General features: G+C 41.6%; 2 protein-coding genes across 2 annotated transcripts; one reads left to right on the top strand and one right to left on the bottom strand.

The window, feature by feature from the left end:
• Nucleotides 1–32,858: 32,858 nt before the first annotated feature.
• On the top strand, nucleotides 32,859–47,821 carry rpl5a (ribosomal protein L5a). Its single transcript, XM_063064646.1, has 8 exons — nucleotides 32,859–32,972; nucleotides 34,185–34,254; nucleotides 34,367–34,482; nucleotides 34,593–34,727; nucleotides 38,192–38,394; nucleotides 42,794–42,971; nucleotides 45,346–45,434; nucleotides 47,651–47,821. The coding sequence occupies exons 1-8, from the start codon at nucleotides 32,970–32,972 to the stop codon at nucleotides 47,748–47,750; spliced, it is 894 nt and encodes a 297-aa protein (XP_062920716.1). The 5' UTR covers nucleotides 32,859–32,969; the 3' UTR covers nucleotides 47,751–47,821.
• A 145-nt stretch (nucleotides 47,822–47,966) lies between these two features.
• Nucleotides 47,967–120,241, bottom strand: dipk1aa (divergent protein kinase domain 1Aa). Its single transcript, XM_063064645.1, has 5 exons — nucleotides 119,950–120,241; nucleotides 91,671–91,805; nucleotides 69,092–69,199; nucleotides 62,218–62,394; nucleotides 47,967–62,140 (listed from the first exon to the last, which is right to left on the bottom strand). Exons 1-5 carry the CDS (start codon nucleotides 120,013–120,015, stop codon nucleotides 61,328–61,330), a joined length of 1,299 nt encoding a protein of 432 aa, XP_062920715.1. The 5' UTR covers nucleotides 120,016–120,241; the 3' UTR covers nucleotides 47,967–61,327.
• Between the last annotated feature and the right edge of the window lie 3,786 nt (nucleotides 120,242–124,027).

Here is a 124,027-nt window from a genome sequence, read left to right as displayed (position 1 = left end):
TGCTCCATTTCATCATGGCTGATCCATTTTCCTCTCAGCCCCAGTCTCCTGCCATCTCCCCATAATCCTTCATCATCTGATTAATCAAGAATCTATCAACCTCTGTCTTAAATCTACCCAATGACTTGGCCTCCACAGCCACCTGTGGCAATGAATTCCAGATTCACCACCCTCTGGCTAAAGAAATGCTCCTCATCTCCATTCTATCCTGAGGCTGTGTCCTCCAGTCTTAGACTCTCCTACCATTAGAAAAAATCCTCTCCACATCAACTCTGTCGAGGCCTTTCAACATTTGATAGGTTTCAGTGAGATTCCCTCCCCCCTCATTCTTCTGAGTTCCAGTCAGTACAGGCCAGAGCCATCAAACACTCACTTGATAAGCCTTTCAGTCTCGGAATCATTTTTGTGAACCTCCTTTGAACCCTCTCCGATGTCAGCATTTCCTTCCTTAGATAAGGGAACCAAAACTGCTCGCAATACTCCAAATGAGGCCTCACCAACACCTTATAAAGCCTTAGCCTTTACAACTTTGCTTTTATATTCTAATCCTCTTGAAATGAATGCTAACATTGCATTTGCCTTCCTCATCACTGAATCAACCTGCAAATTAACCTTTAAAGATTCCTGCACAAAGACTCCCAAGACCATTTGAACCTCAGATTTTTGAATTTTCTCTACCCTTTTATTCTAAAAGGGAAGATATTCTACACTTTTATTTCTTCTACCAAGGGGCATGATCATACACTTCCCATCACAGTATTCCATCTGCCACTTCTTTGCCCATTCTCCTAATCTGTTTAATTCCTTCTGTAGCCTCTCTGCTTCTTCAACACGACCTGCTGTTCCACCTATCTTCCTGCCACATGTACATACATTGAGTTTTTTGAATTGAGGATTGAATTAGTTGCGTCCACCAGTACGAAAACCATGGATGAAGATCTCAACAGCAGAAGGGATGCAGGCAGGGTCAGAGATGGCCAATATTATGAAAGTATTGTCCATTTGGGGAGGTGGGGATGGTAGTGTAGCGGATAGCGTAACACTATTACAGCGCCAGTGACCAAGGCGCAGTTCCGTAAGGAGTTTGTACATTCTCCCCATGACTGTGTGCATTTCCTCCAGGTGCTCTGGTTTCCTCCCACGTTCCAAAAAGACATACGGGCTCGTAGTAATTGGTCACATGGGTGCAATTAGATAGTGCATCTCATTGGGCTGGAAGGCCCTGTTACTGTGCTGGGTATCTCTATGTAAAGATAAATCATTGAGGAGTAATATGGTTAGAATTAAATAGTATATCAGTGTTGCAAATGGCGCTGTTCAATCAAACATGTGGGAAAGGTGTGTAGGTGTCTTTGAGGGGGTGGTAAGGAAGAAGAATACAATTCTCAGGTGTTCCATAATAACTCTCTCGCAAGGGAAGTGTTTTTTAGTTGCCCTCACAAGTTACAGAAGGGTGAGCTATTTGGATAATATTTCCTGCTTTGTTTATATTTTAAATAGTAAAGTTGTTTAACCGTAAACCCATCTAATCTTAACAGGAAAAACAGCTTGATACTTGGGGGGAACTTATTTTGATTGCGGAATCGATAGTGTTTGAAATCTCTCTCAGCTGAACAACCCGATGTTTGGACGATATAAATGGCAGGCTGGATGGATTGAGAAGGTCAGGGCATCAGGACCAGAGGCGAGGGTTGGGCTGGTTCTGCTCGCTGCTCCACGACATTTGTTCCACTCTGTGCTGCTCTGAGGCTGTGGGCCTGCTCTGGGTTTCGTGTCTGTGGGTCGATGACGTTTTGCTTTGTTGAGTGGTGAACTAAGGTTCAGGATGTGGGCCTGGTCTGGCTGCTCTGTGCTTCGTGTCTGTTGGCTCCTTGGTGTTTTGCTCTGCTGTGTGGTGAACTGAGTCTGAGGCTGTGGGCCTGCTCTGGGCTTCATGTCTATTGACTCACTTTCATTCTGAATGCTGTTGCTTGCTTTTATTATTTGTGTGGTTTGTGTTTCTGTCTCTCTCTCTCTCTCTCTCTCTCTCTCTCTCTCTCTCTGCGCATTGGGTGTTTGTTGGTCTCCTTAATGGGTTCTTTCAGGTTTCTCGTTTTGTGACTGTAGGAGATGAATCTCAGGGTGGTATAATTTGTACATACTTTGATAATAAATGTACTTTGAATTTTGAGGCTGCGGCCAGCACATCCTCAGACCGTGTTTGTTACTGATGTAAAAACAATACGTTTCAATGTAGGTTTTAATGTTTCAATGTACATACATGTGACAAGTAAAGCTGGTCCCTCTTTATAATATCAAAGTGACAATCTTTCACTCTGATGTTATTATTCATCCACAGAAAAAGATGAGGTGTAATATCTGGGATAAAAATTTAAACGAAGTATGAATCAGGAACACGATAAGACATATGCAGAAGTTGTGGTTTTATTATCACGGACATATGCTGTGAAATTTGTTATTGAAAGACCGCCAGGCAGTCACGCCATGCAGTATGATCAGGGCTGATCTGTATTGACTTCATCTCCTGTGCCACACCCCCATCAATTCCTGGATCTTTCAAATATTTATCTATCTAATGATTTGACTCTCTCTAGGGCAGAGAACTGAGAATCAGAATCAGATTTATTGTCACTGACATAATTCGCGAAATTTGTTGTTTTGTGGCAGCAGTATAGTGCAGCCTCCAAGAGAACCAAAACCTTGTTGTTGGGTTTGGAGACTCACGTACCTCAGTGACCCAGAGAGCTCTGCTGGCTGGAGTCAGGGCTGTATGCTTTGGCTCTTGGTAGGGTCACCCATGCCAAACAGGTCAAAGTCTAGAGACCAGGCTAAGAATGGTCCACAGGTCCCCCAGGTTGTGAGGGTGGGGCGGGCACTGGTTTAGCTCAGGGCGAAAAACCCTGACTGGGTAAAAAAAGTTGTTATGGAAACAGCAACAGTAATGAAGAATGCTTCTACACATGAGTGCGACGCTATTCCTAGGACTTGGACGGCTGACAGTGCCCTGAACACTGCCAGAGATGGAGAACCTTCATTGCTGCCCTAAATGCCAGTGGCATAACAAGCAGTAAGTATGGCGCAGGCATAACGAATTACAGTATAAATAAATAAATAGACAAACAAATAAACAGTGTGGAAGAGGAATGGTGGGGGAAGAGATGCCCCCACCACACCAGAGAGAACTTCCACCATACTCCAGTTTTAAATGGCTGGCCCTTATTTATATCCCCGAGTTTGTGACTCTCCCAGTTCTGAGAACATCACAACATCTACCCTGTCAAACCACCTTGGGATATTATATGTTTGAATGAGATCATCCCCTGTTCTTCTAAAGTCCAAGGAATACAAGGCACAATCTGTCTGGCGTCTCTTTGTAGAACAACCCAGGGATAATTCCATTTGCCGTAAGAGCTACTTGCTGGATTTAGGATTGCGGAATTAGCCTTTGTGTTCCTGCCTATCAGCCTCTGAGCTGATATCACCTACACCTTCCTCACCCCCTACAGGCTGCACCTTTCCACTGGCCATCTTCCTTTTCCACTCACAGTCCTAATGAAGCGTTTTGATCCACTATGTTAATAATTTGTTTAGAGCCATACAGCACTGAAATAGGCCCTTTGATTAGAGTAACACAGTATGGAAATAGGTCCATGGACGAACTTGTCCATGCTGACCAAGACGTCTATACCAGCTTGTACTGTTTGCTTGTGTTTTGTGCATATGAGTGCAACCAGCATGACAGATTCACTGATGATGTAGGGTTGCTGAGGGTGTTGGTGATGGTGAAGGAGTCGCCCCGGTACACCATGTCAAAGCTGCCAGGTCTGGAAGTGCTCCTGCTGAGTCTGAGATGCAGCCCTGGCTTAGATCCAACTGGCCAAGAGTCCGACACACTGAGTGTTCGAACTGCCAGTGCTGTTCACTTTGCCCAGGGCCTGTTGGAAGCTCTCATCAGAGTCCACACATTGACCAGAATCAGGTTTAATATCACCGGCATGTGTCGTGAAATCTGTGGTCTTTGTGGCAGCAATACAATGCAATACATAATAACAGAGAAAACGTGAAATTCAGAAATCGGATGGCAGAGGGAAGAAGCTGTTCCTGAAACGTTGAATGTGTGCCTCCACCCTGACAGTAGCAATGAGAAGAGGGCACGGCCTAGTTGTTGGGGGTCCTTAATGATGTATGACACCCTTTGAAGTTATCCTGGATAATATGGAGGATAGTGGGATAGTGCTCTTGATGGAGCTGACTGGGTTTACAACTCTCTGCAGCTTATTTTGATCCTATTCAGTAGCCACCTGCCCATACTAGACGGTGATGCATCCAGTTAGAATGCTGTCCACAATACACCTGTAGAAATTCGCGGATTTGCCTGGTGGCCGCTGATGGAGTAACAGCTCTCTGCTGGTGCTCCTAACTCACTTACTTTTGTCTCCAACCTTTTGAAATACTACTGTTAGACGGGTTATTATATTACTATGATGACCAAAGCAGCTTTGGAAGCTATTCAAAAGCTTACTGAGGAGTTTCAACAGTTCAGAAAAGAAGCATCGGCAGATTCGCAACAAATCAGCACTGAAATGAAACAAATAGGTACGTAATTAGACAATATTCAAGCAACTCTAACCAAGCTTGATAAGAAGATAAAGGAACATGAAGAGGTTATCACTATGCTGGACGAGAGAATGGATGATTTGCAAAAGCTTTATGAAAAACAATCCAAGTCCAGTGAAATACTGAGACAGAAGATTATTGATTTGGAAAACAGAAGTAGGAGGAACAGCTTACGAATCTTGAGACTTAAACAACAAACAGAAGGAGATAATCCTAAAGAATTCTTTGGAATTATTCCCTGATATTATAAAGTCTCTGCCTATGATTGATCGTGTTCACAGATTGCCTATTTATGGATCGACTTCAAAATCAAAACCAAGATCAGTCATTATATGTTTCCATGAATTTCAAATAAAGGATCGTCTGATTCGTGATGCCCGTGGAAAAGGCATGATTGACTACCAAGGTCAGAAGATTCGTATTGCTGAAGATTTTTCATCAGAAGTTATGGCAGAACATGCTAAGTTTTAAAAAGTTATGGCGGAGCTATACAGCTGAAATTTTAAGCCTTCCCTTCATTTTCTGGATCGATTGAGAATCACAATGGAAGATGGATCATTTAAATGGTTTTGTACGAAGGAGTAGGCGCAAGAATTTTCAGACACAAAAAAATGATTATATTTATACTAAATAGATTAAAAATCTTGCAAAAACAGAAACACTATATATTTAAAAAAAGACTTTAATATTTTTCAGTATGAATAATTTCTCTTTCTGTTTGATAAACATGTTTAAGCTTGTATTTTTACTGTATATTATTTAGTCTTGGTTGGAACAGTAAATAACCTTGAATTCTTTGGATCAGTTCCAACAGGCTTTCCAAGGGTATGTTTTCAGTGGGGGTAGATAACAGTTGTTCTTTGACTGATTTTCTCTCTTTGGGAGGAGGGAGGGGGATGGGCAGTTCATTTTTCTTGAAGCTGATTTGGGAACCTAGTCAATTCTGTTGCTTAGCTAATATATCTCAAGGTATATTATTTGGGTTTAATATACATTTCTCTGATTGCTACTTTAACCCTTCCTATAAATAGTTTTAAAATGAATCAAAGTATTAATTTACTTAGTTTTATTGTGAAGGGGGTAAATTACCCAATGAAAAGAAATAAGATTTTTGCCGCTATTAAAAAACTTAAGGTACCAATTGTTTTTCTTCAAGAAACCCATGTACGTAAGTGTGACAATTCACACCTTTTTAATCGATGGTGAGAATCTCATTTCCATTCCTCATTTCAGGCCAAAGTCAGAGGAGTTTTGATCCTTATAGATAATACCGTTCCCTTTGTTCAATATAGAGTAATTTCTGATACTAATGGGGATTTTGATATAGTATCAGGGAAACTAAATAACAAGCTAATGGTACTTGTCAATGTGTATGCTCCAAATATAGATGACCCTGGTTTCTTTGAGCATGTTTTTTTCCATTTTTGCCAGATCTAAGTCTGTACTCATTGGTGATGGGTGGAGACTTTAATTGTTGCTTAGATCCAGCTTTAGATTGTTCATCTTCTAAACTAATGATACCAAATAAATCAGCTGTATTTATTAAATCTTTTTTAAATGAAATATGGTATTGTTGATGCTTGGCGTTTTTTTTTATCCAGTAGACAAGGAATATTCATTTTTCTCTCATGTCCATCATACATATTCCAGGATTGATTTTTTTTTTATTGATAGCCAAATGATTCCATCAGTTCGATCCTGTGAATATAAAGAGATTGTTGTCTCAGATCATGTTCCTGTGCTCCTATTTTTAAATCTCCTTGGTCTTCTTCAAACAAATAGGTTTTGGTGATTTAATTTAACTTTGTTATCTGATAAAGATTTTTTAAAGTTTATGGAGAGACAAATTACTCTTTTTTTTGAAGAGAATACGTTAGAGGAGACTTCTAGTGTTATCAGATGGGATGCTTTTAAGGCATATATTAGAGGACAAATTATTTCTTATACTGCAAGTATTAAGAAAAAAGCTAATAAAGAGAGAAGTGATTTAACTAATCAGCTGAAACAATTAGGCCAAGAGTATGCCTTGACTCCAGAACCTGCCTTATATAAAAGGCGTGTTGAAACTAAAACTAAACATGATCTCCTTTTAAACTATCCAATTGAAACCCAACTCCTAAAAGATAAAAGTCAATTTTATATTCATGGAGATAAAACAGGTAAATTATTGGCCGATCAAATTAAAGCATACACATTGGCAAGTACCATTAGTTTGTTATTTAGTTTCCCTGATACTATAACAAAATGTCCACTAGTATCAGAAATTACTTTATGTTGAACAAAGGGAACTTTATTATCAATAAGGATTGAAACTCCTCTGGCTTTGGCCTGAAATGAGGAATGAAAATGAGATTATCTCCATTGATTAAAAAGGCGTGAATTGTCACACTAACGTTAATGGGTTTCTTGAAGAAAAACAATTGGTACTTTAAGTATTTTAATATTGGCAAAAATCTTATTTCTTTTCATGGGGTGACAACAGATTATTTAGAAATAAATGATACTTCTAGAGAATTTTATTCTAAACTCTACAGTTCTGAATCTTCTAAGGATAACACTGTAATGAACAATTTTTTAGACCAACTAAATATTCCTACAATTTCTGCCAACAACAGAAAGCTGTTGGAACAACCTATTTCTTTTGAGGAAATTGTTGAGGCTGTGTACTCATTACATTTGAAGAAAGTTCCAGGTCCAGATGGATTTTCTGGAGAGTTTTACAAGATCTTTTCCTTACTGCTTATACCTTATTTATGTTCAGTTTTTCTGGATTCATTCAAGTCAGGCAGACTCTCTCAATCTTTTTATGAGGCTTTCATTTCGCTTATCCTTAAAAAGAATAAAGATCCAACTGATTGCTCTTCTTATAGACCAATTTCTTTACTTAATGTTGATACTAAGATCCTAACTAAAGTTTTGGCCCATAGGATTGAAAATATTTTACTATCTGTCATTTCCGATAACCAAACTGGATTTATCAAAAATTGATATTCTTACTTTAATAGTCGTCTGTTATTAAATGTTATTTATTCTCCTTCTAACATGATACAGGTTTCCCCCGCCATCCGAAGGTAGAGCATTCCTATGAAACGGTTCGTAAGCAGAAATGTCGTAAAGCGAAGAAGCAATTACCATTTATTTATATGGAAAAATTTTGTGAGCGTTCGCAGACCCAAAAATAACCTACCAAATCATGCCAAATAACACATAAAACCTAAAATAACAGTAACATATAGTAAAAGCAGGAATGATATGATAAATACACAGCCTATATAAAGTAGAAATACTTTTCCACAATCATTACTGAACTGTTCTCCGTAGCGAAAATCTCATGCAAGTGCCATCGGCAGAAAATCTCGCGCAAGCGCCATCGGCAGCAAATCTCACGGAAGCGCTGTTGGCAAAAACACGGCGCAAGTGCTCTCCAGTAACCTTTAAGCTATGAAGCTGCCAAATCATACCAAATAACACGTAAAAATACACAGCCTATATAAAGTAGAAATAATGTATGTACAATGTAGTATCACTTACTGGAATTGGGAAGACAGCACAGAGCACACGGATGATGGCGTGTTAGGCTGAGTCGGAGTTTGGGGGGGTGCAGTGGCCCCTACCCTCCAGGCCGCCGAGTGATACATTGCCGCGAAGCACGCAGGAATGCAGCGGTAACCGGGAGGTACACAGCACATCTTTAAGAAAAAAGCCGAAACAAACATGCTAATTAATTAGGAGCCGTCTGACATGTAATTGTCGGCCCAGATCAGTGCCAATTGCCGATTGCATCGCCTTTGATCTGGGCCGACATTTACGTGTCGACGGCACCTAATTAATTAGCATGTTTATTTCTGCTTTTTTCTTAAAGATATGCCGTGTGCCTCCCGGCTACTGCTGCATTCTCCATGAATCGGTACAGTATCTGTCCGTGGCCTGGGGTTTGGGGTGGTGGGACAGTGGGGTGTCATCTCGTCATCTGTTTCCATTAGAGCAGGCAGCTCATCTTCTCCTATGACTGCTCACCTCGATGTCGAAGGTCGAGGTTCATCGTCTGCTGTGGCTGATGTAGAAGGCTTGCTTGACTGCTGAGCCTCGTGCATTTTTCTATCACACAGTTCTTTGTAAGCACTCAAACCATCCTGCAAATGTCTCCTAAACCGACGTACCCTTTCAAAATTAAAGTCATACTTTATCATTACTCATTCGGTTTCGATTGTTATCCTTTCCTTTTCCAATTGCATCAGCTCTTCATCTGTCAGTTCTTGGTCATGGGATGCCAAAACCTCTTCAACATCATGTTCGTCAGCTTCCACAAGCCAAACTCACTTAGTCCTTACTTGGTTCACCACGATCGAAATGCCTAATTGTGTCTAGTTTTACGCTAAGTGTAACACCCTTACGAGCTCTTTCAGGCTTTTCTGATACCTCAGAACTCATCTTGCAAATGGCTGCTCAATGCAACGTGTTAAAGCAATGCCATTCCGAATCCGGGGGAGAGCAGTTGCTCGGGGCCTTATATCTTGCGCTGATTTTATTGAGCGCTGATTTTTTTTCGTAACAGTGATAACACCTTCTGAAAGTGAAAGCAGAGTACTAATGTAGGTCTTTCGTAACAGTGAGGTTTCGTAAATCGAAAGTTCAAAAAGCGGGGGACACCTGTATCGGAATGTGTGGTATCCCTAGATACTGAGAAAGCTTTCAACAGAGTTGAATGGAATTATTTATTTAAAACTTTTGGACTCTCCAGGAGGCGCTCATGGCGTGAGGTTCATTCTGGCTTCGCTCCATTCCCTTTACTTCCTTTACCTGTAACAACCCTTATTTACTTTAATTATACCTACACTAAAGGGTTTATACTACAGATATATCTTTGAACTTCGATTTTAACTTACCGAAAATGCTGACCAGAGGACGAGAAGTTAAAAGTGGGAAAGATTCCGGCGGGAACGGGAAAAAAGATGGCGATCCTAAAGCATCTAAGCACATTCCATTAACTTTTGAAACAATGTCGAAATTTCTCGAGGGTGCACTTAACCAAAAATTTGCTGTGTTTGAAGATGATTCGAGATTATGTTAAATTGTTTAGACGTTAAATCGATCAACAACAAATTAGAATTTCAGAAATGGATGAAGCCAATTGGAAGAGAGATCGAAAAATTGAAACTCTGGAGAAAAATCTAGCTTTGACATCTCAGCAGTTGGAATGTTTTAAATCAAAGATTATCGATCTTGAAAATTGATCTTGGCGAGAGAATCTGCGAATAATCAGGCTTCCCGAAGATGTTGAGACAGGCGATCCTACTAAATATTTCTCTAAATTTTTAATGGATGTGTTTGGTCTAGAAGTTTTGGAGACCCCCCCATTGCTTGATAGTTTGCATCGTACCTTACGCCCTAAACCTCCCAAAGATTTTAAACCGAGACCTATTAATATTCGGTTCCACTATGCTCACATTAAGGATCAAGTGATACGAGCTGCTTGGTGAAAAGGTATGATTGAATTTCAAAGTTTCAGATTTCGCATCGTTCAAGATTTCAGCCTGGAAGTTTTGAGAGAACGGATGGCTTTTAAATCCCAGATGTCAAAATTTTATTGTAAGGGCTTCAAATTAGCGTTGCTCTGCCCTGCGTCCTTTTTGATCATTTATATATGGAAAAAAAACTAATAATACAAATCGGCGCTTGGTCTTTTTTTTGACATATGTGTAAGAAGAAACTATTTTATGTTTGTAATTGTTGTAATCTTTTCTTTGCATTTATAGTAATTGCTTTTTGACTTTTTTGACCACATATTTCTTTTGGGTTGCCTTCTGGAGAGATGGGTTAGATTTAGCATTAGATTTAGCATTGGCCACTTTTTGGCTTTTTTCCGGGTTTTTGTAGGGGGGTGGTGAGATTTCTGTTCTTATTTTTAATTTAGATTTTTTTCTCTAAATGGACTGACTTGAAACTACCAAAATGACTGAAATATCGTAACATCCGGTTCCTCTTTGAACCCTTTTTCCTCTTCCATGGTCATAAGTTTGTATTCTGCTTAACCCTTTACATACCTTACGTTCAATTTCAGTACTATGGATAAGATTACTAATTTGGTCTCCTGGAATACAAATGGTTTAAACCACCCAATTAAACGGAAGAAATTTTTTAAAGTATTCCAAAGGATGAATGCTCATATTATTTTCGTACAAGAAACTCATGTGTGGAAAGAGGATAATCAGCATTTTTTTAGGTTTTGGAGGAATAGAAGTACCATTCGGATTCACAGGCCAAAGTAAAAGGCGTTTCTATTTTTATAGATCCTTCAATTTCATTTGTGCATCATGAGACTATTTCAGATCCAAATGGTAGATTTTTGCTAATTACTAGTTTGTTATTTAACAAAAAAGTTGTTATGGTTAATGTTTAAGCTCCAAATGTTGATTGTCCTGAATTTTTTAAACATCTCTTTACATCCCTTCCTAACTTAAACGATTATATGTTGATTATGGGTGGAGATTTTAACTGTTGTTTAAATCCTTTGATGGATAGATCTATGTCTAATCAGGCACTTCGGAACAAATTGGCTATTCTTATTAACTCTTTTATGGTTGACACTGGAACTTCAGAAATTTGAAGATTCTTACACCCCAACAATAAAGAGTTTTCATTCTTTTCACATGTATATCATCATTATTCTAGAATTGATTTCTTTCTTATTGACTAGATTAATTCCACTTATTGTTGACTGCAAATATGATTCCATTGCTGTTTCCGATCACGCACCATTGAAACTATCTATTAAGTCAATGGATATATCTTCTAGTACTAGACAATGGCGATTTAATACCACTTTGCTTCAGAACTCGGACTTTGTTAATTTTATTGAGGAACAGATTGATTTTTTTTTCAAAACGAATTTTATGGAGGAAATTTCCAGCACGGTACTATGGGATACTTTTAAAGCATATATTCGTGGACAAATTATTTCTGTCATGGTCCGGATCAGGGTCCCTTTAAATTTAGCTTGTTTATGTTACGATCCGGACCGTTGATTCCCAGTTTTCCCATGTCCCTCGACTTTGGTGATTAGAGGCAATTAACACTCGGCTGAACCGGTAGTTTATAGTCTCCGGCTTTCAGCCGTTCAGTGCGGGAGCGTCTGCAAAGTCACGGCGTGCCAATGTCATCTGGCCAGAGCAAGCCTCGTCTCCGCCTGAAGCGAGGGCCGGTAATTCGCCTTTCCTCACCGGAGCAACCCTGTCCAGTTACCTCGCCAAAGCGAGCCTGCAAAGTTTCCTCATCAAGGTGGGTCCGTCAGTTAACCCGCCGGAAAGAATCAAGAGCCGCTGTCTACTGTTCTCGGGCCGAGTTGGGAGCTCGGTACTACCCGGAGGTTCCAAGCATCACGTCCATGTCCTGGCTCCAGCGGCATCCAAGTACCATGTCACATCCTGGGCCCTGGCGGTGTCCAAGTACCATGTCACATCCTGGCCCTGGCGGCTTCCCAGTTCCGAGTCTAGTCCTGGCCCTGGCAGTCTGTGATTCCTGTCCTACCCCGTTGTCTGAATCCCTTCTCTGCCCCTCTCACCTCTAGCCCTCGTCTGCAGCCCCCGCCTGCACTTCGGTCTAGTTCCATCACCGGAGCTAAATAGGTACTGTCTGGTGTTCATTCGTGTTGGTTTTGTCTTGTCTTGTCCTCGCCTCCGTGGGGTAGGTCAGGCCGTCTTGCCGTTGCCCTTCGCAGGGGTCATGTTCTGTCTTGTCTTGTCCTCGCCTCTGTGAGGTAAGTCAAGCCGTCTTGCCATTGCCTCGCGGAGGGTCATGAGTCCCGGCCCTATGTCCTGTACCCACGGAGGAGTCCCGGCTCTGTGTTCTGTGTATCTGTCCATGGTTCCAAGTACCTGCTCTCCTGAGACCGAGGCTCTGTGTTCCCATGTTCCTCCTCTCCCTAGCCCATGTCATGTCCATGCCTGGTTCTGGGGTCCGAGCCCGAGGCAAGACCCAGGTACTGGGTCCTTGCCCAGTCTCTGGCTTGGAGTCCATACCCTAGCCTCTTCATGTCTCCTCTAGTTCTGGGAGCCGATTCCGAGACCTAGCCCAGACCCTTGGTCCAGCCTAGTCGTAGTCCTGAGTCCTTGTCCAGTTTGCTATTTCCTGCTCCTGCCTTGCTCTCCTGGTATCAAACAATAAACTAAATCTAAGTAACCTCACAAGATGTGTCTTGCATTTGGGTCCACCCTTGCTCCCAATGCCCCGCCATTGTGACAATTTCATATTCTGCTGGATTGAAAAAGTGAAATAATAATGAAATACTTAAGCTGGTTGACAAGATGAAAGAAATAGACAAGAAATATTCTATTGCTCCTAATCAGGAGCTTTATAAAGAGAGTCGAACTTCAAATGAAACATAGTCTATTACTATCATCTTCGATTGAAAATCAATGAATTAAAACTAGGAGTCAATTCTATATACATGGTGATAAAACTGGGAAACTACTAGCTAATCGAGTGGAATTGACTTCGGTTAAATGCCAGATTGTTAAGATACGTAAAAAAGATGGTACTCTGACAGCTGATCATGATGAGATAAATAAATCCTTTCAAGAATTTTATACTTCTTTATACCAATCAGAATTTCCTGATGATTCCACGATAATGCACGAATTTTTAAAGAAATTGAATATTCCAAAATTACCACCCAATGAATGTTTAAAATTAGATGTACCTATTACGGTAGAAGAAATAAAGAATGCTATTTCCTCGATGAATTCAGGTAAAGCAGCTGGTCCAGACGGTTATACAGTAGAATTTTTAAAATCCTTTTCTACTATACTTTCTCCTTGGTTATGTAGAATCTTTAAGGATTCAGTATCTATAGGTAAATTACCTCAATCTTTTTATTGAGCTTCTATTTCCCTCACTCTTAAAAAAGATAAGGATCCTTCTGAATGTGCATCTTACAGGCCTATATCTTTGCTGAATGTGGATTCTAAGATTTTTTCTAAAATATTGGCAATGAGACTGGAGAATGTATTACCTCAAATTATTTCTGTTGATCAGACAGGATTTATTAAAAATCGTTACTCCTTCTTTAATATTCGGAGATTAATGAATATTGTTTATACTTCTTCACCTAAAACTCCAGAATGCGTCATCTCATTGGATGCTGAGAAAGCTTTTGATAGAGTCGAATGGACATATCTGTTTAATACGCTTGAGAAATTCAATTTTAGTCCAATATTTATATCTTGGATTAAATTGATATACCTTACTCCTTTGGCTTCGGTATTTACTAATAATCAAAGATCTCCCTTTTTTCAGTTATTCCGCGGTACTAGGCAGGGTTGCCTTCTTAGTCCATTATTATTCGATATTGCCCTGGAACCATTAGCTATTGCCATTCGTGACTCTCCTAACGTATTTGGTATTACCCGTGGGAATGATATACATAAATTATCACTATATGCAGATGACTTACTATTATATATTTCTAACCCTGAGAAATCCATTCCGGCAGTATTATCTTTGCTTGCTCAGTTTAGTAGTTTTTCTGGCTATAAATTGAATCTCAGCAAGAGTGAACTTTTTCATTAAATATGCAGGCTCCTATTTATAGGTTGCTGGTGAACGCAGCAGGCCAGGCAGCATCTATAGGAAGAAGCTCTACGCTTCTTTTTGGATTCCAGACCTAATCAGTTCCCCTCTACCACCACTCTGCTCCGTCTAGCAGAATTAGTCCTTACTCTTAATAATTTCTCCTTTTGCTCCTCCCATTTCCTCCAAACTAAAGGTGTAGCTATGGGCACCCGTATGGGTCCTAGCTATGCCTGCCTTTTTGTTGGGTTTGTGGAACAATCTATGTTCCGTGCCTATTCTGGTATCTGTCCCCCACTTTTCCTTCGCTACATCGACGACTGCATTGGCGCTGCTTCCTGCACGCATGCAGAACTCGTTGACTTTATTAACTTTGCCTCCAACTTTCACCCTGCCCTCAAGTTTACCTGGTCCATTTCTGACACCTCCCTCCCCTTTCTAGATCTTTCTGTCTCTGTCTCTGGAGACAGCTTATCCACTGATGTCTACTATAAGCCTACTGACTCTCACAACTATCTGGACTATTCCTCTTCTCACCCTGTCTCTTGCAAAAACGCCATCCCCTTCTCGCAATTCCTCCGTCTCCGCCGCATCTGCTCTCAGGATGAGGCTTTTCATTCTAGGACGAGGGAGATGTCTTCATTTTTTAAAGAAAGGGGCTTCCCTTCCTCCACTATCAACTCTGCTCTTAAACGCATCTCCCCCATTTCACGTACATCTGCTCTCACTCCATCCTCCCACCACCCCACTAGGAATAGGGTTCCCCTGGTCCTCACCTACCACCCCACCAGCCTCCGGGTCCAATATATTATTCTCCGTAACTTCCGCACCTCCAACGGGATCCCACCACTAAGCATATCTTTCCCTCCCCCCCTCTCTCTGCATTCCGCAGGGATCGCTCCCTACACAACTCCCTTGTCCATTCGTCCCCCCCATCCCTCCCCACTGATCTCCCTCCTGGCACTTATCCGTGTAAGCGGAACAAGTGCTACACATGCCCTTACACTTCTTCCCTTACCACCATTCAGGGCCCCAAACAGTCCTTCCAGGTGAGGCATCACTTCACCTGTGAGTCGACTGGGGTGATATACTGCGTCCGGTGCTCCCGATGTGGCCTTTTATATATTGGTGAGACCCGACGCAGACTGGGAGACCGCTTTGCTGAACATCTACGCTCTGTCCGCCAGAGAAAGCAGGATCTCCCAGTGGCCACACATTTTAATTCCACATCCCATTCCCATTCTGACATGTCTATCCACGGCCTCCTCTACTGTAAAGATGAAGCCACACTCAGGTTGGAGGAACAACACCTTATATTCCGTATGGGTAGCCTCCAACCTGATGGCATGAACATTGACTTCTCTAACTTCCGCTAGGCCCCACCTCCCCCTCGTACCCCATCTGTTACTCTTTTTAATGCACACATTCTTTCTCTCACTCTCCTTTTTCTCCCTCTGTCCCTCTGAATATACCTCTTGCCCATCCTCTGGGTCACCCCCCCCCCCGTCTTTCTTCCCGGACCTCCTGTCCCATGATCCTCTCGTACCCCCTTCTGCCTATCACCTGTCCAGCTCTCGGCTCCATCCCTCCCCCTCCTGTCTTCTCCTATCATTTTGCATCTCCCCCTCCCCCTCCAGCTTTCAAATCCCTTACTCACTCTTTCTTCAGTTAGTCCTGACGAAGGGTCTCGGCCTGAAACGTCGACTGCGCTTCTTCCTATAGATGCTGCCTGGCCTGCTGCGTTCACCAGCAACTTTGATGTATGTTGCTTGAATTTCCAGCATCTGCAGAATTCCTGTTGTTTCCTATTTATAGGTGTTCACCTTTTAGATTGATTACCAACTAATTTACCTATTTGGGGTTAAAATTGCTCAGAGGCATAAGGACTTATTCGAGCTCAATTTTTTACCGTTAATTAGTCAGGTTAAACAATTGCTTATTAAATGGTCCCCATTGTCCCTATCACAGATTGGCCGAATCAATGCTATTAAAATGAATATTCTACCTAAATTTTTATATCTATTTCAAGCGGTACCAATTTGTATTCCTAAATCTTTTTTTGATACTATTGATTCTAAAATTTCCTCTTATATATGGCAGAATAAAAATCCTAGGTTAAGTAAAAAATATCTACAGAAGTCCAAGAAAGACGGTCGTTTAGTATTGCCGAATTTAAGATTCTATTACTGTATTGGGCAATTAATTTCCAGCATCTGCAGAATTCCTGTTGTTTGCGTTTAAATATTCAATACTTAATATTTTGGACTCAAGATTGGGATATAATTCCAAGTCCACAGTGGGTAAACTGCGAAAGTTACTCTGTACAAGGGTTTTCATTAGTTTCTATTTTAGAACCTTCACTGCCCTTTGTGTTTTCCAAATTGAATAAGGAAATAGTTAATCCAATAATTAAACACACATTACGAATATGGTTCCAATTTCGTAAATTTTTTGGTTTGAACAAATTTATATTATCAAGTCCTATTACATCTAATTTTTTTCCAACCCTCTGTTATGGATCAAGCCTTTTTGATATGGGAAATGAAGGGTGTAACATGTTTTTGTGACTTATTTTTGAATAACTGTTCCATGTCTTTTGAACAGTTGTCTAATAAATATAACTTGTCCAGATCCCATTTTTTTAGATACTTACAAATAAGAAACCTTTTAAATACCATGCTGCCTACATTTCCAATTTCATACCCAACTGATATCACGGAAAAAATTTTAGGCTTAAATTCTTATCAGAAGGGATTAATAACAACTACTTATGATATAATTATGAAAATACAGCCAGGTATATCTGATAAAATTAAAAATGAATGGGAAAGGGAACTTCAACTTTACCTACCTATAGAGAAATAGGAGAAAATTTTTCAATTAGTTAGCTCTTTCTCTATATGTGCTAAACATACGCTGATACAATTTAAGGTAGTACATAGGGCCCACATGTCTAAAGATAAACTAGCTCATTTTTACTCCCATATAAATCCTATTTGTGACAGATGTCACTCTGAGGTGGCTTCTTTGACTCATATGTTCTGGTCCTGCCCTCTCTTGGAAAAATTTTGGAGAGATATCCTTGATATCACTTCAACAGTTTTGCGTTTTGATTTACAACCCTATCCTATTAAGGGAATTTTTGGTTTGCCAATGATAGAACATAGCTCTCTATCCTCTTCAGCCTGTCGTACGATCGCATTTGTTACATTAACGGCCAGAAGATCTATTTTATTGAACTGGAAAGAGACCAATCCTCCTACTACATTTCAATGGATTTCTCAAACTATATCATGTTTAAATTTAGAAAAAATCGGAAGTGTCATTTTTGATCCTTCAATTAAATTTGAAGAGACTTGGAAGCCATTTATTCAACATTTTCATATGATGTAGTTTGACCCTTTCCGAATCCTTCTTATTAACTTAGGATATATGAATAGAGGAGTGGAGTTAACGACATTAATGATTGTATTCGATCTAATATGTTGGTTCAGCCCTGTTTTGTTCTGCTTGTTTTTTTTGTTTTTTGGGGTTTTTCTTTGTGATATCCTTTTCTTTTTTTTCTCTTCATGATTAATTATATTAAGAGGTTGGAAGGTTATTACACTTGTACTATTTGTAATTTCTCTTGTATATGTTTATTATCAATAATGTAATTCCAATCTCTTTATATCACTATTGTTATTATGTTTATGAACTTGAAAACTAATAAAAAGATTCAAAAAGAAAGAAAGGAAAACTTTAGAAAAATTCGATTTTGGACCTGTTTTCATTCAATGGATTAAATTACTTTATCTAGCTCCTTCCGCTAGGGTTATCACTAATTCTCATAATTTGAAACTATTTAAGCTTCAACGTGGCACTAGACAAGGCTGTCCGTTGAGCCCTTTGCTTTCTGATCTGGCCTTAGAACCTTTAGCCATTGCCTTTCGAGAATCTAATGATATCACTGGTATTTTGAGGAGAGACACTATTCACAAAGTCTCGCTGTACGCTGATGATCTACTGCAATTTATTTCTAATGTTGAGACTTTGTTACCACATGCGCTTTCTTTACTCTCCTGTTTTAGCCAGTTCTCAGGTTATAAATTAAATCAACATAAAAGTGAACTTTTCCCTTTGAATAATTTGATACCAACAAATTCTAACCTTCCTTTTATAATTGTAAGAAACTAGTTTACCTACTTAGGTGTAACAATTACTAAAAACTATAAGCGTCTATTTAAAGAAAATTTTCTTACCCTATTGAATCATGTAAAATGGATACTATCAAATTGGTCGCCTCTTTCGTTATCACTGATTGGCCGAATTAACTCTATTAAAATGAATATATTACCTAAATTTATATATCTTTTTCAGACATTGCCTGTTTTTATTCTTAAATCTTTTTTTGATTCTCTTGACTATTATATATTCTTATATACGGAAGAATAAGCATTCTAGATTAAATAAAATTCATCTTCAGGAAGATAAAAAGAGTGGAGGATTAGCCTTATCAAACTTTAGATTTTATTATTGGGCATTTAATATAAGAAATCTTACATTTTGGTTATATTACATTAATTGTGAGGATTGCCCAATGTGGGGTTTTTAGAAGCTAATTCTGTTAATAAATTTTCTATTATTTCTCTTCTTGGATCCTCACTTCCTTTGTCTCTGAATAAGTTAACAGATAATCTGGTAGTTAAACACACTATGAAAATTTGGATACCAATTCCGAAAACACTTCGGCTTATTGAGATTTTCTCTTTTGAGTCCCATTTTTTTTTCTAATTATTTTTTAAACCCTCTATGATTGATGTGGCTTTTAAAGAATGGGATAGATTAGGTACTAAATGCTTTCAGGATTTGTTTGTAGAGGGAAGTCTCTTTTCGTTTGAACAACTGTCAACTAAATATAGTTTACCCAAAGCTTTTTTTTTGATACCTACAAATAAGAGATTTTTTTATGGTCTCAAATAAGTACACTTCCTAAAAGTCCTGACAAGAATCTACAAGATGTAATTTTTAATTTGAAACCTTTTTATGATGGATCTATATCTAATATTTATAATATGCTGTTGGGAATGAGAGGTGTTCCTTTAGATAAAATTAAGAATCTTTAAAGATTTACAGACTTCAATTTCTGAGGAAACTTCGAATCAAATTTTTAAATTGGTCAACACTTCATCGTTATGTACCTGCCACTCTCTCCTACAATTTAAAATGATCCATGGGGCCCATATGACCAAGGATAAGTTGTCTTGTTTTTACTTAGATATATCTCCGTATTGTGATAAATGTAATAATGGAGACGCGTCACTCATTCATATGTTTTGGACATGTCCAAGTCTTGGAAAACATTGGAAAGAGGTATTTCAAACTTTCTCGCTACTTTTCAAAGTAAACTTTAAGCCTAATCTTTTGACCGCTTTATTTGGCATTGTTGGGGGAAAGGATATTATTTTGAAGTCATCTGACTTGCACATTTTGGCTTTTATTTCTCTGAAGGCCAGAAGGACGCTCTTGCTTAAGTGGAAAGATGCAGCCTCTCTTATTCATGCTCAATGGTTAGATTATGAGGACACGCAGTCCTCTTTTATTGTCATTTAGTAATGCATGCATTAAGAAATGATACAATATTTCCTGGTGTGATATCACGAACACAGGACAGACCAAGACTGAAAAAACTAACAAAACCACATAATTATAACATATGGTTACAACAGTGCAACAATACCATAACTTGATGAAGAAGTCCATGAGCACAGTAAAAAGTTCAAAGTCTCTCAAATGTCCCACATCTCACGCAGACGGGAGAAGGAAGAAAAACTCTCCCTGCCATACCCGAGCACGGTCCGACTCTGAGTCGTCCGAAAACTTTGAGCTCTAATCAGCTCTCCGACACTGAGTACTGAGCGCCATCTCTATCCGAATGATTCGACCTCCATCTCGGTCGCCAATAGCAGGCAAAGCCGGGGATTTTGAGGCCTTCCCTCTGAAAGATTCCTGATCACACAGTAACAACAGCAGCGAACTGGCGTTTCAGAAATTTTTGCAGATGTTCCTCTGTGCTTTCACGTCCGTCTCCATCAAATCAGAATTGTCCATGGCCCCTATTTAACGGATACGGTATCATTTTTCACCGGAGGGCTGCGCACGAGCAGCACACTGCTCTCTCTCCTCCCGCCATTTACGTGATGTCATGTCACGTTTAAATTTAGAGAAGATTCGATATTCAATCTCGGAATCTAGCCATGACTTTCAAACATTGTGGGGACCTTTTTTGAATTATTTTCAAAACCTTTGATTTGCTGTTAAAGCACAGATGATGACTAATAATGTTTTTTCCTTTTTTTCTTTACTAATCAGCTTCGGTCTTGACGGTGGGTTAGATTTTTTTATATAATAAAATTACTATATTTCAATGTTATGAATTAATTAATCTGTATGAATATAGGGTAAGGAGTCTTTATATGTGATTTAGTATAATGTATTGATACATTTTTTTCTTGTACTCTGTATTCTTATATGTAAAATTAATAATAAAAATATTGAAAAAGAAGAAATTCGTGAGTGTTTTAGGTGGCATACCAAATCTCCTCAAACTCCTAATGAAATATAGCTACTGTCTTGCCTTCTTTATAGCTGCATCAATCCATTGGGTCCAGGATAGATCCTCAGAGATCACCCAGGAACTGGAAATTGCTCACCTTTTCCACTTCTGATCCCTCTGTGAGGACTGGTGTGTGTTCCCTCGTCTTACCCTTTCCGAAGTTCAGAGTACATTGCCTTGAAATGAGCTCAGGTGGATTGTACGTGCAATCTGAAAGTGGTTGCCGAGATGTTTGTCGATGATGAGGTTCACATCTTCCAGCTGTTGAGAGAAACACTGGTGAAGGCGTTTGAAGCTGCCGGGGGTTGTGGAGCGACTGCTCGGTGCTCGGGCCAGTGTCCATCGGCTTGCATTGTGCCAGAGCAGCCAGTGGAGATTTCCAGTCTGTCTGATGATTCCACCAACCTATGCCCTGGGGAGTCCCGCTGTTCCCTCACTGTCAACTCTTGACCGCACTGCACTGGGAGTCACCATCCTGGGCTGCATGCTTGTTTTCTATCCAGGTACCTATCCAAATATATTTTGTTTACCATCTAGTTTTGGACCCACCCTACCCTGAGAAAAAGACAGTGACCATGTGTACCTCGTGATTTTATATACCTCCTTATAAAGTCTTTATCCCACAGGTGCTGCTTGATCTGCTGTGTTCTTTCAGCAGATAGTTGGTGCTCCAATTCCAGCATCTGCAGAGCCTTGTCCTAATGTTATCCTAGAGCTCAGACAAAAAGCTGGAGGAACTTAGCAAGTCGAGAGCATCTTGGAGCGAACTTGATTGCCAACGTTTCAGGTCGAGAGCCTTCCTAAATCCAGGTTGACCCAGAACACTGGCACTCCATTTTTCACTCAGATGTTATTTGAGCCACTAGGTTCCTCCAGATTCCAGCATCTGCGTTCTCTGTGTCTTCTTTGTGGGGAATCTCTGGAATTCTTTGCCCCAGGGAGAGGTGGAGATCAGATCATTATATTTAGGTGGTGATAGATAAGATTGAGGAATTGAGAACAATAGGGAACTAGCAAGGGAGATGAATTTCTTATTGTTGAGCCATGGCCATATTGAACGATGAGGCAGGCTCAAGGGAGCTGGTAGCCTACTCCTGCTCCTATTTTGTTGTTTTTTTCCACACCTGCTTCCTTTTTGTGTGTTGCTCCAGATTCCAGTATCTGCAGTGTCTTGTGTCTCTGGGGGGTACAGTTTATGGTGATAGGGGAGGACTTTGAGTAAAAGTTAAAGTTGAGTTTATTGCCATCTGTACCTGTATACACCAGTGCAACAAAAACTTCCTCGTGGCAACATTACAGGCATTTAAGCAACCGTTACAAGAAAAAAACATAAATTAAACATTAATTACATTCAAATTTTACAGAAAAAAGCACAATTAGAACACAAAGAAATACATTTTTATTGCAAAGAGATCAGAGGAGTCAAAGTGTTGCTAAAGGTTTTCAATACCTCATTCCTACAGTCAGAAGCTCCCACCTGCTTTGAAAGGGCAACAATCATACCAGTGCCCAAGCAAAGCAGTGTGACTATTGTTCAGAAGCACTCACATCTGTGGTAATGAAATGTTTTGAGAGGTTAGTCATGGCTAGAACCAACTTCTGCCTAAGCAAGTACCTGGACCCACTACAGTCTGCCTTTCGCCACAGTAGGTCCACAGTGGATGCAATCTCATTGGCTCTTCACAAGGCCTTGGATCTCCTGGACAATACTAATATATAAGTTAGGCTGCTGTTCGTTGACTACAGCTCAGTGCTTAACAAACTCATTCCCACAGTTTTGGTCAAAATGCTCCAAAACCTGGCTCTCTATATCTCCCTCTGCAACTGGATCCTTGACTTCCACACTGGAAGACCACAATCTGTGCGGATCAGAAATAATATCTCCACCTTACTGACAATCAACACTGATGCATCTCAATGATATGTGCTTAGCCCACTGTTCTACTCTCCCTACACTCAACGACTGTGTGACCAGGCACAGCTCGAATGGTGTCTGTAAATTTGCTGATGACACAACTACTGTTGGCAGAATTTCAGATGGTGATGAGACGGCTTACAGGAGCGAGACAGATCAGCTGATTGAGTGGTGTTGCAGTAACAACCCTGCACTCAACGTCAGAAGACCAAAGAATTGATTGTGGACTTTAGAACAAACAAAACATGGGCACACAATTTCATTGAGGAATCAGGATGGAAAGGATGAGAAAATTCAAGTTCCTGAGTGTCAAAATCTCTGAGGATCTATCCTGGGCCTAACATATCAGTGCAGCTACAAAGAAGGTACAACAGCAGCTATATTTCATTAGGAATTTGAGGATATTTGGGATGTCACTAAAGATAATCACAAATTTCTACAGAAGTACTGTTGGGGAGCATTCTAACTGGTTATATCACTGTCTGAGCACTATCCTCCCCACCAACTAGGGCATCTTTGAGGAGATCCAGAGGTCCCAACACACTAGACCACCACTGCTACACTACGATAAAGAATGCCTATCATTCCTGCCTGAGACCACATTTTGCCAAGTCAGATCACTTGGCTGTTCTTCCACCTGCATACAGAAAGAGCCTAAAGAGCAAGGCTCCAGAGATTAGATTAGATTAGATTATGGGGACACACAGTCCTCTTTTATTGTCATTTAGTAATGCATGCATTAAGAAATGATACAATGTTCCTCCGGTGTGATATCACAGAAACATAGGACAGACCAAGACTGAAAAACTGACAAAAAACACCATAACTTGATAAAGAACAGGCCGTGAGCACGGTAAAAAAGTTCAAAGTCTCTCGAAAGTCCCACACCTCACGCAGATGGGAGAAGGAAGAAAACTCTCCCTGCCATACCCAACCACAGTCCGACTCTGAGTTGTCTGAAAACTTCAAGCTCCGACCAGCCCTCCAACACCGAGCACCAAGCACCATCTCTGCCGAATGCCTCGACCCCAACCCTGGTCGCTAGCAGCAGGCAAAGCCGAGGATTTTGGGGCCTTCTCTCTTGAGATTCTCAATCGCACAGTAGCAGCAGCAGCGAACCGGGCATTTCAGAAGTTACTGCAGATATTCCTCCGTGCTCTCACGGCTGTCTCCATCAAATCAGGATTGTGCACGGCATCCTACTTACAAATACGATGTCATTTCACCGGAGAGGCTACACACGCTGCGTCGCATCGCCATCTTCTCATTAGATCGAGACAGCTAAGGGGTGGTTGTGGGAGGCAGAGGAACAGTTATAGGATTGCCTTGGGTCAGTGGACTGGGCCGTGTTTGAGAACTCATCTGAGGACCTGAATAACAACATCGAGGTTGTTACAGATTTTATTAAAACAGCCGTAGATGACTGTGTCCCCATGAAATTGTTCAGGCTTTTCCTCAATCAGAAGCCATGGATGAACAATGAAATCCAGAACCTGATAAGAGCCAGATCAGAGGCATAAGAGTCTGGAGGTCAAAAAGGTGCAGGTATGATCACTGGAAAGCCAACTCTTGGGCGAAGTGGAGATTCCAGACTCAAATGGAATCAATGAGGGATGCTCGACAGCTGTGGTAGGGTTTGAACTCCATAATCGCCAACAAAGTTAAATTGTAGGTGACATAGGGGACAGCAGAGCTTTGCTTCCAGATGAGCTCAATGTCTTCTACGCTCACTTTGACCGCCAGAACAGGGAGGAACCATAGCACACCCCCATGTCTCCCGATGATCCTTTGGGCTCAGTATCTGAAGATGATGTGCGGGCTGCCTCTCTAATGAGAGTGAATCCAACGAGAGTAACCAATCCAGACCGAGTACTGGAGACCTGTGCCGGCCAACTGGCTGGTGTGTTCACAGATATCTTTAACCTCTCACTCAAGCAGGCTTCAACCGTACTGGTGCTCAAGAAGAGCCTGGTAACCTGTCTAAATGACTATTGTCCAGTAGCACTTACATCCACAGTGACAAAGTGTTTTGAGAGGTTGGTGTTGAAGCTTATCAGCTCCTGTCTGAGAGGCGACTTGGATCTGCTCCAATTCACCTCCCCAAGAAACAGATCTACAGCAGATGCTATCTCATTGCCTCTTCACACAGCCCTGGAATATCCAGAATGCAAAGATGCATACATCAGGATGCTTTTCATTGATTACAGCTCGGCAGTAAACAACATCATCCCCTCTTAACTAATCAGTAAACTCGAAGATCTGGGCCTCAATATCCCCTTGTGAAATGGGATCCTGAATTTCCTCACTTGTAGACCCCAGTCGGCTTGGATTGGCAAAAACATCTCCTTCACAATCTCCATCAGCACAGGAAAACCACAGGGATGTGTGCTTAGCTCCCTGCGCTACTTGCTTTACACCTATGACTGTGTGGCTAAGCACAGCTCCAACACCATATACATTTGCTGATGACACCACTGTTGCGGGCTGTCTCAAAGGCGGGTGATGCATCCGTGTAGAGGAGGGAGATTGAAAACTTGGCTGAGTGGTGTAATAACAACAACCTCTCACTCAAGTTCATAAGGCCTAGAAACTGATTGTAGACTTCAGGAGAGGAAATCCAGACGTCCATGAACCAGTAACACACATCAAAGTTGCTGGTGAATGCAGCAGGCCAGGCAGCATCTGTAGGAAGAGGTGCAGTCGACGTTTCAGGCCGAGACCCTTCGTCAGGACTAACTGAAGGAAGAGGTAGTAAGAGGTTTGAAAGTGGGAGGGGGAGGGGGAGATCCAAAATGATAGGAGAAGACAGGAGGGGGAGGGATAGAGCCAAGAGCTGGACAGGTGATAGGCAAAAGGGGATACGAGAGGATCATGGGACAGGAGGTCCGGGAAGAAAGCCAAGGGGGGGGGGAACTAGAGGATGGGCAAGAGGTATATTCAGAGGGACAGAGGGAGAAAAAGGAGAGTGAGAGAAAGAATGTGTGCATAAAAATAAGTAACAGATGGGATACGAGTGGGAGGTGGGGCCTTAGCGGAAGTTAGAGAAGTCGATGTTCATACCATCAGGTTGGAGGCTACCCAGATGGAATATAAGGTGTTGTTCCTCCAACCTGAGTGTGGCTTCTTCTTTACAGTAGAGGAGGCCGTGGATAGACATGTCAGAATGGGAATGGGACGTGGAATTAAAATGTGTGGCCACTGGGAGATCCTGCTTTCTCTGGCGGACAGAGCGTAGATGTTCAGCAAAGCAGTCTCCCAGTCTGCGTCGGGTCTTGCCAATATATAAAAGGCCACATCGGGAGCACCGGACGCAGTATATCACCCCAGTCGACTCACAGGTGAAGTGTTGCCTCACCTGGAAGGACTGTTTGGGGCCCTGAATGGTGGTAAGGGAGGAAGTGTAAGGGCATGTGTAGCACTTGTTCCGCTTACACGGATAAGTGCCAGGAGGGAGATCAGTGGGGAGGGATGGGGGGGGACCAATGGACAAGGGAGTTGTGTAGGGAGCCGTATGGGCACCCATATGGGTCCCAGCTATGCCTGCCTTTTTGTTGGGTTTGTGGAACAATCTATGTTCCGTGCCTATTCTGGTATCTGTCCCCCACTTTTTCTTCGCTACATCGACGACTGCATTGGCGCTGCTTCCTGCACGCATGCAGAACTCGTTGACTTTATTAACTTTGCCTCCAACTTTCACCCTGCCCTCAAGTTTACCTGGTCCATTTCCGACACCTCCCTCCCCTTTCTAGATCTTTCTGTCTCTGTCTTTGGAGACAGCTTATCCACTGATGTCTACTATAAGCCTACTGACTCTCACAGCTATCTGGACTATTCCTCTTCTCACCCTGTCTCTTGCAAAAACGCCATCCCCTTCTCGCAATTCCTCCGTCTCCGCCGCATCTGCTCTCAGGATGAAGCTTTTCATTCTAGGACGAGGGAGATGTCTTCCTTTTTTAAAGAAAGGGGCTTCCCTTCCTCCACTATCAACTCTGCTCTTAAACGTATCTCCCCCATTTCACGTACATCTGCTCTCACTCCATCCTCCCACCACCCCACTAGGAATAGGGTTCCCCTGGTCCTCACCTACCACCCCACCAGCCTCCGGGTCCAACATATTATTCTCCGTAACTTCCGCCACCTCCAACGGGATCCCACCACTAAGCACATCTTTCCCTCCCCGCCTCTCTCTGCATTCTGCAGGGATCGCTCCCTACACAACTCCCTTGTCCATTCGTCCCCCCCATCCCTCCCCACTGATCTCCCTCCTGGCACTTATCCGTGTAAGTGGAACAAGCGCTACACATGCCCTTACACTTCCTCCCTTACCACCATTCAGGGCTCCAAACAGTCCTTCCAGGTGAGGCAACACTTCACCTGTGAGTCGACTGGGGTGATATACTGCGTCCGGTGCTCCCGATGTGGCCTTTTATATATTGGCGAGACCCAACGCAGACTGGGAGACCGCTTTGCTGAACATCTACGCTCTGTCCGCCAGAGAAAACAGGATCTCCCAGTGGCCACACATTTTAATTCCACATCCCATTCCCATTCTGACATGTCTATCCACGGCCTCCTCTACTGTAAAGATGAAGCCACACTCAGGTTGGAGGAACAACAACTTATATTCCGTCTGGGTAGCCTCCAACCTGATGGTATGAACATCGACTTCTCTAACTTCCGCTAAGATCCCACCTCCCCCTCGTACCCCATCTGTTACTTATTTTTATGCACACATTCTTTCTCTCACTCTCCTTTTTCTCCCTCTGTCCCTCTGAATATACCTCTTGCCCATCCTCTGGGTCCCCCCCCCCCACGTCGTCTTTCTTCCCGGACCTCCTGTCCCATGATCCTCTCATATCCTCTTTGCCAATCACCTGTCCAGCTCTTGGCTCCATCCCTCCCCCTCCTGTCTTCTAATTTTGGATCTCCCCCTCCCCCTCCAACTTTCAAATCCCTTACTCACTCTTCCTTCAGTTAGTCCTGACGCAGGGTCTCGGCCTGAAACGTCGACTGCACCTCTTCCTACAGATGCTGCCTGGCCTGCTGCGTTCACCAGCAACTTTGATGTGTGTTGCTTGAATTTCCAGCATCTGCAGAATTCCTGTTTGCGTCCATGAACCAGTAATCATCGGAGGATCAGAGGTGGAGAGGGTCAGTGACTTTAAATTCCCGGGTGTCCTTATCTCAGATAACCTGTCCTGGACCCATTAGGTAAATATTATTGCAAAGAAAGCACGAGAGTGCCTCTACTTCCTCAGGAGTCTGTGGAGATTGGGAAACCTCTATAGATGTGTGATAGAAAGTGTGCTGGCTGGCTGCATCACGGCCTGGTATGGGAACATCAATGCCTTTGAGTGGAAAGTCCTACAAAAGGTAGTGGATTCAGCCCAGTGCATCATGGGTAAACCCTTCCCAACCATTGAACACATCTACATCAAACCTTGCTGTAGGAAAGCAACATCAATCATCAAAGATCCTCACCACCCAGGCCATGCTCTTTCTCACTGCCACCATCAGGTAGAAGGTACAAGAGCCTTAGGACTCACACCACCAGGTTCATCAACACTACTACCCCTCAACCATCAGGCTCTTGAACAAAAAGGGATGGCTACAGTCTTTCCTCTTGTTACTTCATACCCATTATTTATTGCTATTTATGTATTATCTGTATTTGTATAGTTTGTTTAGAGTTTACAGATCCTGCTTTTTTTTGGTAATTTATTTTTTATTGAAGTTCATCATCAAACAAACATTTCCATAAGATGTATTTCAGATATTGTACATATATATCATATAGACATATTTGCCACAAATCTCCACATAATATTTATCTGAGGTATACATCTATAGAAAAGAGAGGAAAGAAAGAAGAAGCAAAAGGAGAAAATTATGTACAAGTAGAGAGTGATTTTTTTTACAACATATTCATTGATTCGTGAGAATGAAATTGCTCAGAGATTTCCCCAATCAGAAGCCCTGGATGAACACACTCAACTACAAAAAATAGTTTCTTCCTCTCTGCCATTAGATTTCTGAATGGACACCGAACCATTACCTCACTAGAGCCCCACCATTACTTCTTTGGAGCAGAGGGCAGCGATTCAGATTTTTGGATCTACTGGGGCAGGTGTGACCTGTACAAAAAGAATGGGTTGCACAAATCCGAGGGGGACGGATATCCTCGGGGGAGGTTTGCTAATGCAGCAGGGGAGGGTTTAAACTAGATTTGCAGGGGGGTTGGAATCAAAGTGAAGAGGCAGAGGATAGGGAGGTTGGAGCACAAGTAGAGACAGCTTGTAGGAAGTTTGTGAGGAAGGACAGGCAGATGTTAGAGCAATGATGCTTTCAGCCAGATGGTTTGAGATGTGTCTATTTAAATGCAAGGAGTATCATAAACAAAGCAGATGAACTTAGAGCATGGATCAATACATGGAACTTATGACATTGTGGCCATTACAGAGATTCTCAGGGGCAGGAATGGCTGCTGAGTGTGCTGGGCTTCAGATGTTTCAAAAAGGACAGGGAGGGAGGCAAAAGAGGTGGGGCCATTGCATTGCTAATTAGGGATGTGTCACAACTGCAGAAAAGGAGGAAGTCACAGAGGGATGGTCTACTGAGTCAGTGTGGGTAGAAATCAGAAACAGGAAAGGGGCAATAACTCTATTAGGTGTTTTTTTACAGACACAGGGATATCGAGGAGCAGATAGGGAGGCAGATTCTGGAAAGGTGCAATAATAATAGGGTTGTTGTGATGGGAGATTTTAACTTTTCTAATATTGACTGGCATCTCCTTAGCGCCAGCGGTTTAGATGGGGTGGAGTTTGTTAGGTGTGTTCAGGAAGGTTTCTTTACACAATATGTAGATAAGCCAACTAGAGGAGAGGCTGTACTTGACCTGGTATCGGGAAATATACCTGGTCAGATTTCAGATCTCTCGGTGGAAGAACATTTCGGAGGTAGTGACCACAACTCTATCTCCTTCACCATAGCGCTGGAGAGAGATAGGAGCAGAAAAATTTGGAAAACATTTAACTGGGGTAGGGGGAAATATGATGCTATTAGGCAGGAACTTGGGAAAGTAAATTGGGAACAGATGTTCTCAGGGACATGCATGGCAGAAATGTGGCAAATGTTCAGCGAACATTTGCATGGAGTTCTGCATAGGTACGTTCCATTGAGGCAGGGAAAGGATGGTAGGGTAAAAGAATCATGGTGTATAAAGGATGTAGAAAATCTAGTTAAGAAGAAAAGAAAAGCTGACAAAAGGTTGAAGAAACTAAGTACTGTTAAAGCTCTAGAAAATAACAAGGTTGCCAGGAAAGAGCTTAAGAATGGAATTAGGAGAGCCAGAAGGGGCCATGAGAAGACCATAAGACCATAAGATTATAGGAGCAGAATTAGGCCATTTGGCCCATCGAGTCTGCTCTGTCATTTCATCATGGCTAATCCATTTTCCTTCCCCAATCTCCCATCTTCTTGTTGTATCCCTTCATGCCCTGACTAATCAAGAATCTATCCACCTCTGCCTTAAATATACTGAATGATTTGTCCTCTACGTCACTTAAATGCTGTCATCAATCAGCTTCTACTACTATTTCTGGCAATACATTCCAGGTACTCATTACACCTGATGACAAATCTCCTCCGATCCTCTCTGAGCCTCTAACCCATTACCCTAAATCTATGGCCACTAATTTTATCTACCTCTGATAATGGGAAAAGATTCCTACAGTAGACAAAATCTCTCATAATCTTATATACCTCAATCTTGTAGCCTCCTAACCTCCTCTGTTCTAGTATCAAAAGACCTAGTCTCTTCAATCTTTCCCAATAACTAAAACACTTCATTCCAAATAACTTTGTGGTGAATCTTCTCTGCACCCTCTCCAGTGTTATCCATTCTTTTCACTAGTGTGGTGCCCAAATCAACACAGTACTCAAGCTGAACTATGCTTCATATAGTTGGAATATAGCCTCCCAATTCTGGGATTCAACTAATGAAGACCTTGGCTAGCAGGATTAAGGAAAACCCCAAGGCATTCTACAAGTATGTGAAGAGCAAGAAGATGAGCTGTGTGAAAATAGGACGAATCAAGTGTGATAGTGGAAACGTGTGCATGGAGTTGGAGGAGGTAGCGGAGGTACTTAATAAATACTTTGCTTCAGTATTTACCAGGGGAAAAAACCTTGGTAATTGTAGGGATGACTTACAGTGGACAGAAAAGCTTGAGCATATAGACATTAAGAAAGAGGAAGTGTTGGAGCTTTTGAAAAGCATTAAGTAAGTCACTGGGACCAGATGAGATATACCCCAGGCTACTGTGGGAAGCGACGGAGAAGATCGCTGAGCCTCTGGCAATGATCTTTGCATCATCAATGGGGTTAGGAGAGGTTCCGGAGGATTGGAGGGTTGCAGATGTCGTCCCCTTGTTCAAGGAAGGAGGTAGAGATAACCCGGGAAATTATAGGCCAGTGAGTCTTACTTCAGTGGTCGGTAAGTTGATGGAAAAGATCCTGAGAGGCAGGATCTATGAACATTTGGAAAGGCATAATATGATTAAGAATAGTCAGCATGGCTTTGTCAAAGGCAGGTCGTGCGTTATGAGCCTGATTGAATTCTTTGAGGACGTAGCAAAACACATTGATGAAAGTAGAACAGTAGATGTAGTGTATATGGATTTCATTAAGGCATTTGATAAGGTTCCCCTTGCAAGGCTCCTTCATAAAGTAAGGAGGCATGGGATCCAAGGTGACCTTGCTTTGTGGATCTAGAATTGGCTTGCCCACAGAAGGTAAAGGGTGGTTGTAGATGGGTCATATTCTGCATGGAGGTTGGTGACAAGTGGTGTTCCGCAGGAATCTGTTCTGGGACCTCTCCCCCTTGTGATTTTTATAAATGACCTGGATGAGAAAGTGGAGGAATGGGTTAGTAAATTTGCTGATGACACAAAGGTTGGTAGTGTTGTGGATAGTATGGAGGGCTGTCAGAGGTTACAGTGGAGCATCGATAGGATGCAAAGCTGAGCTGAGAAGTGTCGGATGGAGTTCAACCCAGATAAGTGTGAGGTGGTTCATTTTGGTAGGTCAAATATGATGGCGGAATATAGTATTAATGGTAAGACTCTTGGCAGTGCGGAGGATCAGAGGGATCTCAGGGTCCAAGTCCATAGGACACTCAAAGCTGCTGCGTAGGTTGACAGTGTTGTTAAGAAGGCATACGGTTTGTTGGCCTTCATCAACAGTGGGATTGAGTTCAAGAGTCGTGAGATAATGTTACAGCTACATAAGACCCTGGACAGACCCCACTTGGAGTACTGTGTTCAGTTCTGGTCACCTCACCACAGGAAGGATGTGGATACTATGGAGAAAGTGCAGAGGAGATTTACAAGGATGTTGCCTGGATTGGGAAGAATGCCTTATGAGAATATTTGGCCATTTCTCCTTGGAGTGACAGAGGATGAGAGGTGACCTTATAGAGGTGTATAAGATGAGGAGAGGCATTGATCGTGTGGATACCCAGAGGTTCTTTCCCAGGGCTGAAATGGCTAACACGAGGGGGCATAGTTTTAAGGTGCTTGGAAATAGGTGCTGTACTGAGAAGATGTCAGGGGCAAGTTTTTCACACAGAGAGCGGTGGGTGGGTGGAAAACACTGCCGGTGACAGTGGTGGAGGAGAATACAATAGGGTATTTTAAGAGACCCTTAGACAGGTACATGGAGTTTAGGAAAATAGAGGGCTATGTGCTAGGGAAATTCTAGGTAGTTCCCAGATTAGGTTTCCTGGTCGGCACAACATTGTGGATCGAAGGGCCTTTCACGCGCTGTAGATTCATATGTTCTAAGTTGTATGTTCTCACTAAAAGTAAAGTACTTTTTTCCCTTTTTCCACTATTTATTTAAATTTTTAGATATAAAAGTCAACTGTTCATTTTCCCCATAGGCCTTAGCTGTAAAGTTCCTCCAGTATTTTGTGTATCTTGCTCAAGATACCCAGCATTTGCATAATCTATTGTGTCTCCACAGGGTTTTTACCGATTGATCTTTCTGAACGCGCCGCCGCTATTGGCGCACCGCTTCTCCCGGGCGGCAGGGGGCGCTGTGGGCAGCCAGCGCGGATTCCGCAGCGCCCAGGTACCTCCTGTCACAAAGTTTCCTCCGGCGGGTTACGTAGTGCGCATGCGCACCATGAACGGCCTCTTTTTTCCAGCTGGGCGGAATTCGCCTGCCCTAGAAAATCGCCTGGTCCCGGGTGACAGAGGGTGAAATCCGCTCAAAATGGTTGGTTTGTCCCCAAATAACCATCTGCACTCTTCGCTAATTGTTGCCTTCATCCATGGGGGGCTTCAGAAAACGGGCAGCGGGTTGCGGTGCCCAGGATGGCATTAGATTATCGGGGAGTTCCAGCGGCCGATCTGTCTTCTCCAACGTGGCCATTGCAGCCGCTCTGTAGAAGGGGGTTGGCTGCCGGGCTGCTGGTCTTGCTGCCGCCTGCAGCATTCATGCATTATTCTGCTTTTTTTTTAAACAACATTAATTATTGTGTGGTTAAGTGAGCGCGCGGGTAAATTATTTTACTCTGCAAGCGATGCTGGCCCACTGGTGCTCTGCTGAAGGTAGGCCCAAGGCTGTACTGTACAACAAGTTAATGCTTAAGTTTGGCTGCTGGTGTTAGCTCTGTAAGAAGTAAGCTTTTTAAGTTGATGGTCTCGATTATGTTTTTATCGTCGGCCTTTTGAGTTCTGTAAGTTTTTAAGAGGAATCAATTTATAGAGCCGGTTTAACAGTAACTTGTAATGATGCAGCAGCTTTGACGGTGAACTGCCCTCCCAAAGCACGTGAGGTAATTGGAAAATGAAAAAAAAGCCTGGTGAAAGGAAGAGATTAGTGACCAGGTCTTTTTAAGGGAGAAGGTTACATAGCAGACGAGAAGCTGGAAGTATGGCTACCGGCGTTTAATCGTTTAAATGTAGGGGTACAGAGAGGTCCTATTTCGATTGCTGTAGGTATATTTACGGGTTGTACAGAGTTTTGAAGAAATAAGTTTTGGAGAGAGACTACTGAAAGTTTGCACGAGGTTTTCAAAATTGATGTATCACTTAATTGGGAGCCTGTGATTAGCATTTTGGTGCGAAGGAAGATGGTCATGTTAATGGCTGAGGGAACCTGGTGGCAACTGTGGTAGAGCAAAGTAGGTTGGGACCAGGTGTGTTCTTTTGCATTTGTTGAAACTGAATGTGCCTGAGGATTTTGGTATGAGTTTAGATGAGGCATGAACAGTTAATCTTATCTTTATGTAAAGGTAGGTTGAACTGTGGTGTGGGGTATGTGAAACGTTGGGAATTAAGTTGTGAGGAAGGCTACGCATGGTAATGGGTAGTTTGGATTGTTGGCATCCATTATTTACAGAATTCTCATCTCGAAGGATTTAAGTGTTTTGGTCACGTTTACTTGTATTTTGTTCTTACACTTTATTGTGTTTCTCTAACACAGGGATTTGTTAAAGTTGTGAAGAGCAAGGCATACTTCAAGCGATACCAAGTGAAGTTCAGGAGGAGGAGAGGCAAGTTAACCGGAGTCTGTCTGTTACGTTTTTTGAAGGCTGTCCGTTAATGTACCACGATCTGCTGGTCATTGGTGGGATTTTATCTCAACGTTTTATCTCTTATTTTCAGAGGGAAAGACCGATTACTTTGCACGAAAACGCTTGGTGGTACAAGACAAAAACAAGTACAATACTCCCAAATATCGGATGATTGTACGATTCACCAACCGGGACATCATATGCCAGGTAAAGACCTTGCATTAATAATTTCTGATTAGTATTAGAATCTGTTAAAGTTTGAAAGTTTTGTTATTTTTTTGCATTGATGAACAAAATTATTTTGGGTTCTTCTACAGATTGCATATGCAAAGATTGAGGGCGATGTAATTGTATGTGCTGCATATGGCCATGAATTACCCAAGTATGGCATCAAAGTTGGACTTACAAACTATGCTGCATCCTATTGCACTGGTCTACTTCTTGCCCGTAGGGTAAGTTGAAAAGTACATTGAATTTTTACTCATATAACTTCTTTGGTATGGCATAACTTATGTTTGAGGAAAACATATTACTTGCGTTTCCTGGTGTGGATTATGTACCAGCAATTATGTGCTCTGATTTTGTCTATAACCATCTAATTATTTCTTTAATGAAAGCCATTTATTCCTTTATTGAGATACAGCATAAAATAAGCCCATTCGGCCCTTCAAGCCATGCATCCAGCAACCCCTGATTAAACCCTAGTGTAATCACAGGACAATTTACAATGACCAATTAACTTACCAACCGATTCATCTTTGGACTGTGGGAGGAAACCAGAGCACCCAGACGAAATCCATGTGGTCATGGGGAGAATGTACGAACTCCTTACAGGCAGTGGCAGGAATTGAACCTGGTTCGCTGGTACTGTAAAGCACTGTGCTACTGCGCCACCCCTATTTATGGCAAATATTGTATATTTTAACTGCAAAGTATACTTTTAGGTATAGATTAGGTTTAGGTGTAGGGTTTATGTTGGAGTTTGAAATTTCACTAATTGAGGTAGAGACTTAATGTCTCAGGTTTTCATCAGCAAATTGAAATTTTAACACAGCCGGAAGTCTGAACTGCCAGAAGCAGAGGCACACATGAAATACTGGAGTAACTCAGCAGGTCTGAGTTACTCCAATAAAGAGTGGAAGTAGGCTGAGATCCTGCATTAGGGCTTGGATTAAAACGTCGACTTTAATTCTTGTCCATTGATGCTGCCTGACCTAAGATTTGTGTGTTACTCTGGGTTTCCAGCACCTGCAGCATCTTTCAATTACAGTATCAGTTGCAGCAACGTTTTGGGTTCATGTTGCACTTCCACTGTCAAAGGATTTCTCAGGATTTTTAAAAATGTTGATTCGGAGACAAGGAGGTAGAACAGTTCTAAAGGTGCCAATTGAGGGAATTTTGATTTAAAAAAATAGGTTTGTGGTTATTCTGGAGGGGTTATTCATAGTGAAATACAGCACAGAAACAGGCCCTTCAGCCCATCTAGTCTGTGCCAAACCATTTAAACTGGCTACTCCCATTGACCTGCACCAGAACCATAGCACTCCACATCGCTACAATCTATGTACCTCTCCGTACTTCCCTTAAACATTTGAATTCAAACTCACATGCACCATGTGTGCTGGCAGCTCATTCCACACTCTCAGAATCCTCTGAGTGAAGAAGTTTCCCCTCATGTCCCCCTTTTACTTTTCACCTGTCACTCTTAACCCATGAAATCTAGTTGTAGTCCCACCCAATCTCAGTGGGGAAAATGCCTGCTTGCATTTACCCCATCCGTACCCCTCATAATTTTATACATGCCCATCACATCTCAATCTTCTACATTCCAAGGAACCTGTTCAATTTTACATCTTTCCTGTAGGTAGATGACCAGAATTGTACATAATTCTCCAAATCAGGCTTCATTGATGTCTTTTACAACTTCAACATAACATCCCAACTCCTGTACTCAATACTTTGATTTATGAAGGACAGCGTGCCAAAAGCTTGCTTTATGGCCCTGCCTACCTGTGATGCCATTTTCAATGAATTAGGGACCTGTATTCCCAGATTCCTTTGTTTTACAGCACTCCTCAGTGCCTTACCTTACTCTGTAAGACCTACCCTGGTTGGTCCCACTAAAGTGTGACACCTCTGCGTTGAATTTCATCTGCCATTTTTCCAGCAGATCCAGATCCCACTGGTAGCTCTGGGCTTCCTTGCTGTGCACTGCACCCCTATCTTGGTGTGATCTGCAAATTTGCCGATCCAGTTTGGCACATTGTCATCGATATCAGTGAACCCAGCATCGACTCCTGTGGCACTCCACTAGTCACATGCCTTCAGTCAGAGAGGCAACTGTTTACTGCCGCTCTGTGGCTTCTCCGATAAGACCAATGTCTAATCCAATTTCCTACCTCATCCTAAATGCCAAGAGTTGAACCATTTTGACCAACTTCCCATGTAGGACCTTGTCAAAAGCCTTGCTAAAGCCCAAGTAGACAACATCCACTGCTTTGACTTCAACTTTCCTGGTAATTTCCTTAAAAACACGCTATAATATAGGTTAAACACAACACATCATGCACGAAGCCATACAGACTATTCCCAATCAGTCTATGTCTAAATACTTGTATATCAAGTCCCTTAGTCTGAAGTTCCAGTTGCTTTTCCATGACTGCTGTCAGGCTTACTGGTCTTGCCTCACATCTGTGTCCACCTCCTGAATAAAGCATCCATTCAAGATCTCCCCCCACCTCTTTTGGCTCCAAGCATAGGTTACCGTTCTGATCTTCCAGAGGACTGATTTTTGTCCCTTTTGCTCTTAACATCGTCAGAACCCCTTAGGGTTCTTCACCTTGTCTGCCAGAGAATGATCGTGCCTTCTTTCAGTTCTCCTAACTTCAGTTCTCCTAACTCTTGCATTTCTTGTACTCCAGAAGTACCTTATTTGATTTGACCAGCCTATACCTACTATGCACCTCCTTTTTTGCTTAACCAGGGCCTCAATATCCCTTGAAAGCCAAAGTTCCATAAAAGTGATATCTTTACCTTTTTATTCTGACTGGCACGTTCAGTCTTTGTAGTCTCAAAATTTCTCCTTTGAAGGCCTCCCATTTTCCAAGTACACCTTTGCCAGAAAACAGCCTGTCCCAATCCTCACTGAACACTGGTCAGATTCATACCATCCAAAGTGGCTTTCTCCAGGTTAGAATCTCAACTTGCAAACCAGACCTATCTTTTTCCATATTTACTTTGAAATCAATGGCATTATGGTCACGAGATGCAGGGTGTTCCCCTATACAAGCCTCTGTACCCTGTATTATGGGAGGTATTCCAACATGTAGCTGTCAGGGATGGAGACTGTACAGAAGCCTAGATTTGGGTCAAAAATAGGGATTGATATTGGGACAGATTAAGTTGTGTGTCCATGAGCTTCAACCACAATGTAATGCTGTGGAACATTCTGAAGGCTTAGTAAGTTACAACTTGATCTGTAGTTGGGAAAGGTGAGTGACAGGGGGCAACATTTCTGGAGGGGAAGTTGCAGGAAGAAGGGAGCTGCCACCTTTAATGTTGCTCATTTAACAAATATCTGGCACTAAACCTGACTACTGCAGAGGCAGTGTTTTTCTTCCATCGCTATACAGCTTTAGTGTTGGATTCATACTCACACTTCATGCAGTCTAAGGCTTAAGGAGCATGAGGATGGCCTTTCCTTGTAAAAAGGCCAAGAAATCATCATTTCCCTGTGGGTTTGTAGTTCTGCAATTTACAGTGCTGATAAAAGTCAGGCCCCAGTTGCTGTGCTTGGGATTTTGATACCCTAAAATCTAGTTGTCCAAAGTATGTATAATAGATGATTGTCTGGATAATGCATGGATTTATTTTGAAACAAAATGGACTTCTCACTGTTATATTATCTTGAAAACAGCTACTCAACAAATTTGGGCTGGACAAGATCTATGAGGGTCAGGTGGATGTAACTGGTGATGAATACAATGTGGAAAGTATCGATGGGAAACCCAGTGTCTTCACCTGCTATCTTGATGCCGGGCTTGCCAGAACCACCACAGGCAACAAAGTCTTTGGAGCTTTGAAAGGTGCAGTTGATGGTGGCCTGTCTATTCCACACAGGTAAGAGAAATTCTCAGTCCAGTTTTCATTAGGCATTTCATATTTTGTTAGTTTCAATTCAACTTCAAGCACTACAGTTTTACATTGAAAGGAACAAACTTTGTAAAAGCTCAAGATACTGATATGTGAAAGAGGTGTGCCATACCAATTCTTGCCTCAGATTGCATGCTGTCTTATCAGGAATAAAATGGATGGATAGTGTCGAGTAGTTGACAGAAAACAGTATTAGAAATTAATCTTGATGTAATAGTTATAGTCTCGGACTAGTTAAAGCTTTTATGGAATTTTCTTTCTGAAGTAAGTGATTTTTTTCAAATACAGTGAATTCTGGTTAATTGGGACCAGTACATTTTGGCCCCAATTTAGCGGCCACCCCATTTGTTTTTATTTAATGATACAGTTTGGAGTAGGCCCTTTGAGGTACGCTGCCCTGGTGACCCCTGATTAACCCTAAACTAACCTCAGAACAATTTACAATAACCAATCAACCTGTGTCTTTGGTCTAAGTAGAGGCCTAGAGTAAACCCTCATATTCCACTTGGAGACCACTTACCAATTGGCACTGGAATTGAACTCCGGAATGCCATCAGTTGTAATAGCATGTTAGCTGAAGTTTCATGAAAATAGTTAAAAGTAAAAAAGACAAACTCTTGTTTAACTGAGTAATTATAGAAACATAGAAAATAGGTGCAGGAGTAGGCCTTTTGGCCCTTCGAACCTGCACCGCTATTCATTACGATCATGGCTGATCATCCAACTTAGAACCCTATACCTGCCTTCTCTCCATACCCCCGATCCCTTTAGCCACAAGGACCTTATCTAACTCCCTCTTAAATATAACCAATGAACTGGCTTCAACTGTTTCCTGTGGCAGAGAATTCCACAGATTCACCACTGTCTATGTGAAGAAGTTTTTCCTAATCTCGGTCGGAAAAGGCTTCCCCTTTATCCTCAAACTGTGACCCCTCGTTCTGGACTTCCCAACATCGGGAACAATCTTCCTGCATCTAGCCTGTCCAATCCCTTTAGAATTTTATACGTTTCAATCGGATCCCCCCTCAATCTTCTAAATTCCAGAGAGTATAAGCCTCGTCGATCCAGTCTTTCATCATATGAAAGTCCTGCCATCCCAGGAATCAATCTGGTGAACCTTCTTTGTACCCCCTCTATGGCGAGAATGTCTTTCTTCAGATTAGGGGACCAAAACTGCACACAATACTCTCGGTGTGGTCTCACCATGGCCTTGTACAACTGCAGTAGAACCTCCCTGTTCCTGTACTTGAATCCTCTTGCTATGAATGCCAGCATACCATTTGCCTTTTTCACCACCTGCTGTACCTGCATGCCAACTTTCAATGACTGGTGTACAATGACACCCAGCTCTCGTTGCACCTCCCCTTTTCCTCATCGGCCACCATTCAGATAATAATCTGTTTTCCTGTTCTTGCCACCAAAGTGGATAACCTCACATTTATCCACATTAAATTGAATCTGCCATGAATTTGCCCACTCACCTAACCTATCCAAGTCACCCTGCATCCTCTTAGCATCCTCCTCACAGCTAACACTGCCGCCCAGCTTCGTGTCATCCGCAAACTTGGAGATGCTGCATTTAATTCCCTTGTCTTAAGTCATTAATGTATATTGTAAACAGCTGGGGTCCCAGTACTGAGCCTTGCGGTACCGCACTGGTCACTGCCTGCCATTCTGAAAAGGTCCTGTTTATTCTCACTCTTTGCTTCCTGTCTGCCAACCAATTCTCTATCCACATCAATACCCCCAATACCATGTGCTTTAAGTTTGCACACTAATCCTGTGTGGGACCTTGTCAAAAGCCTTTTGAAAATCCAGATATACCACATCCACTGGGTCTCCCCTATCCACTCTACTAGTTACATCCTCAAAAAATTCTGAGATTTGTCAAACATGATTTTCCTTTCACAAATCCATGCTGACTTTGTCCGATGATTTCACTGCTTTCCAAATGTGCTGTTATCACATCTTTGATAACTGACTCTGGCATTTTTCCCACCACTGATCTATAATTCCCCAGTTTCTCTCTCCCTTTTTTAAAAAGCGGGGTTACATTAGCCACCCTCCAATCCTCAGGAACTAATCCAGAATCTAAAGAGTTTTGAAAAATTATCACTAATTCATCCACTATTTCTTGGGCTACTTCCTTAAGCACTCTGGGATGCAGACCATCTGGCCCTGGGGATTTACCTGCCTTTAATCCCTTCAATTTACCTAAAATATTATGTAGTTAAATGAAATGCAGAACAGATTAGAAGAGCATAGTACTGCTATATAATGCTGCTATAGTACTGTAAATCTGTATTAGTTCCTAATAGGTATTAGCACAGGCACCTGGTGTAACTAATGGACTGTCTTCATACAATTTTCCATGATTGCATCCTCCAGATCTTCATTTTCATTATATAACATTCAAGATTATTGTTGATTTAATTCTTCATAGTAGCTAATTTGTTGAAATGGCTTCATTTTTCACTCCTGGTTGTTTCTAGCATCTCCAAGCCTGAATGCTTGAAACCGCAATGAGCAATACAGTTCTGAATTGTTTTGCTGCTTATTTCTCACCAGCTATCTCACAAGAACATAACCACATGCCCTGACTCTAGTTAAATAACCAACCTATGAAACAGCCACACAAGTGCAAGTTAGAGATAGTTTCTTGTCCCAATTAAGTGACATAGCATCCCAAATAAACAAAGTGAATCCTGGCTACTTTCTTCATCTAGTCCCAAATAGGCAGCTGTCTTGATCAAGTGATGACCCAGTTAACCGGAACCTACTGCTATATTGGTATCTAAGCACAGAAGTGTGAGCTCAGAAGCACGAACCTATGGAATTGGTGCAGAAAGCGGTCATTAGAGCATAAAATTCAGAGCGATGCATTATTGACAGTTACTATGCGGAGAACCTGGCACAAATTCCCACAGAATGCTGATGTGCTCACATCCCAATGAATTGCTTGTGGTCTGGTTGAGCAGGCTGGGGCAAGTGATGTGGTGTGGCTGCTCAGTGCTGAGACGTGGGATTTGGGGCTGCGTCTGGCTGGTATTTATTGCTAGGTATTCATAGTGCTTTGACAGACACCTGGATTTGTGGTCACTCATCACCTCCCTTTGGTCAGATTGGATCTGCTGTGTCCCCTTTTCTTTGGCTTGCTACACATTTCTTCCCAAAAGTTGAGATTCTTGTTGATCGACCTGGTCTGTGGCGAGTAGTATAGCCAAGCAAAGACTGAAAGAAAGTGGTTATCATCGCATGCCGTTTTCTCACTGTTACCGTCAGGTAGGAGGTACAGAAGCCTGAAGGCGTACACAGCAATTCAGGAACAACTTCTTCCCCTCTGCCATCTGATTCCTGAATGGACAATGATCCCTTGGACACTACCTCACTAGATTCTATATACATATATTGTATTTTCTCTTCTATTTTACTTCTGTCTTCTCCTTTCTGCATTGAACTGCTGCTACTAAGTTAAATTTTGCATCGCATGCCGGTGATGATAAACCTGATTCTGATTCCAACAGATTGAGGGGAGGGAGTTGAGCCTGTAGGATTCAGGTGAACCTGAGACGTGGACAAGCTGCAACCTGTCCTCAGCAGTTGCTACACTTGGCCATATCGGCTGAGGTGCAGTCCCGAGCAATACCTGAGCATGGTGTGGGGGGTTCGTCTGTTCTTCAGAGCAGCAATAAGAGGTTCAGGGATCGGCTCGAGGTGCACAATGACTTAGAGATTCCTTGACACAAGGCACGCCAGAGGATAAACATCACTAAGCTTGGTTCTCTGAGGTTCCTGTATATTTTTGAGTGGAATTAGTTAGCTTTTGCTTGATGTATTCTAAGTCTTCCATGACTAAAATCTTGTGTTGCAAAGTAAGAGTGAATAGAATACTAGAAGTTCAAAGTAAATTTGTTATCAAAGTCCATATGTCACCATATACAATTGTGAGATTAATTTTCTTATGGACATAATCACAACGAAAGACCACACCATCAGGGCGGACAACTTGTGTGCAAAAGACACACTGTACGAGAAACAAATAATAAATAAGCAAGAAATACAAGTTGTGGGAACAGTTCAGTGATGGGGCAAGTGAAGTTGATTGAAGTTAGCCCCTCTGGTTCAAGAGCCTGATTGAGTAATAACTTTCTGAATCTTTGTGTCCTGAGGATCCTGCACCACCTTCCTGAATGTAGCAGCAAGAAGAGGCATTATGATATGGGTGGTGGAGGTCCCTGATGATGGATGCTGTTTTCCTGTGATGGACTGGCCTATGTCCACTACTTTTCGTAGAATTTTCTGTTCAAGCGCATTGAAGTTTGTCAAAGTCTTAGATACTCATGTCTAACATAATTTAATTTCCCAGCACTAAACGATTCCCTGGTTATGATTCTGAGAGCAAGGAGTTCAATCCTGAAGTTCATCGTAAGCATATCTTTGGGTTGAATATAGCAGAGTATATGCGCTACCTGATAGATGAGGACGAAGATGTCTACAAGAAGCAATTTTCTCAGTACATCAAACATGGAATCACAGCTGACATGGTAAGGAACTACTATAACCTTCCTGTTATTGAAGTATGCATTTGATTCTGGCAGAAAAATGGGTTGGGGTGGTGAATAAACATTCATCTGAAGATTATGTTTAAAGGGACTGAATAGTAAATTAAAGGCACATGAATGACCTAGGGCTTTCGTCTTTGGGGCAAAGGAGGTTGAGAGGTATAGAAGACGGGGTTGATATTCAGAGACTTTTCCAGGGTGGAAATGGTTAATATGAAGCCCTATCAATTTTAGGTGATTGACATTTCCCTTTAGTTTCCACAAGAGGCAAGGTTTTTGCATGTAGTATGGGTATGTGGAATGTGCTGCTGGGGTGGTGGCAGAGGTTAGCTACATCATAGAGATCTAAGAAACATGGATAAGCACATGGATGATAGAAAGATGGAGCATTATGAGTGGTTAGATAATTGAGTAGGTTAAAAGGTTGGCACATGGTGGGCTGAACTATTGTGCTGTAATGTTATGTTTTCAAAACTGTTGCTATGGGTTACAATGATTTGCAGTAATGGAATGGTAATTTGCTCAGAATTTAAACTCGTGTTGGTTTGGAGAAACAAGACGTAATTGTACAAGACATTGAGACTGCATTTGGAGTGTTCTGTGCTGTAGTACTTTGTGGGACTTAGAATTAAATGGACGGGACCAGAGTTATTCAGCTGGTCTACAGGTGGAGAGAGGGAATGATGGATGCTGTTGCTGCTATGGTTGATTGGAGCAGAGTGTACTTGTCCTGAATTGTTGAACTTTCTCCTCTTTTGGTGTGTTGAATGACGTAATTGAATAGTGAATAACATTCTGTCAGATCCATATTGGTACTCTGTAAATCAATCCCATCAGTCCCAATTTCCTTTTGATATCACTGATGTGGGTTTCCATTACCTGGGTAGGCAGAGAGTTCTTCGCCATTGCCATTTGCTGTATGAAGAAAACAGTTTAACATGGCTAAAGTCTCTTTGGAACCACTGTGGGAATGTACATGTACCTCTTATGAAACCTAGTAATCTGCCAGGATGGGATGTCAATATGCCCGGGATTCTCCTTGCACAAAAAAAACGGGTGTAGTTTCAAGATAGCTGGTCACTTAAAGCAGAGATGTGTACAACTAAGAGTGTGGAATCTCATTAATTTTCTATCCCAGAGAATCAGTGTTAGATATTTGAAATGGAGTAGATTTAAAAACTTCAGGGAATCGAGGGTCTTGCGGATCTGGAATGGCTGAGCAACGTATGTTACGGTGATGAATGGTGAGGCAGACGAGGATCCAGATAGCCTACTCTTGTGAACTGTCAATAAGTTCTGCACCCTCATTGATCCATGATGAGTCTTCAAGTAGCCTCTTTATTTGTACCTTTTCATACTGACATTTAGACTGTTACCTGTTGTCCTTTCTTCCAAATTGTATCATCTCATACATTTGAGTCAAATTGCATCTACCACTGGTCTGCCCAAACTTCTAACACTAGATTAGCCATTCTCCCAATGCAGTAGGTTGATACTATTCTTTCTTTGCTTCACTTCAGTTTGGGATCTTCAGTGAATTTAAAAACTTTACACTGTTTTCCAATAGTGAGGAAGGTTGAGGATCAGCTGGAGAGTTGAACAGAGAATTGCACATGGAACTTCACCCCAAGTGTGAGATGAAGCTTGTTTTTGGAGGGCAAATGAGATGTGATGCACACAGTAAATTGTGTGTTGATGAACAGAGGAATTCAACGATACCAAGTTTGTAGGTCCCTGAAAATAGCAGTACAGTTGGATATAATGAGGCATGCTTGCTGCCTTTGGATTGGGCACAGAATGTAGAAACTGTATGCCATGTTACATCTTTTAAAACTATTTACTAGGCAGCACCTGGAGTAGTGCATGCAGTTCTGGGTGCCATGCTATAGGAAGGATGTGATTGCACTGGAGAGGAAGCAGAGGTTCACAAGGTTGTTGGATTGGAGTTTTAAGTGGAGGCTTATCAGGCTGTTTATTTCCACTGGAGAACAGTGACTGAAGACCTGATGGGGATTTTCCTTTAATGGTGCTAAAATTGAGGGTTGGGTAACCTTGATTAGATTCAGGTGGGATCTGAGGTTGGAGAGTATAGGTGGGTACATGGGAGCATGGACACTGTTCCTGTGCTCTATGGCTCATCATTCATCTGTGGCATTTGTATCTCAATTAAGGGTGGTTTCAACACTGATCCATTTATCGATCACTTTTTTCTGTCCGTTTTATTTTATCTAAGATGACAAAATACGAGATACCTAATCAATTTTAAAACTTGCTAAGATTTTGCAAAATATACTATATAATATTTTCAGTGTGTATAAGATGTCTGATTGTGGGTTGTTCCAAATATTTTATACAGATTGAGGATTTGTACAAGAAAGCTCATGCTGCTATTCGAGAAAATCCTATTCATGAGAAGAAGCCCAAGAAAGAAGTCAAGAAAAAGAGGTAACAACTTCACTAATAATAATCTCAAAACTGGTAAAATGTCTTTCTGCAAAATACTCTTTACCTCCTGTAATATTTTCAAATCTTCTGCCATGTAAAATTTATTTTGCTTCATATGAAGCATTGGTCTTCAGCAGTTCCTGTACTTCGATCTATAGCTGTTTGCGAATCATTGCAGGTTCATAAAAGATGAGGGGTATATCTCCAGCAATCACATAGAAGCACAGTTTCTCTGGCAACCATTAATGAACTAGGCTACTGTAGTGCTGCTTTGTATTTATTACACAATCACAAACTGGAAATTCACAGCAGATCGTGAAGTACTACAGTTTCAACTTCCTGTTACAAGAAACTAAGTATTTTAATGAGATTAAATACAGCAGTGTGTTCATGGGTGTAAAACAGTGGCTTGAATAATATATATCTTCCCCATCCCACTCAGGATGATGGGATTAACCAACGGGAATGCAATTTAATGACTAGCCAGGAAATTGTCATCGAAAGAAAATGGGCAATAATAGGGAGAGAGCCAAACTAATAAATTGAGGCTAATTTTTTTTTGATAGGAGAAAGTTGAGTTTTACTTTATACTTCATTGTTGCCAAACAACTGATACTAGAACGTACAATCATCATAGTGATATTTGATTCTGTGCTTCTCGCTCCCTGGATTACAAATCAATAGTAAATATTAAAAATGTAAATTATAAATCATAAATAGAAAAATGGAAAGTAAGGTAGTGCAAAAAAAAATGAGATGCAGGTCCAGATCCAGGTCAGGGTCTGTTCAGCAGTCTTATCACAGTTGGAAAGAAGCTGTTCCCAAATCTGGCCGTACGAGTCTGCAAGCTCCTGAGCCTTCTCCCAGAGGGAAGAGGGACGAAAAGTGTGTTGGCTGGGTGGGTCCTGTCCTGGATTATCCTTGCAGCACTGCTCCGACAGCGTGCGGTGTAAAGTGAGTCCAAGGATGGAAGATTGGTTTGTGTGATGTGCTGTGCCGTGTTCACTATCTTCTGCAGCTTCTTCCGGTCTTGGACAGGACAACTTCCATACCAGGTTGTGATGCACCCTAGAAGAATGCTTTCTATGGTGCATCTATAAAAATTAGTGAGGGTTTTAGGGGACAGGCCAAATTTCTTTAGTCTTCTCAGGAAGTAAAGGCGCTGGTGGGTCATCTTGGCAGTGGACTCTGCTTAGTTGGACCAAGTCAGGTCATTTGTGATATTGACCCCTAGGAACTTAAAGCTTTTGACCTGTTCCACTTGTGCACCACCGATGTAAATTGGGTCGTGCAGTTCGCTACTCCTGAAGTCAACAACCAATTCCTTCGGTTTAAGATGTTTCATGAAATTAAGTTTGAGGATATGGGGCGGGGGTGGGAGCTTTAGGAAGATCATTAAAATTTAGGGTCTTGGCATCAAGACGAGTGTAATGAGAAATTGAGGTTGTGGGGCCAGAACTGCAGGGGTTCATGTTTTTGAAGATTTTCGTATGGGAGGAGACCTGAGGGTGGGGGAGTATGAGACAATTGTGTGATTTTGGAAATAAGATTCTTAAAATGGGTTTAACATGTGAGGAAAGATTTAAAGGAGATCTGAGGGCAAGCGTGTCCATACGCAGAACAAGCACCCAGAGGAGATAATAGAAGACTGATAGTAGAATTACAGAATGGCCTAGGGGCAGTTATGTAGACAAAAAGGATTGAGAGAGATGGACCAAACACAGGCAAATGTGCTTAATGTAGATAGGCATCATGTGCCAAAAGTCCAGTTAGTGAGAATTAACTGAATCTACTTTCATTCTAATAATGTTGCCTGTCATTGTCTTTACCTAGTTCTCAAATTGATTCTCAACATGTCATTTGCCATAAATTTTTTCACTCAAAACACTCCAGTTTTTTTTGGTTGCTTTGATCTATTTTCTTTACCTTTTCGCCAATTAGTGACTCAGTGAAATTCTATATTTGTTTCTCATCTGCTTGCCCCTTACCCTGATCAGCTAGTTGTTTCCTGAAACACTAACCCCCTCCTAAACCATTCCTTCATTTATCAGATTCTGTTGATTTTTATTTAAGGTGTTCCTGTTCAGCCTTTTTGCATGTCATACAATGTCTTTTAGCCCTGAGCTCGAAGTAATAGATAAGTATAAACTCTAAATTTTAATACATTACCAAGTTCTGCTTTACTAAATATTATAATTTCTTTGCTAATTTTGCAGGTGGAACCGCCCCAAGATGTCTTTGCAACAGAGAAAGGATCGTATTGCTCAAAAGAAGGCCAGCTTCCTAAGGGCACAAGAACAATCTGCAGACAGTTGAAGGGTGCTTTCAGCAATTGTTTTAAAAAATCATCTGAATTCACATTAACTAAAATAAATTTTAAAAAAATTCTCTTGTTGAATATTCATGAGTGGAAACCCTGTGGAAACTTACTTTCACCTTCAGTCTCCACGTTGAGAAACTCATTTTTATTTTATTAGTAGGTATGAAGGATGCAGAGGTTGGAAGCCAGTACCAAATGGGATGTAAATTTACTTTGCTAAAGAAAGGAATTGTATATTTTCATTGGAAAGTTTGTTTTTATTCTGAAAGAATAAGTAGAGTGGAACGATACAGGAGAGTAATGGGAGTCGATCTTAATGAACCAGGTAAAATTCTGGAGCTTGACAGGGTTGATTTTGAGAATTTTTTTTGTGGGACGAATCAGTCCTACGGCACAGAATCTGGTCCTTCAGCCAGCCATGTCCATGTTGACGTTTTTTGATCATCCTATTTGTCTGCGTTGGAACTGTATTCTATGCATTGCTTATCTTTTTAAGTGTCTATCAAAATACCTCTTAAATGGAGTTATTGTATCTGATTCCACCACCTTGTGGTAGTATATATTCCAGATATCAGCCACTATAAAATACCTTTTTCAGATTTCCTTTCTCCCACCTCTTATATGTCCCTCTTAGAATTTTATGTACCTCCAGCAGTTTCCTTTCTTCTAGACTAAGGAAAGCCCAGTTATCCAATCCCTCGTACAGGCAACAGTATATTGTAAAATCCTAAAGCTAGGAGGCATTGTCACGTACAAAAGGGGTTTGGGGTTTGTGAATTCCAAAAATTCTAAATGCATAGAGCTCTATGTATTCATTTAACACGACAGATTTGTGAAAAATATGGTGATCAGATGGAAAATAGATTCGATTAGATATTCTTTGAAGGGCAGAGGTATCATTGTACCATTTTATTGCCAGAGCTGTATTATCAGACTGAGGAAATATTTTCTTCTCAATTTGCCTTGGAAAGTCTGTCTTGAGTGTTCATGTACTCCTTTTTAATGGCATGGTTGGTTTTAGCTCTGCATGTTTTGGATTTCGTCTTAACTGTATGAACTTTCAGCTTGCTTTCATAGTGATGAATATATTTGAATTTGTTATAAAACAGAACTATTCAGTCGTCTTACACCCTTTCTATTCAGTAAGGGTGTAACCTAGGGTGCGAACTTTCAGGCTTTTGTATCTTATGCCTGAGGGGAGAAGAGTGCGCAGGATGGATGGGATTTTTGATTATGCTGCCTACTTTACTGAGGCAGTGAGAAGGGCAGATGCTGTGTGAGGGGAGGCTGGTTTCTGTGATGTGCTGAGCTGTGTCTCCAATCCTGCAGAAGGTCCTGCTGTGGTTAGGGCATTATTAATATCCTACTGGAAAATCGCGAAGACAGGAACAGTAATCTGGCAAATGGTGTCAGGAAGTGGAAGTTGTGAATTTTGGTAAGGGGATCATGAGGTTTATTATCTAGAGAGTAATAGCAGGCAGGTCCAACTAGTAGTTCAAGGCAAATTACGCATTAGCCTTTATTGTACAAGTGGGCAGGTTTTATTACAGTCATACAGGGTATTGTAGAGGATATGCATTGCAGGGTGTCTCAGAGGGCCACCAGGATAAATCACATCTTTTAATGGGCGAAAAGAGCACAATTTCGCTTGCATTCTTTGGAGTTTAAAAGGATGAGTGGTGACCTTATTTAGGTAAGATCCAAAGGGAGCCAGCATAATTATCACAAACATGAGGAAACCAGAATAGCTGGAGGGAATCTATGTAGTCATGGGAAGAATATACAAACACCTGGTAGCCTGCTAAGTAAGTAATGAGGAAAGCTAATGTTATATTGTTAGGGAAAACTAAATACAAGAGAATCTGCAGATGCTGGAAATCCAAGCAACACAAAGTGTTGGGAGGAATTCAGCAAGCCAGGCAGCATCTATGGGAAATAAGTACAGTTGATGTTTCAGGCCAAAACTGTTAGGTAACTGGTATGAAAACTGGATTTTGTTTAAGGAAGCATGCAAGTTGTAGGAAGCAATGCTGAGATTTATTTTACCAATACCTTATATTAATGGGTTATTTTTATGAATAAAGATTTGACAGGCTTGGAGTTTGGAAAAGTTAGAGGAAATTAGTGTGAAATAAATTCTTGAAGGGACATCCTCAAAGATACTTGTGGGAGAATTTAGAACTAATCTGAAAAATAGGTGCTTTATTAAGACGTGAAGTAAAATAACCTCAGGCAAGTATTTTGAATTTATTTGTAATGGCAGGGGTTTAAAGGTAGCTGAGGTTGCAATTAGATAACCAATTTTATTTAGCAGTGGCATGTGCTTAATTCACTTATCTGACCCGACAACAGTAAGATTGAGAAGTAAGCATAAAGTAAAGGCAGCACTTTAAAGTTTTAAAAGCAGCATGTTGAGTTTTAAAAGCAAGTAAATTACATTGGTTCTAATCTGAAATCACAATTTCAATTGTTGAACCTTGGGTGTATTCTGGGCACTTGAGATCTGATTTTGGGGAAGGTGTACAAGAGTTTTGATGAAATCCTGTAATTAATTGCTTACCTAAGAGGTGAGCAGGTAAAATAACTTGAGCATTAAAGGAATAGGAAAGTTGGTCAACATCCAGAGTAGCAAAAACTCCACCCCAATTTGAAACAACTTTTCCATCATTTGACTTGTTGCCACACTGCACCCCCATGCAACGCAATGGTGTGCACTGCACTATAATAAAAATAGAAACCTGAGGAAGGCAGTCATGTGGAAAGAACAGGGAATTATCAGAACAGCAGTTACAGGTTCTTGATGAGACTTAAGAATGGTTCTGTTCACCATCCAAATCAGTATAATACTAAATTACCTCATTACCTGGCTATATTTAAGGGAATGCATTCCATGCTGGATGCATAGAACTGGAAAACAAAACATTCTTAATTTAGAATGCCATCGTGATTGTGGTTTCTTGTCATTCAGGCTCTGAAGCTTGCAAGTTGCATCCTCAATCCTCAGCTTTTTCATAAAATAGTCATAAAAATGAAGAAATCAGAATTAGAGGGCTGCTTGGCATAACAGATCACGAGTATTTTGTAAATTTGATTTTGAAAATTAGTAATCAATAATTGCATGTTTCAGTGTGGATCCTCCAAAACCACATACACAGGACAGGAACTTGTACACAAATTAGGGGGAAATAAGCAACTAACAAGTATTCATTGACAATGCATCACCATTACAGAAGAGGCATATAGTTGATTTATTGATTACAAAGAAATTTGACAACATCAAAATAGAAGGAACTGATTCTGACAAAGCCTTAACTGCTATGCACCTGTAGATACTACTTGACAAAAAACTGACTTCAGAGTTATTGGATTCATTCTTAAGGGAAGAGCTTACAAAGTTAAGATGCAAAATGAAATTAGTACATTGATCTTTCTTTATAAGATAATGCACCACTTGTTCAATAATTTTTACCAGATAATCTTCACAAAAATTGTGGATAGCACATACAGGGAATAAAATGCATATAAATTTAATTACCAAAGAAAATCCAGCATCCGCGAAGAGGCAACAAAGTTTAGTCTATCCTTGCAATGTTTACTTAACGTGTGTTAATAAGATGCTTAGGAAATTAAATTTTGACTATTTAAGTATACTCAAATGATGCAGCTATTATAAATGAAAATCTATGCCCAACTGTTTTGAGAGTTTATTGCCTCTTTACAAAAACCATCAGCAATCTCTTTATCCAGCCTGCAAAGCTCCTGTTTGGCATTTTGTATTCACACACATTTAACTCGTTTCCACTATTGGCTTCAGTTTGAGTTTTCTAGGTCTTCATCTATTCTAGATGATTTAAAACAAAAATAGAACAAATGGTGCAGCTCTGGAAAAAGTCAATACACCAAAACCAATAGGAGAAATGTTTGTTTTGGAGAATGACCAGGTGATTGCAAAGAAGTCCAAATGCTCAATGGTGAAGTTAGTGAAGATCTGACAACTAAGGTAATGAATAGAGAATGTAGAAAAGAATGGTGATAGCAATCACAAGTGAAAATCAGAAAAGCCATAACTGGATGAATTGGATCTTTTAAACATATCAGCAAGAACCGTTGATACTGGTAGGGTAGGGTAGTCCAGATTGGGCCAATAGAAAAATCTTAGAAATGGCTTCTTGCATTGGGCAAAGAGGACAGTCAGCATCAGTGTAATATTCTATACCTATAGAAAGATACTAAACCTAAAACTGTTACACAATATTAAGAACAACATGGGATAGCCCATTGGTGTGGAATCATCAAACAATGATGACTTGGTCCCACATCCACTTGGTGGATAAAGAAATGGCAGTGGAACTTAATGAGTACTTTGCATCAGTCTTCACTGTGGAAGATACTAGCTGTATGCCAGAGGTCTGTGAGTGGGAGTGAGTGCCATTGCTATCACAATGGAAAAACTGCAAGGCAAACTGAAAGTTCTTAAGGTGGATAAGACACCTAGACCAGATGGACTATATCCCAGAGTCCTGAGAGGGGTTGTTGAAGAAATAATGAATGCATTGATCATGATCTTTCAAGAATCACTTGATTCTGGCATGGTCCCAGAGGACTGGAAGATCGCAAATGCCACGCCACTCTTTAAGAGGGGAGGAAGGCAAAAGAAAGGAAATTATAGGCCAGTTAGCCTAACCTCAGCTGTTGGGAATTTATTATTGAGGATGAGGTTTCAGGGTACTTGGAGAGTAATGATAAAATAAGTCTTAAGTCAGCATGGTTTCTGTAAAGGGAAATTCTGGGGAAATAAAGCGGGGTGGATAAAAGAGAGGCAGTGGATGTCATTAACTTGGATTTTCAGAAGGCGTTTGATAGGGTGACACACGAGGCTGCTAAAATTTTATGGCGTCACTGGCTTGGATGGAGGAATGGCTGACAGGCAGGGGGCCTTTTCTGGTTGGCTGTTGGTGACTAGTGGTGTTCCACAGGGGTCAATATTGGGACTGCTACTTTTCACATTGTTTGCCAATGATTTAGATAATGGAATTAATGGCTTTGTGGCAAAGTTTGTGGATGATATAAAGGTAGGTGGAGGGGTAGGTAGTGCTGAGGAAGTAATGCAATTGTAGCAGGACTTAGACAAATTGATAGAATGGGCAACGAAATGGCAGATGGAATATAGTGTTGGAAAATTATGATAAAGCATTTTGGTAAAAGGAACAATAATGCGGATTATTATCTAAATGGGGAGAAAATTCAAACATCAGAGGTGCAGAGGGACTTGGGAATCCTTGTGCAAGACTCTCAGAAAGTTGAGTCTGTGGTAAAGAAGGTAAATGCAATGTTGGCATTTATTTCAAGGGGATTAGAATATAAAAGCAAAGAGATGATGCTGAGCCTTTATAAGACACCAGTCAGGCCGCAGTTTGCGTATTGTCAATGGCTTTGGGCCTTGTATCTCAGAAAGGATGCGCTGTCATTGGAGAGTCCACAAGAGGTTCACGAGGATGATTCCAAGAATGAAGGGGTTAACAAATAAGCATTTGGCAGCTTTGGGCCTGCACTCACTGGCGTTTAGCAGAACACTTGGATTTCATTGAAATCTACTGAATGTTGAAAGGCCTAGATAGGGGTGGACATGGAGAGGATGTTTCCTTTTTGGGGGAGGGGTATCCAGAACTAGATGGTTCAGCCTCAAAACTGAGGGGCCACCTTTTAGAAAAGATCTGAGGAGGCTTTTTTTCTAAGCCAGAGAGTAGCGCATCTGTGGAATGCTCTGCCGCTGGTGGCCAAGACCGTGGATATATTTAAAGCGGAAATTGATAGTTTCAGATTGGTCAGGGCATCGAAGGATATGGCAAGAAGGCAGGTGTATGGAGTTGAGTGGGATGCAGGATCAGCCATGATGGAATGGTGGAGCAGACTCGATGGGCTGAATGGCCTAATTCTGTTCCAATGTCTTATGGTCTTTATACCAGGCTGATGAACTCAACATGGCAGAAATTTAGGATGCTAAATTTATGGGCAGATTTAACTAATATCCATAACATAGAATGCAAGGTAACATTTTATTCAGTTTATCCTTTGTTGACAAGGTAGTGTACATTACAGAAACCTAAAGAGATGGCATTGTTGATAGACATTCTGTCTGTTGGTAGGGCTCTGAGCTTGCAGTTGTTTGTCACTCTCCATCCTACAGCTGCTGGTTCCTCCTACAGTATTTCAACAAGGATCAAAATAAACTTGAAAAAAAGCTTATGATTTGGAAAAACCAGGAGCAATTAATTACATTGTTGGTCTGAATGGAGCCAGAAAGTATAGATTAGGTAGGTCCTTCAGTGGTATTCACAAAAGAAAACAAAGGTTGCTGTGGAGAATTTGGTGATAAGGGGCAGATGCAAATCTAGTACAGGTCTCTCCTTAAAGACTTGATACATAAGCAGGCCTGAAGGTGGATAAATTCCCAGGTTCAGATGAGGTTTATCCCAGCAGTAATGGGAGGTATTGGAAGAAATTGCTGTGAATTTGGTTGTGATAATTTAATTTTCGTTGTACAGAAGTGAGGAATCGGATGACTACAACTTCCCTTTTCAAGAACAGCAACAGGGAAAAACCTGGTACTGCAGGTCTGTGAGACTTAACATTCATGGAAACTGGGTAAAATTCTGAGCGACATGATTGATGATCTTTTGGAAAGGTAGAGACAAGACCAAAACAGCCTAACATGGCTTTATCAAGAGCAGATACCATTTGACCAATTTGACTGAATTCTTTATCGGAGGTATCAGGGCACGGCCGTGGAGGTGTATGGACGTCAGCGAGTTAGACTGGCGGGAGGAATTTTAAAAGAAGACAGCTTTATAGAGTGGGTGCCTGAATAGAGGGTGTCAAAGTCGGAGGGCTTTGGCTCAACGGGGCTCTGGTGATAATGGGTCGAATGGTGATAATGGGTCGAGGCAAGATAGGTTACTTATGAAAAATAGGAATAGGAAGTATTCTGCCTGGCCGGTGTTCTGCACTGGGTGTTGGATGTGGGATGTCCGAGAGACTCCCAGCTTCCCAGATGGCCACATCTCTGCCAGGTGAGTCAAGCTGCAGCTCCTTAAGGAACTGGAGATGCAGCTCGATGACCTTTGTCTGGTCAAGGAAAGTGAGGAGGTGATAGAGAGGAGCTATAGGCAAGTAGTCACATCAGGGCCTCGGGAGACAGATAAGTGGGTAACAGAAGAGGGAAGGGCAAGAGTCAGATAATAGAGTACTCCCGTGGCTGTTCCCCTTAACAATAAGTACTCTGGTACTCTAGGGGAAGTAACAGAGGCACAGAGTCTGGCCCTGTGGCTCAGAAGGGCAGGGAAGGGAAGAGGATGGCAGATGGGACTCTACAGTGTGATTCTGTGGACACAGAAAACACAGATGGTAGTTTGCCTCCCAGGTGCCAGGGTCCGGGATGTTTCTGATCGCATCCACGATATCCTGAATTGGGAAGGTGAACAGCCAGAGGTCATGGTACATATTGGTACCAACACCACGGGTAGGAAAAGGGAGGAGGTCCTGAAAACAAGTCTACAGGGAGTTAGGAAGGAGGCTGAGAAGCAGGACCACAAGGGTAGTAATCTCGGGATTGCTGCCTGTGCCACGCAACAGTGAGTACAGGAATAGAGTGAGGTGGAGGATAAATGTGTGGCTGATGGATGGAGGGGACAGGGATTCAGATTTCTGGATCATTGGGACCTCTTTTGGGGCAGGTGCAACCTGTACAAAAAGGATGGGCTGCACTTGAATCTAAAGGGAACCAATATCCCGGCAGGGAGATTCCAGTTTAAACTAGAATTGCTGGGGGGTGGGAACTGAATTAAAAAGACGGAGGAAAGGGCAGTTAACTCACAAATAGAGGAAACTTGTAGGCAGTGTGAGACTGAGGATAGGTAGATGATAGAGAAGAGATGCGCTCAGACTGATGGTTTGAGATGTGGAAGGAGTATCATGAACCAAGATTAGAGTGCAGATCAGTACTTGGAGTTATGATGTTGTGGCCATTACAGAGACTTGGATGGCTCAGGGGCAGAAATGGCTACTTAAGAGTGCCAGGCTTTAGATATTTCAGGAAGGACAGGGAGAGAGGCAAAAGAGGTGGGGGAGTGGCACTGTTTATCAGAGATAGTGTCACGGCTGCAGAAAAGGAGGAAGTCATGGAGGGATTGTCTTCTGTGGGTGGAAGTGAGAAACAGGAAGGGGTCAATAACTCTACTGGGTGCTTTTTAAAAAAAAAATAGACCACCCAATAGTAACTGAGACATCGAGGAGCAAATAGGGAGACAAACTCTAGAAGGGTGCAATAATAACAGAGTTGTCGTGATGGGAGATTTTAATTTCCCCAATATTGATTGGCATTTCCATAGAGCAAGGGGTTTAGATGGGGTGGAGTTTGTCAGGTGTGTTCAGGAAGGTTTCTTGACACAATATGTAGATAAGCCTACAAGAGGAGAGGCTGTACTTGACCTGGTATTGGTAAATGAACCTGGTCAGGTGTCAGGTCTCTCAAGGGGAGAGCATTTTGGAGATAGTGATCACAATTCTATCTCCTTTACCATTGCATTGGAGAGGAATAGGAGCAGACAAATTAGGAAAACATTTAACTGGAGTAAGGGGAAATATGAAGCTATCAGGAAGGAACTTGGAAGCATTAATTGGGAGCAGATGTTCTCAAGGAAATGTACGGCAGAAATATGGCAAATGTTCAGGGGATATTTGGTGGTGTACAAAGGCCGTTGAAAATCTAGTCAAGAAGAAAAGCTTTACGAAAGGTTTAAAAAAAGACTAGGTAATGATAGAGACCTAGAAAATTATAGGGCTAGCAGGAAGGAGCTTAAGAATGAAATTAGGAGAGCCAGCAGGGGCCATGAAAAGGCCTTGGCAAGCAGGATTAAGGAAAACCCCAAGGTATTCTACAAGAATATGAAGAGCAAGAGGATAAGACATGAGAGAATAGGACCAATCAAGTGTGACAGTGGAAGAGTATGTATGGAACCAGAGGAGGTAGCGGAGGTACTTAGTGATTACTTTGCTTCAGTATTCACTACGGAAAAGGACCTTGGCAATTGTATGGGTGACTTACAGCGGAGTGAAAAGCTTGAGCATATAGACATTAAGAGGACGTGCTGGAGCTGTTGGATAACTCAGCAGGACCGGATGAGATGTACCCCAGGCTACTATAGGAGGCGAGGGAGGAGACTGCTGAATCTGGCGATCATCTTTGCATTATCAATGGGCACAGGAGAGATTCCAGAGGATTGGAGGAGTGTGGATGTTGTTCCTTTATTCAAGAAAGGGAGCAGAGATAGCCCAGGAAATTATAGACCAGTGAGTCTTACTTCAGTGGTTGCTAAGCTGATGGAGAAGATCCTGAGAGGCAGGATTTATGAACATTTGGAGAGGCATAATATGATTAGGAATAGTCAGCATGGCTTTGTCAAGGGCAGGGTCATACCTTACAAGCCTGATTGAATTTTTTGAGGATGTGACTAAACACATTGATAAAGGTAGAGCAGTAGATGTAGTGTATATGGATTTCAGCAGGGCATTTGATAAGGTACCCAATGCATGGCTTATTGAGAAAGTAAGGAAGCCTGGGATCCAAAGGACATTGCTTTGCTTTCTGTGGACAAGCCAGTTCTGGATCCACAAAGAGTGGTTGTAGATGGGTCATATTCTACATGGAGGTCGGTGACCAGTGGTGTGCCTCAGGGATCTGTTCTGGGACCCCTTCTCTTCGTGATTTTTATAAATGACCTGGATGAGGAAGTGGAGGGATGGGTTAGTAAATTTGCTGATGACACAAAGGTTGGGGGTGTTGTGAATAGTGTGGAGGGCTGTCAGAGGTTAAAGCGGGACATTGATAGGATGCAAAACTGGGCTGAGAAGTGGCAGATGGAGTTCAACCCAGATAAGTGTGAGGTGGTTCATTTTGGTAGGTCAAATATGATGGCAGAATATAGTATTAATGGTAGGACTCTTGCCAGTGTGGAAGATCAGAGGGATCTTGGGGTCCGAGTCCATAGGACACTCAAAGCTGCTGTGCAGGTTGACTCTGTGGTTAAGAAGGCATACGGTGCATTGGCCTTCATCAACCATGGGATTGAGTTTAATAGCAGAGATGGACAAACCAGAAAGCAGAAGGCTAAGTACAGGGTTAATGGTCGGTTACTTAAGAGTGTGGATGAACAGAGGGACCTTGGGGTTCAAATCCATACATTCCTCAAGGTCACTGCACAGGTTGATAGGATAGTTAAGAAGGCCTATGGGATGCTAGGCTTCATTAGTAGGGGGATTGAGTTCAAGAGTAGAGAGGTCATGTTGCAACTCTACAAATCTCTGGTGAAACCACACTTAAAGAGTATTGTGTTCAGTTCTGGTCACCTCGTTATAGGAAGGATGTGGAAGCTATGGACAGGGTGCAGAGGAGATTTACCAGGATGTTGCCTGGATTGTAAAACAAGTCTTATGAGGCAAGGTTAGCAGAGCTGGGACTTTTCTCTTGGAGTATAGAAGGAGGAGAAGGGACTTTGGTAGAGGTCTACAAGATTATGAGAGGCATATAGGGTGGATAGCCAGTACCTGTTTCCCAGGGCGTGAGTAGCAAATGTTAAGGAAGGGAAGTTTAGGGGAGACATCAGGAGTAAATTTTTATTTTTCATTTTAAATTTTATTTATTTCTTTATTTTACACAGAGGGTTGTGGGTACCTGGAATGACTTGCCAGGGATGGCGATGGAGACTAAAACATTAGGGGTATTTAAGAGCCTCTTGGACAGGCACATGGATGAACGAAAAATAGAGGGTTACGGGGTAGTGTGAGTTTAGTACTCTTTATTAAGGAATATATGGGTCGACACAACATCGAGGGCGGAAGGGCCTGTACTGTGCATTCTAGTGTCTAGTGAGAGGTAATGTTACAGCTTTATAGGACCCTGGTCAGACCCGACATGGAGTACTGTGCTCAGTTCTGGTTACCTCACTACAGGAAAGATGCAGAAACCACAGAAAGGGTGCAGAAGAGATCTACAAGGACGTTGCCTGGATTGGTGAGCATGCCCTATGAGAATAGGTTGAATGAACTTTGGCTTTTCTCCTTGGAGCGACAGAGGATGAGAGGTGACCTGATAGAGGTGTATAAGATGATGAGAGGCATTGATCGTGTGGATAGTCAGAGGCTCTTTCCCAGGGCTGAAATAGCTAACACAAGGGGGCACAGGTTTAAGGTGCTTGGAAGTAGCTACAGAGGAGATGATGGGCAAGTTGTCTTTTTTTCAAATAAACGCAGAGTGGTGAGTGCGTGGAATGGGCTGCCAGTGACGGTGGTGGAGGCGGATACAATAGTGTCTTCTAAGAGACTCTTGGATAGGTACATGGAGCTTAGAAAAATAGAGGGCTATGGGTAACCCTAGGTAATTTCTAAAGCAATTACATGTTCAGCGCAGCTTTGTGGGCCGAAGGGCCTGTATTGTGCTGTAGGTTTTCTATGTATCAGAGTGTATTAATTAAGGCAGTGCAGTCAAAGTGATTTACATGGACTTGAAGTGAAGTCTTTAATAAGTACATCAAAGTCTGATTCGAAAGATTAGTACCTACATAGTCCAGGGCAAGTGAGCAAAATTGATCGGTCAGTAGACAAAGGTGATGGTACAGTGTTGTTTTTCCAATTGGATGTCTAGGACTAGTGGTGTCGATTATGAGGTGGTGCTTAACCTTGTCTTAGACTGCAGAGAGATATTGTTATGTTGGTGAAATGAGCTGAAAAATGACTGAAGGAATTTAATCCAAACAGATGTTAGGGGGTGCAATTTTGGAGCACTAATGAAGCTGAGATATTTATCATGAATAGTAGTGTCTTGAGGAATAGTAGTATTTTGCAGTACAAATCTATAGATCTTTAGAAGTTAAAAAAGCTAAATAATATGGTTAGAAAAGACCATATTATTTAGAATACTGGCTTTCATTAGTTAGAGGGTGAAGGTTCTGGAAGGGGTAATACATAGCAAGCAACATTTGTGCTGTACAAGTATCTGGCACTAATCATCTCCCGTACGAGTTTGACTACATACCCTTGATGTTTGACAATATTAAGAGTGCCAAATCCCCCACCAACAACTCGAGGATCAAAATTGGCCAGAAATTCAACTGCACCACTTCTTTGAAACTTGCAACAGGGTAAATGCCGTGGATGGCTTACAGAACACAGAAAACCTACAGCACAATATAGGCCCTTTGGCCCACTATGCTGTGCTGAATCTGTAGCTTAGAAATTACCTTGGGTTACCCATAGCCCTCTATTTGTCTAAGCTCCATGTACCTTTCCAAGAGTCTCTTAAAAGACCCTATTTTATCCTGACTACAAAACCTTCCTACAGTCCATAAAGCACAAATAAGGAGTGTGGAACATTCCATTACTCTTATTTGGATGAATGAAGCACCAATAAAAGGCAGGAATCTTAGCACCATTCAGTACAAAAACAGTGCATGGGGACAGGCACCCATCCACCAAGGGTGATATTCATTCCTTCACAAAATGTAGTGATCTTACTTACCTGCGTTATTCTGGTAACAACTTAAAATCTACAATTTCACCTGCATGAAGAATAAAAATGGGCGGGGTGGGGCGGGGGGGGGCCCATCTCCCAAAAAGACATTTAAAAAGAATAGATACTTCAGCAGGATTAAAGAACACAACTCACTGAATACAACCCACAGAATGATAGAGAAAGAAAAGGACTTGCAGTCACATAGTATCTTTTATGTCTTCATGCCATCCCAAAGTTACCAACGTAATACAAGAAATACGCTTTGACAACATGTACACACCCAGGACCCATAAACAGCAACATGCTCATGTCTAATAAACAAACTGCATCATAAAAAAAGTAGCAAGGTTAAGTGAAAATGAGAATGGAAATTAATATGTATTGCACTAATGTTAATAAAAATGTAATCATGTAATGAGGTTTTAAAAATTACTTTAATGCAAAAAAAATTACCTTTTGAACAAATGACCTAAAAAAAAAATCAATGGCCATTTATAAACACAAACTGTCACAAAAGTTTCTTAAATACTGTACCCTCATCCCACAGGATTTCATGAAGTGAATATATGAATATAAAGTGCTCAATTAACAATTTAAAAATGAATTGCATTCATATTCCATTGCAATTTAGACACATTTAAAAATTGTCTACCATAGAAGGAGAAATAGTCCATAGATTTAGTATTTCTTCCAGTTTAGCATCAACATAACTAAGGCTCAGCAATGTCTTGTCAGTTTAATAGTCATGCGACAAACTGTGGTTAAAAACCATACAAAAGTCATCATGCTGCAATACATGTCTGTTTCCACCCTCTCAAAGGAAATCAGCCAAATTTACAACCATTAAATTAATAAAAATCTCTAGTGGTTTTCCTTTTAATTTTTTTAAGCAATATGATTTAATGTGCTCAATAGACAAACTAAACACAAAACCTTCACCAAAAAAAATGCTTTCTTCCCTCAATGATATTCAATTAATACTGTAGAACTCTATTCTTCCATAAGTGTTTAGGAATCTTTTGTATGAGAAATCTTTTTCCACAGCAATGTCTTTAGGTTGTTCAATATTAAGGAGTGCTCCATTTCCATTTGGCTGGCAGTTCCTCGGAGGGCTATACAGGAGTAAAGCTGCTTCTCCAGTTCTTCTCTCACATCCGAAGGAGCACCATTTAGAAGGTAGTCTTTCAACAATGCACAGACCTTAGTCAGGTTTGGCTGATCTAATTCAGTGGTGCATTGCTTTTTGCTTTGATGACATGTGGTCCTGCAGTCTGTGCCATAGACACAATCTACATCAGTCTCGCAGTGGCGGCCACCGATGAGTTGTCTAAAACTAACCTCTGGTACAATTTTTCTCATATCTATCATTTTTAAGTCATGCTTAGTATTATAGCCAATATTATTTGCATTCAGGTCACACATAAGGAAATTGCCATATGTTCCATGGAAAACATCCTCAACAAATTCTAAAAGTCCTATTGCAATCTTCGCTTTTCTAGGCCAAGAGGGAGTAAACCATTGATCCATACTACGCCTCAAACCAGAGGGAATGAAAAATTCCAAAACCCAAGGAATAGTGAGACCATAGAGGTAACTGTAGTGGACTTTTTCTGTTACATAAAGATCTCCACAGAATCCAAGTAGTTTTGGTGTGTGTTCTTTGTCTTGTAGAATTACTGTAATCAGAAACTCATTAAGCTGAAGCAATGCCCAAGTAGATTTTGCTTCTGCAAGAGAGATGTGGCCATCTTTATTTCCATCTGCTACGGTGACAACCAATTTCAGTAATTCCTGAAGATTTGTCTGATCACCAAGCTTTTCCTGAGGAAAACACAATTATGCAGTTGGTTCTCAGAAGGACTTGTGTACTGATTTTGAACTTTTATTCAAAAGCTTACCTTCAAGAGATTGTAAACCATTTTTCGAAACTCCTCCATGGAAGTGCCTTTAGTTGGCTGGTCAAATAAGTTCATCTCCTTCCTTGGTTCCATGTTAGAATCTAAATCAAAGTGGAGAAGTCCTTCAAGCTTACACTTTAATACTATCTGTGACTCATCCCATACTCCTCTATATACCTAGAAGGAAATAAAAAAAAACGCATTAAAAAAAATGTCATGTGCTGGTAGCAACACTTTACACAGACAAAGCAGCATAATCTGATTCCAACTGCCATATTGACTTACTTTGCCTCACCCCAGATATATTAATGTCATTCTATCCAACTCACCCCCTCCAATATGACAAAAACTAATGGTTTTCTCAATTCTGATGAAAAGTTCCAGATCTGAAATGTTAACCATTTCCTTGCCTGACCTGCTGAACCTTTCGAGCATTTTCGGTTTAAAATCACAAATCCAGGGGATAGATGCCAAAAAAGAAGGCAATTTAAATTCAGTTTCCTAATTTAGTGTACCTCCTACTTTTGCAGTGTGTTTTTCTGGATCTGTGGATTGACAAGAGCTTCAAATTATCACAATGCACACTGCAATGACTTTTTTAATAATCAATTATCCAAAATAACTGAGAAATCTCAAAGTCTGAAGAATGATTAGGGGACGTATTCTTGGAACCTTCAACTGTCTGGTTTATTTTCACATGTTGCAGTATGAATGATTTTTCTGAGTGATCTGAATATGATAGGTCAAATATGATGGCAGAATATAGTATTAATGGCAAGACTCTTGGCAGTGTGGAGGATCAGAGGGATCTTGAGGTCCGAGTCCATAGGACGCTCAAAACAGCTGCTCAGGTTGACTCTGTGGTTGAGAAGGCATACGGTGTATTGGCTTTCATTAACCATGGAATTGAATTTAGGAGCCAAGAGGTAGTGTTGCAGCTATATAGGACCTGGTTAGACCCCACTTGGAGTACTGTGCTCAGTTCTGGTCACCTCACTACAGGAAGGATGTGGAAACTATAGAAAAGGTGCAGAGGAGATTTACGAGGATATTGCCTGGATTGGGGAGCATGCCTTATGAAAACAGATTGAGTGAACTTGGCCTTTTCTCCTTGGAGCACCAGAGGATGAGAGGTGACCTGATAAAGGTGTATAAGAAGATGAGAGGCATTGATCGTGTGGATAGTCAGAGGCTTTTTCCCCAGCGCTGAAATGGCTGCCACAAGAGGGCACAGGTTTAAGGTGCTTGGGAGTAGGTACAGAGGAGATGTCAGGGGTAAGTTTGTTTGTTCGTTTTTATTTTTACACACAGAGTGGTGAATGCGTGGAATGGGCTGCTGGCAATGGTGGTGGAGGCGGATACGATAGGGTCTTTTAAGAGACTTTTGGATAGGTACATGGAGCTTAGAAAAATAGAGGGCTATGGGTAACCCTAGTAACTTCTAAGGTAGGGACATGTTTGGCACAACTTAGTGGGCTGAAGGGCCTGTATTGCGCTGTAGTTTTTCTATGTTTCTATGATCAGTCACAAAAGTGAATCAACTACGAGATGAAGATATAAGAAACCAGTGGCATTCGTATCAGATACTGTATGCAGCAGTGGTGGAAACGTATTGACATTGACTTCACGCTAAGCAGAGCTATGGCAATAAATCTTCCCTAGGCAACTTATTGTGCAAGTGAAGTATTGAAGTGTTACTTTTTTATGTTGGTGGGCATTTACTTTTAGAGAAACAAGATGGATATCTCACTCCATCTCCAAGATGGAAACAAGTTGCAGAACCTGGACCTCTGTACTTCCTTCTGCAATTGGATCCTTGACTTCCTAACTGGAAGACCACAATCTGTGTGGATTGGTGATAACATATCCTACTCGCTGACGATCAATACTGGCACACCTCAGGGGTGTGAGCTCAGCCCACTGCTCTACTCTCTATATACATATGACAATGTGGCTAGGCATGGCTCATATACCATCTATAAATTTGCTGACATTACAACCATTGTTGGTAGAATCTCAGGTGGTGATGAGAGGGCGTACAGGTGTGAGATATGCCAACTAATGAAGTGGTGCTACAGCAACAACCTGGCACTCAATGTCAGTAAGATGAAAGAGCTGAGTGTGGACTTAAGGAAAGGTAAGATGAAGAAACACATATCAATCTTCATAGAGGGATCAGAAGTGAAGAGAGTGAGCAGTTTCAAGTTACTGGGTGTCAAGATCTCGGAGGATCTAACCTGGTCCCGACATATCGATGAAGTTATAAAGAAGGTAAGACAGCGGCTATACTTCATTAGGAGTTTGAAGAGATTTGGCATGTCAACAAGTATACTCAAAAACTTCTATAGTTGTACCGAGGAGAACATTCTGACAGGCTGCATCACTGTCTGGTATGGAGGGGCTACTGCACAGGACCAAAAGAAGCTGCAGAAGGTTGTAAATCTAGTCTGCTCCATCTTCGGTACTAGCCTACAAAGTACCCAGGATATCTGCAGGGAGCGGTGTCTCAGAAAGGCAGCATTCATTATTAAGGACCCCCAGCACCCACGGCATACCCTTTTCTCACTGTTAAGTAGAGGTACAGAAGCCTGAAGGCACACACTCAGCAATTCAGGAACAGCTTCTTCCCCTCTGCCAGCAGTTTCCTAAATGGGCATTGAACCTTTGGACACTACCTCACTTTTTTAATATACAGTATTTCTGTTTTTTGTACATTTTTAATCTATTCAATATACATATACTGTAATTGATTTACTTATTTATTATTATTTTATTTATTTATTTTCTATTCTATTTTATGCATTGCATTGAACTGCTGCTAAGTTAACAAATTCACGTCACATGCCGGTGATAATAAATCTGATTCTGGATTTCATTGAAATCTTTGAAGTTTTCTGTGTAAAATAAACTCTCTATTGCTGAATGTATTTTCATCTTTTTGACATGTACGTATTCAAATCCAGATTGTATTTTTTATGAAACACAGCTATATTTAAAGAAAAGAAGTCACATAGCAGCAAGTTGCACAATCTCTAATAGTACAGCACCTTGTGTTTAACCGATTGAAGATTAATGCAGTTTTGCATTTATGCATCATATATAGTGCAAGACACAAGCTCATAAAGGCTGTCTAGGATAGGTAGGTATTTCAATACAATTGCTTCCTCTGAGGAAGAAAAGGATTCCTGTATGCCTGTTATAGAATAGATGTAATTTGGGCTCCTCATTGAAGCAAAGATGTGCTGGCATTGGAGATGATTCTGGGAATGAAAGGGCTATCAAACGAGGAACGTTTGATTGCTCCAGGTCTATACTCGCTGGAATTTAGAAGGATGGCGGGGGGGCGGGGGCGCGGTTGCAGGGGAATCCCATTGAAACTTTTCGAACGTTGAAGGGCCTGAACAGAGTAGATGTGGAAAGGATGTTTCCCATGGTGGGGGAGGTCTACGACAAGAGGGCACGGCCTCAGAATAGACGGGCATCCATCTAACACAGAAATGCAGAGAAATTTCTTTAGCCAGAGGGTGGTGAACTTGTGGAATTTATTACCACAGGCAGCTGTGGTGGCCAGATCGTTGGGTGTATTTAAGGCAGAGATTGATAGGTTCTTGACTGGACACGGCATCAAAGGTTACGGGGAGAAGGCCGGGGGGGTGGGGGGTTGTGGCTAAGGAGGGGAGAAAAGGATCAGCCATGATTAAATCGCAGAACAGACTTGATGGGCCAAATGGCCTAATTCTAGGTCTTCAGTTAAAATGAGCTTGTAGCTTGCAGACAACATGAATGGCCACCAGATGGTACTGTGGTACAGTCTCTTTCAACTCTTCTTTCAAGCCTTTTATCAACCCCAAAAAAAAACATACTGTATATTTGTTTTAACAAAGGTAGCACTTCACTTTATCATTCATGGAATGTAGGCAACACTGGTGCTTACTGTCACTGAGCTGAGGCAATTAGGTGTCAACCAAATTCAGTGAGCCTGGACTTACATTGACTTAAGCTCAGTAGGGCAAGTTTTCTTCCCTGAAGGATGTTAGTGGACTAGTTATACTGTCATGGGAATATTTCCCTTGTTATAAGCAGCAGTCTTCACCAAGCATTTTTTGGACAAGTTCAACCTCTGTACTGACTAACAAATGGGCTTGGGTAAATAGAAAGCACACATCCTTCAAAATGTATGTAGAGTGCAGAAGAAGTTCATAGTTTAGGCTTTTAGCTTGCAAATAAAAAGGCAGAGACATTTGTACTCCAATTAGGAAGTCACAGACAGCCTCGAGTGATTTAATTGCGGTACTTGTTACCACACAGAATAGTTGAGAACAGTTTAGCAATTGTTATAAAACAAATGAAAAGCTTTGCAGATAGGGTTAAATGAAGCAAGGTGTCAAACAAATACATTGTTGAAAGAGATGCTTAGCCTACTCAGCTCACTTTATACTTATGGCTGCAAGGCCAAGTATAGCTTCAATGCTGTATTTCAGTCTGCTGACACCACCACTGTTACTGGTTGAATCATAGGTGGTGACAAATTGGCATATCAGAGGCAGACTGAAGATCTGATTGAATGGGTATCACTACGGCAACCTCACACTCAATATCAGCAAAAGCAAAGGGCTGATTATTCACTACAGGAAGAAGAAACTGTAGGTCCACGAGCCAGTCTTCATTAAGAGATCAGAGTTGGGAGGGTTGGTAACTTTAAATTCTCTGGTGTTATCACATCAGAGGATCTGACCTGGGGCAAGTACTACCATGAAGTTCAAGTTCATTGTCATCTGACTGTGTGTGTGTGTGTGTGTGTGTGTGTGTGTTGTGTGTGTATATATATATATATATACAAAACCGAACTAAATAATGTTCCTCCAGACCACAGTGCACCCACATAACAGAGAGTACACAAAACAATACGTTACCACAAGTTAATAAAATATAATTCAACAAGTATGTAGTGGATGGGTGTTTACAATTGTGCAGTTTCTTGCAGTGACATGCAGAACAGTTGCATATCAAGCTATGATGCACCCAGATAGGATGCTTTAAATCAGACACACAAGGGATTTTGTAGATGCTGTAAATCTTGTGCAACATAACATTGAGCAACATGCAGCAACCCCCCACCAAAGTCAATAATCTGCACTTTTGTTTTGCTGACATTGAGGGAAGGTTGTTGTCATGACACTGTGCTACTAAGCTCTCCATTTCCTTCCTGTACTCCAACTCACTGCTATTAGAGATATAGACCACTATAGTTGTATCATCTCCAAAATGATGGCGTTAGAAAGAGGGAGTAGATCGGGGAGCGAGGATGAAACTTTGTGGAACACCAGTGTTTCGAATAATTGTATGAAGGTGTTGCTGCTCATCCTTGATGATTGCAGTCTATTGGTCATGAAGTCAAGGATCTAGTTGCCGTGGGGTATTTAACTCCCAGACTACAGTGTTTGTTGGATTTATGGTATTGCAGGCAGAGCTGTCATGAGTACATGGAAAAACCAGAGACTACCAATGTGCATCTGAGAGTACTGATAAGGCAATTAAACCTTCTACAACGTTTGTACTTGCTGGTGAACCCAAGAACTGTACTAATCTTCACCAACCTAATGAAAGCTGAGGAGATGCCAAAACATTTGCTGGTCAGTACTGAGGTAGTTGATTAGGGCATAGTGGTAACAGGGATATTATAACTGGACTGAGCACGGAGAAGCAAATAGAATTGCGCAGTGCCGTAACACCATTTCTGAACGAATAGCCTGCTCCCATTTATTGTCAGAAATTGGAATAGAGAGAAAAGATTTGCTAGCAGCCAAAGGATACGATCAAATGAACATAGAAGATTTGAGTTGAGAAAACTGGTGAAAAGTCATGAAATTAGACCAAAAGGACATTTACTCAAGAAAAAAAAAACAAAACAAGTATCTGAAATAGAAATGCAAAATATTAGAGATACTCAGCAGGTCAGTGAGTATGTGCAATAGCATAAATGTTTCAAGTCAATTACCCTCCAACAGAAGGGAAAACACGAGAAAACAAGTGTGTTTTAAGTCACAGAGAGATAGAGCAAAAGGGGTCATTACCAGCCTTTGTTTGTGTCAGGTTGGCCAAAAACTCGTATTCCTTTAATAGTAACTCATTTTATTATTTTCTCCACAAGTGCTACAGTACTTGATCTGCTAAGCACTTCCAGCTTTCAAATTTTATTTCAGGTTTCCAGTAGTGGCTGTGTTCCAATCATATTTCCAGCAAGTTTTTTTTTCCCCCACAGTAATGCTCCCATTCTTTTCCTCTGTTTACATTCCACAAGGCTGATCAGATATAAATAATGCACACTAATTCCTCTCTCTCTCTTAAATGACAGCATAAGCACTAGGTCACCACACAACAGTTGTCCCCATCTCGGCCTGAAACGTCAACTGTACCTCTTCCTAGAGATGCTGCCTGGCCTGCTGCGTTCACCAGCAACTTTGATGTGTGGTGCCTAAAATGTTGATTGAAGAGGTGGTACAGGCGCCTGAAGACCCACAATCCCTGCTTACAAAAAGCTTCTCCCATCTGCTATCAGATTTCTGAATGGTCCATGACTCCATGAACACTACTTTGTTATTCCTCGATTTCGGTAACTTAGTAATTTTTATGTCTAGCACTGTACTATTGCTGCTAAACAACAAATTGCACATCAGTGGTAATAAAGCTAATTCTGATTCTACTAGTAGACTCACAAGATGCAACAGAAATGAAGCCATTTTGCCATTAAGCTGATGTTTACAATTTCCTGAATCGGTAACAATGCATAAACATCTTAGAACTCAAAAAGTATTAGAAATATATTATGTATACTTTAATGATTTAAATAGCAAATTCTTATTAAAGATATTACCTGATTGTTTGGCTTATTGGACAGGCACTTGCCAAAGTAAAGTGTATCTTTATCACACAGACTGCCACATGCTGATCCATCAATAATTCCTTTCTGGTATTTATCACACTAGAAAAATAATTAAGAAACACTGTTACATGGAAAGTATTCTAATGTAAAAAATTTAATCTATTTAAATGTCTACACAATTTGTAGTGACTCTCATTCATTTAATCAGGAAATACTTTCTACAAAGTGCTCAAAATTAATCACAAATATACAACAGAAAATGATTGATTGCACAAGTATTCGCGCCCCCCCACTTTAATATGACGCAGCAAATCATCACTGGTGTAGCCAAATGGTTTTAGAAGTCACATAATTAGTTAAATGTGCTGTGATTATGAAGACACGTAGTCCTCTTTTATGGTCATTTAGTAATGCAGACATCCCACCCTGCAAAAACTCATTTCAGGGAGGTAGCACCATCAATTTGCGGGAGACTTCCAGGAGAGGTGGGATGTCTGCAATAGAGTAGCTCCTTAGCAGCTAGCCAGCTAGTTTAAATAACGTTAGCTATGCTAATGAACGAATGACACCTGTTAAACTCACCTCAACATGTCTTTTACAGTCTTAACCCATCATGGGCAATGGAAAAGTCACTGTTGCAAACAGTGCAGCAAGCAACACTGTCATTATTTTTGACTCCTATTAGGCAGGGGTACACTTTAGGGTAGTCTGGGGTGACATATGATTTATATTTTCTTTTTTTGGAACACTCTCCAATGGCGCGCTCTCGCTCGCTCACTCTCTCTCTCGTGGTCGCTCTCGCTTGCTTTCTCGCTCGCTCACTCTCGCTTGCTTTCTCGCTCACTCTCGCTTGCTTTCTCGCTCGCTCACTCTCGGGCTCTCTCTCTCGCTTGCTTGCTCTCACTCTCTCTCGTGGTCGCTCTCGCGCTTTCTCTCTCACGCTCACTCTCAAAAAAATTGATTTCCGTGACATTGTATATAATTTGCGGGCATCAGGGAACCACTATTAATATGTGGGAGACTCCCGGAACTTCCGGGACAGGTGGGATATCTGGTAATGCATGCATTAAGAAATGATACATTATTTTCTCCGGTATGATATCACAAAACACAGGACAAACCAAGACTGAAAAACTGACAAAACCACATCATTATAACATATAGTTACAACAGTGTAACAATACCATAACTTGATGAAGAAGTCAATGAGCACAGTAAAGTTCGAAGTCTCTCAAATGTCTCAGATCTCACGCAGACGGGAGAAGGAAGAAAAACTCTTCCTGCCATGCCGACCACAATCTGACCCTGAGTCATCCGAAAACTTCAAGCTCTGATCAGCTCTCCGACACAGAGTACTGAGTGTCATCTCTGTCCGAACGATTCGACCCCCTTCTCAGTCGCCAAAAGCAGGCAAGGCCGGGGATTTTGAGGCCTACCCTCCGAAAGATTCCGACCACACAGTAATGACAGCAGCAAACGGGCGTTTCAGAAATTTCTCCAGATGTTCCTCTGTGCTTTCACGTCCATTCTCCATCAAATCAGAATTGTCCACGGCCCCTATTTAAGAGATACGATATCATTTTTCACCGGAGGGCTGCGCACACGCAGGCGCGCCGCCATCTTCTCCTCCCGCCTTGTTGGAGAATTGTATGCAGTCACGGTGTTTCAATTGATTGTAGTAAAAATACACCTGTATCTGGAAGGTCCAACTGCTTGTGAGTCAGTATCTTGGCCAAAACTACACCATGAAGACAAAAGAACATTCCAAGCAACTCCACTGAGAGGTTATTGAAAAGCACAAGTCAAAAGATTGACACAAGAAAATTTCCAAGTCACCAAATATCCCTTGGAGTACAGTTAAGTCAATCATCAAGAAATGGAAAGGATATGGCACAGCTGTAAATCTGCCTAGAAAAGGCAGTTCACAAAAAATGAGTGTGCAAGAAGGCAACTAGTGAGGGAGGCCACCAAGAGACCTATGACAACTCTGGAGGAGTTATGAGCTTCAATGGCTGAGATGGGAGAGAATACAACTGTGCATACAACTGTTGCCTGGGTGCTTCACTAGTTGCAGAGTGGCAAAGAAAAAGCCACTGTTGAAAAAAACTCACATGAAATCTCGGCTAGATTTTGCCAGAAGGCATGTGGGAGACTCTGAAGTCAGCTGGATGAAGGTTCCATGGTCTGATGAAACCAAAATTGAACTTATTGGCCACACTAAACATCGCACATCAAAACCACACTATCCCTACCGTTAATTATAGAGGTGAAAACATTATGCTCTGGGCATGTTTCACTGCAGCAGGCCCTGGAAGGCTTGTGAAGAAAGAGGGTAAAATGAATGCAGCAAAATACAGGGAAATCCTGGAGAAAAACCTGATGCAGTCTACAAGAGAACTGCGACTTGAGAGAAGATTTGTTTTCCAGCAAGAAAATGACCCCAACCGTAAAGGCAAAGCTATATATACAGGAACGGCTTAAAAAACGAAGTTAAAGTCCAGGAGAGGCCAAGTTAGAATCCAGACCTTAATTCAACTGAGAATTTATGGCTGGACTGGAAAAGGACTGTTCACTCACAATCTCCATGCAGTCTGACAGAGCTTGAGCAGTTTTATAAAGAAAAATGGGGGAAAATTGTAGCTTCCAGATGTGCAAAGCTGATAGAGAACCATCCACACAGATTCAAGGCTGTAATTGCTACCAAAGGTGCATCTACTAAATACTGACTTGAAGGCAGTGAATACTTAAGCAATCAATTATTTTGTCTTTTATATTTGTAATTAATTTAGATCACTTTGTAGAGATCTGTTTTCAGTTTGACATGAAAGAATCTTTTTCTGTTTATCGGTGTCAAAAAGCCAAATTAAATCCATTGGGATTCAATGTTGTAAAACAATAAAACATGAAAACTTTGGGGGGCGGGGGGAGGAGCTGAATACTTTTTTTCCCAGGCACTGTATATGATGATATACATGTACTTTGAACACTGTGTAATAGACTTGCATTACTTTATTCTTAAATGGTTGTTGAAACACAGGAGATTATAACACTAGTTTATTATCCAGAAAAATGAGGATTATTATGAATAATCCAGAAGTATAATTGCTCACACATCAAAGTTGCTGGTGAACGCAGCAGGCCAGGCAGCATCTCTAGGAAGAGGTACAGTCGACGTTTCGGGCCGAGACTCTTCGTCAGGACTAACTGACTAACTCTTACTAGCTCTTCCATCAGTTAGTCCTGACGAAGGGTCTCGGCTAGAAACGTCGACTGTACCTCTTCCTAGAGATGCTGCCTGGCCTGCTGCGTTCACCAGCAACTTTGATGTGTGTTGCTTGAATTTCCAGCATCTACAGAATTCCTCGTGTTTGTGAGTATAATTGCTCATTCCATTAGTGACCAAGAAGGAAAGGGTTTTCATCTTGGAGTGTGTCAGTATTTTAAGTCATATTATCAGAGCCCTGAATATCTATACTGTCTAATTTGTTCATCCCAATAGAGCTGCAATGGTAGGTAGCTGTCTTTGCTATAGTGTCTGTTTTGAGTCCTGGGCTCAAATGTCTGTCATGTTACCAGCAGCAGCTGAAGCCAGTTTTCAGATAATGCTGTATTTATGATTTCCTTTAACACGAACACACAGGGTTTAGAGGAAATGTGTTTGTTGGACAAACCTTTGCACTGACTAATCATCTGGTGAAGTTAAAAAAAAACAAACTGAGAAGCCATTTTCAGGCAAAGAAAAAGAAATAAATAACATGACCAATTTGTTATAGTTTATTTACCTCACAGATATGTTATGTTGTATGTTTATGTCTATATTCTCTAGAATTTAAAGTAACAAAGTATTTTATTGAAACAGGCAAGACATGATAGAATAGGTATTGCGATGTTATGCTACTTGGAGAATCTTGAACAAGAGGATATAGTTACAGAATTGAAGGGATGGGTGGGGTGGGAGGTTGGGGGTGGTGCAAGCAAGAATTACTTAAAAAGAAGAATGGCCAATCTATGGCATTCTCAATCTCAGTGTGCTGAGGAGGTTACATTATTGGTAATACTTAAAGAGGAAGCAAATAAGTTTTGAAAGATCAGAGAATTGTGGGCTTATAGGGGACTGGCACAGAAGAGAAACTATGATCAACAGGAAGGCAGATCAGGCTGGAAGAGCCAAATACCCTACTCCTGTTACTACTTCCTCATGTTCTTGTTGTAAGTTTTAAAAGTAAGTACTGTGCAAAGGTCTTAAATTATATTATACATAATATATATATACACACACACAAAGTTAGGATGCCCAAGACTTTTCCACAGTGCTGTATTTTCCAACATGGAGCAGGGAGTGTGTTTGTAAATCTGATGGGAGTAAAGGATGTTGGGAATGGCAAGGGTGGAGCATCACAGGAGGAGTATGGGACAGGTGGCAGAGAAGTGCCAGAGTGTGGCTAGGGTAGAGACACACCCAGCCCTGAGACACCAAGCAATTGGTTTATCGATCAATACAGAATGTCTCTTCAGTGTTTTCCACTTCCTCCCCTCTTCCTTTTTCCCCAACTACTATTCCCCTCTCTGCCCTCTTCCACTCTCAGCCCAAATTAGAGACCCATATCAGAATCAGTTTTATTATCACCGACATGTCATGAAATTTGTTTTTTTTTGCAGCAGTACAATACATAACATTACTACAGTACTGTGCAAAAGTCTTAAGCACCCTAGCTATATACATGTGCCTCAGACTTTTGCACAGTACTGTAGTAATTTTATGTATAATACTATTAAAATAAGTTAGTTTTAGTACTAGACTTAGTATGTGCATACATTTCTCACTTCATTGCCCTCTTTTTTTGTAGTAGTAATGCAGACTCAGTTTCTTTGCATTCGTCTCCAATGTGCAACCCATAAGTTTTCATTTTCTGAAGCAGTACTGGTCTTTTGGATTGTGTTATGGTATATAGAAACAGAGAAAATAGGTGCAGGAGTAGGCCATTCGGCCCTTTGAGCCTGCACCGCCATTTATTATGATCATGGCTGATCATCCAACTCAGAACCCCGCTCCAGCCTTCCCTCCATACCCCCTGACCCCCGTAGCCACAAGGGCCATATCTAACTCCCTCTTAAATATAGCCAATGAACTGGCCTCAACTGTCTCCTGTGGCAGAGAATTCCACAGATTCACCACTCTCTGTGTGAAGAAGTTATTCCTAATCTCGGTCTTAAAAGGCTTCCCCTCTATCCTCAAACTGTGGCCCCTCGTTCTGGACTTCCCCAACATCGGGAACAATCTTCCTGCATCTAGCCTGTCCAATCCCTTTACGATCTTATACGTTTCAATCAGATCCCCCCTCAATCTTCTAAATTCCAACGAGTACAAGCCCAGTTCATCCAGTCTTTCTTCATATGAAAGTCCTGCCATCCCAGGAATCAATCTGGTGAACCTTCTTTGTACTCCCTCTATGGCAAAGATGTCTTTCCTCAGATTAGGGGACCAAAACTGCACACAATACTCCAGGTGTGGTCTCACCAAGGCCTTGTACAACTGCAGTAGTACCTCCCTGCTCCTGTACTCGAATCCTCTCGCTATAAATGCCAGCATACCATTCGCCTTTTTCACCGCCTGCTGTACCTGCATGCCCACTTTCAATGACTGGTGTATAATGACACCCAGGTCTCGTTGCACCTCCCCTTTTCCTAATTGGCCACCATTCAGATAATAATCTGTTTTCCTATTTTTGCCACCAAAGTGGATAACTTCACATTTATCCACATTAAATTGCATCTGCCATGAATTTGCCCACTCACCCAAACTATCCAAGTCACCCTGCATCCTCCTCACAGTTAACACCCAGCTTCGTGTCATCCGCAAACTTGGAGATGCTGCATTTAATTCCCTCATCCAAGTCATTAATATATATTGTAAACAACTGGGGTCCCAGCACTGAGCCTTGCGGTACCCCACTAGTCACCGCCTGCCATTCTGAAAAGGTCCCATTTATTCCCACTCTTTGCTTCCTGTCTGCTAACCAATTCTCCACCCACACCAATACCTTACCCCCAATACCGTGTGCTTTAAGTTTGCACACTAATCTGCTGTGTGGGACCTTGTCAAAAGCCTTTTGAAAATCCAAATATACCACATCCACTGGTTCTCCCCTATCCACTCTACTGGTTACATCCTCAAAAAATTCTATGAGATTCGTCAGACATGATTTTCCTTTCACAAATCCATGCTAACTTTGTCCGATCATTTCACCGCTTTCCAAATGTGCTGTTATCACATCCTTGATCACTGACTCCAGCAGTTTCCCCACCACCGACGTTAGGCTAACCGGTCTATAATTCTCCGGTTTCTCTCTCCCTCCTTTTTTAAAAAGTGGAGTTACATTAGCCACCCTCCAATCCTCAGGAACGAGTCCAGAATCTAACGAGTTTTGAAAAAATTATCACTAATGCATCCACTATTTCTTGGGCTACTTCCTTAAGCACTCTAGGATGCAGACCATCTGGCCCTGGGGATTTATCTGCCTTCAATCCCTTCAATTTACCTAACACCACTTCCCAACTAACATGTATTTCGCTCAGTTCCTCCATCTCACTGGACACTCTGTCCCCTACTATTTCTGGAAGATTATTTATGTCCTCCTTAGTGAAGACAGAACCAAAGTAATTACTCAATTGGTCTGCCATGTCCTTGCTCCCCATAATCAATTCACCTGTTTCTGTCTGCAGGGGACCTACATTTGTCTTTACCAGTCTTTTCCGTTTTACATATCTATAAAAGCTTTTACAGTCCATTTTTATGTTCCCTGCCAATTTTCTCTCATAATCTTTTTTCCCCTTCCTAATTAAGCCCTTTGTCCTCCTCTGCTGAACTCTGAATTTCTCCCAGTCCTCAGGTGAGCCACTTTCTCTGGCTAATTTGTATGCTTCTTCTTTGGAATTGATACTATCCCTAATTTCTCTTGTCAGCCACGGGTGCACTACCTTCCTTGATTTATTCTTTTGCCAAACTGGGATGAACAATTGTTGTAGCTCATCCATGCAACCTTTAAATGCTTGCCATTGCATATCCACCGTCAATCCTTTAAGTGTCATTTGCCAGTTTATCTTAGCTAATTCATGTCTCATACCTTCAAAGTTACCCCTCTTTAAGTTCAGAACCTTTGTTTCTGAATTAACTATGTCACTCTCCATCTTAATGAAGAATTCCACCATATTATGGTCACTCTTACCCAAAGGGCCTCTCACGACAAGATCGCTAATTAACCCTTCCTCATTGCTCAAAACCCAGTCCAGAATAGCCTGCTCTCTAGTTGGTTCCTCGACATGTTGGTTCAAAAAACCATCCCGCATACATTCCAAGAAATCCTCTTACTCAGCACCTTTACCAATTTGGTTCACCCAATCTACATGTAGATTGAAGTCACCCATTATAACTGCTGTTGCTTTATTGCACACATTTCTAATTTCCTGTTTAATACCATCTCCGACCTCACTACTACTGTTAGGTGGCCTGTACACAACTCCCACCAGCGTCTTCTGCCCCTTAGTGTTACGCAGCTCTACCCATATCGATTCCACATCTTCCCGGCTTATGTCCTTCCTTTCTATTGCGTTAATCTCTTCTTTAACCAGCAACGCCACCCCACCTCCCCTTCCTTCATGTCTGTCCCTCCTGAATATTGAATATCCCTGAACGTTGAGCTCCCATCCCTGGTCACCCTGGAGCCATGTCTCTGTGATCCCAACTATATCATAATCATTAATAACAATCTGCACTTTCAATTCATCCACCTTATTACGAACGCTCCTTGCATTGACACATAAAGCCTTCAGGCGCTCTTTTACAACTCTCTTAGCCCTTATACAATTATGTTGAAAAGTGGCCCTTTTTAATGCTTGCCCTGGATTTGTCGGCCTGCCACTTTTACTTTTCTCCTTTGTACTTTTTGTTTCTACCCTCACTTTACACCCCTCTGTCTCTCTGCACTGGTTCCCATCCCTCTGTTGTGAACAAACCTCCTCACGCCTAGCCTCTTTAATTTGATTCCCACCCCCCAACCATTCTAGTTTAAAGTCACTCAGTAGCCCCTGCTAATCTCCCTGCCAGGATATTGGTCCCCCTAGGATTCAAGTATAACCCGTCCTTTTTGTACAGGTCACGCCTGCGCCAAAAGAGGTCCCAATGATCCAAAAACTTGAATCCCTGCCCCCTGCTCTAACCCCTCAGCCACGCATTTATCCTCCACCTCATCACATTCCTACTCTCACTGTCGCGTGGCACAGGCAGTAATCCCGAGATTACTACCTTTGTGGTCCTTTTTCTCAACTCCCTTCCTAGCTCCCTATATTCTCCTTTCAGGACCTCATCCCTTTTCCTACCCATGTCATTGGTACCTATATGTACCACGACCTCTGGCTCCTCACCCTCCCACTTCAGGATATCTTGGACACGATCAGAAATATCCCGGACCCTGGCACCAGGGAGGCAAACTACCATCCGGGTCTCTGGACTGCGTCCACAGAATCGCCTATCTGACCCCATTACTATCGAGTCCCCTATCACAACTGCCCTCCTCTTCCTTGCCCTACCCTCCTGAGCTACAGGGCCAGACTCTGGAGGCACGGCCACTGTCGCTTCCCCCGGGTAAGCTGTCCCCCCCAACAGTACTCAAACAGGAGTACCTGTTGTTAAGGGGCACAGCCACCGGGGTACTCCCTGTTACCTGACTTTTCCCTTTCCCCCTCCTAACCGTGACCCACTTGTCTGCCTCCCGTGGCCCCGGCGTGACCACCTACCTGCAACTCTTCTCTATCACCTCCTCACTCTCCCTGACCAGATGAAGGTCATCGAGCTGCAGCTCCAGTTCCGTAACGCGGTCCCTTAGGAGCTGCATCTCGATGCACTTGGCGCAGATATAGACGTCCGGGAGGCTTGGCTCATGCAGTATGTGCATCGAACACATAGGTTTAAGAAAAAGATGAAGTCCCAAAAAGCTGTATATAGGATGTTAAGACACAACCCAAAAAGTAGGAAATTAAACAGTGTTCATCTCAAGATTACTGCCAATGCTGGTTGCAGCTGTATTTTTAAGATATTACATGCTCGTATAATAAATTTTCCAATTAACATGTGTTTAAAGAGAGCACAGGAAAGAAGGCTCTGGTGAGACCAGAAGGCATTTGACAAGGGACTATGTTAAAGGCCAGTGTACAATGCAAGAACTCAGACTTGCAGGGGAAATGTGCAAGTTTAAACAATCAAATCCCTTACTCACTCTTCCTTCAGTTAGTCCTGACGAAGGGTCTCGGCCTGAAACGTCGACTGCGCCTCTTCCTATAGATGCTGCTTGGCCTGCTGCGTTCACCAGCAACTTTGATGTATGTTGCTTGAATTTCCAGCATCTGCAGAATTCCTGTTGTTTACGTTTAAATTCACTACTGCGAAGCCTCTTCCGGTGATGCCTACACCGAAGAAGTTTAGATCCTCTCTTCGACGGGAGTTCAGTGAAACCATCTCTCACTGCTCCCCATCTGTAATTTCTTCGGCTCTTCAACTTTTCGACCACATTTTGACTCAGACTCGCTATCACTGCCATGTATACCTCTTGCCCATCCTCTGGGTCACCCCCCCCCCTTGTCTTTCTCCCTAGGCCTCCTGTCCCATGATCCTCTCGTATCCCCTTTTGCCTATCACCTGTCCAGCTCTCGGCTCTATCCCTCCCCCTCCTGTCTTCTCCTATCATTTTGCATCTCCCCCTCCCCCTCCAGCTTTCAAATCCCTTACTCACTCTTCCTTCAGTTAGTCCTGACGAAGGGTCTCGGTCTGAAACGTCGACTGCGCCTCTTCCTATAGATGCTGCTTGGCCTGCTGCGTTCACCAGCAACTTTGATGTATGTTGCTTGAATTTCCAGCATCTGCAGAATTCCTGTTGTTTACGTTTAAATTCACTACTGCGAAGCCTCTTCCGGTGATGCCTACACCGAAGAAGTTTAGATCCTCTCTTCGACGGGAGTTCAGTGAAACCATCTCTCACTGCTCCCCATCTGTAATTTCTTCGGCTCTTCAACTTTTCGACCACATTTTGACTCAGACTCGCTATCACTGCCATGTATCCTTTCTTGGAATGTGCCTCCGTCGCCAACTTACTCCAGTTGGCTTTAGGATTCGTTTCCAAGCCTCTCAATTTGGACCTTCTGAGGATCCCAGGTACTCACATTTTATTGACTCTGCCTCTCGCCGCTTCTCCCGTCAAGCTCTGAAGGCGACGCTCTCCGCCATGAGGAGGTACTTGGTGTCCCTATCCCAGACCCTTCCACACCTTCGGGACACTTTCTTCGCCGTCTGTAATGGTCCTACCCGCTATTTCATCCTCCGTCGGATCCACGCCTGCAATCGCCGTTTTTTTGACTTTGTCATGTTAGGCAAAGATCGCAAGATCTTACATCTACAGACTCCAGAGCCTGCCGGCCCCGACGCTAGCAGGCATGAACTTTCAATTGCGGCGCCTGCCATTGATCTCGGCGGCTCCAACACCTCAGGACACATTCAAAACCCGGACTCCAGCAACGACCATGGACACATTCGAAATGATTACGCAACCACCAACTGCGACTCCAGCCTTGAACTCCAGGCCGGGTCTTTATGTGCTGCTGTTGTGACTCCCGTCTCCCCTTCCCCCACCACCACTCCGCAGCCCCGTCTTCCTCAGATCCCACCGTCAGCTCCTGGGCCCTCAGAGGCTCCATCTTCCTCTCACCCCAACCCTCCCCTCTCCACTGACACCACCAGCCTCCCCCCTCCCCCCTCTGATCCCAGCTCTCATCCGTGCTGGGTCTTTACCATCCCCTCCGACCTTCAACTGTCGGAGGCAGAACGCTCTGTTCTCAGTAAGGGCCTCACCTTTGTCCCCCTTCGCCCACACCTCAGCGAGTTCCGTGTTCGCCATGATGCGGAACTTTTCTTCCGCCGTCTCCGTCTCCGAGCCTACTTCTTCGGCAAGGACTCTTCCACCCCCACCGATGACCCCTTCTCCCGTCTTCAACCCTCCTCTTCTTCATGGACACCCCGCTCTGGTCTTCTGCCTGCTCTGGATCTCTTTATTGCCAACTGCCGACGGGACATCAACCGTCTCGACTTCACCGCACCTTGTCCCCATTCCAACCTCACTCCTTCGGAACGCTCTGCTCTCCACTCCCTCCGCACTAATCCTAACATTATTATTAAACCCGCTGATAAGGGGGGTGCTGTTGTAGTCTGGCGTACTGACCTCTACCTTGCCGAGGCACAGCGACAACTCGCGGATACCTCCTCTTATTTACCCCTCGATCGTGACCCCACTAAGGAGCACCAGGCCATTGTCTCCCACACTATCAACGACTTTATCCGCTCAGGGGATCTCCCATCCACTGCTACCAACCTTATAGTTCCCACACCCCGCACTTCCCGTTTCTACCTCCTACCCAAGATCCACAAACCTGCCTGTCCTGGCCGACCTATTGTCTCAGCTTGCTCCTGCCCCACCGAACTCGTTTCTGCATACCTCGACACTGTTTTATCACCCCTTGTTCAATCCCTTCCGACCTATGTTCGTGACACTTCTCACACTCTTAAACTTTTCGATGATTTTAAGTTCCCTGGCCCCCACCGCTTTATTTTCACCATGGATGTCCAGTCCTTATATACTTCCATCCCCCATCAGGAAGGTCTCAAAGCTCTACGCTTCCTTTTGGATTCCAGACCTAATCAGTTCCCCTCTACCACCACTCTGCTCCGTCTAGCGGAATTAGTCCTTACTCTTAATAATTTCTCCTTTTGCTCCTCCCATTTCCTCCAAACTAAAGGTGTAGCTATGGGCACCCGTATGGGTCCTAGCTATGCCTGCCTTTTTGTTGGGTTTGTGGAACAATCTATGTTCCGTGCCTATTCTGGTATCTGTCCCCCACTTTTCCTTCGCTATATCGACAACTGCATTGGCGCTGCTTCCTGCACGCATGCAGAACTCGTTGACTTTATTAACTTTGCCTCCAACTTTCACCCTGCCCTCAAGTTTACCTGGTCTATTTCCGACACCTCCCTCCCCTTTCTAGATCTTTCTGTCTCTGTCTCTGGAGACAGCTTATCCACTGATATCTACTATAAGCCTACTGACTCTCACAGCTATCTGGACTATTCCTCTTCTCACCCTGTCTCTTGCAAAAACGCCATCCCCTTCTCGCAATTCCTCCGTCTCCGCCGCATCTGCTCTCAGGATGAGGCTTTTCATTCTAGGACGAGGGAGATGTCTTCATTTTTTACAGAAAGGGGCTTCCCTTCCTCCACTATCAACTCTGCTCTTAAACGCATCTCCCCCATTTCACGTACATCTGCTCTCACTCCATCCTCCCACCACCCCACTAGGAATAGGGTTCCCCTGGTCCTCACCTACCACCCCACCAGCCTCCGGGTCCAACATATTATTCTCCGTAACTTCCGCCACCTCCAACGGGATCCCACCACTAAGCACATCTTTCCCTCCCCCCCTCTCTCTGCATTCCGCAGGGATCGCTCCCTACACAACTCCCTTGTCCATTCGTCCCCCCCATCCCTCCCCACTGATCTCCCTCCTGGCACTTATCCGTGTAAGCGGAACAAGTGCTACACATGCCCTTACACTTCCTCCCTTACCACCATTCAGGGCCCCAAACAGTCCTTCCAGGTGAGGCATCACTTCACCTGTGAGTCGACTGGGGTGATATACTGCGTCCAGTGCTCCCGATGTGGCCTTTTATATATTGGTGAGACCCGACGCAGACTGGGAGACCGCTTTGCTGAACATCTACGCTCTGTCCGCCAGAGAAAGCAGGATCTCCCAGTGGCCACACATTTTAATTCCACATCCCATTCCCATTCTGACATGTCTATCCACGGCCTCCTCTACTGTAAAGATGAAGCCACACTCAGGTTGGAGGAACAACACCTTATATTCCGTCTGGGTAGCCTCCAACCTGATGGCATGAACATTGACTTCTCTAACTTCCGCTAGGCCCCACCTCCCCCTCGTACCCCAGCTGTTACTCATTTTTATGCACACATTCTTTCTCTCACTCTCCTTTTTCTCCCTCTGTCCCTCTGAATATACCTCTTGCCCATCCTCTGGGTCACCCCCCCCCGGCTTTCTCCCTAGGCCTCCTGTCCCATGATCCTCTCGTATCCCCTTTTGCCTATCACCTGTCCAGCTCTCGGCTCTATCCCTCCCCCTCCTGTCTTCTCCTATCATTTTGCATCTCCCCCTCCCCCTCCAGCTTTCAAATCCCTTACTCACTCTTCCTTCAGTTAGTCCTGACGAAGGGTCTCGGCCTGAAACGTCGACTGCGCCTCTTCCTATAGATGCTGCTTGGCCTGCTGCGTTCACCAGCAACTTTGATGTATGTTGTTAGTTTAAACTGAATATTGGTTAGACTGATCTCAGGCTAGAAGTGCCCCAGAGTTCAGTTCTTGGCTCTCAGTTATTTATACAGTAATTAAATCCTGAAGGATTGCAGAGTATCAAAGATAACGCTAAAATAGGTGGGAAGGCAGGTCATGAAGATATTTGGACTCTGCAGCAAAATATGGAAAGAGTTAGTAAGCAAAATCTTGGCAGGTGAAGTTTAATATGGGGAAGTGTGAAGTGAAGCTCTTCACTCACAGGATTCGAAATGCAGTTTATCTTCTAAATGGAAAGACTGCAAGTAATTCAAGTAGAGAGATCCAGTAGTTTTTCCTGCATTGACACAAAACGTTAACAGATATGTCCAATAAGTAGTTAGTAGTGTCAGGTCTGAGTGCTACTGGTACCATGTAACCCAGTACTATCTGTGGCATGGTCGGATGGTTGGCGACTAAACCGGCTCCCCCACCAGGCTTGCCTGGTGAGGAGGGTGGCTAGATACCCTGCAGGATGAAAAACAAGACCTGTCAAAGGGTGGATGAACCCTCTCGTAGGGTCAACGGCCATCTAGCAAACACGAAGCGTGGAAAAGGCATCCCTTGCATCAAAGCTTGGTCTGGCCATTCACTGCAACAGAACTTCCCCCAGCCGTCTTGGACCCCACCATGCTGCTGGATCCAGGAGGGGATGTTGAGAGGGTGGGTCTGGACCTGTGCAACCCCCTACTCACCTAAATCCATTTACGCACACGCAGTTCCTTTCTGAGGAGTGGGGTATCCTAAACCCCACTAACTGACTGAAAGGAATCATCATCGATGGATAGCCAGAGAGTTAAGACGGTAAATGGCATTTTTGTCTTTATTGCAGAGGAGCAGAAGAATAGATGAGTTACCACAGTATAAAATATTAGTGAAGATACATCTGGACTTGCATCTGTTTTGATTGCTTTATTTAAGCAAGGATATGCTAGTATTGGAGGCAGTCCAAAAGAAATTCACAAGCCGAATAATTCATCGGATGAGACAATTGTCAGTGCAAAAGGACTTCCAATACAAGACTGTACATATTAGATGGAGAGAGATGCCTCTGATAGTTGGAGAGTTCAGAATCAGGTGTCACTGCCTCAGGGCATGGAATTTTTACTTGGAGCTGAGATCAATAGGAATTCCTTCATCCAGGGGGTGGTGAACCTGTGGAGTTTGCCACTACAGAATTAAATTCAAGAAACTGGTAAATACTGCACATTTCTTATTCCAAAAACAATCAGTTGGTGAGCAGCCAGGTTAAGTTGGATGGTGGATTGGGTCCAAAGGCCTGAGTGTTTTACCTTTGTCCTGCTTTTCATGTTTCCAGTTGCAGTAGAAGTTTATTTGCCTCCTTGTGCCTGTTCTGCCATTCAGGTCTGTGTGGCCAAGTAGACAGCAACGCAGAGTTAACAATCAGGTCAGTCATCGCAATGCTGGCTTGCCTTTGTGCACATAGCAGTGGCCTAATTCTGCTTCGAATTTGTACGTTTTTAAATACTCAGTGCATGGGTAGAAAAATCCAAAGCTGCATTTACAACTGATGAGGAAATTTCTTTTCAGCTCATTTCTGAGTAGTTAACCCATCACGGTGTCAAGGGTATCCTATCACAGTGTAACATTACACTGCATGCAATCCATTAAGCCCTGTAACAAAGTTCTACGGCTGACAAGAGAAATTAGGGATAGTATCAATTCCAAAGAAGTAGCATACAAATTAGCCAGAGAAAGTGGCTCACCTGAGGACTGGGAGAAATTCAGAGTTCAGCAGAGGAGGACAAAGGGCTTAATTAGGAAGGGGAAAAAAGATTATGAGAGAAAACTGGCAGAGAACATAAAAACGGACTGTAAAAGCTTTGAAAGATATGGAAAAAGGAAAAGACTGGTAAAGACAAATGTAGGTCCCCTGCAGACAGAAACAGGTGAATTGATTATGGGGAGCAAGGACATGGCAGACCAATTGAATAATTACTTTGGTTCTGTCTTCACTAAGGAGGACATAAATAATCTTCCAGAAATAGTAAGGGACAGAGGGTCCAGTGAGATGGAGGAACTGAGTGAAATACATGTTAGTAGGGAAGTGGTGTTAGGTAAATTGAAGGGATTGAAGGCAGATAAATCCCCAGGGCCAGATGGTCTGCATCCTAGAGTGCTTAAGGAAGTAGCCCAAGAAATAGTGGATGCATTAGTGATAATTTTTCAAAACTCGTTAGATTCTGGACTAGTTCCTGAGGATTAGAGGGTGGCTAATGTAACCCCAATTTTTAAAAAAGGAGGGAGAGAGAAACCGGGGAATTATAGACCGGTTAGCCCAACGTCGGTGGTGGGGAAACTGCTGGAGTCAGTTATCAAGGATGTGATAACAGCACATTTGGAAAGCGGAGAAATGATTGGACAAAGTCAGCATGGATTTGTGAAAGGAAAATCATGTCTGACGAATCTCATAGAATTTTTTGAGGATGTAACTAGTAGAGTGGATAGGGGAGAACCAGTGGATGTGGTATATTTGGATTTTCAAAAGGCTTTTGACAAGGTCCCACACAGGAGATTAGTGTGCAAACTTAAAGCACACGGTATTGGGGGTAAGGTATTGGTGTGGGTGGAGAATTGGTTAGCAGACAGGAAGCAAAGAGTGGGAATAAACGGGACGTTTTCAGAATGGCAGGCGGTGACTAGTGGGGTACCGCAAGGCTCAGTGCTGGGACCCCAGTTGTTTACAATATATATTAATGACTTGGATGAGGAAATTAAATGCAGCATCTCCAAGTTTGTGGATGACACGAAGCTGGGCGGCAGTGTTAGCAGTGAGGAGGATGCTAAGAGGATGCAGGGTGACTTGGATAGGTTGGGTGAGTGGGCAAACTCATGGCAGATGCAATTTAATGTGGATAAATGTGAAGTTATCCACTTTGGTGGCAAAAATAGGAAAACAGATTATTATCTGAATGGTGGCCGATTAGGAAAAGGGGAGGTGCAACGAGACCTGGGTGTCATTATACACCAGTCATTGAAAGTGGGCATGCAGGTACAGCAGGCGGTGAAAAAGGCGAATGGTATGCTGGCATTTATAGCGAGAGGATTCGAGTACAGGAGCAGGGAGGTACTACTGCAGTTGTACAAGGCCTTGGTGAGACCACACCTGGAGTATTGTGTGCAGTTTTGGTCCCCTAATCTGAGGAAAGACATCTTTGCCATAGAGGGAGTACAAAGAAAGTTCACCAGATTGATTCCTGGGATGGCAGGACTTTCATATGAAGAAAGACTGGATGAACTGGGCTTGTACTCGTTGGAATTTAGAAGATTGAGGGGAGATCTGATTGAAACGTATAAGATCCTAAAGGGATTGGACAGGCTAGATGCAGGAAGATTGTTCCCGATGTTGGGGAAGTCCAGAACGAGGGGTCACAGTTTGAGGATAGAGGGGAAGCCTTTTAGGACCGAGATTAGGAAAAACTTCTTCACACAGAGAGTGGTGAATCTGTGGAATTCTCTGCCACAGCAAACTGTTGAGGCCAGTTCATTGGCTATGTTTAAGAGGGAGTTAGATATGGCCCTTGTGGCTACAGGGATCAGCGGGTATGGAGGGAAGGCTGGGGCGGGGTTCTGTGTTGGATGATCAGCCATGATCATAATAAATGGCGGTGCAGGCTCGAAGGGCCGAATGGCCTACTCCTGCACCTATTTTCTATGTTTCTATGTTTCAATTACATCTTTGCTTATTCTTCAAACCTCAGAGTAGAGCCCATCTGCTTAAAGTATCAACCATATTCCCAGTGAGTGGGAATAAAAGGATCCTTTTCTGGTTGGCTGCCAGTGACTAGTGATGTTCCGCAGGGTTCAGTATTGGGACCACTTCTTTTTATGCTGTATATCAATGATTTAGATGAATGAATAGATAGCTTTATTGCCAAGTTTGCAGATGATACGAAGATTGGTAAAGGGGCAGGTAGTGTTGAGGAAACAAGTAGGATGCAGAAGGACTCAGACAGATGAGGAGAATGGGCAAGAAAAGTGGCAAATGAAATACAATGTTAGAAAATGTATAGCCATGAACTTCGCTAGTAGAAATAAATGTGTGGACTATTTTCTAAATGGGGAGAAAATCCAGGAATCTGAGATGCAGAGGGACTTAGGAGTCCTTGTGCAGAACACCCTCAAGGTTAACTCGCATGTTGAGTTGGTGGTGAGGAAGACAAATGCTAAATTAACATTCATTTCAAGAGGTTTAGAATACAATAGCAAGGATGTGATGCTGAGGCTTTATAAGGCACTGGTGAGACCTTACCTTGAGTATTGTGAACAGTTTTGGGCCCCTCATCTTAGAAAAGATGTGCTGGCATTGGAGAGGGTCCAGAGGAGGTTCACAAGGATGATTCAGGAATGAAAGGGTTATCGTACGAGGAATGTTTGATGGTTCTGGGCCTGTACTATCTGGAATTCAGAAGGATGAAGGAGGATTTCATTGAAACCTTTTGAATGTTAAAAGGCCTAGAAAGAGTAGGTATGGAAAGGATGTTTCCCATGGTGGGAGAGTCTAGAACAAGAGGGCACTGCCTCAGAATAGAGGGGCACCCTTTCAAAACAGAGATGTGGAGAAATTTCTTTAGCCAAAGGATGGTGAATTTGTGGAATTTGTTGCCACATGTAGCTGTGGAGACCAGGTTGTTGGGTGTATTTAAGGCAGAGATTGATAGATTCTTGATTAAACATAGCATCAAAGGTTACAGGGAGAAGGCCGGGAACTGGGGTTAAGGAGGAGATAGAAAAAAAGGATCAGCCATGATTGAATGGTGGAGAAGACTCGATGGGCCAGATGGCCTAATTCTGCTCCTATGTCTTATGGACTTATATTCTGGAGCAGCAGTATATCCAATTCTTGTGATTTTTGTCGTTCAAAGTATTAAAGTTTATATTTACATTGGTACATTATTTACAAGGATATCCTCACTTTGAGGATCTTTTAGATCTATGTGTTAAGTTCAAGTTTATTGTTATTCAGCCATATACATGTTGTGTATTTAAAATTTCAGTAATATTTGACTAATATTGTAAATATTGTTGGATTAGGCATTTGTTTGCTTCAATGACTCATTACATTTTGTGTGTAAAAGTACATGAATGGCTACCTGTTGAAGCACGGCAAGATGTTAAGAGTTTTTTTAAAAAAAGCACAGCAGTTTTTAAAAAAATTGCAGCAGTTTTTTTTCCCCCTTCGTAAGGGGAGAAAGATCTTTGAGTTTTAAAAAAAAGCCAGAAAACTGATGAATTCACAAGTTTATAAACAGTGAGTACCAAGTATAATAATCATAACTTTAAAAAATAAAGCAGAAAGGTTGGCTATATAGGAAAGGTAGACTCATTCGATTGCTCAAAGGATAACTGGATATTGTATACTGAGCAAATTGAGCAATATTTTGAAGCAAATTAAATAGCCAATGAAGAGTGAGTAACACACACAAAATGCAGGAGGAACTCAGCAGGCCAGGCAGTATCAATGAAAAAAAAAGTACAGTTGGCATTTCAGGCTAATACATTTCAGCAGGACTGGAGAAAAAAAAAAGTGCCAATTTTACTGACTTCACAGTTTGCTTAGAAGTTTAACTGCTCCAACTAAACCAGCTGATACGAGCTTTACTAATATCATGAAACTAATGCAGGAACATTTAGAACCAAAACCATTATTGATTGCAGAATGATTTAGGTTTCACAAGTGGAATCAAAAGGAAGGGGAGTCCATTTCAGCTTACGAGCTGAATTGAAGGAGTTGCATGAACACTGTCAGTTCAGTAATGGCTTAATAATGCACTGAGAGATTGTTTAGCTTGGGGAATCTTACAAGAAAGCATTTCAAAAAAAGCAGCTCTTAAATGAAGCACAATTCACATTTAAAAGAGCAGTTGAAATTGCTGTATCAATGGAAACAGCAAACATAAATGCAATTGAGTTGTAGTCAGGAATGAAAGTGAGCGTAAATGAAATTGCAAAATTTAAACAGAAACCTGCCCGGCTGAATAAATTGTGTTACTGTTGTGGCAGGGGCTCACACACACCAGACCAAGGCGGGAAATGCAAAGTAGGACAAAAAAGAGCATGTTGGGCAAACAAAAATAAGTGGACTGCACAGGGAAGAGAATAAGAAAAAAAAATCAAGATGCAGTTTCAGAAACAGCACTCATTTGAATGTTGTTGATGAAATAACTCATTATGATAGTGACACAGGATTGAGTAGCCTTGAGATTTATAATGTGAAAACTAACAAAGGACATGCAATTTGGCTTACACCAGAAATGAACAGCAAAAGAATTCAAATGGAATTGGACACTGGTTTGGCTGTTTCAGTCATTCTACAAAATGAGTAAATGGCATTTCAAAGAAACTGAACTGAAGCCTACAAATATAAATGTAATTCCTGTGGGAACAACATTCATAACAATGCAGTAAAATAACCAACAAGCCACTTTGAGCTTGTATGTGGTAAAAACTGAAAGGCCAGTATTGTGGGGGCCATGGGTGGCTAACTCAACTACAACTTGATTGGAGATACATCTACCATTTGCATGCCACATCCCCTGCAACAGAGTCAACAGAAAGCAAAGGTCAAAGGATGTGTCACAGTTGCAGTCTTTTTTAGCACTTGTCAATTAATATAACTGGTTTCTATCAAACCTGTCTGCTTTGCTCCACCCATAAATATACTTCTACTAATAGGGAAGAAATGGCAATAGATAATGCAATGTGAAGTGGCTTTCCAAAAGGAGAAAAAGTTAAGCGAATGGCATATCTCATCATGCCATCACTTCGCTTAAAGTAAAAATGCAGTTATTACTTCCAGCTTCATGTTTTTATTTCAATTAGATATTACATTACATGTCAATGATTTGGATGATGTTTTGTTGCAAAGTTTGCAGACAATATAAAGATTGCTGGAGGGGCAGGTTGTGTTGAGGAAGCAGAAAAGCTAGAAAACACATGGACAGATTAGGAGAATGGGCAAAAAAGTGGCAGATGGAATACAGTGTTGGGAAATGTATGGTCATGCACTTTGACAGGAAGAAATGAAAAAGGTTGACTATTTTCTAAATGGAGAGAAAAAACAAAAAAAACTGATGTTGCAAAGGGACTTGGGAGTCCTTGTGCAGGATTCTCTAAAGGCTAGTTTGCAGGTTGAGATTTTGGTGTGAAAGGCAAATGCAATGATAGCATTCATTTCAACAGGACTAGAGTATAAAAGCAAGGATGTCATGTTGAGACTTTTAAAGCACTGGTCAGGCTTCAGCTGGAAGTATTGTGAGCAAGTTTAGGCCCATCATCTTAGAAAGAATGTGCTGAAACTAGACAAGGTTTAAAGCAAGTTCACAAAAATGATTCCAGGATTAAACAGCTTGTCAATATGAAGAGTGTCTGATGGCTCTGGAGCTCTACTCACTGGAATTCAGAAGAATGAAAGGTGACCTCATTGAAACCTACTGAATGGTGAAGGCCTTCATAGAATAAATGTGGAGAGGATGTTTCCTACGGTGGGAGAGCCTAGGACCAGAGGACACAGCCTCAGCATAAAGGGGCGTCCCTTTAGAATGGAGATGAGGGAGAATTCTTTAGCCAGAGAGTGGTGAATCTGTGGAATTCATTGCCATAGGCAACTGTGGAGGCCAAATAGACAATAGATGCAGGAGTAGGCCATTTCGCCCTTCGAGCCAGCACCACCATTCATAAGACAAAGGAGCAGAAGTCGGCCATTTGGCCCATCAAGTCTGCTCTGCCATTTTATCATGAGCTGATCCATTCTCCCATTTAGTTCCACTCCCCCGCCTTCTCACTGTAACCTTTGATGCCCTGGCTACTCAGATACCTATCAATCTCTGCCTTAAATATACACAATGACTTGGCCTCCACTGCCGCACGTGGTAACAAATTCCATAGATTCACCACCCTCTGGCTAAAAAAATTTCTTCCCATCTCTGTCTTGAATGAACGCCCTTCAATCCTTAAGTCATGCCCTCTCGTACTAGACTTCCCCAATATGGGAAACAATGTTGCCACATCCACTCTGTCCATTCACTGTGATCATGGCTGATCATCCACAATCAGTACCCTGTTCCTGCCTTCTCTTTATGTAAATCTTTATGTATATTTAAGGCAGAGGTTGATAGATTCTTGATTGGTCAGGGCATGAGTGATACGTGTGGTGGGGCGTGGGGGGGGGGGGGAGAGTGGAAGCAGGAGATTGGGACCAAAGGGAAAAATGGATCAGCCATGATGAAATGGTGCAGCAGACTCAATGGGTCAAATGGCCTAATTCTGCTCCTATTTCTTATGGTCTTATTTATGTTTTGGAGTTACAAATCAAAATGTGTACCACCAATGAAACAAACTTCCTCTGGACTAAGATGCACAACACAGTACATACAACTCATACACAATACATACAGTAAAATTACCTCAAATGACCAAATAAAATATATTGCAGAATATTGATATTTCGTGTAAGGTGCATTCACGGCACAAGTTAAAAAGTAAACAGCATGATGCTACTGCCATTTTATACGTGATGAGACCTGGGTAGTGTCAGGGAGTTCAGTAGTTTCGTGACCTGGGGAGGGGGTGGGTAAGCTGTCCTTGTCCTTACGGTATGTTACCTCCTGTCTGATGATAGGAGTCAAAGTGATTGTGAGATGGATGAGAGGGATCCTTGATAATGGTAAGGACCCTGCATATGTAGCATTCCTGATAATCATCTCGGATGGGTGCAAGAGAGACCCGGATGATCTTCTCAGCAGTCCTCACAATCCTTTGTTGGGTCTTGCGGTCAGATGCCTTGCAATTCCCATACTGGATGGTTAGCATTGCTCCAAGCAAACAGCTGTATGCCAAGGCAAGAAAATTGTCATGTAAAAGACAGGAACTTGTCTTGCATTTTACAATGACAGCCAACATGACTATTGCATCAGCTGCACACTTTTCAAAGATACCACTTCTCTAAAATCATTTTACTAAGCAAAGTGTCCGTATGAAGAATCATTAAATTTATTACATGCAGGATAAGACCACAGAAAAGCACTAAAATTAGTTTACTTTTTAGCTTTAATAATTCACTAAATTACCACACATCTTAATAACCAGAACAGAAATACTAATACTCACAATTATTTTCTTGCAATCGTGAGCTCGGCACAGTTCTGTGTAAGTGGAATATTGTACGTACACCACCCAGCTCCCAACAAACACTGCAAGCCACGAGAAGAAGAGATACTTGACACGTACACATGGCAAGTGGGCCTGTGAGCACAGAAAGAATATTTTTCACTACTGTTATCTGCAGTGAATCTTGTCTATCCCAAATATATCGACATTTCGATTTGAAAAGCATTACAGAATTACAAGAATATAATGGTTTTAGAGCAAAAAGGAACAAGCTTATAGCAATAGTTATGTCAGAGTTATGCAGCAGTAAAACAGGCCCTTCTGCCCAACAAGTTAACTATGATCTGCAGTGAACAAATGCAAGCATAACACTACACTCAAATGTTTTAGCACGAAGGTACAAGAGATCTTAGAAATAATTGTGAAGCTGCCTGCAAAGGTATCAAAGTTAGTGAGCATGGCAGATTCAATGCTAACATTTGTGATGAAGTCAAGTGATTAAAGGGTGATGGACAAAATAATGAACACAAGGGAGGGGATTAGTACAGAGAAGACAAACACCACCATAGACTAAAAGGAATGACCAATTTCTGATGCATTCCATATCACCTTTAAAGTGTCAGTATTGCAATTGATTGATTGTGCCAAAGATTATTTGAAGATCAAGACCCAATATTTAGCACCAAATTTGTTAGTCTATTGTGCACAACGGTGACCACAGTGCTCTCAAGTGCTAGATACCTGGACTAACCAGAGCGGGCACTGGAAACTTAACCATGTCTTTACAAAATAGATATTTCCTCTTATCGGAGGTGACAAAAACCAGAGGACACCAAAGACTGTTCTAACATTATAAAACAGTAATTTCATTAGTGTTGTTCCAATGGAAAACACTCAGGGTGGCCAAGAACAAGACTCAAACATCAACTGAGGTATAGCAATCACTTAGTTAAAAGCAACCATTTATTGTAGTCACCCTTAGTCTGCATGGGAAGTTTGCAAAGTTGTCCTGTGCAAAAACAGAGTAAGTCAGCAAGGTTAGAATCTGACTGTAGTTTGAACAGCTCTGGACCTGATGTTGGAAGCTGGGAGGATTTTGAATGGCTACCTTTTGACTGACACAACCATCACCAACTTTCTGCACTTGCTGCATTCCAGAACTTGTTTATTAGTCAAGACTTCAATTACTCAGCTGCTCATGAAGATATATTTTTATTCAATTCTCCCTATTATGTTAATTACTGCAACTCTTAAGCATTTGGTACACTGCTAGTTACAATATTTAAACTCAGCATCAATTGTAACTCCCCTGTGTGAAGTTATTCCCTTAGAACACAATATGCCATTCACAGTATATGCAACAAATCCCAATGTCTCCTATAATTCTTGATGCATCAGTAAAGCAGCCAAAATAATCAAATATCCCACCCAGCCATGGCACAGAAGATACAAAAGCATGAAGCACATACCACCAGGCTGAAGGACAGCTTCTATCCTGCTGTTACAAGACTATTGAGTAGTCCAGTAATACAATAAAATGGAGTCTTGACCTCACAATCTGGCTCATTATGGCCTTGCATCTTATTGGTTGCCAGGATGGCACTTTCTCAGCAACCAACACGATAGTGCTTTCTGTCATTGTTTTTCCCTTGTAATACCTCAAAACACTGCTATAATGAAATGATCTCAATGGATGACATGCAAAACAAAATTTTTCCACTGTACCTTGCTACACGTTATTATAACAAACCAGTTTACTTGCCAAGGATACCCTGCCTGTACTTCAAAGTAAACTTTGGCATTAAGATTATGAGCAGCATGGACCCAAGTATAAACCACAATTTATAGATTTCTATTCTGCCTGGGAAATAAATCTCTACCCTTTCATTGCTGTTGGAATCCTTATCAGCAATGCTGTGGGAATACTTTCACCAGAAAGTCCAGTGACTGAAGCTGGCTCAGTCTTTGATAATAAAAACTGACATTACCAGTCATGACCAGCTCCTGCAAATGAAAAACTAAAATTTGAAGCTATTAATCATATTAGATAGGCAGTTATTTGCTATGGTGTTGGCACATGGCCAAGTGGTTAAGGCATCAGTCTTGTTATGTACCCCTAGGGTTCCTTTTTGCTATGCACTGTCACTTTAGAGCACAAGAGCGAACTGAGACTAACTCCTGGATTTCTGCTGAGAGAGGGGCGGCGTCTGCCTTTCAGCTCGTGTTTACACTTTTACAAGGACACTGACTACTACTGTCAGCTTTTGGGTTGCCACGGAAAGGGAGAGAGAGCAACAAGCAGCTCGTGGGTCGTCATGGTGACCGAGGGCGGTGTTAATTGATGGACAGCTGGTGTTCAGCATGCTGAGATAAATACTAGGTCAGCTGGTAGACACACAGACACACATGGTTTTGGACACTGGATGAGCTTTGTTGTGCCCACAGAAGGGTGGGTTTTTGGAGGATCGATCAGTGGCTCTCACAGTGTGGAAAAGGGATGGCTGGTGGGAAGTTATCAGTGTGTTCAACCCTTGCCTGGGTTGATAACTTCACCACAGAAGATGGTCTCCTTTTTGTGGTCACATTCGGTGACTTTAAAGGAAGAGAAGAGAGGAGAGGAAGGTTTGAAACATAAGAAACCTAGTGACAAAGAGATCACTGTTTGGACTCTCTCTCTAAGTAGCCCGTGAGGGTGAGTTTGAGTTCCATTCGAATATGAAGGTGTAACTGTCACGTAGTTATTCCACAGGAGTGGGTTCTCTGGTGAGGGGAGTACCTTTGTGAATACCACTTGTGTGTTACCCTTGTTTGGGTGTGCTAGTTCACTGAAGAAAGGTGCCCCTGTGGCAAATCGCAGTTGGAGTTATTTCGTATGTCGTGGAACTGGATAAGTGGCTATCACAGTTGTGTGTTTGGGGTAACCTTGTGTGGAAACTACCCGTGTGTGACAATCCTTGCCTGAGTTGGTAGTTTTATCATTGGAAGATGTTACCTCAGTGATAAGCTACTGTTGGTGATAATCCATATGTGGATCCTGTTTGAGTATCCTGTGGCCACCACTTTGAGATGACCTGTAGCTGAATTCGGGTGTGGTATCACTTGTGTTGAAAGGATATTCGTTGAAGATCACTGTCGGTGATACTTCGTGTGTGGAGTGGAACAACTTTGGAGATAAAACCTACTACTATTGTTATTTTGTTTTGCTGTTGTGGAATATCGACGTAATTGCCTTCTCACAACGTTCGCCTTTTGTATTACAAATATCTCTCATTAATTAACCTGAGCATTGAACTGAACTATCTTACATTCCATCGTAAGACTGTATCTCTTACCACTTAAGTCTGAAGAAGTTTGGGTTCCATATTCACACACCCGTATATGCAAAAGTTCTGTTAACCTATCTGATTTTATATTACTGTATTGCGTAGTTACTAATAAAATAGAATTAGTTAATAGCAATATCAGACTCCAACTGTTTTCCATTTCTGCTGGTTCTATAACCCGTTACGGGGCACGTAACAGTCTAGTGATCTGAAGGTCGCTAGTTGGAGCCTCAGCTGAGGCAGCGTGTTGTGTCCTCGAGCAAGGCACTTAACCACACATTGCTCTGTGACGACACCAGTGCCAAGCTGTATCGGCCCTAGTGCCCTTCCCTTGAACAATAGCGGTGGCATGGAGAGGGGAGACTTGCAGCATGGGCAACTGTCTGTCTTCCACTCAACCTTGCCCAGGCCTGTGACCTGGAAACCTTCCAAGGCGCAAATCCATGCTCTCACGAGACCAACAGATGCCTATTTGCTATGACAAACACATATGGCTAACACCTGTAGATCCAAAAAGAGTTTTACTTTTTCAGGTAACAAGATAACAAGAGCAGCACAGTAATCTGTAATCATATCATATGCGGACCCAAACATGTGGCACTAAGCAGGACACTTTTTCGGCAAGTCCCAACTCAAAGAACCACAACAAAAAGCCAATACTTACACAAAATTGCTTTACTTTTGTCATATTGAGTACTGGAATATATTGGCACATCAGGTAGCGAAACCAGACAGTTTGCTGTAGGAAATGGAATGTCAATGTTACCATATGAAGCAGCTCTTTTGAGGTCCAATTCAAGCACTCATCATACTTTTCAAGGAATGAGCAGTATTTGGTGCTCATAACCTGTTCCAGAAATGAAAAGTATTTATTTACTTTTCATTTTCCACACAAGTTTTGAGAGAGTGAATTTTATTCTGTATTTGTTTACTAATTTATGAATTTGGAAACATGTATTTCCATTACCTGAACAATTGTTTTGTGGGGGGGGGGTGTTGCTGCTATAATTAAATTTTATTGACACATTATGATTTGAAAACCAGCTTCCCATCAATTGCAAATAGCAGAAAAAATCTGAATGCCACCCCTGAACAACTTTTTCCCCATCACTGTTAAAATTTTATCTATTATGCAACTATCTTTGATTTACCATTCCTGAACATCAATTCAAAACAAATACTCAAATAGACTAGAGGGGGCCAGCAGTAAAATTATAATTGTCTGCTTTACTGTTAGGGAAGAAGCAGTGAGACTCATTATCAGGTTTAGAGAGATTCATTCCAGAAACACTTCAAGCCATGCTAGGTTTACTTAATAAGGAATTTCAATGCTAGGTCAATTACCAATGTATACCAAATATAATTCTCACCTTGTATCTGTCTAACTTTAGTTCTAATGGGAAGAAATTGGCTGTATCTTGTAGACCATGACCAGTGTTCCTGAAGGGAATTGCCAACACAGCATTCAGCCTTTCACATTGAAACAAGTGCTGAACTTATGCAAATCTGCTGCAATAATTTTCTATTCCCAGGATCCACATATCAGAGACATTTTAATAGTGTTAAATTCCAACACCTTTGACAGAAGACAAGAGCTTCATCCCAAGTTTAGCCTTCTGTCAGTCTTTCTAAATGGGGAAGGGCAGGACTGCACCAACCTCAGAATTACACTATTTCAAAGTTTGATGCTTCACTGGACTTCTCCAGGATCCAGAGACTGTGATTTCACACACATGTACCAGGTAATTTTGGTTATGGGGAGAGCAAAGGAGACAGGCCTAATTCAGAATCCATCTACTCCCACTCAAAAATTTTTAAGTCTTAGAAGAGAGATACATCTGAAAGTACCTGTATTAAAGTATCCAAGGCATAAAACTAGGTTTAATGTTGCTACCCTTGGGGGGGGGGGGGGAGAGAAAAAAATCAGATGCCATCAGCAAAATTAATCAAATCTTTACAATAATGCAGGATTAGTCATTTATCCAAGCACATGATTGGAAAACTAAAGGAATCAGTCAGGATTACCAAAGCATTAATCAGTTGCCACGATTCAATTCTGTTGCCAGAGAATGGGAGAATGGGTGCCAGAATGATTACCAGATATGGGTCCAAAGCACATTTCATAATCAGTGTAAACAGATCAGGCAAATGAAACCCATCTAAAATTATAGAAGACAAATAGGTTTACTGATATCATTGACACCAGGGACAATCTTCTGGGACCAGTATAATTGCCAGGGAGAAATTAACTAAATCAATTCAAGACGTTTCTTTGGTTCTCCAACAATAATGCATGACTGTATGTACAGCTGTCACTGCATGTCAGATAATTTCTTTCCAGTAGTCCACATTTTTATGACCTTTGCACTGGAAACATAATCTTCCATATTTTGGGTACAATATTCCCTCATGCCCTTTGAGGTCATAAATCATGAATTCTCATGATTCCTAACATGGCTCCTATAATTCTCTGTGGTATGATTAACATTCTAAGTTCCACAGTGTGTCAATGTAAATCAGTAAACTTTCTGACCAAATTGGATCAGGCTTTGCAAGCAAGATCATAATATCCAATGGGGTTAGAATTTCATGGCCAATTAGTCAGTATTTAAAAAACAGATTAATTCATGAGTAAATAGAACAGCCAATTTGTGCACAAATTCTCTTAAGTATTTATTTGTGGTTTTTCTCTCTGCTATCTTGATTAGTGATGGATAATCTTGAAACATCACAGTCCTACATTCCAGATCACCCATCTTCCTTGCATCATTTTTTTCCCAGTGGCCACAGATAATTACTCATTCTTGAAGCCAGTGACCATTCAATGATATAGTGACTAGAAGTACTTAGTAAATGTATGTGGAGTTGTTGAGTTAAGATAATCACCTACACGTTCTCTCTTGGCAGTTTCTCAGTTAACTATTCCACAGAATCTCTCTTGCCCTCAAATGTTGAAAGTGGCTAATAAGTCCAATATCAAAAGAGTACTTGGGCATCAAGACCACTTGAGCTCCTTTTTTATTGCTTTTAAAGCAAGAGGAATGTTAATGGTTAAGTTTCTGCTCAGTTTTGATATACATTGAAATTCATTATAAACAAACACTCATTATTGCAAACACTCATCATGCAACAACTCCAGAAGAAGACAGGAGATTTAATGTTTCAGGTCTAGAGTACTACATTGCTTTGAAATGAGAACATCCAGCCAATCACACCAGGACATCATCTTACTTTCTCTTACAAAACACACTGAAGACCATAGATTCTTAGCTGGGTAGCAACCCAAATTAATAAAATGATTCTTCCCCAAAAGAGAATTTCTTGGAATTTTAAAGAGTTTTTCTGTAACAATTTGGACAATCATATTTCCAGAATACAGTGCAAGTTGTTACATGCTTTACTAGCTTGCACACGTTCCCAAAGGAATTGCTACTATGGTAACTGCAGAAGTCACTGTAGCACACTGAGCCATTTTATGCTCAAGTTTCACCTAATCTATTTTGTTAAGCATATTGCTTGTTGAGAGAGAAAGAGTAAAGCCATTTTCAAGGTTTCCTTCTCCTCCACAAAAACCTTTCTTTAAAAAAAGTGACTTTCTACATCTAATTTGTTGGAGAAATTACACTGAAAAAGATAGGCTCTGATGCCTCCACTGGAGTAATGGGAGCTAATGTAAATATTTAATGAATGATATCCACATTATTGATGGAATATGAAATAATGTATTTAAAGAATGGTTAGAGGCACTGTATGCCAACAGCCTCAATGCACTTTACAGCTAAACAATTCTTTAAAGAGTAATCAATGTTGGATTATAAAATAGGGAAGACTGTACATAAGCAGAGCTTCTAAATGATGTAACCCCCCCTTTTAAAATTAATGTTAATGATTACTGTTATGTATAATTTCACTTTTGCACTGGTCTGTTGTCATTTTATTTTCTGTAATGAACAGAAATTGAAGATTTTATTGGTAGCAGTTGACTATTACAGATCACTCTTCAATGGGAAGATAAAGCAGTCAAAATGAAAAGCAAAAAGTAACAACGTTTTTGATTGATGCTGACCTCTTGATACTTTGACCAAATTAAGTGGAACCTATGCATAACCCAAAAATAAATCAGTAAATACTTCAGAAAGAAGAAAAAAAAATCACTAAAAGGATACACGCTATTTTTTTCTGCCAATTTTATTCCCAGGCATCTGGGTAAACTATGAGATGGTGTTTTGGATTAGGGTTTCCAGGGAAGCATAACGACGAAACTCATGGATTTTTATTGCATACTGCCATTTACCCAACTGTAAAATGACCATTGCCCATTTCCAACTGATTTAATAAAGCTGTGTCTTTAAAGTTATTTTATCCACAGGAGATAAATTAATGGCACATCATTTTTAGATGAATCAAGACTGCAGAAATGAGGGTCGGGTATTCTGTGAAAGATGATGTTTCATACAGGGCCTTAAACATCAGTTCCACCAATTGTACTACTATGGTTGTCCTGGCAACAATATTCAACTATGTAAAGAAAAGTTGAGTCCCACGTTTGTAGGTTTGATACTAGTAATTAAATTTACAAGTTACTCAAGATCTGTGAAAGATACAGCATCTAAAAATATGTAATTTCCATTTCTGAAACCTCCCACTGCCCAAGCAGAACAGAAAATTCTAAAACTAAGGATGTGTTTCACAATGCCTGAAACGACAGCCAGAGTTAGATGGAATGCAGAACAGACCTTTAACCAGTTGCTATAACTTAGTGATGACTTGGGGTTAGAGAATTATGATTACACAATTCTTACTTGAGATGCATCAGCTCAGTAAATCACATGTGGTTACATGCATACTTTCCACAGACTGTACCAAAGCTTCAATAGACATATTGCTACTAAGGTCCAAAAAAGTCAGACCTGCATTTACATACTGCTTTTCATGACCACATATCATAAATTGCTTCTGAAATATTACTTTTGAAATATTGTTCTAATGGTAATGATGGCACTATCAATTACTCCAAAAGACTGGAAGTAGAGTAAATACTGAAAGGCTTTTACTAACGGTAAAATGGACCAACGTCCATGCTGTGGTCTGTCCTGGACTGAGGGAGGAGCAGTGGCACAATCGCCTTTATTCAGGGGTCTGTGGGAGGAGCCACAGGAGCAGTCAGCAGAGGGGCGTGTCCAGACAGGTAACCCAGTTACAACATATATACATGGTTTACCACAGGTAAGCATAGCAAATTCCCACAAAAGGTAGGTGGCAATTACCAGATATTCCATTTCTTGGTGATGTTGATGAAAGGATAAACACTGACTAGCACAATGGGGTCAAAGCCATAGCTCTTCTTCAACAACTAAGGATCTTGTCATCTAGAAACCAAATGGGGCCTCAGGCCAGGCTTTAAAACTTCATCCAGAAGTATTCTGGCCATACTGGACTTCAGCAAATCATTGTGCTGAGTCTTTGGGGTGGAATCTGAACCCAAAGCTTTTCTGACTGACTTAGCCCAACCAAAGTTTTATATGTTACATACCTTGTGGGTATCTTGTGACTGTCTTATGACCATCATGTAATTGAGTATCTTGTGAGCATGATGTAATGGTCTTGTGATGGTGGGGTGATGTAATTTTTCCCGCCAGTGTGAGGTCACGTGATGACATGTTCCCAACAGGTATATATGGGAAACCCCTGTTGTTACTCAGTTGATTCATTGTTTAATTCGTCAGTTACTCCGTTATGCTGTGTATTTGTCTCACGACACAGTTTCGTTTTAAAGTGGAGTTTTACTTTCTACTGTAAGTCTAGTATTGGAGAGTGAAGACCTTACTAAAGTATGGGAACCTGAAGGATTGAGTAAAGTTGGTGTCGTTCGGCGGTTTAATACAGGATTGACCTTATTGAATCTTCATTCAGAAATAGTGGCCTGCATCTGGGATAACCCCTGTAAGATCAGGAAGGATTGTGCAGTATTCATTCGCCAGGGAAAAGATCAGTTCCTTTAAGCCGTTTTATTTCCTTCATCGTGAATCCTTTGGACAGAATCAGCAGTAATGTCACATCTTCAAAGAAATCCGTTTCCAGAGAAGTCTCTCTTTATTGACTGTGTAAATCACTCGGACTTTCGAATTTACCATTTTAAGACTGTGTTCGAATTTACCACTTTAAGAACTGTTCCAGAGTTGCCGTATAGCAGTTAAGTTGGTCGTTTGAATACTTTTCACTATTGTTGAGCAGAGTTTAATAAATGTGTATGTTTGTTTATAAAACTTGACTGAATTATATATTCATTGTTGCTGGACACGTGACATATACAACAACAACACGACATTCTAACTTGTACTCAGCAGTCTAAATGATGAAGGAAACTATGCCAAATTTATGCCCTCTTCAGATTACTACCATCAGGTAAGATGTACAGGAGCCTGAAAACCCATACTCAATGTTTTAGGAACATTTTCGCCATCAGATTTTTGGGCTATCCATAAATGCTACCTTATTATGCCTCTTTAACACCATTTACTTTTGTAACTAAAAGTATTTTTTTATTTTGCACCATACTGCTCCAGCAAAGTGAATTTCACATCATAAAGACAGTGATGATAAACCTGATTCTGATCTGATCTACTTGAGGAGCTATGAACTTGCATTCTACGGATTCTCTAAAGGGTTCTGCTATTTATTAAATACATTCCTCTTATATCTGACCTCACAAAGTGCAACAACTCATACTTGTCTGGATTAAACTCCATCTGCTACTTCTCTGCTCATATTTCCAACTGGTCAATAACCTACTGATTGTTTTGACAACTTTCCTCACTATCCACAACCCTGCTAATGTTTGTATCATCTACAAACTCACTAATCAGCCTACAAGTCATTTATATACAAATCACAGGCTCCCAAAGCTGGTTCTCGTGTAACACCTCTGGTCACAAATCTCCAGTTAGAATAACTCTCCTCCACCAGCACCCTGTGTTTTCTATGGACAAGCTACTTGAAGTCCAATCTACCAAGTTTCCATGCATTGTAATCTCCTGGACCAGTTTACCATGACGGAGCTTGTCAAAAGCTTTACTGAAATCTATATATATACACACACAACATTCACAGCCCTACCCTGAATAATCTTTGTCACCTCCTCAAAAGCTCAATCAAGTTTGTAAGTCATGATCTCCTTTCCACAAAGCCATGCTGACTGTTCCCAAGTAGCAACAGGAGTAAAAGTAAAAGTAGTAAAAGGACTATCCAAGTCTGCAGAGATTTGGCATGACATCAAAAACTTTAGCAAACTTCTAAAGATGAGTAGTATTGACTGGCTGCATCACAGCCTGGTATGGAAACACCAATGCCTTTGAATGGAAAATCCTACAAAAGGTAGTGGATTCGGTCCAGTACATCACGTGTAAAGCCCTCTCAACAACCACTGAGCACATCTACATTAAATGTTTTTTTTGGTGTGTCGCACCAGATAGTCACCATTCTTGTCTGGCGCGTGCTGTCAGGATTGGTCTCCTTTCGGATTAACCGGGTCACGGTATCACAGTTCCTGACTCGACCCTTTTTTTTTTACAAGGCTGAGTGGCTAGCTCGACGCTCAACTCAGCATGGATGGAAAGCATGCTCGGGGGTGGCCCGACTTGGATTTGAACTCAGGAGCTTTCGCTCCGGAGTCCAGCACTGATGCCATTGCACCACCAGCCGGCCTATCTACATGAAATGCTGTCGTAGGAAAGTGGCAGTCAGAGATCCTTATGACACAGGCCATGCTTTTTACTTCCTGTTGCCATCAGGTAGAAGGTACAAGAGCCTCAGAACTTGCACCACAAGGTTCAAGAACAGTTACTACTCCTCAACCACCAGGCTCTTAAACCAAAGGGGATAGTTACACTCAGTCGCCCATCCATTGAGATGTTCCCACAACCAATGATCTCACTTTAAGGACTCTTTAGCTTATTATTTCATTCTCACTATTTATTGCTATTTATTTATATTTGCATCTGCACAGTTTTTTGCCTTCTGCACTCTACTTGGTCTTTCATTGATCCTGTTATAGTTACTATTCTATAGATTTGCTAATTATGCCCGCAGAAAATGCATCTCAGGGTTGTACATGGTGACATATACAGCATGTACTTTGATAATATACAAGAGCCAGTCAGTCATAATGAATTTTCACAAAATACTGGTTTAACTGCAATCAGACGGATGGTATTCACTTCTGGGTGCCACTCTCTAGGAGAGGTGTGAAGGCTTTAGGGAGAGTACAGGAGATTTATAAAAGTGATTCCAGAGATAAAGAATATTAACCTAGTGGATAAACTGGATAAGCTGTGGCTGTTGTTATTACATCAAGAGGAGATCTGATGAAAGCTCATATGGAATAGAAAAATGTTTTCCCACTGGTAGAGAGGTGAAGAACTAGAGAACAAAGAATATAAGGTAACTGGCAAGCAAATATGACATGTGAATTTATTTTGTGGTCAGAATTGTGGTCAGAAGCAGATTTAACTATACAGTTTAGAAGAGAGCTCAGCAAGTGTCTTAAAGGGAAGAATTTACAATCTAAGAAAGCTCACCAACATCTTTACTTCCTTGAGGCTAAAGAAAATTGGTAATTCCTCGTTGACACCTACCGATTTTTTCCCCCCACATATAATTAAAATCAATGTACACCATAGAAAGCATTCCATCCTGATGCACAAGAGCTTGGTATGGTAACTCCTCTGCCCGTAACCACACAAAGTCGTGGACACACAGTTAAAGAGTCAGAGAACACTACAGCACAGAAACAGGCCCTTTGGCTCACCTGGTCCTTGCCGAACTATTAATCTGACTCATCCCATCAGCCTGCACCAGGATCACAGCCCCTCATACTCCTTCCATCCACCTACCTATCCAAATTTCTCTTAAATATTGAAGTTGATCCCCCATGCGCCACTTCCTTTGGCATTTTGTTCCACACACTCCTTACACAATCCCTTAAACACTTCACCCTTCACCCATAGCCCATGACATGCAGCTCTAGTCTCAGCTAACCCCAGTGGAAAAAGCCTGCTTTTATTTACCTCATCTATACCCCTAATAATTTTGTCTACTTCTATCACATCTTCCCTCAGTCTTCTACATTCAAAGGAATGAAGTCCTAACCTTTTCAATCTTTCCCTATAATTCAAGTTCTCAAGAACTGGCGACATCCTTGTCAATTTTCTCTGCATGCTTTCAATCTTATTGACATCTTTCCTGGAGTCAAGTGACCAGGACTACACACAATACTCCAAATTAGGCCTCACCAACATCATCTACAACTTCAACATAACATCAGAACTCCTATACTTAATACTTTGATTTATGAAAGCTAACGTGCCAAAGACTCTTTATGACCCTATCTACTTGTAACTTCACTTTCAAGGAATTATGGATCTGTATTCCCAAATAGTGTCCTAGGTATGACTCTAAACTGCAACCGGTGATGAGGCTCTGATTGGGGACTTACAGAGCTTTGGGGAAAGTGGAGTTACCCCTTAGTCATTCATTGCTCCCAGGGCTGCTCTAACCCAGAACGGTAGCACCTGCAAGGGTTCCTGCTCAGGATACGAGCGAAGGCCAACGGCAGATCCCGCAGGTTCAGTAACTGAACTTAAGATGGAGAAGGCGGGTGAGCTAGGACCTCAAATGTCAATGGCTATAGTACAGGCGGATGAACATTTTGAAAGAGAAATGGCGATTTCTTTAGTTTGCCCAACAGAAGGCAATAGCAAACCACCGTTGCTAGATACTAGGTTTCCTAGAATCTATTTGCTAAGAAAACCTGGTCAAACTCTCAAAATGTAACACACAACAACAGCGTCAAGAGAATCTTCAAGACAATTCTGAAGATGTTTCGCTCGGTAGGGTTGATTCTGGGCAGCAGGGGATCCCTGACCGTGATCAAGCTACTGCTCATAAAATTCAAGTAACACAAAAGAAAATTATTGCCACTTGGAATGTAAGAACACTATACAGTATCAAGCAGGAAGATTGGACAATGTGATAAATGAAATGGAAAGACTAAAGTTTAACATCATGGGAATTAGCGAAGTTCGTTGGATAGGTGCTGGAACATGTCAGAATAGAAATAAAACATTAATTTGTTCTTGTGAAACGTCCCATACTAATGGAGTAGGAATTCTTATGGATGACAACAAAAGTGTTTTAGGACGTTGGGCAATATCAGAAAGAGTGCTCCTTGTTAGATTCAGAGGACAACCATTTGATTTAGCAATTATACCGGTATATGCACCAACAACAGATGAAACAAATGAGGATAAAGATAAATTCTATGAAGAGCTTGAACAAGCAAAGAATGGATGCAAATCTTGAGATACTGTTATTGTCATGGGAGATCTAAATGCTAAAGTAGGACAAGGTGCTGATGGAAATACCACAGGAAAATTTGGACTAGGGGAAAGAAATGAGAGAGGTGAGAAATGGGTAGAATGGTGCAAGATGAATAATCAGGTTATTATGAATACCTACTTTAAAAACCATCCAAGACGCTTGTGGACCTGGAAAAGTCCAGGTGATAATACTAGAAATCAAATTGACTTTATTACTACAAACCAAAGACTTAAAACTCAGTGACTCAATGCAAAACATATCCAGGTGCAAACTGTAATAGTGACCATAACCCAGTAGTATGTCATGTAAAAGTAAAACTTAAAAAACTAAAGAAGCAAAAACCTGAACAATCCCTTGACTACTTGCAATTAATTAAAGAAGAAAACTTAGACAAAAATTTACAATTGAAGTAAGGAATAGATTTCAAAGTCTAGAAATAAAATATGTTGAAGATGATAGCAATCATGTAGAAATGAAGTTTAACTCTCTGAAAGATGACTTGGTAGAATCAGCAAAGTCAGTGATTCCTAAAAAAGAAAAAAGCACAAAGAATAAATGGATGACAGATGAAATCAAAAATCTAATGGAAGAAAGGAGACGGAAGAAAGCAAATCCTATAGAATATAAATCCTTAGATTAAAAAGTTAAAAGCTTATGTTAAAAAGCCAAGAAGAATGGTTAAACCAGGAATGTGAGCAAATAGAAAGAATCCCTATTACTGATCCAAAAAGGTTACATCAACAAATCAAGAATATCACTGGTAAAAAGCTCCTCTGTTCTTCAGGTGGATGTTTGAAAGCAAAGGATGGTACCATTATCATGGAAAAAGATGAGATTATGAACAGGTGGACTGAGTATATTCAGGAATTGTTTGAAGACGATCGAGGCGAAAAACCAGAAATGAAGAAAAACATTGAAGGTCCAAGTATTTTAAAATCTGAAGTTCGTAATGCAATAAATAAAATGAAGAAAGGAAAGGCAGCAGGTCCTGATGAATTAGTAATAGAACAAATTATCGCCCTTGAAGATTATGGAATTGAAAAACTTACTGATTTAATCAATAACATTTATGAGACTGGAATAATACCAGAAGAGATGAAAAAAAATCAGTATTTATCACTCTTCCTAAGAAAGCTGGAGCAATAGAATGTGAATTACATAGGACCATAAGGTTAATGAGTCATATCACCAAGATACTTCTGACAATTTTAATGACGAGAGCTAAAAGTAAGATACATGCTGAAATAGGTAAAGAACAATGTGGTTTTGTGAAAGACAAAAGCACAAGAAAGGCAATATTGACATTAAGGATACTATCAGAACGAGCTATTCAAAAGCAAAAAGATTTGTTTGTTTTATCGACTACACAAAAGCATTTGATAAAGTGAAACACAATAAGTCATTTGAAATATTACAGGAAACTCTAGATCTAGATTCGAAAGACCTCCGCTTAATCAGAAAGCTGTACTGGGAACAAACTGCCGCTGTAAGAATAGATGGAGAAGTGAGTCAGTTTAGGAAAATCAAGAGAGGCGTTAGACAGGGGTGTGTTTTCTCCCCTGATTTATTTAATGTGTACAGTGAAACAATATTACAAAAAATAAGAGACATCTTGGGAATCAAAGTTGGTGGTGAAAACATCAATAATTTCAGATATGTGGATGACACTGTGTTAATTGCAAGTGCGGAGGAAGAACTACAAAACTTAATTGATATAGTTGTTGAAGAAAGTGCAAAAATAGGTCTATCTATCAATTGGAAAATGACAGAATGCATGGCGATGCCCAAAAAGGAGAATCCTATCTGCAGGCTGAGAATAAATGGGGAAGACATAAAACAAGTACAGAACTTTTGCTACTTAGGAAGCTGGGTGACATCAGATGGCAGGTGCAATATAGGCATCAAAACAAGAATAGGGATGGCAAAAGACACCTTTACGAGAACGAAGAGTATACTGACCAATACTAAACTAGGCATGACAACCCACCTCAGAGTACTGAAATGTTATGTTTATCCAGTTATGTTATATGGCTCAGAATGTTGGACAATATCTAGTAACATGAGGAAATGAATTGAAACAGCAGAGATGTGGTTTTTGAGGAGGATGCAAAGAATATCATGGATGAAACAAATATCTAACGAGGATGTCATGAACAGAGCAAGCACAAAAAGAGAAATAATGTATGAGATCATGAAAAGGCAATACAACTTCATTGGACATGTGATTAGGAAAGAGGAGTTAGAATGCATGGTAATTATGGGAAAGATTGAAGGGAAGAAAGCAAGAGGATGACAAAGCCAAATGATGATGGAGACAGCAGCCAGAGAACTGGAAATGAATATCAATGAATTGATCCACTTGACCCGAAGCAGGAGTGTGTGGGCCATGGCAGTCAAAGCTCAAACTGGGCACGGCACCCGATGATGATAATGATGATTCCCAGATCCTTGTGTCCTGCTACACTCAATGCCCTACCGTTCACCGTGCAAGTCCTACTCTGGTTTATCTTCCCAAAGTGCAATACCTCACACTGGCCTGCATTAAATTCTATCTACCATTTTTTCAGCCCACTATTCCAGCTGGTCCAGATTCTTCTGCAAGCTTTGACAGCCTTCCTCGCTGTCCTCTGTGCCTCCAATCTTGGTGTCATCCACAAATTCACTAATCCATTTACTAATTACCTAGATCGCTGATGTAGATGATAAACAACAATGGAGCCAGCCTCAATCCCTGCAGCACACCTCTAGTCACAGGTCTCCAGTCAGATGGCAACCGTCTACAACCACTCTCTGACTTCTTCTGTGAAACCAATGTCTAATCCAATTTACTACCTCATCCTGAATGCCAAGTGAATGGACTTTCTTGACCAACAACCAATGCGGGATGTTGACAAAAGCCTTGTTAATGTCCATGTATATAACACCCACTGCCTTGCCTTAAACTTTCCTGGCAACATCCTTAAAAAAACGACGAAGATTGGTTAGACATGACTTAACACACACAAAGCTATGTTGACTATTTGTAATCAGTCCCCTGTTTCTCCATATACCTATATACCTGGTCCCTTAGAATATCTTACAATAACTTAGTCATTACTGATGTTAGGCTCACTGGCCTATAACTTCCTGCCTTATTCTTAGAGCCTTTCTTAAACAATGGAACAACATTAGCTATCCTTCAATCCTCCAATGCCTCACCCGTGGCTTAAGGACGTAAGGTGGCGCCAATGACCAATGGTGATATCCTACAGACAGCTCACGAAACTACTTGATACCCTTCTTCTTTTAAATACACTTCTCCTGAACTGATCAACTGCAGCCTGCAATTTCTACTTTAAGAATGTATTTTTGAGGCAATTAAATGATCCGGCACTTTTGCCATCATCTGGGGGATTCAGAGAGGTTGAGATGGTGTGTAGGGGCAGCCATCGATCCCCAATAATGGAGCACAAACCCACAGTCAGCTTCATTACTCCGCCCCAATTAAAACAATTGGCCAAGGTTAACATCGAGAAGGACGAGAGCAGAAAATGAACAGGTGCTCAGTGTTGCACAGTCTGCGTTTGACCGATCTCCCTCTCACTGCTGTTGGCGTGAGGCGCAGGAGACTTGGGTCCTACGCTGCAGGGCTCTTTCGTGGATGCGGATTCATTTTAGGGGGACTCTGCTTTTAACATTTAGTATCCTCAGTGCTGAATGCGCTCATGGCTATGATCTCACTTTTGGGTGACACTGCAGTTCATGGACCATGTGCTTTTGTTTACTTTTTTTTAGAAACTATTTGTGCAATTAGATCAAGGCACTTTGGCATGTATTGGCTCTGTGCACTGTGGCCTGCAGCCATCAAAACAGCACTTTATTAATTGACTCAGTGGCTGTGGCTTCTGGACCATTTTGGGGACTCTGCAGTTTGATGTTAAAAGCTCTGTTGTTCGCTCGCTTTTTGATGTTCGCATGATTTTTTATTTTTCGCATGTTAGCTGTTTGATGGTCTTTGTTGTTGAGGTTTTTCTTTAAAAGGGTTTTACGGTGTTTCTTTTCTTTGTGGTTGTCTGCGGGAAGGCAAATCTCAGGTGTGTATACTGTATACATACTTTGATGCCTTTGAAATACCTCTGCTAGGGCCCCTGCAATTTCTAGACTTGCCTCCCACAATGTCCAAGGGAACAGCTTGTCAAGCTCTGCAGATTTATCTGCCCTAATTTGCCTCAGGACAGCAAACATCTCCTCCTCTAACCTGTACAAGGACCATGATTTCACTACGGATCACCTCACTTCTATGAACTCTATATCCATCTCCCAAGTAAATACATATACAAAAAAAATCCATTTAAAATCTCCCCCATCTCCTTCAGCTCCATGCATAGATTGCTGCCATGACCTTCAAGAGGATCAATTTTGTCCTTTGCTAATCTTTTGCTCTTAATATATCTGTAGAAGCCTTTGAGATTCTCCTTCACCTTGGCTGTAAGAGTGATCTCATGCCCTCTTCTCTTGCATTTCTTATACTCAAGTACTTCATTTGTTCCTTCCTGCCTATACCTGCTATGTACGTCCTTCTTCTTAAGTGGATCTCAATACATTTCAAAACCAAAGTTCCCCAAACCCATTATTCCTGCCTTTTAGTCAGACAGGGATGTACAAACTCTGTACTCTCAAACGTTCACTTTTGAAAGCCTTACATTTACAAAGCACACCTTTGCCAGAAAGCAAGCTGTCCCAATCCACACATCAGATCTTTTTTGATACCATCAAAACAAAAATCTGCCTTTCTCCATTTAGAATCTCAACCAGAGGACCAGACCAATATACTTATCTATAATTATCTTGAAACTACTCCCCAGGTTTCTGAAAGAAGTAGCTGAAGAGATTGTCGAGTTATTAGTAATAATCTTTCATGAATCACTAGATTCTGGGGTGGTTCCAGTAACTGGAAAATTGAGTACTGGATGCAGTGTTCCTCTACACAATCTTCTGTGACCTGCCCTGAATTATTCTCCAGCAGGAGATCTAATATCATGTTCTCTCTAGTTGGGACCTCTATATATGGATTAAGGAAACTTTCCTGAACACAGGAAAGGACACAAGGGACTGAGTAAATTACGATACACAGTCTCTTCTCTCATGGACTGCCTGCTACCTGCTGTGTTAAAATTGAATCTGAATAAAACTCAGGAAACCAACTTCTTATAGTTACAACAGTTTATTGCACACCCTCCTGCAGGAGTTTGAGACCCAGTTGTCAGAGGGAAGGCACGCAAGTACTGCCACCATCCAACAAGTGGGCCCCCCTCTCCAATTACAGCCATATATTTATACATAGTAAGCCCCATACATTACTTAGCAAGATGTCATTTGAACTGATACGCCCACCAAGTCTGTTGGTGAGAAACTTAGTTACAGATAAGACAGTCCACTAGATCAAGGCTTAATTACAGATGGATGTGCTGTCCAGTCCTTATCAGTTATTCCCTTTGCTAGGCCCTGACTTAATTACAGATGGATGTTCATTTTTCCTTATTGGTGAGTCCTCCTCTCCCTACTCAAACGAGGGTACAGTGTACAATGTTATTAAACTCTCAATATCTCTCTGCAAACCAAGGGAGAACTAGTATAAGCCGGTTTTAGCTAACTGCTGAAGACAGAGTTCTTATTCGGTCCCAATTATTCTTTTAGCCAGAGAATACATAGGTTCAAAATGATTTTTTTATATATCCTCAATTCCTTAGCTGTCTCAGGAAAGCAAAGTTCAAAGTAAATTTATTATCAAAGTACATACAGTGCCTATAAAAAGGTATGCATCACCCTTGGAAATTTTCATGTTTTATTGTTTTACAATATTGAATCACAATGGATTGAACTTGGCTTTTTGACACTGATCAACATAAAAATACTCTTGTGTCAAAGCGAAAACAAATTTCTACAAAGTGATCTAAATTAAACACAAAGATTAAAACACAAAATAATTGATTGCATAAGTGTTCACTCCCTTCAAATCAGTACTTACTAGATGCACCTTTGGCAGCAATTACAGGCTTGAGTCTGTGTGGATAGGTCTCTATCAGCTTTGCACACCTGGATGCTGCAATTTTCCCCCCATATTTCTCTACAATCTGTCAGATTGCATGAGTGAACAGCCTGTTTAAAGTCCAGCCACAAATTCTCAATTGGATTCAGGTCTGGACTCTGACTTGGCCAGTCCAGGACACTCTTTGTTGTTTTTAAGTCATTCCTTTTTAAGCGCTGGGTTTATGCTAGGGGTCATTATCTTGCTGGAAAACAAATTGTCTCCCAAGTCGCAGTTCTCTTGCAGATTGCATTAGGATTTCCTCCAGGTTTTCCCTGTATTTTGCTGCATTCACTTATCCTCTACCTTCACAAGCCTTCCAAGGCCTGCTGCAGTGATGCACTTCCACGTCATGTTGCAGCCACTACCATGCTTCATGGTAGGGATGGTGTGTTTTTGATGACGTGCAGTGTTTGGCTTACGCCAAATATAACGTTTAGTCTGATGGCCAAAAAGCTCAATTTTGGTTTCATCAGACCATAAAACCTTTTTCCAGCTGACTTCAGAGTCCCCCACATGCCTTGTGACAAACTCTAGCTGAAATTTCATGTTTTTTTTGAATAACAGTGACTTTCTCTTTGCCACTCTCCCATAAAACTGCGACTGGTGAAGCAGCCAGGTAACAGTGTTGTACGCGTGGTCTCTCCCATCTCATCCACTGAAACTTGAAACTCCTCTAGTGTTGTCATCGGTCTCTTGGTGGCCTCCCTCACTAGTCCCCTTCTTGCACAGTCACTCAGTTTTTGTGGACAGCCTGCTCTAGACAGATTAACTTGATTGACTTAACTATACTCCAAAGGATATTCAGTGACTTGGAAGTCCATCTCCTGACTTGTGCTTTTCAATAACCTTATTGTGGAGTTGCTTGAAGTGTTCGTTTGTCTTCATGGTGGAGTTTTTGCCAGAATACTGATACTCCAGCAGGTGGGCCTTCCAGATACAGGTGTATTAACACCACTATCAACTGAAACACCTTGACTGCACATAGGTCTCCAAAAACAGATCTCAATTTAACTAATTATTTGACTTCTAAAATCAATTGGCTACCCCAGTGATGATTTGTTGTGTCATATTAAGGGAGGGGTAAATACTTATGCATTCAATAATTGAGTTTTAAATTTGTATTTAATTTAGATCACTTTGCAGAGTTTTTTTTCCACTTTGACATAAAAAGAGTTTTTCTATTGATCAGTGTCAATAAAAGTCAAATTAAATTCACTCTGGTTCAATGTTGTAAAACAATAAAAACATGAGAACTTCCAAGTGGGGGGAATACTTTTTATAGGCACTCTATATGTCATCATGTACAACCCTGAGATTTGTTTTCTTGCTGACATACTCAGCAAATCCAAGAACCATAACAGAATAAATGAAAGACTGCACCCAAAAGGGTGAATTATCGACCAATGTACAAAAGACAAACTGTAAATAGAAAAAACAGTAAATAACCAATAAAAACTGAGAACGTGAGATGAGGAGTCCTTGAAAGCGAGTCTATAGTTTGTGGGAACCATTCAGTGATAGGAAAAGTGAAGTTAAAGAGCCTGATGGTTGAGGGGGAGTAACTGTACCTGAACCTAGCAGTATTCAGACTTAAAGCTTTTTCTAGCAGCCCAAACAAATTGACAAAAGGAGGCTCCATACAGGTAGAGGCAAGTGTTGGTGAGCTTTTGGCTCAGAGAAAGGGAGTGAGAAGGTGACTGCAGTGATAGGGGATTTGATAGAGGAGTAGACATGAGATTTTGTGGACGTGAAAGAGATGCCTGAATGGCACGTTGCCTCCCAGGTGACAGGATTGGGGACATCTTGAATCAGGTCCATGGCATTCTAAACAGGGATGGTAAGAAGACAGGTCTTTGTAAGTATTGGCACCAATGACATAGATAGGAGAAGGGAAGAGGTTCTGAAGACAGAATTTAGCGAGTTAGGTAGAAAGCTGAAAAGCAGTACCTCCAGAGTAGTAATCTCTGGTTTGCTACCTGCACCATGCACCAGTGAGGTTAAGAATAGAATGATTTGACAGATTCTTCAGCGTGGCTGAGGAATTGGTACAGAGCTTCAGATGTCTGGATCAATAGAATAAATCTCTTGGAGTGGTGGGGGGCGGGGGGGAAAGGTATGGCCCGTACAAAAAGGATTGGATACACGTGAACCCAAGGGGGACCAATATCCTTGTGGGCAGGTTTGCTACAGCTGTTGAGGACAGTTTAAACTAATTTGGCAGGAGGATGAAAATCAGAGTGATAGTGATTAATGGGAAGTTAGATGATTGGTAAGCTTTTAAAAACCAACAGAAGGCAACTGAAAGAGTCATAAGGAGGGAAAAGATGAAATGAAGGCAGACTAGCCAATAAAATCAAAAGAAGACATCTAAACTTTTTTTGCCCTGATATATAAAGAGTAAAGGAAAGGTGAGATTAGATATCAGATCACTGGAAAATAATGCTAGAGATGTAGTAAAGGAGGATAAGGAAATTATCCTCCATTACTACCTCTTAAAAAGTATTTTGCCTCTATTTTCACTATGGAAGGCACTAGCAGTTTTTCAGAAGTTCAGGAGTATCAGGGGACAGAAGTGAGTGCAGTTGCTATTACTAGGGAGAAGGAGCTTAGGAAGCCGAAAGGTCTGAAGACACCAGAACCAGATGGGCTACACCCAACCTGATGGACGAGGTGGCTGAAGAAATTGTGGTGGCATTAGTAATGATCCTTTAGGAAGCACTAGATTCTGGGGTGGTTCTGGAGGTCTGGAAAATTGCAAATGTCACCCCACTCTTCAAGAAGGGATGGAAGCAAAAGACAATAAATTATAGGCCATTTAACAGACAGGATAGACAAAGGAGAATCGGTGCATGTTGTGTACTTGGACTTTCAGAAGGCCTTTGACAAAGTGCTGTACATGAGGCTGCTTAACAAGATAAGAGCCTATGGTATTACAGGAAAGATACTAGCATGGATAGAGTTTTGGCTGATTGGCAAGAGACAAAGAGTGGAAATAAAGGGAGCCTTTTCTGGTCGACTGCCGGTGAGTAGTGGTGTTCTCGGGGATTGGTATTGGGACCGCTTCTTTTTATGTAAAATGCCAATGATTTGGATGAGAGAATTGATGACTTCGTGGTCAAGTTTGTGGATGATACGTAGATAGGTGGAGGAAGTGTTGAGAAAGCAGAGAAGCTACAGAAGGATTTAGTCAGATTAGGATAATGGGCAAAGAAGTGGATGGTGGAATATAGTGTCAGGAAGTGTTCGGTCATGCACTATGGTCGAAGAAATAAAAGCACAGACTATTTTCTAAACAGGGAGAAAATTCAAAAATCCAATGTGTAAAGAGACTTGTGAGTCTTTGTGCAGGATTTCCTAAAGAAAGGATGTGCTGACACTGGAAGGGGTTTAGAGAAAGTTCATGAGAATAATTCCAGGAAAGAAAGGGAAGTTTGAGGAAAGTTTGATGGCACTGGGCCGGTACTTGCTGGAATTTAGAAGAATGGGGACGGCGGGAATCTCATTGAAACCTATCGAATGCTAAAAGGCCTAAATACAGTCAATGTGGAGAGGATGTCTGTTACAGTGGGAGAATCTGGGACCAGAGGGCACAGCCTCAGGACAGAGGAGCGTCCATTTAGAACAGAGGTGAGGAGGAATTTCTTTCACCAGAGGGTGGTGAATCTGTGGAGTTCTTTGCCACAGGTGGCTTTGGGAGCCAGGGAGCCAGGTCCTTGGGTGTATTTGAGGCAGAGGTTGATAAGTTCTTTATTAGTCAGGGCGAGAAAGTTTACAGGGAGAAAGCAGGGGAATGGTGTTGAGAGGGAAAATGGATCAGCCATGATGAAATGGCATAGCAGACTCAACGGGCTGAATGGTTCAAGTACTGCCTCTGTATCTTATGGCTTTGTAGTTTAGTGATGGGTTTCATGGGGATGATAGTGTTGAAAGCTGAGCTGTAGTCAATGAAGAGCATTCTGACATGTGCATCTTAATTGTCCAGGTGTTCCATTAGATCATAAACTTCATTCAGTTCCAGAGCTGAACGAAGGGCAACTGAGGAGGCATCTGCTGCCGCCTTTCTGTGAAGGTAGGCAAATTGGAGCAGATGCAGGTCACTCCTCAGAAGAAGGAATGAAGTTATGACCAACTTCTTAAAGCACTTCATCATGATGGATGCACGTGCTAATGGGTGATAAGCACTGAGGCAGGTTACTACATTCTTCTTGGACACCAGTATAAATGATGCCTGTTTGAAGCAGTTGAGTACCTCAGACCATCAAAGCAAAAAAAAAGTTGAATTATTCCAGTTGCCTTCTTCACCATCTGTGTTTCCACTTTCAGGGAACAATATACAAATATTCCTTGGTTTCTCTCTTCTACAGCACTATACATCTTACACCTCAGAAGTATAGAAGCACTTCAGATTATTCTATTCCAAATTAAAACAATTCTGATATATCCAATTCTTTCTCATTAGTAAAATTTCCAGTCTGGGCAAAATCCTTGTTAATCTCTACTCCACCTATCTGAGTCGAATCACATCTTCCTATCTTTCTGAACCATACTTAAAAACTTAATTGTATGCAATTTGAGCATAAACTTCCTGCTCTTATATTCTAGATCTCAACCAATCAAGGACAAGTATTCTGAGTGAATCTTTAAAAGTACCTCAGTAATAGTCCTGCTTCTTTGAGGTTTTGGGAATATACACTATAAATAGATCTTTGTTCTTTCCTACCACTGAACATTCCTCTACTTGATCTGCATTTTCTTGTTTCAACTTGTGGTTCTTTTGCAAACAACAATTAATATGATTTTATGGAAAATTATAGCCAAAAATGTTTCATGTATCATTTATCTCCTTTCAGGCTGAAAACATCCAATTTGGTTGCAATTTTTAAAATCATTTGACAAGATCAATGCATTGAATCTTCTGGATATTTTTGTGAATAATCCTGTGCATGACAGTTCAAAACTTTTCATCTTTGTTTTCAAAATATGTCCATAACAATCACCCTTCCCTATCGGCGCAACTTCTATCATCCCTACAACTCAAGATATCTGCACTCTTTTGAACATTCCCAAATTTATTGATCACCACTGGCAGCTATGCATTCAACTTCCCTTCTTTTGGATATTCCGTCGATGACCAACTATGACATCTGCCCCTCAGGAACCTTAGCTAGATTAGTGTCAAATTTTATTTGATTGTGTTCCTGTTAAATGCCTCAAGATTGCTTTTCCTACTTTGCAAAACGCATCATATGCAAATAGTTTTTATTAAAGCACAGGATGAAACACAAAAGCATCAAAACATTTACAATGTTAATTTTATGTCATATGGAAAAAGGCAAACAAAGTGGGTAATTCATCTTCTGAAAAATGTGACCATTGACATGATTTGATGGAAATATGCAAAATGGCAAATCTGGAAGACAGATCCAAAATAAAAGTCCCAAATTTAATTATAAAGACCCCTGATCAAAGAACAGATTGAATTAGTGAAAGTCAAACATGGAACTAACGTTAGTTTGTTCTAGTGATCAATATACATAAAAAAAGGAACTCAGGGGTTACTTGACAAGCGTTAGGGGAGGAAACTGGTTACATTTTTGGAATTGGATTCAAATCCAGTCCCAAGTTAAAGGGATAAAATTCACGTTGTTCTCTATGCTGTAAGAACATCAACTGAAGCAAGTTTGGACTACATCCATTTGATTCCTGTTTAACAGATGTTCACAGTATGATTTGTTATAAACTGCAAAGTTAAATTAAAACTTTAGAAAAACTGGTGCTGAAAGTGGAAAAGAAACATTGTTCTACTGGAATACACCTCTGAGTTGGGCGATTGAGGGAACAGAAGAAATAGGGTCATACACCAAGTGCGGTTGCTGCCCCACAAGTCCAGTGACCTGGGCTCAATCATGTTCTCCGGTGCATTTGTATGGCACTTACAAGGCTGCACTCCACCCCCACCTTGGATAATCTAACCACTTACCTATACAGACCACTTACCTATAATGCTAATTCCTGTACACAGACCACTGATTAAGCATGTCAAACCATTTCAAAGGGAGACAACGACTTGGACAGAAGTAGCAACCTCAGCATAACAGGACTATTTTGAAAACATTGACCAGAAGGTGTTCAGGAAGGAAGCTACTACAAACATCAGATTAACATTGATAACTGGTCATACAAAGAAGTGCATTGAGGTAATCACCATTATCAAATGTGCCTCTGAGGGCAAATCAGAAGTCATGGTTGACAGCAGAGGTCCAGGCACTGCTGTGAGATCAGGGTACTACCTTCAGTTTAGGGAATAAGATTTTTCTTAGGTCAGCAAGAGTTCTGCTTTCCTTTATCATCAGGAAGGGAGAAGTGTGATAATTCGAAGAATTTACAGCCACTTCTGTGACACCAGAGACAAGAGATTCATGTGGCAGAGCGTTCAAACCATAATGGACTACAAAGTCTATCCTGCATGTCAATAACTGTGACATCTCTCTTCCAGATAGGCTTAATGTCTTTTACTTAGCCATGATGGAATGGCAGAACACTCAATGGGCTGAATGGCCTAATTCTGGTCCTATGTCTTATGGTCTTGCACATGGTTTGATGCACATAACGATGTGCCAGTAGGGAAGGTCCCACTCTCCCTTCACCCAAGGTGCAAGCACTCTGGCTGCAGCTGATGTGAGGTTTCTACTTTCTGTTAGAAATATTTTCTCCTTATAATAGAAGAACTGCATGAGAAAGAAACACACTATACAAAAGTCAGTAGATTTGACAGTGCAGAGCATCACTCCCTTAATGTTGCATTACAGTGCTATGTGGAGCATGACAAATCCACCAGATTACAAGACATTTCTACCAAAACAAATATGGAGAGGTAAACACAGGAGAGTAATGAATGAAGATGTGCATCAGTATACCATTTAGAGAGAGAGAGAAGAAAAATCACAACAGAAATCAAACAAGAAGCAAGGTGGGAAAATAAACAAAATTACGAGCTAAACTACTTATTTTTTGTGCAAGAAATTTCCCAAGAGACATTAAAAAAACAAGGGGAAAATCAAATAAAACATTTTTATTTTCCTAACAAAAATCTCTCTGCTTTCCTCTTACTTATATTGGTAAGATTATCGTAAACCAAGTGTTTTAAAATTATGTGCCAATCTATTCACCTGAAGTATGATTAGTACCGTCAATCTTGGGGGAACGGTGCAAGGGAGAGGATTCGATCAATCAGCACAGGAGTCAAGGAATTTACGCTGCGAAACCCCTTCAGGCTGCATGCAGCATTTTATTCTCAGCCTCAAGTGGTACTAAAGATGGATTTCCTCTTGGTTTGGTTAATTCCATGTCTTAATCAACGACGAAAAATACCGAGCTGACTCGAAAGCTCACATAATAGTCAATTGATTATTGGTTGACCCACTCTTCAGATGAAGGGGTGCAAACCTCTCATGCGTTCCTTAAACACCTAAATCTGAAAGTAAACTGATCATTTCTCAGAGATCGGAATGCTCCGCACACCCGACCGATGTTTTTTTTAAATGACATGACAACCATGAAATCCTATACTTCCACCGAACATTTAATAGTTCCAGTGCGTCACTTCCAGAGGGATAAGGAAGGGAAGGATATTGACTGTCCATTTAGTTCCCAAGCACAACTACAAACAATGCCACAAAGAGAATCGAACACATTTTGCAAGCAAAGATATAGTCGGCTTGATTCAATTTTACATGGATCACCTTGAACTCCGAAATATGCTTTGCGTTGCAAGAAGTCCCAACTCAGCGTTAGTATTTACAATGCAATTGGATACCCATTGTTTTCTACAGCACAGAAATCAACCTTTGGTGCATACTTCTCGTGACAATAGAGACCGTCCAGACGGCTGGCTTACTTTCTTTAAATCCAACCGAATAAAAGCAAAACATTGGAGAGCAACACATTCTGAAAAGAACGTTTATAATATCATAAATGAACAGCACTTCGGATAAAGACGGCGCTGTTGCCGCTCAGACAAAATGCCTGGTGTACACACAGGATACAGACATACACACACGCGGCATTGGGTACATACAAAATGCATGAGGTTTACAAAAGCTATTAATAAGAGGCTGTGTGTGGAAGGAAGTGGGCACGACCGGTTTCTTTGCGGGGAGGGGAGGTTGCAGCTGTCCCCGCTCGCGCTGCACCGTGGCCATTCATTCAATGCAGGCTCCGCGCGCGCAGACCGCGGCCGCCTCACGTGACGGCGCCTCGCCGGTCGGGTTCGGTCCGGCCCGGCCGACGACCGTTTTCAAACGAAAACCGCCGGAGGTGCTCGGATCCCGCTCCGCCGCCGCCAACACCCACTCCCCCCTTCCTCCTCATCCACGCAAACTTCCCTCCCGCGTTTCCTGCCCTGCGTTCCGCTTTTCCGCGGACCATCCCTCCCGATATAAACCGAGGATTAACAGGCATCGGCTTCACTGAACATAAACACCGGCTCAAAGCAGACGGCTTCACCCACCTGGATGTAGTAGTGACTGCCGCAGATCTTCCTCAGGGAGGCCCAGGGAAGCAGTCCCCTCGCCATGGCAATGTAAGCACATCCACTCCAGCCGCCCTATTTCATCGTTTCTCTCTGATAGCGTCCGCAGCCACCTAAATAAAGCCCACGCAAATCACCGCCGGTACCCGGCGTGCTCATTAGAAGCTTCATTTCCTTCCTTTGCTGGTTTGCTTTAGAGCTGGAGCTGTCATTTGCTGCTCCGGCGGCTCCGATCACTTTTTCGCGTTTAAAGGCGCACTGCCATCCAGCAGCTTTTTGGAATGCGGCCAAGGAGCCGGAGTTAGCCGACACAATTTCTCCCTCCAACTGCAGACAAAAAGAACAGCGAACGTGACTCTGTGAATCATTAAAGCAGGGGCTGGGTTTGCACAGGGCACGAATGCCTAATAAGTCGAGCACTTACGGTATGTGAAGTGAAACCAATGTACGAAAAGCAGCAGGCAACTTGCACACTTCTGGCCATAGAGCAGCGATGTGAGAACATGCTGATTATTTCAGTGATGTTGATAAATAGTCGTATCAGGAATGTCCCATATTTGACCCGAAGTATCTGGTAATTTATTAAAATCACCAGGGATTTCAGATAGCTTCAGCTTATTGTAGGAGATAAATCTCCTTCTATCAGAATTATGCATTTAGTCCATCTACCAGGCTTTTCAGTCCATACTCCAACGGCCACATAAACACGAACTTGTGTGTGTGTATATATATATGTATGTATGTATGTATGTATGGGGAGTGTACACACTTGTGTATGTATTATATATATATGATGCCAAGCTGTATGGGCCCTAATGCCCTTCCCTTGGACAATATCGGTGGCATGGATAGGGGAGACTTGCAGTATGGGCAACTGCTGGTCTTCCATACAACCTTACCCAGGCCTGCACCCTGGAAACCTTCCAAGGCACAAATCCATGGTCTCACGGGACTAATGGATGCCTACATATATGTATGTATGTATGGGGGTCGGTGGTGGAAGAAGGTAGTAAGACTTCATTCTTCTGAAGTAGGATTTGTACCTATAATCTGTGCTATTGACTGAACTACTGAAGTAAAAGGGGCAAAAAGAAGATTTGCTTAAAGTACCTTTTACTCAAAGGGATTTTCAGCCAATTTATTGAAATGCAGCCAATTGCTGTAATGTGATTAAGGAAACATTGTACAACAATGAGATCAATAGGAAATTGATTTTAGTGATGTTTGTTGTGACATAAATTTTTGTCAGGACACAGGAAAATGTTTGTCTGGTATAAATTACCCTCTGAAATCCCCAGATTGGGATCTGCACATTGCAACATTCTGATTCTGAGGTAAGCAAATAAAATTTTTTGCATTACCAATTTATTTTTGTAACCTACTTTAGTTTTTATGTTTTGTACTGTACTGCAACAAATCTCACAATATGTCAGTGGTAATAAACCTGATTCAGAAAGGTTTAAATGCAAGGGTCTGTTATTTTTTAATGGTGGCCCAATTAAAGTAACTAATCCCACTACTTTTGTAGAAAATCTTAAAATTTCCCAAATAACACAAAATAACAAATTATCAAGACCTAGACCTAACCTCACACATTAGAATGATAGAAATCTGGCATGATAGGTTGTATTTATAATGGTCATATTTAAATGCAGCACAGCAATTAAGAAAGCAAGCAACATGATTATTGGTAATAGCAGTTTAAGTCAGGCACTTGATAAAATGTCTGGTTTGCCCTCAGGCTGAATTTAGTTTTGGTCACAAAAGCACAAAAATAGTGTTCAAACCCTGGATACAGTGTAGTGTTTTAAGCGGATTCTTAAATGACAGAGGACTGCATTCACCCCAACTTTTAAAACATAGCATAGCTGACAAATATGTAGATAGCTCATAAAAATAAAGCCCAAATGCTCAGTGAGTGGGCTATTTTAAATGCAGTGGATTTCATCAGGTTCATACTGTTCTACTCTGTTGAGTATTGTGAAAAAAACTGAAAGGCAAGTCTCAATGAATCAGGTCGAGGCCATTTTGACTGTCATTCCTGTGCCAGATCATTTCCAGCTTTAATTCCAAAATAATTGCAAAGTTTTTTCTGTTCAAAGTATTATTGAAATTTCTTTTCAAATGCTATAATTGAATCTGTTTCCAGCAGCTGCTGATGAAGTAGTGCACGGCTCCTTGAAGCCAGACTTGGATGACCTTTAGGGTTGATTTAGGCTACAAAAGTGCCAAGGAACGGCAAGCAAAATAGAAGCTGATCATTTTCTTTTGGCATCAAATCTCCAGTGGTCACTAACTTAATCAGACAGCCCACATTAATACTGCGATTACAAGATTCAAGATTGTTTATTGTCATTCTTCAGTACACAAGTGTAAAGGAAGGCAAAATGGTTGTTACTCTGGATAAAAAGCAGTAAGCATAAAGAACACAATAAATACATGAGATTAGCCTATACACATACACACATAAAATGATGCTAGGTACAGGTGACTGATAAAGTAGCGGTGGTGGTGGGTGTGTTAAAGGGCAGAGATGTTATCAAGTCAGAGCTAGGGTATTTCAGCAGGGAAACAATGGCTTCCTTCCATGCTGTAAATGCATGGCTAGGCATAGCTCAAACACCATCTACAAATTTGCTGACGATACAACCATTGTTGGTAGAATCCCAGGTGGCGACGAGAGGGTGTACAGGAGTGAGATATGCCAACTAGTGGAGTGGTGCCGCAGCAACAACCTGGCACTCAATGTCAGTAAGACAAAAGAGCTGATTGTGGACTTCAGGAAGGGTAAGATGAAGGAACATGCACCAATCCTCATAGAGGGATCAGAAGTGGAGAGAATGAGCAGCTTCAAGTTCCTGGGTGTCAAAATCTCTGAGGATCTAACCTGGTCCCAGCATATTGATGTAGTCATAAAGAAGGCAAGACAGCAGCTATACTTTATTAGGAGTTTGAAGCGATATGGCATGTCAACAATATACTCAAAAACTTCTATAGTTGCACCGTGGAGAGCATTCTGACAGACTGCATCACTGTCTGGTATGGAGGGGCTACTGCACAGGACCGAAAGAGGCTGCAGAAGGTCGTAAATCTAGTTGACTGCATCTTGGGCGCTAGCCTACAAACTATCCAGGACATCTTAAGGAAGCGATGTCTCAGAAAGGCAGCGTCCATTATTAAAGACCTCCAGCACCCAGGGCAAGCACTTTTCTCACTGTTACCGTCAGGTAGGAGATACAGAAGCCTGAAGGCACACACTCAGCGATTCAGGAACAGCTTCTTCCCCTCTGCCATCTGATTCCTAAATGGACTTAGAAAAGAGTAAAATAGCCGAACAAGAAATTGGGTACATGCTGGCAGACGGTATCATTAGGCCATCTACCTCAGACTGGGCGTCGCCCTGCATTATTGTGCCTAAGGTGGACTGCAGCATGAGATTCTGTACTGATTACAGGAATGCTAATGCAGTGACTAAAACAGATGCTTATCCTATTCCAAGACTGGATGACTGTATTGATAAGGTTGGAAAGGCTAAATACCTTACAAAGATTGACCAAAGATTGTTCCCTTGACAGAAAGGGCGAGAGAAATCTCTGTGTTTGTAACACCACCTGGTCTGTATGAGTATAATGTTTTATCCTTTGGAATGAAAAATGCTCCAGGGACATTCCAAAGAATGATCAATTCTGTGATTCGAGGTTTAGAAAATACAGGGGCTTATATTGATGATTTGGTGGTATGGAATGACACCTGGGAAGAACATATCTCAGCAGTAGAGAAGCTGTTTGCCAGGCTTTCCAAGGCCAATCTTACTGTTAAGCTTGCTAAAAGTGAGTTTGGTCATGCTACTGTTACTTATCTTGGTTATGTAGTAGGTCGGGGCCAAGGTTCAAGCTATTGCGGAGGTTCCCGTTCCGACAGGCAAGAAAGCTTTAAGAAGGTTTTTAGGAATGGTGGAATATTACCGCAAGTTTTGTAAAAACTTTGCGGATATCGCTCTCCTCCTAATGAAACTACTAGGGAAGAGTGAAAGATTTGTATGGAGTGAGCTTTGCCA

The sequence above is a fragment of the Mobula hypostoma genome, chromosome 12, assembly GCF_963921235.1.
Source record: "Mobula hypostoma chromosome 12, sMobHyp1.1, whole genome shotgun sequence".
Lineage (NCBI taxonomy): Eukaryota > Metazoa > Chordata > Chondrichthyes > Myliobatiformes > Myliobatidae > Mobula > Mobula hypostoma.
The sequence above is the reverse complement of the archived record's forward strand: the minus strand, read 5'-3'. Positions and strand labels throughout refer to the sequence as shown.

What these genes read in the sequence shown, in the direction of transcription:
- rpl5a (XM_063064646.1), top strand. An exon ending in GAAGTTCAGGAGGAGGAGAG is followed by an intron (nt 34,255 to 34,366) that starts GCAAGTTAACCG and finishes TCTTATTTTCAG; the next exon opens with AGGGAAAGACCGATTACTTT. An exon ending in ATGGAATCACAGCTGACATG is followed by an intron (nt 42,972 to 45,345) that starts GTAAGGAACTAC and finishes TATTTTATACAG; the next exon opens with ATTGAGGATTTGTACAAGAA.
- dipk1aa (XM_063064645.1), bottom strand. Translation starts at nt 120,015, where the DNA reads ATGGCGAGGGGACTGCTTCCCTGGGCCTCCCTGAGGAAGATCTGCGGC. An exon ending in ACGATTGCAAGAAAATAATT is followed by an intron (nt 69,200 to 91,670) that starts GTGAGTATTAGT and finishes TTATTTTTCTAG; the next exon opens with TGTGATAAATACCAGAAAGG. An exon ending in TGGTTTACAATCTCTTGAAG is followed by an intron (nt 62,141 to 62,217) that starts GTAAGCTTTTGA and finishes TGTTTTCCTCAG; the next exon opens with GAAAAGCTTGGTGATCAGAC.